Source organism: Triticum urartu, chromosome 3 (assembly GCF_003073215.2).
Source record: "Triticum urartu cultivar G1812 chromosome 3, Tu2.1, whole genome shotgun sequence".
In the NCBI taxonomy this organism is placed as follows: Eukaryota; Viridiplantae; Streptophyta; class Magnoliopsida; order Poales; family Poaceae; genus Triticum; species Triticum urartu.
The window spans coordinates 460,252,864-460,397,042 of record NC_053024.1 but is presented as its reverse complement, the minus strand read 5'-3'; positions in this window follow the sequence as shown (position 1 = coordinate 460,397,042).

Genomic DNA, 144,179 nt, shown 5'->3' with positions numbered 1-144,179 from the left:
CTAAAAAGCAGTGCCATAAATATGTTGCACTATCATTATTAACTTTGCATCTTTTGGCTTCAATATTATGAATATGTGTATCACTACGATCGAGATTCAATAAACCATTCACATTGGGTGTATGACCACAATAGGTTTTATTCATGTAAACAGAATAACAATTATTCTTTGATTTAAATGAATAATCATATTGCAATAAACATGATCCAGTCATATTATGCTCAATGCGAACACCAAATAACATTTATTTTAGGTTCAACACTAATCCCAAAGGTAAAGGGAGCGTGCGATGGTGATCTTATCAACCTTGGAATCACTTCCAACACACATCGTCACCTTGCTCTTAACTAGTCTTTGTTCATTTTGTATGAACACTAGTAAAGTACACATCAATAACATGTATATCATATTTTTTTTCATCCTTCTTATCAACCAAGTATTTGGGGCAGTTCCGCTTCCAGTGACCATTTCCCTCGCAGTAGAAGCACTCAGTTTCAGGCTTGGGTCTAGCTTAGGGCTTCTTCATGGGAGTGGCAACTTGCTTGCCATTCTTCTTGAAGTTTCCTTTCTTTCCCTTGCCCTTTTACTTGAAACTAGTGGTCTTGTTAACCATCAGCATTTGATGCTTTTCTTGATTTCTACCTTCGTTGATTTCGGCATCACGAAGAGCTCGGGAATTGTTTTTGTAATCCCTTGCATATTATAGTTCATCACGAAGTTCTAGTAACTTGGTGATAGTGACTAGAGAACTCTGTCAATCACTATTTTATCTGGAAGATTAACTCCCACTTGATTCAAGCGATTGTAGTACTCAGACGATCTGAGCACATGCTCACTGGTTGAGCTATTCTCCTCCATCTTGTAGGCAAAGTACTTGTCAGAGGTCTCATACCTCTCGACTCGGGCATGAGTCTGAAATACCAATTTCAGCTCTTGGAACATCTTATATGCTTCGTGGCGTTCAAAATGGTTTTTGAAGTCCCGGTTCTAAGCCGTAAAGCATGGTGCACTAAACTATGAAGTAGTCATCATACCGAGCTTGCCAAATGTTCACAGCGTCTGCATCTGCTCCTGCAATAGGTCTGTCACCTAGCGGTGCATTAAGGACATAATTCTTCTGTGCAGCAATGAGGATAATCCTCAGATCATGGACCCAGTCTGCATCATTGCTACTATCATCTTTCAACTTATGTTTCTCTAGGAACATATCAAAAATAAAACAGGGGAGCTATACGCGAGCTATTGATCTACAACATAGATATGCAAAAACTACCAGGACTAAGTTCATGATAAATTAAAGTTCAATTAATCATATTACTTAAGAACTCCCACTTAGACAGACATCCCTCTAATCATCTGAGTGATCACGTGATCCATATGAACTAAACCATGTCCGATCATCACGTGAGATGGAGTAGTTTTCAATGGTGAACATCACTATGTTGATCATATCGACTATATGATTCACGCTCGACCTTTCGGCCCCAGTGTTCTGAGTCCATATCTGCATATGCTAGGCTCGTCAAGTTTAACCTGAGTATTCTGCGTGAGCAAAACTGGCTTGCACCCGTTGTATGTGAATGTAGAGCTTATCACACTCGATCATCACGTGGTGTCTCAGCACGACGAACTGTAGCAACGGTGCATACTCAGGGAGAACACTTATACCTTGAAATTTAGTGAGAGATTATCTTATAATGCTACCGTCGTACTAAGCACAATAAGATGCTTAAAGGATAAACATCACATGCAATCAATATAAGTGATGTGATATGGCCATCATCATCTTGTGTCTTTGATCTCCATCTCCAAAGCACCGTCATAATCACCATCGTCACCGGCTTGACACCTTGATCTCCATCGTAGCATCGTTATCGTCTCACAAACTATTGCTTCCACGACTATCGCTACCTCTTAGTGATAAAGTAAAGCAATTACATGGCGATTGCATTTCATACAATAAAGCGACAACCATATGGCTCCTGCCAGTTGCCAATAACTGTGTTACAAAACATGATCATCTCATACAACGATTTATATAATCACGTCTTAACCATATCACATCACAACATGCCCTGCAAAAACAAGTTAAACGTCCTCTACTTTGTTATTGCAAGTTTTATGTGGCTGCTACAGGCTTAGCAACAACCGTTCTTACCTACGCATCAAAAACCACAATGCGGTATAGTGATTGCTTTTTGATCTTCAGAAAGAACCCTGTTCATTGAATCTGATTCAACTAAAGTTGGAGAAACTGACACCCGTCAGGCACCTATGTGCAAAGCACATCGGTAGAACCAGCCTCATGAACGCAGTCATGTAATGTCGGTCTGGGCCGCTTCATCCAACAATACCGCCTAATCAAGAAACTACTAGTGACGGCAAGCAATATGTATATACCCACGCCCACAACTCCTTTGTGTTCTACTCGTGCATATAACATCTACGCATAGACCTGGCTTGGATGCCACTATTGGGGAACGTAGTATTTCAAAAAAAACTCCTACGATCACGCAAGATCTATCTAGGAGAAGCATAGCAACGAGCGGGGAGAGTGTGTCCACGTACCCTCGTAGGCCAAAAGCGGAAGCGTTTAGTAACACGGTTGATGTAGTCGAACGTCTTCGCGATCCAATCGATCCAAGTACCAAATGCATGGCACCTCCGCGATCTGCACACGTTCATCTCGGTGACGTCCCTCGAACTCTTTATCTAGTTGAGGCCAAGGGAGAGTTTCATCAGCACGACGGCGTGGTGACGGTGTTGATGAAGTTATCGATGCAGGGCTTCGCCTAAGCACTATGACAATATGACCGAGGTGGAAAACTATGGAGGGGGGCACCGCACATGGCTAAGAAAAATCTTGGAGGGTCCTTTGGGGTGCCCTCTGCCCACATATATAAAGGAGGGGAAAGAGGAGGCCGGCCTAGGAGGGGCGCTCCTATAGGGGGAGTCCAACTAGGATTCCCAATCCTAATTGGAGTCCCCTTCCTTTTCCAAGAGGAGAGAGAGGGAGGGAGTAGGAGAGGGAGAAGTAAAGAGAGGGGGCGCCGCCCCCTCCCTAGTCCAATTCGGACTTGCCAAGGGGGGGCGCGCGGCCACCCCTTCAGGCCCTTCTCTCCTTTACCGTATGGCCCATTAAGGCCCACTACTTCCCCCGGTGTCATGGAATTGTCATGGCAGATGTCCTCATAGAAGGACTTAGTTGTGGAGCTATTCCGACGAGGTTAGCTTAAAGGGGTTAAACAGAAAAGGACACGGAGAGTTTATACTGGTTCGGCCCCTTGCGGTGAAGGTAAAAGCCTACTCCAATTTGAGGTGGTACTGCTAGGGTTTCGATTACCAGGGAGCGAATATGCTTTGCCTGGCTTTCGACTTGTTGGTTCTTTTTCTAAGCCGCTGCCGAGTCGTCCCCTTATATACACGGGTTGACGCCCTGCGGCCTACAGAGTCCCGACCGGCTCATACAAACATGTCCGGCTCGGTGACTTATCTTACATACCTTACCATACAAGTTTTATATACATGACGGTTTATACTCACGGGCCTTAAGCCGCCTCTCGGTTTGGGCTCCTTAACAGGCCTACTGCATGAACCGCCACCTTCACATACTCATGGGCTTTGTCTAGATGAACCGCCATTGGGATAACCTGGCCCCTCCTGGGAGGGTCATACCCAATAGTTATATCCCCAACATTAGGCCCCAGGTTGATTTGAACTTGTTCATGTCAATCTTCATCACTTAGGAAAATCTTTCCTCATCTTCCTGTGAAATGTTGTAACCCACCATGACGTCATCTCCAGAAATCACGGTAGCCTTCTGTGACATCACCTGTAATTAATACTACACATGGACCAAATCTTAATTAAATATTTTCTGTACTGACCCCCTGAAAATCGAGGCGCCCGCGCAGTCACATATCCATTTTCCTGTCTCCTCAATTCCCGTGTGTGTCACTTATCCTTTTAGCCTTATAAATAGGGCCGCGGGCTCACTTTCCATTCTCCCCTTTTGCCTTCTCTCCTTCTTCCTCCTCGCGACGCTCCAGTGCACCCGAGCTCCGCCCCCGTCGACCTTCGTCTCCTTCATCGACTCCAGCCGCTGCATCACCCTGAACGGACCAGAACACTGCGACGCTCCTCCGCTGTCAACCATCATCAGTAAGTCTATGCCTTTCCTCTTCATAGATCTGTGTTAGGGTTTCTCCGTTCGTCGGTATTCATCACTGTTCTTCCCTTTCTCCGTCCTAGATTGCATAGTTTTAATCTGAAAATAGCACAGATCTTGCGCGGTAACAGTTTTTAGCACTTATTTTTTGATATCAGACTATATCCTCATTGCAATAGATCTCATCTGAAGACTCCTATTTTTCTGCTACCGCCAACTTAGGTTTAGCTTTTATTTCCTTTTTTCTGAATGGCTGCAGATCCAAAATTATAGCTCCAGTCTGTGAAACATGTTTGTCCCAACACTTAGTAAAACCTTGCTTTTATCAGATCTTGAATACCAGTATGTGTCATGGCGGCTTACATGTCCGGTTTAAAATTACTCATATATCATTAGTCCTCACTTAATCCACCATTCTGAGTATATACTGTAATTGTTAACTTGTGATCTCCCCAACTGATTTAAACCGGCAACATTTTTCCTTCCTTTAGGCTTTCTTTCTTCACAATGCCGCCAAAAATAGTTTATACATGCAATTGGGTTCCCTCTGTCATCACCGAGGGCTCACTCAAAGATTTTGTCAAAATCGGGCACTTGACCGCAAAGAGTGTTATGCATTATCGTACCCCTGAACCTGGCAAAGAAAGACCTCAACCGAAAGACGGCGAAGTCATTGTATTCACTGATCACATGAACCGGGGCTTCTCACCACCCGACTCTAAGATTTTCCGAGATGTCCTGCACTTCTTCCAACTTCATCCTCAAGACATTGGACCCAATTCCCTGTCAAATATCTGCAATTTTCAAGTTTTCTGCGAAGTATACCTTCAAGAGGAGCCCAGCGTCGATCTCTTTGGAGAATATATTTTTTTGAACCGGAAAAATGAGTTCACGAACGAGCCCAGCTTGGAACTTGGCAGAATCTCGATTCAACGCAGAAGAGATGCCATCTTCCCTTATGCCTGTCTATCAAGTCGCCCCAAGGATTGGAATCAGACGTGGTTTTACTGCAAAGATACCTCTCCGGGTGACGAGAATCCACTGCCGGGTTACCGTATCGGGTGCCTGGACCCAAAGCACAATCTTCCTGAAAAACTTACCATTGCCGAACGGGCTAAAATTGCTCCTACCATTGCAAAGGTTATAGCTCTGCTAGGAAACGGGTTAACTGGCATTGATCTGGCCAGGTTCTGGGTTTCTTGGCGGATCATACCCTTGAGTCACCACACCGGCTTAATGTGCACTTACACTGGTGGTGTAAAATATCCACTGCGCCATTAACTAACGAGGTGGTTAACGAAATTGTTAATTCCCTTCTGAATGAAGATCCAGAGGATATCATTAAAGTGGGTCTGAACCCTTTCTGCAAGCTTAACCCGCCACCGGATGTGAGTCTCTGAATTTACTTACCTTTATCTTATTATTCAAATTCTTTATTAACTCAACCTCTGATGACCTTCTCAGGCTAATTTTGACTTTTGGAAAAATAAGTATGATCATGAAGCTGCCAAGAAGGCCAGGGCTGCCAAGAAAGCCACCAAGAAAACCACCAAGAAGAAAACCAAGAGAAAGAAGAAACCAAACGCCTCTGATCTGCTTAATCTGGATGACACCTCTGAGTCGGAGGTAGCCCTTGACTCTCTTGGCTCATTTTTCAACCATCTTATTGACACTAACTATTATCAGGATGACACGGGAGCCAGCCAAGCAGCTGAAGAAGAGGTAACTATTATTTCCTCTGGCTCAGAAACTTTGCCAAGATAGAAACTTCGACAAGTAACCCGGAAAGTAAGGTTTTCACACCCCTTGGCTTATTTAGATCCTCAATTTCTTTTGAAGCAACAACCACATGATAATCGATGTCAGACCCGGACCAGTGGAGGTGAAGAGTTGTCCTCCGGCTTACCGAACACTCCTGCTCCTCGAAAACGTCGAAATGAGGTTCTTTTTAACTTTAAACCCTTTTCACCTACCGACGGGTCTTATTTACATACCACTTAACTCTGTTAATTCAATTGACCAGGAGATTGCCCATTCTTCCTCTGTCGACCCATCGCAAACCGAATTGCCGGCTTTCAAAACTGCCCCTGGGTAACAATGATTATATTTTATTCTGTATCTCTCTATACTCTTGTACTTATTCTGACTTCTCACCATCTGTGCAGTGGACAAGTAAAGCCTAGCAAGAAAACAAGGGTTTCCAAGCCAGTTGAGGATCCTAAAGTTGTTGAACCGAAACCGCAAGTATCTGCTCCTGATGCTTCTGAAAAACAACCAGACGAACCTGCCCTTGATGTTTCACCTGAGATTCCGGATCTCCGCACTGACAATACCAATATTGACTCTTCAAACCCTGGACCATCCAACCCACCTAATCCATCAGAAACTCACACTGATGATGTTCTGATCCCTGGCACCGGTCTTACAGAACCGAGAAATCCAATAGCTTTGGCCAAGCATAATGCTAAGCAAGAGGTTATTGAAAGGAGGAAGACAAGGTTTGACATCTCTCGTTATGCACAACTGAGCAGCAGTGAGATACTCTCTGGCTACGTTAGCCAAGTACACTCTAGCCGTGATCTTGAAGTTGATATGGTGAAGCAAATGCACTAGAAGTATGAGGTATGACTTCCACCTTTGAATAATTATGTACATCTTGCCAGCCCCCAAGTCTACTGGTTATGATAAAATTGAATAGGCTATAGACTTAAAATAATCCATAAGCTTCTTATCGTAGAATCCCTCCAAGGCCGGTTTAAAATTAAACTAGATGTTTAAGCAACTTTATCATTGCATCCATAGTCCCCAAGGGACGGTTTCATCAGCATGAATGAGCCGGTCATGTTTATCATTAGTGAAGAAAGAGGAGCTTATCTGTGTAGCCCTCATGAATCGGCTGTGATTGTTTACAGCACACCCGGTTCATCATTAAGAAGATACAAGCGATATGCATTAGCCCCCAAGTGCCAAGTAGTCTTGCTTGCAAAGTGCTTGGGACTTTATTTATAAGAGCCATTTTACTTAAAAAAAATTCTTCGGCAGACATTAGCCCCCAAGTGCCAAGTGTTGTTGCTTGCAAAGGACTTGGGACTTACATTCTGGTAATCCTGTTATGACTGTGTTGACAAGTCCGCTCTTCATACAGGCTGCTACTAATGATCTTGAGTCATAGTTAAATGATACAAAGACCCGGCTGGAGAATCAGGAGTCTGAAACCCGGAAGGCTGAAGCCAAATTTTAGTTTAACATTGCTGAGTCGGAAAAGCTGAAGACCAGTTTTAAGACGGATAAAAACACTTGGGCTGAAGAAAAGACTGCTTTAACGCATCGAGCTGAAAAAGCCGAGGCAGCTCTTCAAGAAGTAACCACTGAACTCTCTGGCTTAAAGCACCATGTCTCTTAGATGGTGTATGTTATCTTTGGTGAGTCGCTTTGCTAATAATCAAAAAGTGAATCCTTGTTATGTTAATATAAACCTCCATTAACCAATCTGTGATTTTTTCAGGTCCCAGGAGCAGCAACCTTAACCAGGACATGCTTGTAAAGCTCAAAGTTGTCTACACACTTGTCGAACAGCTGTACACTGGAACTCAACGTGCATTGACTGCAATTTCTCCAACGAATCAGGCACCTACTCTTTTGATAGATGTCTTGAAAAAACTTTATGTGCTTCCTGCTAGAATGGAGGAAATGAAGCGATCGTCTCCGAGAGCCAGTGTTGTGACGGCTTTGAGCCGAGACAAGGCATGGGTACCAGAGCTTGACCCATCTGAAGTAGCCACTGGTTACCCAAGCTTGAAAGAGGATAGTACGCCGTTTGATCAGAAGGACTTCTCTGCTTGCATGAGAGAGATATGTCCAATGGCGACTATGATTGCCAATGACTCAGACCTTTCAAAGTACCATCCGGCTTATACCAAGGAGAACTAGAAGATGTCGGCTCTGTCTTATCGAGTGATGGACTTAATCCCCCCAATCCGTAAGCATACTTTTGCCCCCGAAGTTGAGCCGTCTGATCTTATAGATGATGAGGCTGAATTTCAAGCTTTATCTAGCATCAATTGGTCATCATCAAACTTTCAGACGACGGAAGAACACGAAAAACCGGAAAAGAATGACCCGGAAGCGTCAAGCCAGCAAGGCCAAGACGAGTAAACCGCAAGGCGGTTTACATATTTGATTCTTGGAAAAAACACTTGATCCCATTTGGCTCATGGAGTCATGTAATAGGGTAGTAAAAAACTTGAATATGTCGTGTCATCGTGCACGTTTCTGTTTTGCGCAATACTGTTGATCCGCCAATTTCAAAGATGATCCTTTTACTCTTATGACAGTATTGATTTATGCAGATCAAACTTGATTTTTCTCCTGCACACAAACAAGTCACAAGTGCTCTGGCGGCTTACCGCCAGGCGGGTCATGATACCCAATTAAAGGCCACTCGGGACAAGCAGTCCATAACCAGGGTTGGTCTGGCCATAATGTTTAACATAATAAAATATCATACCTGTGGCATGTGCTTAGACTGCCGGCTTAACAACTTGATCCCGTTTGAACTTTGTAGAACTATAACTCCAAACATAATATTATGATACTCTTGATGACTTAGAGTCTGCCATCCTGGCGGGTTGTAGAAACCCAAAAGATGCTTCAAATATGAGCCATAAGTAGGGTAGCTTGACCCGATGTGTAAAAACCAGATGGCAAAAAAGAAATCGTATAAAGAAAAGAAAGCAACAAAAATTCGAGGCTTTTGAGGGCCGCCAAACCAAAGTGTCTTCTTCAATGAAACTAGCCGGAGCCACTAGAAGGTATGTGCTATCTGTTGGGGAACGTAGCAGAATTTTAAAATTTTCTACGCATCACCAAGATCAATCTATGGAGTCATCTAGCAACGAGGGAGAGGGGAGTGCATCTACATACCCTTGTAGATCGCGTGCGGAAGCGTTCAAGAGAACGGGGTTGATGGAGCCGTACTCGTCGTGATCCAAATCATCGATGACCTAGCGCCGAACGGACGGCACCTCAGCGGTCAACACACGTACGGTTGGGAAGACGTCTCCTCCAACTTGATCCAGCAAGGGGGAAGGAGAAGTTGATGAAGATCCAGCATCACGACGGCGTGGTGGTGGAAGCAACGGTGATCTCGGCAGGGCTGCGCCAAGCTCAGGGTGAGGGAGGTGTGTCACAGGAGGGAGAGGGAGGCGCCAGGGGCTAGGGTGCGGCTGCCCTCCCTCCCCCCACTATATATAGGACCCCAGGGGGGGCCCGGCCCTAGGAGATGCAATCTCCAATGGGGGGCGGCCAAGGGGGGTGGAGTGCCCCCCAAGCCAAGTGGGGCGCCCCCCACCCCTAGGGTTTCCAACCCTAGGCGCAGGGGGAGGCCCAAGGGGGGCGCACCAGCCCACTAGGGGCTGGTTCCCCTCCCACTTCAGCCCATGGGGCCCTCCGGGATAGGTGGCCCCACCCGGTGGACCCCCGGGACCCTTCCGGTGGTCCCGGTACAATACCGATTACCCCTGAAACTTTCACGATGGCCGAAACTTGACTTCCTATATATAAATCTTCACCTCCGGACCATTCCAGAACTCCTCGTGACGTCCGGGTTCTCATCCGGGACTCTGAACAACTTTCGGGTTACCGTATACTAATATCTCAACAACCCTAGCGTCACCTAACCTTAAGTGTGTAGACCCTACGGGTTCGGGAGACACGCAGACATGACCGGGACGACTCTCCGGTCAATAACCAACAGCGGGATCTGGATACCCATGTTGGCTCCCACATGCTCCTCGATGATCTCATCGGATGAACCACGATATCAAGGATTCAATCAATCCCGTATACAATTCCCTTTGTCAATCGGTACGTTACTTGCCCGAGACTCGATCGTCGGTATCCCAATACCTCGTTCAATCTCGTTACCGGCAAGTCACTTTACTCGTACCGTAATGCATGATCCCGTGATCAACCACTTGGTCACATTGAGCTCATTATGATGATGCATTACCGAGTGGGCCCAGAGATACCTCTCCGTCATACGGAGTGACAAATCCCAGTCTCGATTCGTGCCAACCCAACAGACACTTGTGGAGATACCCGTAGTGTACCTTTATAGTCACCCAGTTACGTTGTGACGTTTGGCACACCCAAAGCACTCCTACGGTATCCGGGAGTTGCACAATCTCATGGTCTAAGGAAATGATACTTGACATTCGGAAAAGCTATAGCAAACGAACTACACGATCTTTGAGCTATGCTTAGGATTGGGTCTTGTCCATCACATCATTCTCCTAATGATGTGATCCCGTTATCAATGACATCCAATGTCCATAGTCAGGAAACCATGACTATCTTTTGATCAACGAGCTAGTCAACTAGAGGCTCACTAGGGACGTGTTGTGGTCTATGTATTCACACATGTATTACGATTTCCGGATAACACAATTATAGCATGAACAATAGACAATTATCATGAACAAAGAAATATAATAATAACCATTTTATTATTGCCTCTAGGGCATATTTCCCACAGTCTCCCACTTGCACTAGAGTCAATAGTCTAGTTACATTGTGATGAATCGAACACCCATGCAGTTCTGGTGCTGATCATGTTTTGCTCTAGGGAGAGGTTTAGTCAATGGATCTGCCACATTCAGGTCCGTATGTACTTTACAAATATCTATGTCTCCATTTTGAACACTTTCACGAATGGAGTTGAAGCGACGCTTGATATGCATGGTCTTCCTGTGAAACTTGGGCTCTTTGGCAAGGGCAATAGCTCCAGTGTTGTCACAGAAGAGAGTCATTGGGCCTGACGCATTGGGTATGACTCCTAGGTCGGTAATGAACTCCTTCACCCAGATAGCCTCTTGTGCTGCCTCCGAGGCTGCCATGTACTCCGCTTCACATGTAGATCCCACCACAACGCTTTGCTTGCAACTGCACCAGCTTACTGCCCCACCATTCAAAATATACACGTATCCGGTTTGTGAGTTAGAGTCATCCAGATCTGTGTCGAAGCTAGCATCGACGTAACCCTTTACGATGAGCTCTTCGTCACCTCCATAAACGAGAAACATATCCTTAGTCCTCTTCAGGTACTTCAGGATATTCTTGTCCGCTGTCCAGTGTTCCATGTCGGGATTACTTTGGTACCTTCCTACCAAACTTACGGCAAGGTTTACATCAGGTCTGGTACACAGCATAGCATACATGATAGACCCTATGGCCGAGGCAAAGGGGACGACACTCATCTTTTCTCTATCTTCTGCCGTGGTCGGGCATTGAGCCGTGCTCAATCTCGTACCTTGTAATACAGGCAAGAAACCCTTCTTTGACTGATCCATATTGAACTTTTTCAATATCTTGTCAAGGTACGTACTCTGTGAAAGAACAATGAGGCGTCTCGATCTATCTTGTCAATGTAAGCAGCTTCTCCAAGATCCTTCATTGAAAAACACTTGTTCAAGTAGGCCTTTATGCTTTCCAAGAATTCTATATCATTTCCCATAAATAGTATGTCATCCACATACAATATGAGAAATGCTACAGAGCTCCCACTCACTTTCTTGTAAATGCAGGCTTCTCCATAAGTCTGCATAAACCCAAACGCTTTGATCATCTCATCAAAACGAATGTTCCAACTCCGAGATGCTTGCACCAGCCCATAGATCGAGCGTTGAAGCTTGCACACCTTGTCAGCATTCTTAGGATCGACAAAACCTTCCGGCTGCATCATATACAATTCTTCCTTAAGGAAACCATTAAGGAATGTCGTTTTGACGTCCATTTGCCATATCTCATAATCATAGAATGCGGCAATTGCTAACATGATTCGGACGGACTTCAGCTTCACTACGGGTGAGAAAGTCTCATCGTAGTCAACCCCTTGAACTTGTCGATAACCCTTAGCGACAAGCCGAGCTTTATAGATGGTTACATTACCATCTGCGTCTGTCTTCTTCTTAAAGATCCATTTATTTTCTATGGCTCGCCGATCATCAGGCATGTCAGTCAAAGTACATACTTCATTTTCATACATGGATCCTAGATCTCGGATTTCATGGCTTCCAGCCATTTGTCGGAATCTGGGCCCGCCATTGCTTCTTCATAGTTCAAAGGTTCACCGTTGTCTAACAACATGATTTCCAGGACAGGGTTGCCGTACCACTCTGGTGCGGAACGTGTCCTTGTGGACCTACGAAGTTCAGTAGCAACTTGATCTGAAGTTTCATGATCATCATCATCAACTTCCTCTCTAGTCGGTGCAGGCACCTCAGGAACAATTTCCTGAGTTGTGCCACTCTCCGGTTCAAGAGGTAATACTTTATCAAGTTCTACTTTCCTCCCACTTATTTCTTTCGAGAGAAACTCTTTCTCTAGAAAGGATCCATTCTTGGCAACAAAGATCTTGCCTTCAGATCTGAGGTAGAAGGTATACCCAATAGTTTCTTTAGGGTATCCTATGAAGACGCATTTTTCCGACTTGGGTTCGAGCTTTTCAGGTTGAAGTTTCTTGACATAAGCATCGCATCCCCAAACTTTTAGAAACGACAGCTTAGGTTTCTTCCCAAACCATAATTCATACGGTGTCGTCTCAACGGAGCCCTATTTCAAGTGAATGCGGCAGTCTCTAAAGCATAGCCCCAAAATGACAGCGGTAAATTGGTAAGAGACATCATAGATCGCACCATATCCAATAGAGTGCGATTACGATGTTCGGACACACCATTACGCTAAGGTGTTCCAGGCGGCGTGAGTTGTGAAACTATTCCACATTTCCTTAAGTGTGTGCCAAATTCGTGACTCAAGTATTCTCCCCCATGATCTGATCGCAAGAACTTGATTTTCCTGTCACGTTGATTCTCAACCTCACTCTGAAGTTCCTTGAACTTTTCAAAGGTCTCAGACTTGTGTTTCATTAAGTAGACATACCCATATCTACTCAAGTCATCAGTGAGGGTGAGAACATAACGATAGCCACCGCGAGCCTCAACACTCATTGGACCGCACACATCAGTATGTATGATTTCCAATTAGTTGGTTGCTCGCTCCATTGTTCCTGAGAATGGAGTCTTGGTCATTTTACCCATGAGGCATGGTTCGCACATGTCAAATGATTCGTAATCAAGAGACTCCAAAAGTCCATCTGCATGGAGCTTCTTCATGCGTTTGACACCTATGTGACCAAGGCGGCAGTGCCACAAATATGTGGGACTATCATTATAAACCTTGCATCTTTTGGTATTCACACTATGAATATGTGTAACATTACGCTCGAGATTCATTAAGAATAAACCATTCACCAGCGGAGCATGACCATAAAACATATCTCTCATATAAACAGAACAACCATTATTCTTGGATTTAAATGAGTAGCCATCTCGAATTAAACGAGATCCTGATACAATGTTCATGCTCAAAGCTGGCACTAAATAACAATTATTGAGGTTTAAAACTAATCCCATAGGTAAATGTAGAGGTAGCATGCCGACGGCGATCACATCGACCTTGGGACCATTCCCGACGCGCATCGTCACCTCGTCCTTCGCCAGTCTCCGCTTATTCCGCAACTCCTGCTTTGAGTTACAAATGTGAGCAACCGCACCGGTATCAAATACCCAGGAGCTACTACGAGTACTGGTAAGGTACACATAATTACATGTATATCACATATACCTTTAGTGTTGCCGGCCTTCTTGTCCGCTAAGTATTTGGGGCAGTTCCGCTTCCAGTGACCACTTCCCTTACAATAAAAACACTCAGTCTCAGGCTTGGGTCCATTCTTTGACTTCTTCCCGGCAGCTTGCTTACCGGGCATGGCAACTCCCTTGCCGTCCTTCTTGAAGTTCTTTTTACCCTTGCCTTTCTTGAACTTAGTGGTTTTATTCACCATCAACACTTGATGTTCCTTTTTGATTTCCACCTCCGCTGATTTCAGCATTGAATATACCTCAGGAATGGTCTTTTCCATCCCCTGCATATTGAAGTTCATCACAAAGCTCTTGTAGCTCAGTGGAACCGACTGAAGGATTCTGTCAATGACCGCGTCATCCGGGAGATTAACTCCTAGCTGAGTCAAGCGGTTATGCAACCCAGACATTTTGAGTATGTGCTCACTGACAGAACTATTTTCCTCCATCTTACAACTGAAGAACTTGTCAGAGACTTCATATCTCTCGACCCGGGCATGAGCTTGGAAAACCATTTTCAGCTCTTAGAACATCTCATATGCTCCGTGTCTCTCAAAACGCTTTTGGAGCCCCGGTTCTAAGTTGTAAAGCATGCCGCACTAAATGAGGGAGTAATCATCAGCACGTGACTACCAAGCGTTCATAACATCTTGGTTCTCTGGGATGGGTGCGTCACCTAGCGGTGCTTCTAGGACATAATCTTTCTTGGCAGCTATGAGGATGATCCTCAGGTTCCGGACCCAGTCCGTATAGTTGCTGCCATCATCTTTCAGCTTGGTTTTCTCTAGGAATGCGTTGAAGTTGAGGGCAACATTAGCGTGGGCCATTTGATCTACAATACATAGTGTAAAGATTTTAGAATAAGTTCATGATAATTAAGTTCATCTAATCAAATTATTCAATGAACTCCCACTCAGATAGACATCCCTCTAGTCATCTAAGTGAAACATGATCCGAGTTAACTAGGCCGTCTCCGATCATCACGTGAGACGGACTAGTCAACATCGGTGAACATCTTTATGTTGATCGTATCTTCTATACGACTCATGCTCGACCTTTCGGTCTTCCGTGTTCCGAGGCCATGTCTGTGAAGGAAATATGCCCTAGAGGCAATAATAAAGTTATTATTTATTTCCTTATATCATGATAAAAGTTTATTATTCATGCTAAGATTGTATTAACCGGAAACATAATACATGTGTGAATACATAGACAAACAGAGTGTCACTAGTATGCCTCTACTTGACTAGCTCATTAATCAAAGATGGTTATGTTTCCTAACCATGGACAAAGAGTTGTTATTTGATTAACGGGATCACATCATTAGTTGAATGATTTGATTGACATGACCCATTCCATTAGCTTAGCACCTGATCGTTTAGTATGTTGCTATTGCTTTCTTCATGACTTATACATGTTCCTATGACTATGAGATTATGCAACTCCCGTTTGCCAGAGGAACACTTTGTGTGCTACCAAACGTCACAACGTAACTAGGTGATTATAAAGGAGCTCTACAGGTGTCTCCAAAGGTACATGTTGGGTTGGCGTATTTCGAGATTAGGATTTGTCACTCCGATTGTCGGAGAGGTATCTCTGGGCCCTCTCGGTAATGCACATCACTTAAGCCTTGCAAGCATTGCAACTAATGAGTTAGTTGCGGAATGATGTATTATAGAACGAGTAAAGAGACTTGCCAGTAACGAGATTGAACTAGGTATTGAGATACCGACGATCGAATCTCGGGCAAGTAACATACCGATGACAAAGGGAACGACGTATGTTGTTATGCGGTCTGACCGATAAAGATCTTCGTAGAATATGTAGGAGCCAATATGAGCATCCAGGTTCTGCTATTGGTTATTGACCGGAGACGTGTCTCGGTCATGTCTACATTGTTCTCGAACCCGTAGGGTCCGCACGCTTAAGGTTTCGATGACAGTTATATTATGAGTTTATGAGTTTTGATGTACCGAAGTTAGTTCGGAGTCCCGGATGTGATCACGGACATGACGAGGAGTCTCGAAATGGTTGAGACATAAAGATTGATATATTGGACGGCTATATTCGGACACCGGAAGTGTTCCGGGTGATTTCGGAGAAAACCGGAGAGCCGGAGGGTTACCGGAACCCCCCCGGGAGAAGTAATGGGCCATATGGGCCTTAGTGGAGAGAGAGGGGCAGCCAAAGGTGGGCCGCGCGCCTCCTCCCCCCTGGTCTGAATTGGACTAGGAGAGGGGGGCGGCGCCCCCCTTTCCCTCTCCCTCCCCACTTCCTTCCCCCTCCTAGTAGGAGTCCTACTCCTACTAGGAGGAGGACTCCTCCTTGGCGCGCCTATAGGGCCGGCCGGCCTCCTCCCCTTGCTCCTTTATATACGGGGGCAGGGGGCACCCCTAGAGACACAAGTTGATCCACGTGACCATATTCTTAGCCGTGTGCGGTGCCCCCTTCCACCATAGTCCTCGATAATATTGTAGCGGTGCTTAGGCAAAGCCCTGCGACGGTAGTACATCAAGATCGTCACCACGCCGTCGTGCTGACGGAACTCTTCCCTGACACTTTGCTGGATCGGAGTCCGGGGATCGTCATCGAGCTGAACGTGTGCTAGAACTCGGAGGTGCTGTGGTTTCGGTGCTTGATCGGTCGGGCCGTGGAGACGTACGACTACATCAACCAAGTTAACGCTTCCGTTGTTGATCTACAAGGGTACGTAGATCACACTCTCCCCTCTCGTTGCTATGCATCACCATGATCTTGCGTGTGCGTAGGAATTTTTTGGAAATTACTACGTTCCCCAACAGTGGCATCCGACCCTAGGTTTTATATGTTGATGTTATATGCACGAGTAGAACACAAGTGAGTTGTGGGCGATATAAGTCATACTGCTTACCAGCATGTCATACTTTGGTTCGGCGGTATTGTTGGACGAAGCGGCCCGGACCGACATTACGCGTACGCTTATGCGAGACCGGTTCTCCCGACGTGCTTTGCACATAGGTGGCTTGCGGGTGACAGTTTCTCCAACTTTAGTCGAACCGAGTGTGGCTACGCCCGGTCCTTGCGAAGGTTAAAACAGCACCAACTTGACAAACTATCGTTGTGGTTTTGATGCGTAGGTAAGATTGGTTCTTGCTTAAGCCCGTAGCAGCCACGTAAAACTTGCAACAACAAAGTAGAGGACGTCTAACTTGTTTTTGCAGGGCATGTTGTGATGTGATATGGTCAAGACATGATGCTAAATTTTATTGTATGAGATGATCATGTTTTGTAACCGAGTTATCGGCAACTGGCAGGAGCCATATGGTTGTCGCTTTATTGTATGCAATGCAATCGTGCTGTAATGCTTTACTTTATCACTAAGCGGTAGCGATAGTCGTGGAAGCATAAGATTGGCGAGACGACAATGATGCTACGATGGAGATCAAGGTGTCGCGCCGGTGACGATGGTGATCATGACGGTGCTTCGGAGATGGAGATCACAAGCACAAGATGATGATGGCCATATCATATCACTTATATTGATTGCATGTGATGTTTATCCTTTTATGCATCTTATCTTGCTTTGATTGACGGTAGCATTATAAGATGATCTCTCACTAAATTATCAAGAAGTGTTCTCCTTGAGTATGCACCGTTGCGAAAGTTCTTCGTGCTGAGACACCACGTGATGATCGGGTGTGATAGGCTCTACGTTCAAATACCACGGGTGCAAAACAGTTGCACACGCGGAATACTCAGGTTATACTTGACGAGCCAAGCATATACAGATATGGCCTCGGAACACGGAGACCGAAAGGTCGAGCGTGAATCATATAGTAGATATGATCAACATAGTGATGTTCACCAATGAAACTACTCCATCTCACGTGATGATCGGACATGGTTTAGTTGATTTGGATCACGTAATCACTTAGAGGATTAGAGGGATGTCTATCTAAGTGGGAGTTCTTTAAGTAATATGATTAATTGAACCTAAATTTATCATGAACTTAGTACCTGATAGTATCTTGCTTGTTTATGTATGATTGTAGATAAATGGCCCGTGCTGTTGTTCCGTTGAATTTTAATGCGTTCCTTGAGAAAGCAAAGTTGAAACATGATGGTAGCAATGACACGGACTGGGTCCATAACTTGAGGATTATCCTCATTGCTGCACAGAAGAATTACGTCCTGGAAGCACCGCTGGGTGCCAGGCCTGCTGCTGGAGCAACACCAGGTGTTGTGAACGTCTGGCAGAGCAAAGCTGATGACTACTCGATAGTTCAGTGTGCCATGCTTTATAGCTTAGAACCGGGACTTCAACGACGTTTTGAACGTCATGGAGCATATGATATGAGATGTTCCAGGAGTTGAAGTTAATATTTCAAGCAAATGCCCGGATTGAGAGATATGAAGTCTCCAATAAGTTCTATAGCTGCAAGATGGAGGAGAACAGTTCTGTCAGTGAACATATACTCAAAATGTCTGGGTATAATAATCACTTGATTCAAATGGGAGTTAATCTTCCAGATGATTGCGTCATTGACAGAATTCTCCAATCACTGCCACCAAGCTACAAGAGCTTCGTGATGAACTATAATATGCAAGGGATGAATAAGACTATTCCCGAGCTCTTCGCAATGCTGAAAGCTGCGAGGTAGAAATCAAAAAGGAGCATCAAGTGTTGATGGTCAACAAGACCACTAGTTTCAAGAAAAAGGGCAAAGGGAAGAAGAAGGGGAACTTCAAGAAGAACAGCAAGCAAGTTGCTGCTCAAGAGAAGAAACCCAAGTCTGGACCTAAGCCTGAAACTGAGTGCTTCTACTGCAAGCAGACTGGTCACTGGAAGCGGAACTGCCCCAAGTATTTGGCGGATAAGAAGGATGGCAAGGTGAACAAAGGTATATGTGATATACATGTTATTGATGTGTACCTTACTAATGCTCACAGTAGCACCTGGGTATTTGATACTAGTTCTGTTGCTAATATTTGCAACTCGAAACAGGGACTACGAATTAAGCGAAGATTGGCTAAGGACGAGGTGACGATGCGCGTGGGAAACGGTTCCAAAGTCGATGTGATCGCGGTCGGCACGCTACCTCTACATCTACCTTCGGGATTAATATTAGACCTAAATAATTGTTATTTGGTGCCAGCGTTAAGCATGAACATTATATCTGGATCTTGTTTGATGCGAGACGGTTATTCATTTAAATCAGAGAATAATGGTTGTTCTATTTATATGAGTAATATCTTTTATGGTCATGCACCATTGAAGAGTGGTCTATTCTTATTGAAACTCGATAGTAGTAACACACATATTCATAATGTTGAAGCCAAAAGATGCAGAGTTGATAATGATAGTGCAACTTATTTGTGGCACTGCCGTTTAGGTCATATCGGTGTAAAGCTCATGAAGAAACTCCATACTGATGGACTTTTGGAACCACTTGATTATGAATCACTTGGTACTTGCGAACCGTGCCTCATGGGCAAGATGACTAAAACGCCGTTCTCCGGTACTATGGAGAGAGCAACAGATTTGTTGGAAATCATACATACAGATGTATGTGGTCCGATGAATATTGAGGCTCGTGGCGGATATCGTTATTTTCTCACCTTCACAGATGACTTAAGCAGATATGGGTATATCTACTTAATGAAACATAAGTCTGAAACGTTTGAAAAGTTCAAAGAATTTCAGAGTGAAGTTGAAAATCATCGTAACAAGAAAATAAAGTTTCTACGATATGATCGTGGAGGAGAATATTTGAGTTACGAGTTTGGTGTACATTTGAAACAATGCGGAATAGTTTCGCAACTCACACCACCCGGAACACCACAACGTAATGGTGTGTCCGAACGTCGTAATCATACTTTACTAGATATGGTGCAATCTATGATGTCTCTTACTGATTTACCGCTATCGTTTTGGGGTTATGCTTTGGAGACGGCCGCATTCACGTTAAATAGGGCACCATCAAAATCCGTTGAGATGACGCCTTATGAACTATGGTTTGGCAAGAAACCAAAGTTGTCGTTTCTGAAAGTTTGGGGCTGCGATGCTTATGTGAAAAAGCTTCAACCTGATAAGCTCGAACCCAAATCGGAGAAATGTGTCTTCATAGGATATCCAAAGGAGACTATTGGATACACCTTCTATCACAGATCCGAAGGCAAGACTTCTGTTGCTAAGTTCGGAAACTTTCTAGAGAAGGAGTTTCTCTCGAAAGAAGTGAGTGGGAGGAAAGTAGAACTTGACGAGGTAACTATACCTGCTCCCTTATTGGAAAGTAGTGCATCACAGAAAACTGTTTCTATGACACCTACACCAATTAGTGAGGAAGCTAATGATAATGATCATGAAACTTCAGAACAAGATACTACTGAACCTCGTAGATCAACCAGAGTGAGATCCGCGCCAGAGTGGTACGGTAATCCAGTTCTGGAAGTCATGCTACTAGATCATGATGAACCTACGAACTATGAAGAAGCGATGGTGAGCCCAGATTCCGCAAAATGGCTTGAAGCCATGAAATCTGAGATGGGATCCATGTATGAGAACAAAGTGTGGACTTTGGTTGACTTGCCCAATGATCAGCAAGCAATTGAGAATAAATGGATCTTCAAGAAGAAGACTGACGCCGACGGTAATATTTCTGTCTACAAAGCTCGACTTGTCGCAAAAGGGTTTCAGCAAGTTCAAGGGGTTGACTACGATGAGACCTTCTCACCCGTAGCGATGCTTAAGTCTGTCCGAATCATGTTAGCAATTGCCGCATTTTATGATTATGAAATTTGGCAGATGGATGTCAAAACTGCATTCCTGAATGGATTTCTGGAAGAAGAGTTGTATATGATACAACCGGAAGGTTTTGTCGATCCAAAGGGAGCTAACAAAGTGTGCAAGCTCCAGCGATCCATTTATGGACTGGTGCAAGCCTCTCGGAGTTGGAATAAACGCTTTGATAGTGTGATCAAAGCATTTGGTTTTATACAGACTTTTGGAGAAGCCTGTATTTACAAGAAAGTGAGTGGGAGCTCTGTAGCATTTCTGATATTATATGTGGACGACATATTACTGATCGGAAATGATATAGAATTTCTGGATAGCATAAAGGGATACTTGAATAAGAGTTTTTCAATGAAAGACCTCGGTGAAGCTGCTTACATATTAGGCATAAAGATCTATAGAGATAGATCAAGACGTTTAATTGGACTTTCACAAAGCACATACCTTGACAAGATTTTGAAGAAGTTCAAAATGGATCAAGCAAAGAAAGGGTTCTTGCCTGTGTTACAAGGTGTGAAGTTGAGTCAGACTCAATGCCCGACCACTGCAGAAGATAGAGAGAAAATGAAAGATGTTCCCTATGCTTCAACCATAGGCTCTATCATGTATGCAATGCTGTGTACCAGACCTGATGTGTGCCTTGCTATAAGTCTAGCAGGGAGGTACCAAAGTAATCCAGGAGTGGATCACAGGACAGCGGTCAAGAACATCCTGAAGTATCTGAAAAGGACTAAGGATATGTTTCTCGTATATGGAGGTGACAAAGAGCTCATCGTAAACGGTTACGTTGATGCAAGCTTTGACACTGATCCGGACGATTCTAAATCGCAAACCGGATACGTGTTTACATTAAACGGTGGAGCTGTCAGTTGGTGCAGTTCTAAACAAAGCGTCGTGGCGGGATCTACGTGTGAAGCAGAATACATAGCTGCTTCGGAAGCAGCAAATGAAGGAGTCTGGATGAAGGAGTTCATATCCGATCTAGGTGTCGTACCTAGTGCATCGGGTCTAATGAAAATCTTTTGCGACAATACTGGTGCAATTGCCTTAGCGAAGGAATCCATATTTCACAAGAGAACCAAGCACATCAAGAGACGCTTCAATTCCATCCGGGATCTAGTCCAGGTGGGAGACATAGAGATTTGCAAGATACATACGGATCTGAATGTTGCAGACCCGTTGACTAAGCCTCTTCCACGAGCAAAACATGATCAGCACCAAGGCTCCATAGGTGTTAGAATCATTGCTGTGTAATCTAGATTATTGACTCTAGTGCAAGTGGGAGACTGAAGGAAATATGCCCTAGAGGCAATAATAAAGTTATTATTTATTTCCTTATATCATGATAAAAGTTTATTATTCATGCTAAGATTGTATTAACCGGAAACATAATACATGTGTGAATACATAGACAAACAGAGTGTCACTAGTATGCCTCTACTTGACTAGCTCGTTAATCAAAGATGGTTATGTTTCCTAACCATGGACAAAGAGTTGTTATTTGATTAACGGGATCACATCATTAGTTGAATGATCTGATTGACATGATCCATTCCATTAGCTTAGCACCCGATCGTTTAGTATGTTGCTATTGCTTTCTTAATGACTTATACATGTTCCTATGACTATGAGATTATGCAACTCCCGTTTGCCAGAGGAACACTTTGTGTGATACCAAACATCACGACGTAACTAGGTGATTATAAAGGAGCTCTACAGGTGTCTCCAAAGGTACATGTTGGGTTGGCGTATTTCGAGATTAGGATTTGTCACTCCGATTGTCGGAGAGGTATCTCTGGGCCCTCTCGGTAATGCACATCACTTAAGCCTTGCAAGCATTGAACCTAATGAGTTAGTTGCGGGATGATGTATTACAGAACGAGTAAAGAGACTTGCCGGTAACGAGATTGAACTAGGTATTGAGATACGGACGATCGAATCTCGGGCAAGTAACATACCGATGACAAAGGGAACGACGTATGTTGTTATGCGGTCTGACCGATAAAGATCTTCGTAGAATATGTAGGAGCCAATATGAGCATCCAGGTTCCGCTATTGGTTATTGACCAGAGACGTGTCTCGGTCATGTCTACATTGTTCTCGAACCCGTAGGGTCCGCACGCTTAAGGTTTCGATGACAGTTATATTATGAGTTTATGAGTTTTGATGTACCGAAGTTAGTTCGGAGTCCCGGATGTGATCACGGACATGACGAGGAGTCTCGAAATGGTCGAGGCATAAAGATTGATATATTGGACGGCTATATTCGGACACCGGAAGTGTTCCGGGTGATTTCGGAGAAAACCGGAGAGTCGGAGGGTTACCGGAACCCCCCCCCCCCGGGAGAAGTAATGGGCCATATGGGCCTTAGTGGAGAGAGAGAGAGGGGCATCAAAAGGTGGGCCGCGCGCCTCCTCCCCCCTGGTCCGAATTGGACTAGGAGAGGGGGGCGGCGCCCCCCTTTCCCTCTCCCTCCCCACTTCCTTCCCCCTCCTAGTAGGAGTCCTACTCCTACTAGGAGGAGAACTCCTCCTTGGCGCGCCTATAGGGCCGGCCGGCCTCCTCCCCTTGCTCCTTTATATACGGGGGCAGGGGGCACCCCTAGAGACACAAGTTGATCCACGTGATCATATTCTTAGCCGTGTGCGGTGCCCCCTTCCACCATAGTCCTCGATAATATTGTAGCGGTGCTTAGGCGAAGCCCTGCGACGGTAGTACATCAAGATCGTCACCACGCCATCGTGCTGACGGAACTCTTCCCCGACACTTTGCTGGATCGGAGTCCGGGGATCGTCATCGAGCTGAACGTGTGCTAGAACTCGGAGGTGCTGTGGTTTCGGTGCTTGATCGGTCGGGCCGTGGAGACGTACGACTACATCAACCAAGTTAACACTTCCGTTGTTGATCTACAAGGGTACGTAGATCACACTATCCCCTCTCGTTGCTATGCATCACCATGATCTTGCGTGTGCGTAGGAATTTTTTTGAAATTACTACGTTCCCCAACAGTCTGTACATGCTAGGCTCGTCAAGTCAACCTAAGTGTATTGCGTGTGTAAATCTGGCTTACACCCGTTGTATTCGAACGTTAGAATCTATCACACCCGATCATCACGTGGTGCTTCGAAACAACGAACCTTCGCAACGGTGCACAGTTAGGGGGAACACTTTCTTGAAATTATTACGAGGGATCATCTTATTTAAGCTATCGTCGTTCTAAGCAAATAAGATGTAAAACATGATAAACATCACATGCAATCAAATAGTGACATGGTATGGCCAATATCATTTGCTCCTTTTGATCTCCATCTTCGGGGCTCCATGATCATTGTTGTCACCGGCATGACACCATGATCTCCATCATCGTGTCTTCTTGAAGTTGTCTCGTCATCTATTACTTCTACTACTATGGCTAACACTTTAGCAATAAAGTAAAGTAATTACATGACGTTTATGTTGACACGCAGGTCATAAATAAATAAAGAAAACTCCTATGGCTCCTGACGGTTGTCATACTCATCGACATGCAAGTCGTGATTCCTATTACAAGAACATGATCAATCTCATACATCACATATATCATTCATCACATCCTTTTGGCCATATCACATCACACGGCACATGCTGCAAAAACAAGTTAGACGTCCTCTAATTGTTGTTGCAAGTTTTTACATGGCTGCTATAGGTTTCTAGCAAGAACGTTTCTTACCTACGCCAAAACCACAACGTGATATGCCAATTTCTATTTATCCTTCATAAGGACCCTTTTCATCGAATCCGATCCGATTAAAGTGGGAGAGACAGACACCCGCCAGCCACCTTATGCAACTAGTGCATGTCAATCGGTGGAACCAGTCTCACGTAAGCATACGTGTAAGGTCTGTCCGGGCCGCTTCATCCCACGATGCCGCCGAATCAAGATAAGACTAGTAACGGCAAGAAAATTGACAATATCCACGCCCACAACTGCTTTGTGTTCTACTTGTGCATAGAAACTACGCATAGACCTAGCTCATGATGCCACTGTTGGGGAACGCAACAGAATTTTAAAATTTTCTACGCATCACCAAGATCAATCTATGGAGTCATCTAGAAACGAGGGAGAGGGGAGTGCATCTACATACCCTTGTAGATCGCGCGCAGAAGCGTTCAAGAGAACAGGGTTGATGGAGTCGTACTCGTCGTGATCCAAATCACCGATGACCTAGCGCCGAACGGACGGCACATCCGTGTTCAACACACGTACGGTTGGGAAGATGTCTCCTCCAACTTGATCCAGCAAGGGGGAAGGAGAAGTTGATGAAGATCCAGCAGCACGACGGCGTGGTGGTGGAAGCAACGGTGATCTCGGCAGGGCTTCGCCAAGCTCAGGGAGAGGGATGAGTGTCACGGGAGGGAGAGGGAGGCGCCAGGGGCTAGGGTGCGGCTGCCCTCCCTCCCCCCCACTATATATAGGACCCCAGGGGGGCGCCGGCCCTAGGAGATGCAATCTCCAAGGGGGGGGCGGCCAGGGGGGGTGGAGTGCCCCCCAAGCCAAGTGGGGCGCCCCCACCCCTAGGGTTTCCAACCCTAGGCGCAGGGGGAGGCCCAAGGGGGGCGCACCAGCCCACTAGGGGCTGGTTCCCCTCCCACTTCAGCCCATGGGGCCCTCCGGGATAGGTGGCCCCACCCGGTGGACCCCCGGAACCCTTCCGGTGGTCCCGGTACAATACCGATTACCCCCGAAACTTTCCCGATGGCCGAAACTTGACTTCCTATATATAAATCTTCACCTCCGGACCATTACGGAACTCCTCGTGATGTCCGGGATCTCATCTGGGACTCCGAACAACTTTCGGGTTACCGTATACTAATATCTCAACAACCCTAGCGTCACCTAACCTTAAGTGTGTAGACCCTACGGGTTCGGGAGACACGCAGACATGACTGAGACGACTCTCCGGTCAATAACCAACAGCGGGATCTGGATACCCATGTTGGCTCCCACATGCTCCTCGATGATCTCATCGGATGAACCAAGATATCGAGGATTCAATCAATCCCGTATACAATTCCCTTTGTCAATCGGTACGTTACTTGCCTGAGACTCGATCGTCGGTATCCCAATACCTCGTTCAATCTCGTTACCGGCAAGTCACTTCACTCGTACCGTAATGCATGATCCCGTGATCAACCACTTGGTCACATTGAGCTCATTATGATGATGCATTACCGAGTGGGCCCAGAGATACCTCTCCGTCATACGGAGTGACAAATCCCAGTCTTGATTCGTGCCAACCCAACAGACACTTTCAGAGATACCTGTAGTGTACCTTTATAGTCACCCAGTTATGTTGTGACGTTTGGCACACCCAAAGTACTCCTACGGTATCCAGGAGTTGCACAATCTCATGGTCTAAGGAAATGATACTTGACATTCGGAAAAGCTATAGTAAACGAACTACATGATCTTTGAGCTATGCTTAGGATTGGGTCTTGTCCATCACATCATTCTCCTAATGATGTGATCCCCGTTATCAATGACATCCAATGTCCATAGTCAGGAAACCATGACTATCTTTTGATCAACGAGCCAGTCAACTAGAGGCTCACTAGGGACGTGTTGTGGTCTATGTATTCACACATGTATTATGATTTCCGGATAACACAATTATAGCATGAACAATAGACAATTATCATGAACAAAGAAATATAATAATAACCATTTTATTATTGCCTCTAGGGCATATTTCCAACACTATCCGTGAGACTGACTCACAGTACCCAATCGACATTTGAACCCAGATAAAGTCATATCTTGCTTTATAGACTTATAAGGAGTACGCGGGGTCAGAGTAACAGCATACATCACGGGCCGATTTATCCAAGTTTCAAGGAAGGCGGCTTATGAAGCCTGGATCTATCCTGACTATCTGTAAGCCATGCTCTCACGTGACAAACCGGCGTTTTAACCTTAACGAGCTCAGATCTTGGTCGAATACGCCGTAAAGACTGATCGTTAAGAGTTTGGCGGGTCAATCAGGATGGCCTGATGGAGTTGAAGCAGCTGGCTACAGGTAGGATGACCCGGAAAGGTTATGTTCTCTTTGGTCGAATACGCCTATGTTTGAACAAACCTAGTCAAGAGGGTAGTAACGCTATGTTCTCTTTAGTCGAATACGCCTATGTTTGAACAGAAGCCCCCAAGTGACATACTGGCAAATCGTGCTCATTAGGGACCTATGTTTGAGCTGTGCTGCGCATCCAACTCTCTTTGGTCCCTACAGTTTGGGCGTCAAGCCTCTTAAATGAACGTGTAAGAAGATGATAAAGACTCAGCTTCAAAGAAGTAAAACGACAGAGGCCCTGACTTATCAGGGATGCCGGCTTTATTATACTGTCTATAATATATACATCATCAGATTATGTACATCATGAGAGCCGGTGGCTCAAGTATAGTAAGGCCGAAGATGAGCAATGTTCCACGGCCGACGAGTCTCCTCCTCCGATGTGCGTGAGTCCTTGTGGTCTCGAACATCGATAAGGTAATATGACCCATTATGCAGATTCTTGCTGACCACGAAAGGTCCTTCCCAAGGCGGTGATAGTTTATGCATATCCGTTTGATCCTGGATGAGCCGGAGCACCAAATCGCCTTCTTGAAAAGTTCTGGTTATGACGGCGACTGTGATAACGACGCAGATCTTGCTGGTAAATCGTCGAACAAGCCGCCGCAATATCATGCTCTTCATCTAACAGATCAAGTGCATCTTGACGTGCTTTTTCATTGTCAGCTTCAACGTAAGCCGCCACCCGGGGTGAATCGTGACGGATGTCACTTGGAAGAACCGCCTCTGCTCCATCAACCATGAAGAAAGGTGTGTAACCTGTAGATTTATTAGGGGTTGTATTGATACTCCATAACACTCAAGGTAACTATTCCACCCAACAACCCGGTGTTCTTTGCAAAGGAACCATAAGCCGGGGCTTTATACCTCGCAGAATTTCTTGATTAGCCCGTTCCGCTTGACCATTGGACTAGGGGTGAGCCACAGAGGAGACATCAAGTCGAATATGCTCTTGTTGACAAAATTCTTTCATGGAATCTTCAGAAAGATTAGTACCATTATCTGTTATAATGATGTGGGGAAAACCAAAATGGAAGATCACCTTCTTGATGAATTTAATCGTTGTTGCAGCATCACACTTGCTAACTGGCTCTGCTTCAACCCACTTAGTGAACTTGTCAACTACCACCAAAAGGTGGGTCTTTTTATCTGGGGACCTCTTAAAAGACCCAACCATATCAAGCCCCAAGTCACAAACGGCCAAGTAATTGGAATCATCCTCAACTCTTGAGCCGGAACATGAGCTCGCCGTGAAAATTTATGACAACCGTCACATCTGCTGACCAAATCCTCAGCATCAGCATTAGCCGTCAACCAATAAAAACCATGACGAAAAGCCTTGGTGACGAGAGATTTAGAACCGGCATGATGACCACAATCTCCTTCATGGATCTCTCACAGAATCTCACAACCTTCTTCAGACGAACCACAACGTTGAAACGCCCCTGTAACACTGCAATGGTGCAGCTCCCCATTAACAATCGTCATTGACTTAGATCACCGTGTTATCTGCCTGGCTAAAATCTCATCCTCGGGCAACTCGCCCCGGGTCATGTAAGCCAAATACGGCACTGTCCAATCCGGAATAGCATGAAGAGCCGCCACCAACTGTGCTTCCAGGTCAGGAACAGCAAGATCCTCCTCTGTATGCAACTTGACCAAAGGGTTAAGCAGAATATCCAGGAAGGTGTTAGGTGGGACCGTCTTACGCTAAGATCCTAACCGGCTTAAAGTGGCAGCCGCCTTTTCTTCTTGCGATCAATATGCTCAACTTGGTATCCCTTGAAGTGACCCGCAATAGCATCAACCTCTCGACGATAAGCCACCATGAGTGGATCCTTAGAATCCCAAGTGCCAGAAACTTGTTGAGCCACCAGATCTGAATTGCCGAAACAGCTCACCCAGCTTAAATTCATTTCCTTAGCCATCCGAAGACCGTGAAGCAAAGCCTCATACTCAGCTGCATTGTTAGTACAAGGGAACATTAACCGGAGAACGTAAGAAAAATTATCACCTCGTGGGGAAGTCAAGACAACTCCAGCCCCTGAGCCTTCCAACTGCCTGGATCCATCAAAGTGAATAGTCCAATATGTGTCATCTGGCTTTTCCTCAGGTGTCTACAATTCTGTCCAACCATTGATAAAATCCACGAGTGCTTGTGACTTGATGGTCGTACGAGGTGTATATTTCAAACCATGGGGCCCAAGCTCGATGGCCCACTTAGCAATCCGTCCTGTGGCTTCTCTATTTTGAATGATATCCCCCAAAGGAGAAGAGCTGGCCACAGTAATGGGGTGACCTAAAAAATATTGCTTAAGCTTCCGGCTTGCCATAAAAACCCCATACACAAGCTTCTGCCAGTGCGGATACCTTTGCTTGGACTCAATAAGTACCTCACTGATATAGTAAATCGGTCGTTGAACCGGATATTCCTTGCCAGCTTCTTTCCTCTCCACCAAAATAGCTACACTGACGGCCCGGCTATTAGCAGCCAAAAATGACAACAGAGGCTCCTTATCAATAGGGGCAGCAAGAACGGGCGGCTCAGCCAACTATTTCTTCAAATCCTCAAATGCTTGATCAGCAGCATCACTCCAAACAAAGTGATCTGTCTTATTCATCATCTGATAAAGAGGGGTAGCCTTCTCCCCTAACCGGCTTATGAATCGGCTTAAGGCTGCAATACGACCCGCCAAACGCTGAACATCATTAACACACGCCGGCTTAGCCAATAAATTAATGGCTTTGATCTTTTCCGGGTTAGCTTCAATGCCTGTATTAGAAACCAGAAAACCCAAAAGCTTGCCCGCTGGTACACCAAAAACACACTTGGCCGGGTTAAGCATCATCTTGTAGACCCGGAGATTGTCAAACGTCTCCTTCAAATCATCAATCAAGGTCTCCTTCTTCCTTGACTTCGCCACAACGTCATCCACGTAAGATGAACATTACACCCGGTCTGATTGTGAAGGCAATTTTGCACACACCGCTGGTAAGTCACCTGGGCACTCTTGAGCCCAAAAGGCGTAGACACATAGCAGAAGGGTCCAAACGGAGTAATAAAAGTTGTCTTCTCCTGGTCCTTAACTACCATCTTGATCTGATGATAACAAGAATAAGCATCCAAAAAACTAAAATGCTCACAACTCGTCGTAGCATCAATGTTTTGATCAATACGAGGGAGAGCAAATGGATCAGCCGGACAAGCCTTGTTTAAGTCCGTGTAATTCACACACATCCGCCAAGTGCCATTCTTCTTGAGCACCAACATCGGGTTAGTCAACCACTCAGGATGAAAAACTTCAACGATAAACTCGGCCGCCAAGAGCCGGGCCACCTCTTCTCCAATGGCCTTCCGCCTCTCCTCGCTAAAACGACGGAGAAATTGCTTAACCGGCTTAAATTTCAGATCGATATTAAGAGTGTGCTCAGAAAGTTCCCTCAGTACACCCGACATGTCTGAAGGCTTCCATACAAAGATATCCCGATTCTCACGGATGAACTCGATGAGCATGCTTTCCTATTTCGGATCTAGATTGGCGCTAATGCTGAACTGCTTAGATGAGTCGCCAGGAATAAAATCAACCAATTTAGTGTCATCTGCCAATTTAAGCTTTAACAAAGGATCATGCTCCGTGGTTGGCTTCTTTAAGGATGTCATGTCCGCTGGGTCAACATTATCCTTATAAAATTTCATCTCCTTCGTTGCACAAACTGATTCAGCATAGGCAGCATCGCCCTCTTCACACTCCAAGGACAGCTTGCGACTCCCATGCACTGTAATGGTGCCCTTGTAACCCGGCATCTTAAGCTGCAAATAAACATAACAGGGCCTTGCCATGAATTTAGCATAAGCCGGCCGTCCAAATAGAGCATGGTAAGGGGTTTTGATCTTAACCACCTCAAAGGCCAGAGTCTCAGATCTGGAATCATGCTCATCTCCAAAGGCAACCTCCAAAGATATCTTACCCACTGGATATGCCGACTTACCAGGCACCACCCCATGAAAAACGGTGTTCGGCGGCTTAAGATTTTTGTCAGTCAGCCCCATGCGACGGAAGGTTTCATAATAAAGTATATTAATACTGTTGCCTCCATCCATGAGTACCTTAGTAAACTTATAGGCTCCGACCTGAGGTGCCACCACCAGTGCCAGGTGACCCGAATTATCAACCCGGGGCGGGTGATCCTCACGGCTCCACACAATAGGCTACTCTGACCATTGTAAGTAACGTGGCACCGCCGGCTCAACAGCATTCACTGCCCTCTTATGTAGCTTCTGATCCCGCTTGCACAGGCTGGTGGTGAAGATGTGGTACTGCCCACTGTTCAATTGCTTCGGGTTGCTCTGATAACCATACTGTTGCTGCTGATTCCCCTGATTATTCTGCTGGTTGTAACCGCCTTGATTACCCTGGCCGTGAAACCCGGAATTTGAGCCGCCGCCTCCATGAACCGTACCATGAGAGCCGGATCCTGAACCCCCATTCGGGCCCCGGTTGTGCTGGATAGACTCACTGAAGGGTCTCATTATACTGTAATCCTTCCAGAAATGTGTAGCTGGCTTCTGATCCATTCCGTGTTTTAGACATGGCTGACTCAATATTGCCTCAAGGTCAAACCTCGTCCCTTGAGTCGGCGCCCCCTTATGACGATGGTTATAATTTCACGCACCGGTGTTAGCTATGAAATCATCCGCTTTGCGCTTACCGTTGCCACCCTGATTGGGTGGGTTGTACTGCCGTCCCTTCATGCCGCTACTCTTCTTTCCCTTTCTCGGTCTTTCATCCTCAGAGTCGGGGTCCTTGGTACCATCAGAGTCGGCATACTTGACAAGAGCCGCCATAAGCTCTCCCATGTCGTTGCAATGACGCTTAAGCCGCCCAAGTTTCTGCTTGAGTGGAATGAAACGACAATTTTTCTCCAACATTAGAACTGTTGAGCCGACGTTGATGTTATCTGAAGAATGTATGATAGTCGAGACCCGGCGCATCCAGCTAGTCGTTGACTCGCCCTCAGCTTGAACACAAGAAACCAAATCCACAATCGACATAGGCTACTTGCACGTATCTTTGAAATTCTGGATAAACCGGGCCTTCAGCTCTGCCCATGACCCGATGGAGTTAGCCGGTAGCCCCTTTAACCAGGTGCATGCCTTCCCCTCTAACATCATGGTGAAGTACTTAGCGTATGCAGCCTCGCTAACATCCAACATTTCCATAGCCATCTCATAACTCTCTACCCAAGCCTTAGGGGGCTGATCTGCTGTGTAATTAGGCACCTCATGAGGGCCTTTGAAGTCCTTGGGCAGACACTCATTTCGTAGAGTCGTTGTTAGACACGGCGCACCGAAAGCCTTAGAAGTTACACTCGCCTCAATTGAAGTTGTCGGGTAAACCGGCGCGTGCTGATGAGCCGCCAGCTGAGCCGCCATCTTGGCCTCCCGACGTGCTCTGCCTTGGTCCACCAAATCCTGTGCATTAGCACCATTGCGCACCGGGTCATGTCCATGAGGTTGGTTACGGCGCTGCTCCGTACTCGAGACTGCTGGTGAGTCAATGTGCCTACTGTAGCTCCGGCTTGGACGAGGGGTTGAATGAATCTGGTCACGGCTATAAAAATAAGCATGTTACTGCACTAAAGCTGTTTGAAGAAGCTCCCTGTCCCTTCGGGTTTCAACCGCCGTCGGAGTCTCACCCTCGACTGGTAAAGCCGCCAGTCGTGTCGCTGCAGCAATCATGTTGTCCAAAGGGGTGGCATAGTGACCCGGCGGTGTTACCACGTGTTGAGGCGGGGTGTTGTTCTTATACGGAGAACTTGTCATGCGCGGCTGACCCGGCACCCCACCGCCTGGCGCTTCAGTCATCCAATTCACCACCGGCGGGTTACTGGCCCCGGCTCTAGGGGTGTTAAAGAGGTCCCTTGACTCATAAACTGAAGGCAGACGACTCTGGTATTTTCTCCTTAAAACTTAGTTTGATGCGTTTTGATCCATCGTGAGCCGGTATGAATCTGCTTGAATCCGCTGTGCCTGGGCACTTAAAACGGCCCGCTCTGCAGCCATCCTGGCGCTTTCTGCTGCTAATTCCGCCTTGGCTTGTGCTATCTCATCACGCAACTTAGCTACTTCTGCCTTGTGTTGCTCTTGGTTGTCTGGGGTTACATCAACCTCCATCAGAGTTGTCAGTGCATCCAACAGATTTGTTAAAACTTGAGCCAGTGGGCGCGCTGAACCGCCAGCCCCGGCTCCTATTACCGCTACTGCACTAGAAGTCATAGCCGCAGCGTCTGTCGAACCAAGAACCGGCTGGGTGCCAGCCATGAAGATCGCCACCCTGTTAGGTGGCTCACGGGGGTCCGGAATACTGTCGCCATCGGAACAGCCCCCAAGCCGTCTGTCTTGTAGCTGATACATTGAGTTGGTCTCGCCCGTGGACGACTCATCATCAGAGTAGATGGCCGTCTCACCGCCAGACACAGAGCCTTCCAACTCAGCCCCATGGGTGAACCCAACGAATACACGCTTTACGGCAGGTTGAACCCGGGCGGGTCGTGCACACTGAGCCGTCTCGATGATGTCGGTGCAGATGTCTGGCTCAGGGCCCGGTTCGCCGATCTTGCCAATGAAGACATGGATTCCACCGAAGGGGGCCCGGTACCGGTACTCAATTGAGCCGGCCTCGGGGCCCCAGCCTGCATCGTCGATGTAGAGTTTACCGCGACGACTCTTGGTCATCCGGCCCACAGTGTATCCCTTGAGCCCTTCGAAGCTGCCCTTTAAGAACTCAAAACCACCGCACGCTGGCCCCACGGTGGGCACCAACTGTTGTGGAATTGTCATGGCAGATGTCCTCATAAAAGGACTTAGTTGTGGAGCTATTGCAACGAGGTCAGCTTAAAGGGGTTAAATGGGACAAAGGACACGGAGAGTTTATACTGGTTCGGCCCCTTGCGGTGAAGGTAAAAGCCTACTCCAGTTTGAGATGGTATTGCTAGGGTTTCGATTACCAGGGAGCGAATATGCTTTGCCTGGCTTTCGACTTGTTGTTTCTTTTTCTAAGCCGCTGTCAGGTCGTCCCCTTGTATACACTGGTTGATGCCCTGCGGCCTACAGAGTCCCGGCCGGCTCATACAAACGTGTCCGGCTCGGTGACTTATCTTACATGCCTTATCATACAAGTTATATATACATGACAGTTTATACTCACGGGCCTTAAGCCGCCTCTCGGTTTGGGCCCCTTAACTGGCCTACTGCATGAACCGCCACCTTCACATACTCATGGGCTTTGTTTAGTTGAACCGCCATTGGGATAACCTAGCCCCTCCTGGGCGGGTCATACCCAATAGTTATATCCCCAACACCCGGCGAATTCCCGTAACTCTCCGGTACTCCGAAAAATACCCGAATCACTCGGAACCTTTCCGATGTCCGAATATGGCCTTCCAATATATCTATCATTATGTCTCGGCCATTTTGAGACTCCTCATCATGTTCACGATCTCATCCGGGACTCCGAACAACCTTCGGTACATCAAGTCACATAACTCATAATACAAATCGTCATCAAACGTTAAGCGTGCAGACCCTACGGGTTCGAGAACTATGTAGACATGACCGAGACACTTGTCTGGTCAATAACCAACAGCAGAACCTGGATGCTCATATTGGTTCCTGCATATTCTATGAAGATCTTTATCGGTCAAACCGCACAACAGCATACGTTGTTCCCTTCGTCATTGGTATGTTACTTGACCGAGATTCGATCGTCGATATCACCATACCTAGTTCAATCTCGTTACCGGCAAGTCTCTTTACTCATTCTGTAATGCATCATCCCGCAACTAACTCATTAGTCACATTGCTTGCAAGGCTTATAGTGATGTGCATTACCGAGAGGGCCCAGAGATACCTCTCGGATACACAGAGTGACAAATCCTAATCTTGATCTACGCCAACTCAGCAAACACCATCGGAGACACTTGTAGAGCATCTTTATAATCACCCAGTTACATTGTGACATTTGACAGCACATAAGGTGTTCCTCCGGTATTCGAGAGTTGCATAATCTCATAGTTAGAGGAACATGTATAAGCCATGATGAAAGCAATAGCAATAAAACTAAACAGTCGTTTATGCTAAGCTAATGGATGGGTCTTGTCCATCACATCATTCTCTAATGATGTGATCCCGTTCATCAAATGACAACACATGTCTATGGTCAGGAAACTTAACCATCTTTGATTAACGAGCTAGTCAAGTAGAGGCATACTAGGGACACTCTGTTTGTCTATGTATTCACACATGTACTAAGTTTCCGGTTAATACAACTCTAGCATGAATAATAAACATTTATCATGATATAAGGAAATATAAATAACAACTTTATTATTGCCTCTAGGCCATATTTCCTTCATATATTATTTCCAATAAGTTAGTGGCTCGCTCCATTGTTCCGGAGAACAGAGTCTTAGTCATCTTGCCCATGAGGCATGGTTTGGAAGCATCAAATCTTATTTTATATTTACTAATTAGAAGCACCATACAAGCCTCCACGTTAATCCTCAAAAACTACATTAAAATGACCATTAGATCTTAATTGTGCGTCTAGGATTAAAGGAGATAAGGAAATTCTACAGCGTACAAGGCCCAAGAGTCCATACATGTTACAACCTAATGGATTAAAAAAATAAGAAAACTGCACTACCTCACATACTAGGCCCAAGAGTCCAAACATGTTACAATAGAAGAAACGCTCGGCTTTTTGTACGAGAGGAAACAAACGTCTAGATTGAAAAACAAAAGAAGGTACGTCCTTTACGGAGATAATACAAATATATATATATCACGGCCCAATGTCACAGATCAACGTTGTGGTCTTCGTTAAAACCAACGTATAGTATTTCAATGTGTGGTACAATATTTCAATGTTGTGGTCTACGTGAACTATTTTTCTTATTCGAAAACCATGATGCACACAACCACAAGGAATATATTCACGGACAAAACAAATCCTGTTCACAAATCAATGACACATGTATACTCCCAGGACAACACAAAGTAATCTGAAAATGAAAAAAAGTAGTGTCAACAAATTTGAATTCCAAGTCACAAATATATTAATAAAAATTCTAGATTATATTTAAAAACCAAAATTTCTAAACTGGGAAAGCGCATAACAAAACACGTTATTTTTCAGAAGTTCGGGCATGCCGTTCATGTTTTGTATTTAAGGAATAAGACTACAATGATGCATGCAAGAGCACTTTTTTATAATAGTAGCTAAATGAGAGATGCACATAGGCGCCGGCCGGATAAAGCTATATATCAAGGACTAGGACACTGGCTTATCAACCCTCATCGACTAAAGAATAGGAGATTAATAGCATCACCACTTTTTCGAGTCGCTCATTTGGGTTGTCAGAAGGATCATTTAATTTTTTAAAAATGTGATGTCACTAGTTTTAGTTCTGACATAGAGCTTATCTCTACTCCTAATGGACGAGTTGGTTGAATAGTCCCACCATTTTCGTCTGGTTTTTTTTCGTCTGGTTTTTTTTTGCCTGGTTTTTTCGGTCTCCCCTTCCACCCCTTTTCTATGGGTTTACTTTCCTCTACACAGTTTCCTTATAAACCAACACTTTCCTAACGTATAAAAGATCACAGGTCTAACTTTCCTAATTTACCTAAATCAATCGATTCCTCCCATCAATGCAATTTGCTTTAGTAGGAAATAAAATAACGAATTGGAAGGAAACAAATAACAGAATTTAAGGAAAAAAATCCCCCCTCCCGGAATCTCTCCCTCCTCCATGAGCAACTGCCCTGGCCATAGTGCGTCGGTTGCCTCCCTCCACCCAGGCATCGACCACCTCCCTTCCCGCATAGCCGGTCGCCTCCCTCCACCGGTTGTCGGCCTCCTGCTTGCCCTGCACTGGCCACCAACATCCCTGCCGCTGTCCAAGGCCTTCCACCATGCGACGACCGCATCTGTGCTGCCACCGCCTCCATCTCTCTCTCCACCACACGCCACCGCCTCCATCCTCTCACTCCACCGCACGTCGCCTGCTGGATCTCGTTGTCGAGCACATCGGCCACCTAGGCCACCAACCTCGCAATTGGCCATCTCGACCACCATGATCTGCACCGACCACGCCCGGACCCCTACTCTGTGCCATTTACGGCCTCAGACGACGAGGCGCCCCTCCGTTGCATCTATGTATGTTCACCATTGGGTCTACTTTCTCCGTTCCCGTCTAATCACACAGCGTGACCACGAAAACATGACGACATGGCATCGGCGAGGGTGGAGAGGAGGCAGAACATGGAGGCCCTTCCTCTCAATGGCAGCGAGGAACGTAGAAGGAGTGGAGGCGCGCCATGTGGACAAGAAGCCGTCGTGACATCCAGTATGTTTGCTTCAGTGCGCCTTTTCTTTTAACATCTATCCCATGGTGTGTGGCTTCAATTGCTTAAACTCCACCGCGACATAGGCTGTGAAGGTGCCCTAGAGAGGGATAATGGATATGAAGGACGTTCATATGAATATTGAAGCAATTCTGACTGAGAGGGTTGGTGAGCCTGCTAAGAAGATATATACTACTAGGAGCTGCAATGGCCTAATTGTCACGGGTCATAGACTGGTGTCAAGATGCTATTGACAAGATTTTGATTTGCATCAAACAGTTTCAGGTTTTTTCTTTAATTTCAATCATGATGTTCATGATGTGCGCTTATAATCGGGTTTAAATATCTGGTGTACATACTATTGTTTCTCCTGTGTCATTTGTTCACATTTGTTCACACGGACATTACAGATTCATCTACACATGAATTTTTGTTAGATCAATTGACATTTTTAAATTATTTTGGCCTGGTATACCACTTCAAAATTTGTGAATTTATTTGAAAAACCTAAAATATTCATTGTTATTTCTCCAGTAAGATATCCGCCTTTGTAAATTCTGCCCTATTCCTTTTCCTTCTTTCAGGAAAGTGGAAGGAATGATGAAGAACTGAAACATAGTTACATTGGGATTTTTTATGGGAACAAGACCGAATAATTTGACATTAACATAAGTTTAGTACTAATTCAGGTGTCCCTGATTTTATGTGTTCCTGAATGCATTGGCGGCAGTTTGCGTATTCTTGCAGGTACATTTTCTATTAGCTTTAGTGAGGATCAATTATTTCTGTGTACCACTATAAAGATGGTGGAGAAGAGGCCATTACAGAGGGGAACAAAGCCAGAGGCATTATCTACTGGGGGCAATGAAGCTGCTCAGACCTACATTAGTGTTGAATAACGCGGGGAGCTGGAGAAACATGACAATGGTGCTGCTTAATCTTCTTGTTATGCAGGTGAGTTAGAAAAAATCAAACATGTCAACGTTGTTGTGTTTGGACTAACCTTTTTAGTCTAGAATCTTGATCTCAATCACCATGGTTATTTCTGATCCAAGGACATAAAACTGCTCTAATATCTGTTTTGCTAATTGTGCTTTTATATTGTAAAACAACAGATGGGAAACAAAAGGAGAATACGTATATTTGGGCTTCCCCATAGTTGCCGTTTGTTCTTTGATTGTTTAGATCCTCCATAGAATTTTAGGAACCTCTATTAATGTGTTCACAATAATTCTATATCTTTTTTGCAGGGTAATTCTATATCTATTTATTAGAAGTCACAAGTAAAATATGAAGAAGAGCATGTAAAAAGACAGTATGTTTTTAACAGCTTTTCTTTTACGTCATATGTGCTTTTGGAAGTTCAGGATGAGCTTCTCTCAGTACTTCGCTGATGATGAAGCAGATATCAGGGCACTTCATTTTGTCGTTGTCTGATTTGGCTTGCAGTTTCTACCAATGATGTGGGGATTAGGCTTTGGATAGTGCACTCTTTTATGTTGACCATCTCGTCTTTACGGAAAGTAAGCAGTTTGATATACTCCTGGCCTTTACTTATTTTACAATGAAAATTCTCATGTATGCATGTTTACATATATTTTGTCTAAGATATTATTTTAGCCGGTCCTCGTAGCAAATTTTTTCCAGTGAGTGGCCTTATATACCAAAGGGGAAAATAAAATTTAGTACTCCCTCCGGTCCTTTTTAGTTCGCATATAAGATTTGACTGAAGTCAAGCCTCGTAAAGTTTGACTAACTTTGTAGAAAAAAGTGCCAACATTCATAATCTGAAATCAATATCACTAGATGTGTCATCACTTAAAGTTTCATATTATATAACTTTAGCATGGCAGATGTTGATATTTTTTCATATAAATACGGTCGAACTTTGTGAAGTTTGATTTCAGAGAATTCTAATATGCAGAGTAAAAAGGACCGGAGGGAGTTGCAAACTAATCAAACTCAAGTCTTACATCAAGGTATTAATCCCATGTGCTGCATCTCGTGTTAGTATAGTTGAAGCACCACATGTCACATATTGATGATTTACAGGTCTCATTTGTCACCTCTAAGAAAATTCTGAGATACTATCAAATTTCTTGAGGTTTGTGGTAATTCAGAAAAAGCAAGTTATCCTTTTTCTGTATTTACTGTATATCTACTATGGGATCTAGTTGCTTGCACGTTTGCTTTTAGGATTTGCAAAGATGTGCATGTTGTATCGAAAACATTAGTTGATGAGTGTTTCTAAAGGGCACTTCGGCGCATGAGTTCAGAATTTGCCAGCGACCGCACTCGGGCGCGACGCTGCCCATGATGCCACATTACGAGCTTTACAAGCAGGTGCCTGCTCCACGTCACTGTGACTGCTAAGCCGATGGCCTCATCGCGATAGTGCACCATTGCGGGTGGTGGCGACAGGACCACGAGGACCAGGAGAGTGCCTTCTACCGGGAGTTGCAGCTGCCCGGCTGCCTCAGCCATGGGTACATCGCCAGGCTCCGATGATTCTTGAGGAGGACGCGACAGGTTCACCCACCACTCTTGTCTAACTTCCCTGATTTTGTTTCTCCTGATGAATTTTTATTATCTTTATGTGTTCGGGGTTCCTGATGTTTAATCTGATGGATAACATGAGCCTGAAGGAATGCCTTCATGGTAGTAATGAACATCTCAGATGATATATTCTTCTGTTTTTCAGCTAAGCTATCACACTGATCATGCATCCAAAGCTTGATGATCATGCATACAGGAAGAGCAGAGAAGAACAAAAAAGCTGAAATGATTATCCGCGAAATGTTAGGCCTGTAGCTTGATGATCTTGACATTAAGTGCTCATAATTGATTGAGTTGTTCGTTTAGTGAGTTGTCTTGCTACATAAACTTGATGAGATGATCTCGCCGTTGTGATGGATGTCATATATTTTATGTTTACCTGTGAAATGTTATTAATGGGTTGGCAGATTGGGTGAGTAATACATAAGTGCTACGTTGAATTAACATATGTTTGGAATGAAATTTCATATAATTCTGATTATTTAAGCATGAAAGCTCTGATGTGTCATATTTTGTTTTATTCTTTTTTTCTTAAATGTTCCCTCCCATGATTATATATGAAATGCTAATTGTTGTTGCTTTCATGCCTATATTGTTTGGCTAGGATTTTTCCCACTTGGAAGATCTGAATATTAGGAACTCAAGGGTAGATCTTACAACACACTAGATTCAGGATTGTTGATCATGTCCTTATCCCTTAATGCCCTCATATGGTTGATCATCATCATGTGCTTCCTAACAGTGAGCTAGAAATGAAGCTGAACGTCACTGCATTGCAAGTTGGGTGTTTCCATTTGTCAAATGTCGTCGGGTTTGTATTTGTTGAGGGGTAGTTGATGGAAGGGAGAGTAGGAAGAGAAACATGTGACCGACAATCTGTGAAATGCTATTAGGAATGCCCAGTATCCTTGGTTCCTTGCAATTTGCAAAAGCTTCCCAAGGCCTTCGAGCATCTACAACCACAATACCCACAAGGCGGCCCCTAAATGCCCGCGAATGCGCCCCCAATACCCAAAAGTCGGCCCCCAAATGCCCGCGGATGCAGCCACAATACCCAAGAGCCGCCCCCAATGCCTGGGCGCGTCCGTGGGCAATTACTAGACACCGCACCAAAACCGTCCTCCACACAACCATGAAACTCTTCATACCTAAAATTCATCATACACATGCAAATAAAAACCTACGTGCTACTACGTACATAGGTAAAGCATAACCACCTCTGCCTCTGCCTCCACAACCAGTTCGGCGAAGTCGCCGCTTGATCCTGCTAGATGAATTGTTGGTAGGCCTCGTCATGAATGGACGCGAGGATGGCGGTCTGCTCCACTCTTGCCATCGCTTGGGCGGCCTCATACTCTACGTATGCCATGGCAAAGCCCACTTCTCCGACTCCGCCGCCTCCTCCTCCATGGGCTCCAGATCCTCCTCCACCCGCTCCTCATACTCCGACGGCACCGGCAAATTCGGAGGATGGTCGGCGGCAAAACAAGCAACCTGTCTCGCCTGGATCTTCTCCAGAAGCTGTACCCGGTGCTCCGACGTTAGCATGGCATTAGTGTTGATCCATCGCCTCGGCATCGCTAGAGGTAGACGGAAGAGGAAGTGTCGATGATGGAGAGGAGAAAGGGGAAGAAATGGGTGGGATAGGGTTCTGCTGTCGCCGTCCGGCTAAAATAGTTTGCTTCCTCCCTTGGGCAGCAGGCCGGAGCAGCGCCATGCGGCGAGGAGCAGAGGAGGCGTCCGTCGGACCAGCGGTCTCTTTGCTTCCCAGCGTGGGCCCTATCCGTTAGTCCGATGTGCTGGGCGTGCCCGGGTGCGTCCGGGCCTCCCCATATCCGCCCCAGATTTGGGTCGGATATGGAGAGTGTCGGTTAGTCAGGGCGTTTGGGCCGACTATGGGGAAGCTGGTTGGGTTGCGTTTTTGCGTCCGGTCACTGGCCAGGCAACCCGTTTCGGCGTTTTGGGCGGGTATGGGGGTATCGGGTTATAGATGCTCTTAGGCAGAACAAAACACATGTTGAAATATGGGGTGGGCTTTAAGCCCATCTAACAATTTCAAAAAAATCACCAAGGGCCCGTGTAAGATACCATGACAAGGGGAGTGGTCAGGTTTAGTACCACACCAGATTTGGAGAAAGAGTTGAATCTCTTTATAAGGGTTCTTCTCTCACATGCTATTGGAGTTTGAGAAGAGAAATGGTTCCACACCATGCCACGTCTTGTGTCTTGTGTCGTGTATGAGCTTAGCTGAGCTTAGACCTATGTCACTCGCGCGCTTTCTAGCCCACGTCTCTTCACCCAACCACGCGTATATATTGGACGTGTCGGCCAACCCTAGCCGCCATGAAAAACAAATCACGTTTGCTCTGCCTCCACACACATGCCCACTGTCGTTCCACTCCGTGTTGCTGCCGCTGGTGATCTCATCCTGTCCACCGAGTGCACGATTGTACGGGAGAGGAGGCCTCCGGAACCCCATCCCTTGAGATCCTGTGCGGATAGGGGCAATTAAGTTTTTGGGGAGCATCTCCTACGCGACTACTGGCCGCCGTTCGTCCACGTCAACTTCGTCATCTCCATGTCCACCATCCTCGAAGCCGACCGACTCACTGCCGAGAAGGCCGCTGCTGACAAGAAGGCCGTTGAGGAGACCGCGGCTTCTACCTAGCCTACTAGAGGGTATAACATGTTTACTTCGCTCATGTTTATTTCCATGTGTGCAGTACTAGCTACTAGCTATTAGTTGAGACAACATTGTTCTCAAATATTTTAGCTCCATGAATGGCATCATAATGTTTTTAAGAAGCTCGTGGCAACGCACGGGCATTCTACTAGTAATATTTTATATGCTACTAGCACATATGCCTGTACGTTGCAACAGGATAATAAAATTATATGCCTCTAGCTCAATATAAGAATGGATTAAGACCCCCACATGTCCGTATTCTCTAGTTCAACATGGCATCCTTTAATTAGGGCTAAATCAGTATATTATTTTTTATTGACATGTGCCTATAATTTGTTTCAATTATAATTAACCAACACATTCTTTTTTATTGCCACATGGAAGCTACCACTATCAATAACTTATGATGTTCCTTATTCTGAACAAGCCGACTTAACTCGATGCGCCAGATGGAGAGCAGGACCAGTATGGGAGTGATCGACCTCAAGACCTCAAAGACCCGACCACATGTTGCTAGCCACTCAAACAAACGTGTTCTGCTAACCAATGGTCTGCATGAATATAAAAGAATATCATGCAACGCGAGATTTGACACTCTTTTTAAACTTTTCAAAAACCGATAACTATAATATCCAAATATATATGGCAACATGAACAATTTTCCAAATTACACGCATTTTTAAAAAGACGAACAAAAAATTTGAATGGAACATTTGTTGAAATCCACAAACATTTCTTAAAACATGAATGTTTTATAAAAATACGTTTTTTTAAGTTGTGAACAATTTTTGGAAACGGGAAAATGTTTTGAACATATAGAAGAAATTTAGAAATTTTTCTTTTAATGCAAATATTATTTTCAATTTTTGAACATATCACTAAAACAATAATTCTAATTTGTAACATTTTTGAAATATTGAATTATTTTTTGAAAAACCCCAAAAAATTCAAAAAATGGGAATAATAATTTATATTCTGAAAAAAATCGAAATGACAAATAATTATAATTTAGAACATATTTAAATAGGAACACAATTGTGGAATTCATAACATGAACTACCGAATGTACTTGGCAACTTGAATTTTTTTCCAAATTATGGATGGTTTTTTTTTGAAAATTCCAAACATTTTTGAACAAAGCAAGAACAAAAATTTGAACGGAACATTTCCTGAAATGCACAAACATTTCTTAAAGACATGAACCTTCTTATAAAAATATGAACATTTTTTAAGTTGTGATTTTTTTTAATGGGAACATGTTTTAAAAATGAAGAAGAATTTTAGAAAATGTGTTTCTTTACTGCAAACTTTTTTTCAATTTTTAAACATCTCGTTAAAACAAGAATAATTTTCGAATTTGAAACATTTTTAAAATGCATTTGTTTAGATGTTGAATGATTTTGAAAAATACAAACATTTCTTGAAAAATGGGAATATTTTTCTAATTTATATTTGAATAAATTTTGGCACAACAAAAAAATCCAAACATTTTGCAGAGTAGGAACACATTTTTGTAAAAAAAAAATTACGAAATTTTGAATAAAAATGAAAAATTACATTTGCGAACATTTTTTTAAAATTTTGAATTTCTGAAAAAATGAATAAAATAGACTTGCAATAGGAACACATAGAAAAATGAGCTGCCGAGTCTTGGGCACCCTGTGCGTAGTTTAAATTAGTTTCCGCATTGAGTGGGAAATGGAATTTTTTTATTGCTGCGTGGGCAGGAAAATATGGGCTGACTTTACTGGACCATAGGGCGCGCAACCCATGTACGAAATTCTACATAAATCGTTTTTCATTTGCCAACAAATGAAGTACGAAAGTTTAGTACCACCTCAGATATAGGGAAAAAATAATCTTTTGACGGTGAACGGATGAAAAAATTGGAGAAACGCACCTTGCTTTATTAGTAGGTATAGATGAAAATAAGTAGTAAAATAGTTAAATATTGATTTAAAATATTTTTTACTTCTAATTTCTACAAAACTATCAAAACAATACTTACAAAACATTAGTGAGCAATATTATAATTTTTTCAAACAGTAACCTGTGCAAGATTACAAATTCCTAGCCCGTGCAGTAGCACGGGTTGACGACTAGTGATTCATAATCAACTGATTCCAAAAGTCCATCCGCATGAAGTTTCTTCATGCGCTTTACACCAATATGACCTAAACGGTAGTGCCACAAATATGTTGCATTATCATTATCAACTTTGCATCTTTTGGCATCAAAATTATGAATATGTGTATAACCACGATCGAGATTCAACAAACCATTCACATTGGTTGTATGATCATTGAAAGTTTTATTCATGTAAACAGAACAATAATTATTCTCTGACTTAAATGAATAACCGTATTGCAATAAACATGATCCAATCATATTCATCTCAACGCAAACACCAAATAACATTTATTTAGGTTCAACACTAATCCCACAGGTAGAGGGAGTATGCGATTGTGATCTTATCAACCTTGGAATCACTATCGTTGCCTCTCCCTCAACTAGTCTATGTTCATTTTGTAACTCATGTTTCGAGTTACTAATCTTACCAACTGAACATGTATAAAATACCCTGGGGTTACTATGAACACTAGTAAAGTACACATCAATAACATATATATCAAATATACTTTTCACTTTGCCATACTTCTTATCCGCCAAATACTTGGGGCAATTCCGCTTCCAGTGACCAGTCCCTTTGTAGTAGAAGCACTCAGTTTCAAGCTTAGGTCCAGACTTGGGCTTCTTTCCGAGAGTAGCAACTTGCTTTATATTCTTATTGAAATTCTTCTTCTTCCCTTTGCCCTTTTTCTTGAAACTAGTGGTCTTGTTAACCATCAACACTTGATGCTCCTTTTTGATTTCTACCTCCGCAACCTTTAGCATTGCGAAGAGCTCGGGAATTGTCTTTTCCATCCCTTGCATATTATAGTTCATCACGAAGTTCTAGTAACTTGATGATAGTGACTAGAGAACTCTGTCAATCACTATCTTATCTGGAAGATTAACTCCCGCTTGTTTCAAGCGATTGTAGTACTCAGACATTCTGAGCACATGCTTGATACGTCTCCAACGTATCTATAATATTTTATTGTTCCATGCTATTATATTATCTGTTTTGGATGTTTAATGGGCTTTGTTATGCACTTTTATATTATTTTTGGGACTAACCTACTAACCAAAGGCCCAGTGTAAATTGTTGTTTTTTTCCTATTTAAGTGTTTCGCAGAAAAGGAATACCAAACGGAATGAAACCTTCGGGAGAGTTATTTTTGGAACAAACGCAATCCAGTAGACTTGGAGTGGACGTCAATGAAGCAACGAGGCGGCCACGAGGTAGGAGGGCGCGCCCTCGGGGGTAGGCGCGCCTCCTACCCTCGTGGGCCCCTCGTGGCTCCACCGACCTACTTCTTTCACCTATATATACTCATATACCCCAAAAACATCCGAGAGCACCACGAAACCCTATTTCCACTGCCGCAACCTTCTGTACCCGTGAGATCCCATCTTGGGGCCTTTTCCGGCACTCCGCCGGAGGGGGAATCGATCACAGAGGGCTTCTACATCAACACCATAGCCTCTCCGATGATGTGTGAGTAGTTTACCACAGAACTTCGGTTCCATAGTTATTAGCTAGATGGCTTATTCTCTCTCTTTGGATCACAATACAAAGTTATCCTCGATTCTCTTGGAGATCTATTCGATGTAATTCTTTTTGCGGTGTGTTTGTCGATCCGATGAATTGTGGGTTTATGATCAAGATTATCTATGAACAATATTTGATTCTTCTCTGAATTCTTTTATGCATGATTTAATATCTTTGCAATTCTCTTCGAATTATCAGTTTGGTTTGGCCTACTAGATTGATCTTTCTTGCAATGGGAGAAGTGCTTAGCTTTGGGTTCAATCTTGCGGTGTCCTTTCCCAGTGACACCAGGGGAAGCAAGGCATGTATTGTATTGTCGCCATCAAGGATAAAAAAGATGGGGTTTATATCATATTGCTTGAGTTTATCCCTCTACATCATGTCATCTTGCCTAATGTGTTACTCTGTTCTTATGAACTTAATACTCTAGATGCATGCTGGATAGCGGTCGATGTGTGGAGTAATAGTAGTAGATGCAGAATCGTTTCGGTCTACTTGTCACGGACGTGATGCCTATATACATGATCATGCCTAGATATTCTCATAACTATGCGCTTTTTATCAATTGCTCGACAGTAATTTGTTCACCCACTGTAGAATTTGCTATCTTGAGAGAAGCCACTAGTGAAACCTATGGCCCCCGGGTCTATCTTCCATCATATTATTTTCCTATCTACTTGCAATTTCTGCCGCCTTTTATTTTGCAATCTTTATTTTCCAATCTATACAACAAAAATACCAAAAATATTTATCTTATTATCTTTATCAGATCTCACTTTTGCAAGTGGCCGTGAAGGGATTGACAACCCCTTTATCGCGTTGGTTGCAAGGTTCTTATTTGTTTGTGCAGGTACGAGGGACTTGCGTGTAGTCTCCTACTGGATTGATACCTTGGTTCTCAAAAACTGAGGGAAATACTTACGCTACTTTGCTGCATCACCCTTTCCTCTTCAAGGGAAAACCAACGCATGCTCAAGAGGTAGCAATGCTCACTGGTTGAGCTATTCTCCTCCATCTTGTAGGCAAAGTACTTGTCAGAGGTCTCATACCTCTCGACTTGGGCATGAGTCTGAAATACCAATTTCGGCTCTTGGAACATCGTATATGCTCCATGGCATTCAAAATGTTTTTGAAGTACCGTTCTAAGCCGTAAAACATGGCACACTAAACATCAAGTAGTCATCATACCGAGCTTGCCAAACGTTCATAACATCTGCATCTGCTCCTACAAAAGGTCCATCACCTAGCGGTGCATCAAGGACATAATTCTTTTGTGCAGCAATGAGAATAATCCTCAGATCACAGATCCAGTCCGCATCTTGCTACTATCATCTTTCAACTTATTTTTCTCTAGGAACATATCAAAAATAAACGGGGAGCTATAACGTGAGCTATTGATCTACAACGTTTGCAAATACTATCAGGACTAAGTTCATGATAAACTGAAGTTCAATTAATCATATTACTTAAGAAATCCCACTTAGATAGACATCCCTCTAGTCATCTAAATGATCGTGTGATCCATATCAACTAAACCATGTCCGACCATCACGTGAGATGGAGTAGTTTTCAATGGTGAACATCACTATGTTGATCATATCTACTATATGATTCACGTTCAACCTTTCGGTCTCAGTGTTCCGAGGCCATATCTGCATATGCTAGGCTCGTCAAGTTTAACCTAAGTATTTTGCACGTGCAAAACTGGCTTGCACCCATTGTATGTGAACGTAGAGCTCATCACAACCGATCATCACGTGGTGTCTCGACACGACGAACTGTAGCAACGGTGCATACTCAGGGAGAACAATTGTACCTTGAAATTTAGTGAGGGATCATCTTATAATGCTACCGCCGTACTAAGCAAAATAAGATGCATAAAGGATAAACATCACATGTAATCAAAATAAGTGATATGATATGGCCATCATCATCTTGTGCCTTTGATCTCCATCTCCAAAGCACTGTCATGATCACCATCGTCGCCGGCTTGACACCTTGATCTCCACCGTAGCATCATTGTCGTATCGCCAACTATTGCTTCTACGACTATCGCTACCGCTTAGTGACAAAGTAAAGCAATTACATGGCGATTGCATTTCATACAATAAAGCGACAACCATATGGCTCCTGACAGTTGCCGATAACTGTTACAAAACATGATCATCTCATACAACAATTTATATCTCATCATGTCTTGACCATATCACATCACAACATGGCCTGCAAAAACAAGTTAGACGACCTCTACTTTGTTATTACAAGTTTTACGTGGTTGATATGGGCTTCTAGCAAGAACCATTCTTACCTACGCATCAAAACCACAAGAATTTTTCTTCAAGTGTGCTATTTTAACCTTCAACAAGGACCGGCCGTAGTCAAACTCGATTCAACTAAAGTTGGAGAAATAGACACCCGCCAGCCACATGTGTGCAAAGCACATCGGTAGAACCATTCTCATGAACGCAGTCATGTAATGTCGGTCCGGGACGCTTCATGCAACAATACCACTGAATCAAAGTAAGATGTTGGTGGTAAGCAGTATGACTATTATCGCCCACAACTCTTTGTGTTCTACTCGTGCATATAACATCTATGCATAGACCTGGCTCGGATGCCACTGTTGGGGAACACAGTATTTCAAAAAAAATCCTATGGTCACACAAGATCTATCTAGGAGATGCATAGCAACGAGAGGGGAGAGTGTGTCCACGTACCCTCGTAGAACAAAAGCGGAAGCATTTAGTAACGCGGTTGATGTAGTCGAACGTCTTCACGATCCAACCAATCCAAGCACCGAACGTACGGCACCTCCGTGTTCTGCACAAGTTCAGCATGACGACGTCCCTCGAGCTCTTGATCCAGTTGAGGACGAGGGAGAGTTCCTCAGCACGACGGCGTGGCGACGGTGATGATGAAGTTACTGGCGCAGGGATTCGCCTAAGCACTGTGACGATATGATCGAGGTGGTAAACTATGGAGGGGGCATCGCAAACGGCTAAGAGATGTCTCTTGTGCCTTTGGGGTGCCCCCCACCTCCATATATAAAGGGGGGAGGAGGAGGTGGCCGGCCTAAGGGGGCGCGCCATAAGGGGGGAGTCCTACATGGACTCCTAGTCCAAGTAGGATTCGTCCCCCTCTCCTTCCTTCCACCACAGAGGGAAAAGGGGAAGGGAGAGAGAGAGAGGGGGAAGGAAAGAGGGGGTTGGCCCCCTCCCCTAGTACAATTCGGTTTGGGAAAGGGGGGCGTGCCCCTCTCACGTGGCCTTTCTCCTCTCCTACAATAAGGCCCAATATGCCCAATACTTCTCCCGGGGGGTTCCGGTAACCTCCCGGTACTCTGGAAAAATGCCTGAACCACTAGGAACCATTCTGATGTCCGAATGCAACCTTCCAATATATGAATATTTACCTCTCAACCATTTAGAGACTCCTCGCCATGTCCGTAATCTCATCCGAGACTCCTAGCAAACTTCGGTCATCAAATCACATAGTTCATAATACAAATCGTCATCGAACGTTAAGCGTGCGGACCCTACGGGTTCGAGAACTATGTAGACATGACCGAGACACATCTCCGGTCAATAACCAATAGCGGAGCCTGGATGCTCATATTGGCTCCTATATATTCTATGAAGATCTTTATCGGTCAAACCGCATAACAACATACGTTATTCCCTTTGTCATCGGTATGTTTCTTGCCCGAGATTTGATCGTCGGTATCATCATACCTAGTTCAATCTCGTTACCGTCAAGTCTCTTTACTCGTTCTGTAATGCATCATCCCGTAAGTAACTCATTAGTCACATTGCTTGCAAGGCTCATAGTGATGTGCATTACCGAGAGGGCCCAGAGATACCTCTCTGATATTCGGAGTGACAAATCCTAATCTTGATCTATGCCAACACAACAAACACCATTGGATACACCTATAGGGAATCTTTATAATCACCCAGTTACGTTGTGACATTTGATAGCACACAAGGTGTTCCTCCGGTATTCGGGTGTTGCATAATCTCATAGTCAGAGGAACATGTATACGTCATGAAGAAAGCAATAGCAATAAAACTAAATGATCATTATGCTAAGCTAATAGATGGGTCTTGTCCATCACATCATTCTCTAATGATGTGATCATGTTCATCAAATGACAACACATGTCTATGGTCAGGAAACTTAACCATCTTTGATTAACGAGCTAGTTAAGTAGAGGCATACTAGGGACACTCTGTTTATCTATGTATTCACACATGTATCAAGTTTCCGGTTAATACAATTCTAGCATGAATAATAAACATTTATCATGATATAAGGAAATATAAATAACAACTTTATTATTGCCTCTAGGGCATATTTCCTTCAGAAACAAGGCCCTTGGAGATGATGTTTGATAAGATTGATGTGTGGTTTCAGGTGCATGTTCTACGCCCTGGTAAGTGCATGGAAGAACTAGGCAAAGCTCTAGGGAATTGGATGGGAAAGTCATTCGGGTGGATGTGGACAAGGAGGGATTTTCTAGAGGGAACCAACTCAGGGTTCGAGCCACAATTTCAGTCTATGATCCTCTAGTGAGAGGCTTTTATTTGAAATCCTCCTTAGATGACAAGCAAGGCACTTGGTATGATTTCAATTATGAGAAGGTGCCCCACTTCTGCTTCGAATGTGGGCGACTAGTGCATGTGGATGGGGTGTCTGACCCTCCGGTGGATTCTTTGCAACAATGGGGTGGCTGGATCTGGATGTCTTCAGGAAAAACTGGGTTGACAAGGGAAGGGTCTCAGGGGGCTACAGTTAGCAACAACAACAGTTTTGGGAGTAGAAAGACTGGGGACAACGAGATGAGTAAACATGGTCATCCGAGGGCCCAACAAAATGAATCTTCAAGCTGAGTTTTCTAGGTCTGTTGGCTCGCGCACTGGCATCAAGTCCAGAGACAGAAAAATGGAGGAGCAAAGCCCAGGGAAGACTAGAAAATATTATGCTGGCCCGAGAGAAAGGGATTCGAGAGATGATCTGGAGAACCACCGTGATAAGGAACTACGTAGCAAGCTCGCTGAGGATCAGAGGTATAGGGGGTCCACAGGAAAATTGGGAGAGGAAGGGCAACGATGACATTCATTCATCACACGCAGCTCTTGAGGAGAAGGGCAAATGGACAGACGTGGATACTGGTTCACGGCTGTATGGCTCAAGGGACAGGAAAAGATGCTATTATGTGAAGAAGACTCGGCTAGATCACAGATCAATGCACCCAAGTGATAGTTATCGCTTTGGGATGTGAACAGGAAGAGGAGGCCGAAGTAGCTGTGGGTGGCAAAGGATGATCCAGAGAGACAGATTGTGCATGATGGATTCATACGTGACAATAGGTGAAAGACAACGTCAGTGTATGAACGGATATCGGAGAGCAAGGATAAATTGGTGGACCCCGAGAGCCGGGGCCACTGGTCGCAGTGAATCTAATAGCCTGGAACTGTCGATGTTTGGGGTTGGACTCGACAGTTAGCAAACTTAGAGACCTGATATGGTCCTACAACCCAACGGTGCTTTTTCTTTGCGAGACAAAGAACAAGGCGAGAGCAATGGAGAGACTTAAGTGGAGTTTGGGTTTTAACTATGGTGTGGTAGTGGATTGTGCAGGAAAGAGTGGTGGTCTAGCATTGTGGTGAGAGATCACTTGCAAGTTACATTGCATCCATGGTGCCAGTATTTCATCAATGTAGAGGTGGTCTGTGAGGGGAAGACCTGTAGAATCATTGGATTCTATGGAGAACCTCGCACAGAGCTGTGGAAAAAATCATGGGACGTCATTAGATATCTGTAGGCTCAAGATGATCTTTTGTGGATATGCTTGGGAGACTATAACGAGGCTCTGTTTCAGTCGGGCCAGATAGGTGGTAACCCTAGACCTTTCTTGCAAATGGAATATTTTCGTGACTGTCTCGCCGACTGCGGAATGGCAGACTTGGGGTTTACGAGCTATCAATATACATGGGATAACAAACGTGACGGAACAGAGAACATCCAGGTTCGGTTGGACCAGGCCATGTGCACGGCAATTTTTTGCAGCTCTTCCCGAAGACATCAGTTGAGCATATTATGACAGAGGAGTCAGACCACCAAGCAATTCTGGTTCGGGCACTGGAGTCGGCTCCACGCCATAAGGGACCTGGGGATAGACCTTTTTGATACGAAGAAGTGTGGACGCACCATGAGAGCTATCAAGCAATGTTCAAAGAGGCATGGGTCTAGCTGCGGTGTGGCAGAAGTTTCGCTGCACTTCAGGTTCCATGCAACATTGGGCGAGAGAAGTCTTTGGCTATATTAGAAGAACCATCGCCAAGTTGAACAACTGGCTAGTGATAACCCACAAGTATAGGGGATCGCAACAGTTTTCGAGGGTAGTATTCAACCCAAATTTATTGATTCGACAAAAGGGGAGCCAAAGTATATTCTCAAGTATTAGCAGCTGAGTTGTCAATTCAACCACACCTAGAAACTTAATATCTGCAGCAAAGTATTTAGTAGCAAAGTAATATGATAGTAGTGGTAACGATAGCAAAAGGTAATGGTAGCAAAAGTAATATTTTTGGGTTTTGTAGTGATTGTAACAGTAGCAGCGGAAAAGTAAACAAGCGAAGAACAATATATGGAAAAGCTCATAGGCATTGGATCAGTGATGGATAATTATGCCGGATGCGATCGATCATGTAACAGTCATAACCTAGGGTGACACAGAACTAGCTCCAGTTCATCAATGTAATGTAGGCATGTATTCTGAATATAGTCATACGTGCTTATGGAAAAGAACTTGCATGACATCTTTTCTCCTACCCTCCCATGGCAGAGGGGTCCTATTGGAAACTAAGGGATATTAAGGCCTCCTTTTAATAGAGTACTAGACCAAAGAATTAACACATAGTGAATATATGAACTCCTCAAACTACGGTCATCATCGGTAAGTATCCCGATTATTGTCACTCCGGGGTTAACGGATCATAATGCATAATACGTGACTATAGACTTGCAAGATAGGATCAAGAACTCTCATATATTGATGAAAACATAATAGGTTCAGATCTGAAATCATGGCACTCGGGCCCTAGTGACAAGTATTAAGCATAGCAAAGTCATAGCAACATCAATCTCAGAACATAGTGGACACTAGGGATCAAACCCTAACAAAACTAACTCAATTACATGATAAATCTCATCCAACCCATCACTGTCCAGCAAGACTATGATGGAATTACTCATGCACGGCGGTGAGCATCATGAAATTGGTGATGGAGGAAGGTTGATGATGACGATGGCGACAGATTCCCCTCTCTGGAGCCCCGAACGGACTCCAGATCAGCCCTCCCGAGAGAGTTTAGGCCTTGGCGGCGGCTCCGTATCGTAAAACGCGATGAATCCTTCTCTCTGATTTTTTTCTCCCCGAAAGTGAATATATGGAGTCAAGGTTGAGGTCGGTGGAGCATCAGGGGGTCCACGAGGCAGGGGGCGCGCCCAGGGGGTAGGGCGCGCCCCCCACCCTCGTGGACAGGGTGTGGGCCCCTGACGTGGATCTTTCTTCCAGTATTTTTTATATATTCCAAAATAATTCTCTGTTGATTTTCAGGTCATTCCGAGAACTTTTATTTCTGCACAAAAATAACACCATGGCAATTCTACTGAAAACAGCGTCAGCCCGGGTTAGTTCCATTCAAATCATGCAAGTTAGAGTCCAAAACAAGGGCAAAAGTGTTTGGAAAAGTAGATACGACGGAGACGTATCAGCTAGCTTATGCAAAAGCGAGAGCCCTTGTCTCTTGTTGCTCACTGGAGGTCCGTGAGATCGAGGAACAACTCAAACAAATCTATACGCCGGAAGAAATAATGTACAACCAGAGGTTGAGTGTGGACTAGTTGAGTGCAGGCGAGCAAAATACAAAATACTTTCAGAACCGAGCCTCGCACCATAAAAGGAAAAATACGGTTAAAGCTCTTCAGAGGGAAGATGGAACTAGATGTACAATAGATGAACAGATGAGAGAGATGGCTGCACACTTTTATGAGGCACTTTTCTCATTAGATGGATCGGCCGGGGCCAATGATCTACTCCAACATATTGAGAATGTTGTCATGCCAGAGATGAATGCAACACTCACATCTCCCATTATCGATGAGAAAATTAGAGTGGCGCTCTTTTAGATAGGTCCAACAAAGGCGCCTGGACCAGATGGTCTGCCGGATCTATTCTATCAACGCCACTGGGTCCAGGTAGGAGGGGATGTGTGCTGGGTGGTGTGGGATTTCTTGAGTGGAGTGGCTGCTCTGGTCGCGTTTAATGACACAGTCATTGTCCTGATTCCTAAGACTAACTCACCGGAGTTGTTCTCTCAGTTTAGACCGGTCAGTCTGTGTTATGCGTTATATAAGATTGCTACAAAAGTGCTTGGGAATAGGTTGAAAGGTATCATCCCCTTATTTGTGAAGAGGAAAGTGCTTTTGTGCCTGGGTGTCTGATGTCTGCTAGAACTACGTCGGTATTTCCCCAAAGAGGAAGGGATGATGCAGCACAACAACTGTAGGTATTTCCCTCAGTGATGAGACCAAGGTATCGAACCAATAGGAGAACCAAGCAACACTATGTAAACTGCACCTGCACACAAGTAACAAATAATTGCAACCTAACATATTAAAGGGGTTGTTGATACGTCTCCAATGTATCTACTTTTCTCACGCTTTTCCTCTTGTTTTGGACTCTAATTTGCATGATTTGAATGAAACTAACCCCGGACTGACGTTGTTTTCAGCAGAACTACCATGGTGTTGTTTTTGTGCAGAAATAAAAGTTCTTGGAATGGAACGAAACTTCACGAGGATTTTTTATATAATAAATGAGAATTTCTGGAGCCAAGACCTACCGAAGAGGGGCCCCTGGGTGGGCACAACCCACCAGGGCGCGCCCCCCTCTCTTAGCATGCCCAGGTGGGTTGTACCCACCTGGTGGCCCCGCAGACCTCAACCCTGACACTATAAATTTCTATTTTCGGAGAAAAATGGAGAGAAAGAATTATCACGATCCACGAGACGGAGCCGCCGCCAAGCCCTGTTCTTCCTCAGGAGAGCATATCTGGAGTCCGTTTGGGGCTGCGGAGAGGGGGATCTTCGTTCTTCGTCATCACCAACCCATCTCCATTGCCAATTCCATGATGCTCCCCACCGAGAGTGAGTAATTCCTCCGTAGGCTCGCTGGTCGGTGAGGAGTTGGATGAGATTCATCATGTAATCGAGTTAGTTTTGTTAGGGCTTGATCCCTTGTATCCACTATGTTCCTAGATTGATGTTGCTATGACTTTGCCATGCTTAATGCTTGTCACTTTCGGCCTGGGTGCCATGATTTCAGATCTGAACCATCTATGTTATCATCATTATATCCATGTTCTAGATATGATCTTGCAAGTTATAGTCACCTACTACGTGTTATGATCCGGCAACCCCGGAGTGACAACAACCGGTCCCACTCCCAGTGATGACTGTAGTTTGAGGAGTTCATGTATTCACTATGTGTTAATTCTTTGTTCCGGTTCTCTGTTAAAAGGAGGCCTTAATATCCCTTAGTTTCCAATATGGACCCCGCTGCCACGGGAGGGTAGGACAAAAGATGTCATGCAAGTTCTTTTAATAAAGCACGTATGACTATTTACGGAATACATGCCTACATTATATCGATGAACAGGAGCTAGTGCCGAATAGCCCTAGGTTATAACTGTCCCATGATGAATATCATCCAACAAGTCATCGATACAATGCCTACGAACTTTTCCATATTGTTTCTGCTAAGTTACTACTTCTATCATCACTGTTACACTTGCTACAAAATTACTGCTATCACTGTTGCTATTACCATTGCTGATGTCACTACTATCAAAACTATCATATTACTGTGCTACTGATCACTTTGCTGCAGATAATTAATCTTCAGGTGTGGTTGAATTGACAACTCAGCTGCTAATACCTTCAAATATTCTTTGGCTCCCCTTGTGTCGAATCTATAAATTTGGGTTGAATACTCTACCCTCGAAAACTGTTGCGATCCCCTATACTTGTGGGTTATCAAGACCTTTTTCTGGCGCCGTTGCCGGGGAGCATAGCTATATCTGTTGAGTCACCTTGGTATTATTATCATATTATCACTACGAAGAATTTGAAGGATCCTAAGACTAAGATATTTCCCTCAAGGACGAGGGAAGGTAAGGAACTGCCATCCAGTTCTGCTTTAGATTCACCTTCTGTTATGAATAAACTTGCAACACCACCACATGCTATTAATTCTGATATGTCGCAAGTTATTGATGATGCTACTTCTACTATGAATGATGCTTATGATGATGCTAGTACCTTACTTGATAATGATGATGTGCCACTTGGTGAATTTCTTGATAAACAAATTGCTAGAGTTATACAACATGATGTTGTTGAATCTGATGATGAGCTTGAAACTGAATATCCTGAAACACCTGCTAGTACTAGCTTTCCTAGATATGAATTTCCTAAGGTACTGGAAGGTTATGTCATGAGTGAAGAAACAACTAGCGATATTCTTGCTTGCAATGATAGAGATGATCTAGAGAAATTACTACACAAGTATAAAGAAAAATCTCTGAATGCTAGAATGAAGTGTGATCCTAAGTTTGCTACTTCACCTATCTTTATTGATGATAAGTATTATGAATTCTCTATCGACCTAGAGTTAATCACTTTGGTTGAATCTGATTCTTTCCATGGTTATGAAACTGAAACTGTTGTGGCACATCTTACCATGTTGAATGACATAGCCACCCTTTTTACTCATGATGAGAAAACTCGCCACTTCTTTATTCTCAAATTATTTCCTTTCTCACTAAAGGGTGATGTTAAAGCTTGGTACAATACTCTTGCTCCTGGGTGTGTGCATAGTCCCTGGGATATGATTTATTACTTCTCTGAAAAATATTTTCCTGCTCATAAGAAACAAGCTGCCTTACAGGAAATATTTAACTTTGCTCAAACTAAAGAAGAAAGTCTCCCACAAGCTTGGGGGAGGCTTTGCCAGTTACTTAATACTTTGCCTGATCATCCTCTTAAGAAAAATGAAATACTTGATATCTTCTATAATGGACTAACCGATGCTTCTAGGGACTTCCTAGATAGTTGTGTTGGTTGTGTTTTTAGGGAATGGACTATTAGACAAGCTAAGGAATTATTGAATAATATATTGAAAAACCATGATGATTGGACTCTTCCTGAACCACCATCTAAACCCACTCCAAAGAGGAGGGGTATATTATATCTCAGTCCTGAAGATATGCAAGAGGCAAAGAAATCTATGAAGGAAAAAGGTATTAAAGCTAAGGATGTTAAAATTTTACCTCCTATTGAAGAAATACATGGGCTTAATATACCACCACTTCCTAAGGTGGTAGAGGTAAATTCTCTTATGAAGTTTAATGATAGTGATAATCCTCACAACATGCATCCTAGTCAATGCCTTTATGAGTTTGAAAACTACATTAGAAAACAAGATCACTTCAATGCAAATGTTATGAAACAATTGAAATATAATTCTGATATGATTGCTCGCTTGAGTGACTTGTTATTTAGAATCTCAAATGATGTTAGAGGTGTTGGAAAACATGCTTCTATGGTTCAAACTCAACTAGAACAAGTTGCTAAATCACAAAGAGAATTTCTTGATGAAATGAATCATAATATGCATGACTTTGCTGTTAGAGTGGAAACTAGAGGAGGTAAAATGACTCAGGAACCATTTTATCCTGAGGGACACCCAAAATGAATTGAACAAGATTCACAAAGAGCTAACACTAGTGCACCTAGTTCTTCTAGAAAGAAAAAGAAAAGGAAGAATGATAAGACTTCACATGCTCCTAGTGAACCTGAAATAGAGAAACCTCCTGACAATGATAATGAAACTTCTATCTCTAATGCTGAAACTCAGTCTGGTAATGAACACTCACCTAGTGATAATGAAAAAGATAATGATGAGGTTCATGAAGACACTCAACCAAACAATGATAAAGAACCAGATAATGATGTTGAGATAGAACCACCTGTTGATCTTGATAACCCACAACCTAAAAATAAAAGATATGACAAAAGAGACTTTGTTGCTAGAAAACACAGTAAAGAAAGAGAACTGTGGGTTCAAAAACCTATATCTTTTCCACCCAAGTCAACTAAAAGGAAAGATGATGAAGAATTTGAATGCTTTGCTGAGATGCTAAGGCCAGTCTTTTTGCGTACTCGCTTGACTAATATCTTGAAAATGCCTCCATATGCAAGGTATATGAAAGACATCATCACAAATAAGAGAAAAATACCGGAAGCTGAAATCTCAACTATGCTTGCTAATTGCACTTTTAAAGATGGAGTACCTAAAAAACTTGGAGATCCGGGAATACCAACTATACCTTGCTATATCAAAAAGAATTATGTGAAAACTGCTTTGTGTGATTTAGGAGCTGGTGTTAGTGTTATGCCTTTCTCTTTATATAAAAGACTTGACTTGAATAAACTCACACTACTGAAATATCTTCGTAAATGGCTGACAAATCAAATGCCATACCCATCGTATCTGTGAGGATGTTCCCGTTGTTATTGCTAATGTTACTATTTTGACTGACTTTGTTATACTTGAGATGCCCGAGGACGACAACATGTTGATTATCTTTGGTAGACCCTTCTTGAATACTGCTGGGGCTGTTATTGATTGCAATAAAAGCAAGGTCACTTTTCATATTAATGGTAATGAGCATACGGTGCACTTTCCGAAGAAACAATTCCAAGTGAATGGTATTAATGTTATCAAAAAATCTCTGACAAACACTATTGGAAGTTTTCAAATAACTCTACCTACTATCAAAAAGAAATATGAAATGCTTATTGTTGGGGAAATGCATATCCCCATTGAGGTAACTTAGCGATTTACGAAAGTTCTTCGGTTTCATGCTAATCGAAAGTGGTTGTTAATAAGACCTGGCCAACCTTATTAATGGATCATTTTTGAACGGTACGAAGTTGATGAATTTAGTAAGCACTACCTTCTGTCCTTACTTTTTATTTTCTGTTTTATTAATTAAATAAAATAAAATTCCATGTTTTGTCTATTTTCTGAATTTCCCATGCAATAAAAATGACCCAAAAACAAAAGTTCTCAGAATGCCCTGAAAATTTTACATGATTTTTTCTGAATATTTGAGAAATTTTTTATGCAATAAACATTAGAGGGAGGTGCACCAGGTGGGCACAACCCACCTGGGCGCGCTAGGACCCCCATGCGCGCCCTGGTGGGTTGTGCCCACCTGGTGCACCTCCCTCTGATGTCGCACCCTGATACGTCCATTTTGCGTCATGCTTTTATATCGATATTTATTGCATTATGGGCTATTATTACACATTATGTCATAATACTTATGCTTATTCTCTCTTATTTTACAAGGTTTACATAAAGAGGGAGAATGTCGGCAGCTGGAATTCTGGGCTGGAAGAGGAGCAAATATTAGAGACCTATTCTGCACAGCTCCAAAAGTCCTAAAACTTCAGGGAAGTTATTTCCATAATATATAAAAAATACTGAGCGCAAGAAGTACCAGAGGGGGGCAACCCACCAGCCACAAGGGTGGGGGCGCGCCCTACCCCCTGGGCCCGCCCCCTGCCTCGTGGGCCCCCCGGTGGCCCTCCGATGCCCATTTTCTGCTATATGGAGTCTTTCGTCGAGGAAAAAATCATAAGAAAGCTTTCGGGACGAGACTCCGCCGCCACGAGGCCGAACCTTGGCGGAACCAATCTAGGGCTCCGGCGGAGCTGTTCTGCCAGGGAAACTTCCCTTGGGGAGGGGGAAATCATCACCATCGTCATCACCAACGATCCTCTCATCGGGAGGGGGTCAGTATCCATCAACATCTTCACCAGCACCATCTCATCTCAAACCCTAGTTCATCTCTTGTATCCAAACCTCAGACTGGTACCTGTGGGTTGCTAGTAGTGTTGATTACTCCTTGTAGTTGATGCTAGTTGGTTTACTTGGTGGAAGATCATATGTTCAGATCCATTATGCATATTAATACCCCTTTGATTATGAACATGAATATGCTTTGTGAGTAGTTACGTTTGTTCCTGAGGACATGGGATAAGTCTTGCTATTAGTAGTCATGTGAATTTGGTATTCGTTCGATATTTTGATGAGATGTATGTTGTCATCCCTCTAGTGGTGTCATGTGAACGTCGACTACAAGACACTTCACCATTGTTGGGCCTAGAGGGAGGTATTGGGAAGTAATAAGTAGATGATGGGTTGCTAGAGTGATAGAAGCTTAAACCCTAGTTTATGAGTTGCTTTGTAAGGGGCTGATTTGGATCCATATGTTTTATGCTATGGTTAGGTTTACCTTAATACTTCTGTTGTAGTTGCGGATGCTTGCAATGGGGGTTAACCATAAGTGGGATGCTTGTCCAAGTAAGGACAACACCCAAGCACCGGTCCACCCACATATCAGATTATCAAAGTACCGAATGTGAATCATATGAACGTGATGAAAACTAGCTTGACAATAATTCCCATGTGTCCTCGGGAGCACTTTTCTCTATATAAGAGTTTGTCCAGGCTTGTCCTTTGCTACAAAAAGGATTGGGCCATCTTTTTGCACCTTATTTACTTTTATTACTTGTTGCTCATTACAATTTATCTTATCACAAAACTATCTGTCACCGATAATTTCAGTGCTTGCAGAGAATACCTTGCTGAAAACCGCTTATCATTTCCTTCTGCTCCTCGTTGGGTTCGACACTCTTACTTATCGAAAGGACTACGATAGATCCCCTATACTTGTGGGTCATCACGCCCTCATGGGTTGTGGTCCCCACGTGGGCCCCTCACTTATCTCTTTAGCCCACATCATCACTTACCTCCAGAAGAAAAAAATCTCCATTGCTCTATCTCCCGTGTTCTTGAGCTCAAACCCGCGGATTTCGATCTCTTTGCTCGAAGCTCCATTTCCGAAACTGTTTCGGGGGATTGTTGCTTGGTATGTGATTCCACCGTTTGTCCAATTAGTTTTTGTTTAATTGGTTTATACTTTGAATAATTACCTACTACCTACTCTCGGTGCTGTTGTAGATTTGATTGCATGTTGAATTCTTAGTTTTCTATTTAGTTTGAATGCTTGCTATGGCCTCTATGTATCCCTATGAGTAGTTGCTATCAATCTTACAAAGTTTTGTTGACAAATTTTTGTCACTCCAAAATTTTCATTTTCAAAAAATTGTACGCGGACATGAATATCTTCAGGAAGTTTGGCTCTAAGAAGAACTCCAAGGGTGTTATTGGGGAGTCTTCTGAGAGTGATCTCCACCCTCGGAGGTTGGCGGAGGTATGGCCATGCGAATAGTCGCATACCCCGTTCCTCGAAGAGGCGGGAATCCTTCAGGAGTTCATGCAATATGTTGCAAACGCCAGCCTCACCGACTTCATCGTAGATGAGTGTGACCAGCACCAAATCCTCACAAATATCTTTGTTCCGAGTTTTACTTTCCTGCCTAGGAATAATCCTCCTAAAGTGAGCTTCGATTTATATGTTGAAAACCATCAGATACCACTTACTGAATTTTGTGATATATGCTTGATCCCCTCTTATGGGAGCTTAGCCGAGCATAGGCCGGCTGGGTTTGAGGATTTTATCGCACTTTGACAGTGGGAGATGAGAGAGGGGTGTCAGCCACTACGGCTGCTAGCATACACTTTCCTGCCGTACATTATTTTGCTTTATTTTTTGCTAAGTGCTTGCTTGCTAGAAAGAAAGTGGGTGCACTCAGCGCACCAGACTTTGCTGTTTTGCGCTGAGCACTAGAGGGCGACAACACCCATAGCTTGGGAGCTATTGTGGCTCGTCGCCTCCATCTTAATAAATCACAGGGTGAAATACATGGTGAGATTTTTGCTACTCTTTTGCGGCTCACTTTGAGGTTGACATACGCCCTCATGATTACCCTTTGACCAAGGTCTGCCTAGACAGGGCAACCATGGAGCACCATCATTTTCTTGCATGAGATTATATTGACATTCCTATTCCTTATAACCTGGTTTTTAGCGTTAAAACTCATGATATTATTCCACTGCCTGCACCTGCTTTGTTTGATTCTGCTGCCAAGGGCGGATATAGGATCATGCCCGCGGACATCATCGCCTACCGGAACGCTCAGGCTGCTGCGGAAGCGGCACGGGAGGAGCCTCCGCAATGGGATGAGTGGATGCCCGCTCCTCAGCATCCCTACTACCCTTCAGGCTACTGATCGACTACCAAGTTAGGCCAAAAGCCTAAGCTTGGGGGAGTATGTGTTCCCACCGACTATACATTCATGTTCACTTATTCCATTTGTCGGTGTCCACACTTTTTCATTGTATCATCCTTGCTTAGAATTATTTTCTTGCTTTCTTCTTTTGTGTTTGATAAACTTTAGAAAAACCAAAAAAAATAGTTGTAGTTAATTTACTTTCTATGCATGCTTAGCTGTAGTATTAAATACAAAACCCAAAAAGATTTCCTTATTCTTCTTTTGCTTGTTGGGAGCTTTCCCGTGTAAATAGTTTTTCTCGTTTTTGTTTTCCCCTTATTTGCTTGTTCAAGAAAACCAAAAACTCCAAAAACATTTCAGTGTGTTTCTCTGAATTTCTTTTCTTTTTATTCGAGTTGTATCAAGGAGAAGACCATGATGAAAATGTTGAGTGGCTCTCATTTGAATAATTGTTGAACTAATAAAGAGCACAGTTTACCTTGTCTTTTCCTATTGAATAAAATGTTTTGCAGATTCCAGCTTAGTCCATGGCACTCTTGCGCTATTATTACTTTCATATCATTCGGTCATGCAAGTGAAAGGCAATAATGATGAAATTCGATGAACTGGTCGTGGCAGAGAGAAACTGGTATGAACTCGACTTGTTCTGTCTGTGTAAATATGTTTAACCTAGCATCCATGATTCAGGCCATTATGATTAAACATGTTTGCAATGGCAATTAGAGATTATAGTTTCTCATGCCATGCATAAGTAGTTGTGAGTTGATAATGATTTATCTAGGATATCAACATAGCGTTAAAATGATTGTGATGTAGTATGATGATATGGCATCCTCCTCTGAATGTTCACGTGGCTTGACTTGGTACATGTTCATGCATGTAGTGGAATCAAAACCAACATAGCCTCTATAATATTTATATTCATGGTGTTCATATCCTACTCATGCTAGTGTCCAATGTTACTTATGCATAATGCATGGTTATGATCATTGTTGCTCTCTAGCTGGCCACTTCTCAATCTAAATTGCTAGCCTTTGCCTGTACTAAGCGGGGATTCTGCTTGTACATCAAAAACCTTGAAGCCAAAGTTATTTCAGATGAGTCCACCATATCTACCTATATGCGGTATTACCCTACCGTCCTAAGTAAATTTGCATGTGCCACCTCTAAAAACTTCTAAAAAAATTATCTGTTTTGTGTGCCTGGATCGTTCATGGAACGACAGGAGGTGGTCGGTATCTTCCATGCTAAGCGGGTTATTCTCAGGTAGAGTGTTTATTCACTCGCCATCGCACGAGAAAATGGCGGTAATAGGGATGCCCAGTCCCAAACTGCAAAATACAAAAAGAGTTAATCACTCGAATAATCAAACAAAAACTCCCAATGGAGTTATAACCTTTATTTTTATTGCTTGGGAACCGCCACTAGCCTGTTTTGCATGAGAGATATTGATAACTAATGGTCGTGAAGTAAATGAGAAGGGTGCATGTCTCAAAATTTCATTTACCTCTATTTTAAAAATTGAGCTCTGGCACCTCTACAAATCACTGCTTCCCTCTGCGAAGGGACTATCTATTTACTTTTATGTTGTGTCACCACCTTCTAAAACAAGCGCTAGAAACTGAGCAGAGCACAACTGTCAAGATTATGCATTGTGTGTAGCTAATGTTGGGTGCATCATGACTGGATCTTTTCTACCATGAATTACAATGTTTAGTCGTTGCTTGAACTTTGGAGGTGCTATGCATTTATGTTTTGCGGTCTCAGAAAGGGCTAGCGAGATACCACTATTGTCATATTATATCATGATTGTTTTGACAACATGTTGCCGTTTGAGATATCTTATTATTGCTTGCTAGCTGATTATGTCATTGATATGAGTCATTATAATCTTTAAGAGTTATTGTCAACATGATTAGTTATAACTAGTTGTCAACCCGTGCAACCGCACGGGCTAGTTATTTTGGCAAAAACTTTGAGCAATAAATTTTTAAATATTGGTTATATGTAAGAACACATGTTTATGAATTCATACACTTTCTAGTGCTCTTGAAATTGAATTCTTACTATAATTTTTTCTTTAGTCATACATTTAAGTAACATTAGTATGTCCCATTAAAACACAATAGTTAGTTTTCCTTAGCCTCGAAGATCTTAATGGTTTCTTCAACATGTGTCCAAAGCTGCCAAAAACAAAAAAAATTAAAATATTCTTAGTGTATGATAGAAGTTCCACCATTTATTTACTCCCCTGTGCGTATTAATTATATAAATATGTTCCGCGGAAAAAGTGAAGCATACAATCACTAATGCTTCAATTGTGGAAATAAATAATATTCAGATGTTTACAAACAAAACTGCTGACAATACTTTCTTAAATATATTGTACAATTATTGGACCACATAGAGCAGCATGATGTTTGTAATCATGCCATACTGTCAAGCAATTAAATAAACTTGAGTCCATGAGTTTCTGCCATGCTGTTATGTTGAGAAACACATGATTTCTTCATATACTCATTAGGAAGTGTCCACGTGGAATTGTTGGACGATTGTACACACTGAACATCACAAACACAATAAGTTTGTTTTCGACTATATAATTATTAGAAAATCATATATAAAATATAAACATACACAATTTTCACAAACAACGGTACACCTACCGTGTCATCTTTTCCATGTACCTAAAAGAGAATTGCCCAGTAGCGGCCACATAATTATTTGCCCAATCTCATAAATCAAGTGGAAGTGCGATCAAATATTCAAATATTTATACACACCACATGCATTGGTTCGCTGGTGTCATGTGATCCACATCACTTTATAAAATATGAAAAAATGATTATATATCTGCAAGAAAGAGGAATGGAGTGGGCTAAGAGTAATATAATGAATTAAGCAAAGAAAAATATAGGTGAATCAAAAATATTTTAGAAACATTTTTTGGTCTTTTCAACATGAACCAAGATTATGTGTTGTTTTTTTAGTAAGAAGGAGAAACAAAAGTCACGCATGTACTTGAAATATGTGAGTAGATATAATATTACCTTGCTTTATAACTCCAAGAAAAACAATCTAACTTCAAGTTGTCGTATAAAACAGTGTACCCATAGGCAACTCCTCCCGAAGTAAAACTTTGCCAAGCAATAGCTTCTAAATGGACTCGCTGCTACTCTAGTTAAGTGGTGCTACACCTATTGTCCTATCCTAGTACGACCAATGACTTTCTCATAGAAAAATACGATCAATGACATAGTATATTGGTATCTCTCTTGTTTTCAACCTGTATGGTCCACATTTGTGTCCTACCACCATCCGCATGCGCACCATTTGTTTTTTCAAGATTTTCATTGCGGTGCTGATGTTTCCTGGCACTGCCATTGCACTGACCAGCCAATTTATTCAACAGTAATTATGGAGAACAGAAAAGGTAATCTGTACCCCATGGCTAGGCATAGCCAACTTACATTCGATTCAGGCGAGGAAACAGAATTAGGAGGACAGAAAAGGTATCAACTCAAGCGTATCTGAAGAGAGACTAAATACAGTCATGTCTCGGAATGTTAGCAAGAAGTTTTTCCTATAAGAACAGGAGGGTGTGGTCCTTGACGTCAACTTGGACATTGTAGAACAACTAAACATATGAGACAAGACCATCAAATTCACTGAATAGATTATAAGCTGAAGCATGCATTGCTACTTAACAAAAGAACACATTAGGCACCTGCAAGTGAGTCCATGACTTCTTTTCCTTGTGCGTTTCATCTAACATACATGGGAAAATTGATTGTTATTTGGCATCGTATGGCCATATCTTATAGAAAAAATACGATAATACTGAAGGTGGAATTAGTATGATCATACTGAAGGTGCGTCAATGAAGGTGCAAAATACGATGTCATACGATGTCAAATAACACTCAATTCAGGTGTACGATCATACTGATAGGATCATACTGTGCGAACCTGTAAGTCCGCTAATCATGTTCCAGACCTGTTCTGACCTTCATTGACGCACTATTACCCCTGTCGGTCGACACCTTTTCCTGCAAGTGGCGGTCAGTTCACTGACAGAGAAGATCAAAGAACAAAATTGGCATCATGGTGAATATCTTAAAAGCTACTATATTTCCTAATACTTTGCATTACGTACTTTAGTACTAGAGTCATCTCCAAGACTTGAGCAGATGCCTAATTCACTACAAACAAAGGAAATCAGCTCGCTAGAAACAACCTGTGGTAGCATGTTATATTAAATCTAAACAAGCTGCATTAGTCATATTAGGGAGCTCACCTGAGAACGTCAAGAGTTTGTGCGAGATGACACAGGGAGGCATATGTGACTTCTCCACCGGGAATCCAATCATCCATGTATGCATCTATTTATTCAATCTATTCATCATCAAGTATCTAACTATGCATCCATCAATTATACTTATCCATCAATCCCATATTTGTATCACTGAGTACCATCGAGATAAAGCGTAAAATATATATTGTTCAGTCATAGTTTGTTTGTTGGGTACAAATACCAACATGAAGCACACACAAAAGTAGTTGAATTAGCATTTTCATCGGGTATTGGAATATAGTTTAATGAGACACTGACTAAAAGCTAAAGCAGCCTCCATTCACAATAGTAAGAATGCAGGGACAAAGGATTATTGTGTGAAGTAAAGTGAAACGATAAATCCCTCTTTACCATTCAATACTCCATAGGCTCCAGATTTGTTCACGTACATAGTGAGCCTGTAACAGTTTTTCCATCTAATGTGTGTACCAATGGATCGATGCATGATTGTAGATGAATTTACGGTAATAAAAGTTATGTCCCTACTCATAAAGGAAACCTTGTGATGATCCAACAATTCTATGTAAGTTAGGTGCAAGGGGAGATTACTCTTCATAAGAATAGCAACATGCCAAAATGTACTCTCCCTGAAACTGAAGGTTGCCCGTCATATCCACTGAATAATGTGCTAGACAGAGGGCATATCTAGGAGGATCTTATTGGGTGTCAGCACCAACCTTCTGAAATAACATTTCTGGTGGAAGATTTAACAAAAAAAAAACTACACACACCATATCTACAGTATACCAAAATATAATAAGCTGGGATCGCTTTGTATAATTTACCTTCAATACCAACAAAAACCGATATATCGAATGGTTTCTTTGACCCAGTAAATTGATGATTGAATTTTTCATAATAGGACAGTAAATGTACATGCTTTAGGCATATCAAAATAAGTGGTTTGCTATGTCAATTCACGTGCACAGCCCATCACAACATAACTGAGTATAAATTGGAAGCCTAAACAGTTTCTAGTAACTCAATAAATAACTAATCTAAATGTAATGGATTGGAAACTGGAACATGTTTAATGCTTAGTGCTCAAATAACAACCCATCTGTATGGACCGAAATATCTCGATCTATTGTCTTTACTGGCTCAGCAGAACTCAGAGAATAGATAGGTCTGAAAAAATGCAAAAGTCCACATACCTTGAACCAGCTATTATCAAACATCAACGATATCAGCTGTACATGACTGCCCACTATGTGCATGGGGCCTTTTGTCTAATAAAGTGATAAAAGTGGTAAACAAATATTAGTCCATCCCAGTTTACTTAGATATGCACTTACCACAAATCTTCCTTACAAAATTGCAGAGCTCGCATCAACCATCTGGACAGTGTATTAGAGATAAATTATATGAGTAGAAATTATCCAAATTAGGAAATTCTTCAAGATGCAGAGGTGAGAGGTGAAAAAAATTGAATGGTGTCGAGCAAGTAAACAACTTTGCTACCAAACCTCCATCCTTGTTTGCTAGGCAGCCTGGTTGACAGAGACTACCATCCGATCTGCTTCAAACAGTCATTGTACATGGTACACCTCCTCCACTGCATCAACCACAATGGACAGATTCATCGGCGGGTATACCACATAGCACGAACACATACATGAGAAGGCGTGGACATGGGACCCAGAGCAGAGAGACGGGATGCTCAGCCCGGACCCAGACGCATACATGTTAGATTACTGCGTGGCCAGAAGTTGAAAGCTGCATCCCAAGCAGCAGCGGATGATGGATTGGATCGTACCTAGCAGCAGTATAGTTGGACGTACCTAGTTTTTTCAGATGGATTCCAATGTGGACGAATACCTAGCAGCAATAGAGGATGGATTGAATCGTTCCTTGTTTTTTCAGATCGATTCCAACGTGGATAAAGATGCGGCAAGGAAGAGCGACAGCAGGGAAGCTAGATGATGTTGCAGTTGGGAAGGGCGGCGAACCGAAGGACGGAAGGAGATTGAGGCCTGATCTGTTTTCGAGGAGAAAGATATATATATTTTTTTAGGGGAGGAGGAGTAAGATATGAGAGAGGAAGAGAGACGTGAGAGATTGAGAGACCACTACCATGAGAGTTATGGGCCTCTTTTTGGGCTTCAAAGATGATACGCTTTATAGTTTTCTTTGTTTCAACGAAACTAATCTGGTTGAAAGTTTTTTTTATGAAACTTAATCTACAACCGTAATAACTCGGTCCCACCTTAGATGTACGGCTCGTAAATTCTGATTAACACAGGAATTTCTAGGAAGTCACAAATTAGTATAGGTATAGATGCTGGCTGAAAACCTGGGTGCCGTTTAAGCTTTTTATGCAAACAAGAGAAAAAGAGTTCGTAAAAGTTTTTCTTTCTCACTTTCAGTTTATCAACTGGATTTCTCGAGGAGTTGATATGTCTCCAAGGTATCTACTTTTTCTCATGCTTTTCCTCTTGTTTTGGACTCTAATTTGCATGACTTGAATGAAATTAACCCCGGACTGACGTTGTTTTCAGCAGAACTACCATGGTGTTGTTTTTGTGCAGAAATAAAAGTTCTCAGAATGGAACGGAACTTCATGAGGATTTTTATATAATAAATGAGAATTACCGGAGCCAATACCTACCGGAGAGGGGCCCCTGGGTGGGCACAACCCACCAGGGCGTGCCCCCCTCTCCCAACGCCCAGGTGGGTTGTACCCACCTGGTGGCCCCGCAGACCTCAACCCTGACACTATAAATTCCTATTTTCGGATAAAAAAATCAGGGAGAAAGAATTATCGTGATACATGAGTCGGAGCCGCCACGAAGCCCTGTTCTTCCTTGGGAGGGAAGATATGGAGTCCGTTTGGGGCTACGGAGAGGGGGATCTTCGTTCTTCGTCATCACCAACCCATCTCCATCGCCAATTCCATGATGCTCCCCACCGGGAGTGAGTAATTCCTTCATAGGCTCGCTGGTCGGTGAGGAGTTGGATGAGATTCATCATGTAATTGAGTTAGTTTTGTTAGGGCTTGATCCCTAGTATCCACTATGTTCCTAGATTGATGTTGCTATGACTTTGTCGTGCTTAATGCTTGTCACTTTGGGCCCGGGTGCCATGATTTCAGATCTGAACCATTTATGTTATCATCATTATATCCATGTTCTAAATCCGAGCTTGCAAGTTATAGTCACCTACTACGTGTTATGATCCGGCAACCCCGGAGTGACAACAACCGGGCCCACTCCCGGTGATGACTGTAGTTTGAGGAGTTCATGTATTCGCTATGTGTTAACTCTTTGTTCTGTTCTCTATTAAAAGGAGGCCTTAGTATCCCTTAGTTTCCAATATGGACCCCGCTGCCACGGGAGGGTAGGACAAAAGATGTCATGCAAGTTCTTTTAATAAAGCACGTATGACTATTTACGGAATACATACCTACATTATATCGATGAACTGGAGCTAGTGCCGAATAGCCCTAGGTTATAACTGTCACGTGATGAATATCATCCAACAAGTCACCGATCCAATGCCTACGAACTTTTCCATATTGTTTCTGCTAAGTTACTACTGCTATCATCACTGTTACACTTGCTACAAAATTACTGCTATCACTGTTACTATTACTATTGTTGCTGTCACTACTATCAAAACTATCATATTACTGTGCTACTGATCACTTTGTTGCAGATAATTAATCTCCAGGTGTGGTTGAATTGACAACTCAGCTGCTAATACCTTCAAATATTGTTTGGCTCCCCTTGTGTCGAATTTATAAATTTGGGTTGAATACTCTACCCTCGAAAACTATTGCGATCCCCTATACTTGTGGGTTATCAGCTGTTAATCCCTTTCGGGTAGCGGCGCCAAAGATTGGCAAATGGGCGTGAGAGAGTTGTAAATATTGATAGATCGAACGCCAACTAAAATAAATTGCATCAAGGTATTTTTGTATTTTTGGGTTTAATAGATCTGAATATAAAAGGCAAATAAAATAGATCGCAAAGGCAAATAATATGAGGAAGAGAGTCGGGGGCCGTATGTTTCACTAGTGGCTTCTCTTGAGAAAAATAGCAAATGGTGGATGAACAAATTACTGTTGGGAAATTGATAGGACTTAAAATAATCATGATGATGTCCAGGCAATTATCGTTATATAGGCATTACGTCCAAAATTAGTAGATTGACTCCTGCCTCCATCTACTACTATTACTCCACACATTGACCGCTATCCAGCATGCATCTTGTGTATTAAGTTCATGGAGAAACGGAGTAATGCAATAAGAACGATGACATGATGTAGACAAGATCTATTTATGTAGAAATAGACCCCATCGTTTTATCCTTAGTAGCAATGATACATACGTGTCAGTTCCCCTTCTGTCACTGGGATCATGCACCATAAGATCGAACCCACTACAAACCACCCCTTCCCATTGCACGATAAATAGATCAAGTTGGCCAAACAAAACCCAAATATCAGAGAAGAAATACGAGGCTATAAGCAATCATGCATATAAGATATCAAAGAAACTCAAATAACTTTCATGGATAAAAAGAGATAGATCTGATCATAAACTAAAAGTTCATTGGAGCCCAACAAACACACCGCAAAAGAATTACATCATATGGATCTCCAAGAGACCATTGTATTGAGAATCAAACGAGAGAGAGGAAGCCATCTAGCTACTAACTACGGACCCAAAGGTCTACAAAGAACTACTCACGCATCGTCGGAGAGGCACCAATGGAAGTGGTGAACCCCTCCGTGATGGTGTCTAGATTGGATCTGGTGGTTCTGGACTCTGCGGTGGCTGGAATTGATTTTCGTCGACTCCCCTAGGGTTTCCTGTAATAATGGGGTATTTATAGAGTAAAGAGGCGGTCCGGGGGCACCCAAGGTGGGCACAACCCACCGGGGCGCGCCTGGGCTTCCAGGCGCGCCTAGGCTTCCAGGCACGCCCTAGTGGGTTGTGCTTCCCTCGGAGCACCCCCCAGGTGCCTCTCCGGCCCATTGGATGTCTTCTGGTCCAAAAAATTCCACAAAAAGTTCCGATGTGTTTGGACTCCGTTTGATATTGATTACCTACAATGTAAAAAAACATGCAAAAAACAACAACTGGCACTTGGCACTAGGTCAATAGGTTAGTACCCAAAAAATTATATAAAATGGTTATAAAACATCCAAGAATGATAATATAACAGCATGGAACAATCAAAAATTATAGATACGTTGGAGACGTATCAGCATCCCCAGGCTTAATTCATGTTCATCCTCGAGTAGGTAAATGATAAAAACAGAATTTTTGATGTGGAATGCTACCTACCATGTCATCTCATTTTCTTTTCTTTATAGCATGGACATTTGGACTTTTATATTGTCCAGAGCAATAATCTAGTTTTGACATGATAATTTAGATACTCAAGCATACCAACAAGCAACCATGTCTTTCAAAATATCAACGCTAAAATAAGCTATCCCTAGCCCATCATGATCAATCATTGATCCATTCGTGAAACACACTCGCATATTAACTACACCCAATGCTCAAGTACAATCATAGTGTCCCCTAGTTGGTGCTTTTATAAGAGAAGATGGAGACTCAAATTAAAAATAAAAATTGCATAAAGTAAAATAAAGGCCCATCACGGAGGAAAGTAGGGATTTGTAGAGGTGCCAGAGCTCAAAGCGAAAATTGAGAGATAAAAACATTTTGGGAGGCATACTTTTCCCACCAACGAAAATGACTTAGAGTCCAAACACTTTCCATGCTAGATATATCATAGGAGGTTCCCAAACAGAAAATAAAGTTTATTCATTTTTCCACCATACTTTCACTTTCCATGGCTAACCGTATCCACGGGTGCCTTCCATACCAACACTTTCCAAGGAATTTATTATTTGACAACATAAAGTAAATTCATTTTCATTTTGGAACTGGGCATCCCTAATACCTTCGCCTTACTCTCGTGCAATGACAAGTGAATAAACACTCATCGTGAGAATAACACATCTAGCATGGAAAATATTAGCCACCTCTCACTGCCTCGTGAGCGGTACGAGCACACAAAAGAGAAATTTATTTTGAATATTAGAGATGGCACATACAAATTTGCTTAGAACGGTAAAAGAATACCGCACATAGGTAGGTATGGTGTACTCATGTGGCAAAACTGGTTTAAAGGATTTTGGGTGCACGAGTAGTGATCATACTTAGTGCAAAATGAAGGCTAGCAAAAGATTGGGAAGCGACCAACCAAGAAACAAATAATCTCATAAGCGGGCATTAAGCATAATTAACACCAAATAATGCACCACAAGTAGGATGTAATTTCATTGCACAACTATTGACTTTCGTGCTTGCATAGGGAATCACAAACCTTAAGACCAGTATTCTTACTAAAGCATAATTACTCATAACATCGCTCACATATCACATCATCATATCTCAAAACTATTACTAAGAATCAAGTTTATTTTGTCCGATGATCTTCATGAAAGTTTTTATTATATCCTTCTTGGATATCTATCACTTTGGGACTAATTTTCATGTGTTGCTTTTGATAAGCTCAAACAAATATAAGTGAAATCATGAGCATAATATTTCTTTCTCTCAAATTAATTTGAGTGAAGCAAGATAGAATTTCTTGAAAATTGTACTAACTCTCAAATAAATCTAAGTGAAGAAAGAGAGAATTTCTTCAAAAATAAGAAAGCACACCGTGCTCAAAAAGATATAAATGAAGCACTAGAGCAATTCCATAGCTCATAGAAATTTTAATGAAGCATAGAGAGCAATTCTAACAAGTCATGGCATAATTTTGGCTCTCTCAAAAAAGTGTGTCCAGCAAGGGATCAAGAACAAAAACACAAAGCAAAACAAGCAAAGACTTGTATCATACAGGACGCTCCAAGCAAAACACATAGTATGTGACGAATAAAAATATAGCTTCGAGTAAAATACCGATGGTCGTTAGAAGAAAGAGGGATGCCACTCGGGGCATCCCCAAACTTAGTTGCTTGCTTCTCTTTCGATAATAGTGGGGGATGCCATGGGCATCCCCAATCTTAGACTCTTCTTACTCCTTATTCCTTCATCCATCGTAGGATAACCCAAAACTTGAAAACTTCAATCACACAAAACTCAACAAAGCCTCCGTGAGATCCGTTAGTATAAGAAAACAAATCACTACTATAAGTTCTATTGCAAACCAATTCATATTTTATTCTTGCATTATATCTACTGTATTCCAACTTTTCTATGGCAAAAACTCATCAAAGAAAACCATAGAATCATCAAAACAAGCACACAACGCAAAGAAAACAGAATCTGTCAAAAACAGAATAGTCTGTAGCAATCTGGATATTTCGAATACTTATGTAACTCGAAAAACTCTGAAAAACTAGGACGGCCTGAGAAATTTGTATATTAGTCTTCTTAAAAAAGAATTGGTATTTTATCGCTCTCTGATTAGAAATGAGAATTTTTTCGTTAGCGCAAAAGTTTATGTTTTTCAGCAAGATCTAACAATTATCACCCAAGAAGATCCTAAAGGCTTTACTTGGTACAAACACTAATTAAAACACAAAAACACAATCATAACAATAGCATAATTGTGCTAACACTCAAAAACAGGAAGCAAAAAGAAAATAAATTATTCATTGGGTTGCCTCCAAACAAGCGCTATTGTTTCACGCCCCTAGCTAGGCATTGTGCAATGATCTAAGTTTTGTCATCCTTCTCCAGCTATTCAATCAAACACTTAGAATTCTTCAAAGATTTAGCATAAAGATTTTCAATAACAATACTCCTAGGAACAAGTTTAAAGAATTCATTTTTTCCCAAGTCTTATAACTTCAACAAAGTCCGGGTGAATACTAATCATCTTAAGATCCTCCCTACTGCTATTACTAGAAGTTGCACCCTTGTTCTTCGTAACTTGAGTAGACTTGCCAATCTTTACAGGGGTTTTTTCCAATAGTTTTAGCAGAAGAAAAAGCCGTGCTCAAATTACTAAAGACTTTTTCCAGTTTATCAATCCGAGACGGGCTTTCTTCAATTCTCTCATGAATTATGGTCCCCTTTTCTTTTAACAACTTAAAAACTTCTCCCACTTTTGACCCAAATTTAGTAGCAAAATTATGCATCTTTTTATCCAAGTTTTCAATATGCTCTTCAGTAAGCATTTTCTTTTCAATAGCATCTAATCTTTCCATAACATGCTCAAGAGTCAAAGTTGTTTCATTAATCATAAGAGGTGGTGAGCATACTAAATTTCCCATGGCATTAAGAGCATCAAGATAGGGACACATCAAGAAATTTCCACTGGTATACGTATCAAGGACGAATCTATACCAAGTGGTGATGCCCACATAAAAACTGCGAAGAAGAACAATGGTAGATTTCTTATGGACAGATCTATTATGAGCATTGCAAATCCTATACCAAGCATCTTTTAAATTTTCTCCTCCCCTTTGTTTAAAGTTGAGAACCTCGTTCTCGAGAGTGCACGCAATAGAGGAAGAACTATCCATAACTGCAAAAGAAGCAAACAAGATTGCACACAAAAACAGATCCGGCAAGAAAATGGCGAACGAAAAAGAGGGCGAATAAAATGGCAATTTTTTGGAAGTGGGGGAGAGGAAAACGAGAGGCAAATGGAAAATAATATAAATTGCGAGGAAATGAGATTTGTGATTAGGAACCTGGTAGATGGTGATGATCCTCCCCGGCAACGGCGCCAGACAATCCATTTGATGTCTGCTAGAACTACGTCGGTATTCCCCCAAAGAGGATGGGATGGTGCAGCACAGCGACGGTAGGTATTTCCCTCAGTGATGAGACCAAGGTTATCGAACCAGTAGAAGAACCAAGCAACATTACGTAAACAACACTTGCACACAAATAACAAATACTCGCAACCCAACATATTAAAGGGGTTGTCAATCCCTTTTGGGTAGCAGCGCCAAAGATTGGAAAACGGACATGAGAGAGTTGTAAATATTGATAGATCAAACGCCAAATAAAATAAATTGCAGCAAGGTATTTATGTATTTTTGGGTTTAATAGATCTTAAAATAAAAGGCAAATAAAATAGATTGCAAAGGAAAATAATATGAGGAAGAGACCCGGGGGCCGTAGGTTTCACTAGTGGCTTCTCTCGAGAAAAATAGCAAACAGTGGGTGATCAAATTACTGTTGGGCAATTGATAGAACTTCAAATAATCATGACAATATCCAGGCAATGATCATTATATAAGCATCATGTCCAAGATTAGTAGACCGACTCCTGCCTCCATCTACTACTATTACTCCACACATCGACTGCTATCCAGCATGCATCTAGTGTATTAAGTTCATGGAGAAATGGAGTAATGCAATAAGAACGATGACATGATGTAGACAAGATCTATTTATGTAGAAATAGACCCCATCGTTTTATCCTTAGTAGCAACGATACATACGTGTCGGTTCCCCTTCTGTCACTGGAATCAAACACCATATGATCAAACCCACTACAAAGCACCCCTTCCCATTGCAAGATAAATAGATCAAGTTGGCCAAACAAAACCCAAATATCAGAGAAGAAATATGAGGCTATAAGCAATCATTCATATAACAGATCAAAGAAACTCAAATAAATTTCATGGATCAAAAGAGATAGATCCGATCATAAACTCAAAGTTCATCGGATCCCAACAAACACACCGCAAAAGAATTACATCATATGGATCTCCAAGAGACCATTGTATTGAGAATCAAACGAGAGAGAGGAAGCCATCTAGCTACTAACTACAGACCCGAAGGTCTACAAAGAACTACGCACGCATCATCGAAGAGGCACCAATGGAAGTGGTCGACCCCTCAGTGATGGTGTCTAGATTGGATTTGGTGGTTCCGAACTCTGCGGCGGCTGGAATTGATTTTTGTCGACTCCCCTAGGGTTTATGGAATATTGGGGTATTTATAGAGTAAAGAGGCGGTCCGGGGGGCACCCGAGGTGGGCAGAACCCACCAGGGCGCGCCTGGGCCTCCAGGCGCGCCCTGGTGGGTTGTTCTCCCCTCGGAGCACCCCCGCCCCCAGGCGCTTCTCCGGCCCATTGGATGTCTTCTGATCTAAAAAAATCCACAAAAAGTTTCGCTACATTTGGACTCTTATTACAGATAACGTGATTGTTGCTTATGAGTGTGTCCGCGCCATTCGTATAAGGAAAATAAAGAAGCCATCGTGTGCAGTAAAATTGGACATGATGAAAGCGTACGACATGGTTGAATAGTTGTTTCTGCAACAGATGTTGGAGCAGGTGGGCTTTGCACCACATTGGATCATGGTGATTATGAGGTGTATCACCACTGCAACTTTCTCTGTAAATTTAAATGGTGCATGCTCCAGGAAATTTTCTCTGTCGAGGGGACTATGGCAGGGTGACCCTCTCTCCCCCTACCTATTTCTCTTTTGTGTCGAAGGTTTTTTGGCCCTGTTGAAAAAAGCACAAAGAGATGCAGCGATAAAGGGGGTATCTTTTGGGTGCACTGGCCCCCATGTGACACATCTCCTTTTTGCGGACGACAACATTGTTTTTTTAGAGGGGTCGAGGGGCAACATGGAGTCCCTAAAGGGGATTTTGGCTACATACGAGGCCGCTTCGGGATAACATGTAAACATGTAGAAATCATCTATCTTTTTTGGCAAGGGGTGCTAGGAGGAAGCAAAGGTTGATCTCAAGGGGGTTCTTGGTATTGATTCGGAGGCGCTAAGTGAAAGGTACCTTGGGCTACCAACACTAGTTGGTAGATCCAAGGATGGCACTTTCAAGTACGTCACTGAGAGCTCTAAGACAGAAGTAAGTGGTTGGAAAGGGCAAGGTTTGTCCAAAGAAGCAAGAGAGGTGTTGATCAAATCTGGTCTTCAAGCTGTACCTACTTTTACCATGAGTTGTTTTCAGCTCACTAAGAAAACATGTCGGAAACCTGACTTCAATCTCCTCGAAATTCTGGTGGGGTGCAACGAATGGTGAAAGGAAAGTGCATTGGGTCTCATGGCAAAAAATGTGTGCAACAAAGAGGGTACGAGGACTCGGGTTCCGTGACCCAGAGACGTTCAATCAAGCTTTGCTTGCGAAACAAGCTTGGAGAATTTTGCAAGAACTAGCCTCTTGTTGTGTGCATGAGTCCTCAAAGCACGTTATTTCAAGGACAAAACGATTATGTCAGCAACCTGCCCGGCTAATCCATCCTACACTTATCAAAGTTTGCTATATTGTAGAGATCTTCATTGTGAAGGAATGATTTGGTGCATAGGGGATGGGTCAAAGGTGCATATACACCATGATAACTGGATACCGAGGAGCGGAAGTATGAGACCATTGGGTCAAATCTTCATACCAGTAGTGATGCGTGTCGCAGACCTGCTCACAGCCAATAGGCGCACGTGGGATTCATCTAAGGTAAATGCGATGTTCAGTCCGAGTGACGCGCATGATATTTAACAGATGGCGATTGGTGGCCCTGATGAGCAGGATTACTTGGCATGGAATTATACTAAAAATGGTTGTTTCAACGTCAAGTCCGCGTACCATTTGAAGAGGTCATTGGATAGATCGAGGACTGGACATCCGGAGTCCTCGGATTCTGTGCATACGCACAAGGGATTCATGGGGTTGTGGGATTCAAATGTTCCTACTAAAGCAAAGATACATATGTGGTGGATGATCAAAAATGGGTTGGCCGTAGGCCATGAACTACATCGACGTCGAATTAAACTAGGTGTTTTTTGTGTTGTTTGTGGCCGAGAAGAGAGGATTTATCATCGATTCCAGGCTTGGCAACATTTAGCGAGGTTCTGGCAGCTCCTCCACTCAGAGAAGGGAGTTTCAGTGGTGATCCCACCGTGTTCGTTTGACTCCTAGAGTGCTCTTTCTCGCTGGCTACTTAACTGGTTCGCTGGTGCATCCGACGAAGAGAAGGAGGCGATGGTGTGTGCCACCTATGGGCTCTGGCGTAATGCAGCGAGAGAGGGAAAGCTTGTTGCACCGCCACATGAAATAATGCACATTGTGGTCACTCATATGGCCGAATGGAAGGTAGTGCATGCAGGGTCACTAAGAGAGCCGAGGCCCGCCGAACCACAATGCTGGGAGCCCCGGATGAAGGTTGGGTGAAGGTGAATTCTGATGGGGCTATTACTAAACATGGAGAGAAAGGAGGTGGAGGTGTTGTGCTTAGAGATTACAACGACGACTTTCTAGCAGCGATCTGTCATCATTTACCAAACGTTGTTGGTCCGGAAGCTTCGGAGATATTGGCGTGTAGAAGGGGTCTGTAGGTGGCTGCGGAGATAAATGAAACAAGAGTTGACACGGAGCTTGATGCTCAAGGTGTGGTAAACATGCTACAACAACCGGGAAAGAATCTCTCCGCTGCATGTCCGTGGGTGCAAGATATGAAGTCTCTTCTTGGGACATTTGCTGAGAGCAGAATTTCATGGGTTAGGCAAAGTGCTAATGTTGTCGCACAGAAGTTAGCTAAAGTAGGGGTAGGTGATAAGTTGTGTAAGGTTTGGTTGGGAGTTCCCCTAGACTTTGTTCTTGATGTTATTTCGAACGACATTCCGCGGTTTGAAGTTTAAATAAAGCGGCAACGTTTACCCTAAAATAAAAATAAATTGGGACCTTCCCAAATTCAGAAGGATCGTCCTACATGGACGGCCCCTGAGATTCCGCACTTGATCAACTACCTTCACTCAATGCATAAAATATGAATTGTCATAATAATCTGGAGGAAACATAGAATTAATTTCATAAGTGAATAACGGCACGGTAAGACACACGTTATTATACTCCAGTTGAGGTATTGAGGTAAAAATCACAACTTGTAGGAAGCATCGTAACCTCTACAACTACGAAATAATCCTTAACAATGAATAAAGGGGGCATTGCTTCTGCCGGTATGTCATCGAAATTGCTCCCAAAGTTGCAAAATATTACACACCGATGTCACATATAAGTGATAAAAAACGTTTCACACAGGGGAATCCGCGCCTGGGCCGACCCAATAGGAACCTACTATACTGCGATCTACACGTTGGGAGAAGAAATAGTGCGCCTGTTTGGGCTGGCCCATGTCCGGGCGATCTCCTAAATTTCATATTTTATTTTTTATTTTCTTTCCATCTTCATTTTTTCTAATTTAAATAATTTGTGAATTCAAAAACATTCCGAAAATTAAAAAATGAGAATTTTCACATAAAATGATTAATAATTCATAAATGTTTGTGGACCCAGAAAATGTACATGATTTTTAAAAACTGATTACATATTCAAAAACTATTCAAAATTTTGAAAACAAATGTATGGGAATAAAAAATGTTTTTTAAAATGTTTGTGTATTCAAAATGTTAATAAAATTGAATAAAATTTCGCCATTCAAAAATGCTCATGAATTGTAAACTATCATAAAAAATCAAAATTGTTCGCGACTTACGAAATATTTTATTGATTCACAAAATGTTCACTGATTCAAAAAAAGATCATGCATTTCAGAAAATGTTTGTTAAATCAAAAAATCATGAATTTCAAGAGTAGTTCCACCAGACAATTTCCAAAAAAATGTTCGCCGATTCTAGAAGTGTTCGTCTATTGAAGGAAAATATTTTTTTAAATGTTCACAATTAATAAAATGTTTGCAAATAGTATAAAATGTTCAGGATTTTAGAAAATATTCAAAAAAACTGTAAAAATGTTCACGGTTTCAAATATGTTCATGAGTTTAAAAAAAATGTTCATGATTTTGAAAAATTGTTCACGATTTCACGAAAATGAGAGTAATAGTGTATCTCAATGATGTAACAAATGTGGTCATGGCCATTGGAGATCATGATATTTTTTTTCCCATTGCAATGCATGGGCTCTTTTGCTAGATCAAAAAAATGTTCGTGAATTTCAAAAATTGTTCCACCAATTTTCAAAAAAAATCATCGATTTTAGAAATATTCGCCGACTCAAGAAAATTGTTTTATTTTTTTGATATTGTAAAAAAATCATAAATTCAAAAAATGTTCTTGATTTTAGAAAATGTTCGAAAATTTATAAAGGTGTTGATGAATTTAAAAAATGTTCACGATTTTAGATATGTGCACGAGTTTAAAAAAATATTCATGATTTCAAAAATTGTTCATGATTTCATGAAAATGAGAGTGATAGTGTATCTCGATGACGCAGTAAAATGTAGTCATGGTCGTTGGAGATTATGATTTTTTTTCTGTTGAAACGCACGGGCTCTTTTGCTAGTCCTTAACAATGAGTTTACTAAATTTATTCGTACACAAGAATGACATTGTCTTATGGCGACCTTTGACATAGTATGTCCGAAAAGCAACATTATTTTCGTAGCAACCTAGGGCCATCGTTAATTATATAACTTATTGTTATACTATTATTGAATCATTACACATCTTACAATCCACACCCCCTCCACCTCCAAAACCTAGCACGGTACCTCTCCTTCGAGCTCCACTGCCAGATCGAATATCTGGTGACTCCCGTGCCTCCATGCAACCCCCAGCCTCATCCACCGTGCAAACCCATCTCACACCCTCCTAGCCGTCCACCATCGCTCTCCCACGCGAACTTCGCTCGACCCCGTGCGCCTCCTACAAGCCGCCGCCGGCAAGGATCTCCCTTCCACCTCGCGTTGCGCCCTGCCGCCGTCCGGCGTGACTGCGACAACGCCCGCTCTACACTCTCCTCCTCGTGACGTTCCTTCTCTTCTCTTCTCTTCTCTTCTCTTCCTCTCCTGATTTCTCCCTCAACCTTGATCTAATACCTAGTTTCATGTAATTCCAACATACTTGCAATTTAAAAATTGTGTCACTAAAAAGCTCCACCCTGCATTTTGTGTGAAGGGACACTTCCTATGGACCGTGGTAGAGAGCCGTCGGCGCGCAGGTCACTGAATAACGACCTAGCATGTACCGCGCCGACTAGTTCTCGCATTAAGAGAGAGAACGTAGGAACTCTCGCTGAAGGGTACAGTAATTGGGTCGGCCCATTTTTCGCACAGTTAAATGAAAAAGCGAAAGATATGGGAGAAGTGGGGGATCAATCCCTAGTCTCCTAGGAGGTGGCTCACTCTACTAGCCACTGCGCCCATGTCCCTCGCATGGTTAGGACTAGGCGTGTAATATACTTGAGGCGAACGATGCCGCTATTTCCATTGGTTTTCATGTTGTTGTTTTTTTTTGACAGGATTTTCTTCGTTTTTTGTTTGATTTTCTTTTTTCTTCTCCATTTTTTGTTTGGTTTTCTTTTTTCTTATCTATTTTTTGGTTTCTTTTTTCTTCTCCATTTTTTTGTGTTTCTTTTATTTTTTTCTTATGTTTGTTTTTGTTTTCGTTTTCACTCTACATTTTCTTATATGTCAAAATATTTTTTAATAAGTAATCAACATTTTTGGTATACACATTCAACAATGCCTGAATGCTTATTAAACATTTTTCAACATTTTTTAAATACACATTCAGCATTTTTCAAATACTAGTTCAACTTTTTTAGAACTTATTCCACAATTTTCCAATACTTGTTCAACCTTTTCAAATACTTGTTCAACATTTTTCTACACTTGTTCAACATGTTTTAATACTTACTCAAAATTTTCAAATACTTGTTCAAGATTTTCAAATACTTGTTCAACATTTTTCATATACTCATTCAACATTTTTTAATACTTATTCAACATTTTTCATATAATTGTTTAACATTTTTAATACTTATTCAAAATTTTCAAATACTTGTTGAACATTTTTTGAAAATCTTGTTCAATATTTTTAATACTTATTGCACATTTTTCAAATGTATTTTTGAAGATTGTTTTTATATATACTGGCCCGGCCTATCTGGAGCTTCCCTCTGTCTCGCTTAAAGCGAGGTATAGGGGCGCTCTAGCGCACGTACCCCCTCACGTTTCTTTTGGTATCTGTATGGTCTGGTCCATATTCAGGTTTCTTCCCCACCTCTATTTTGTGAAGGTTCATAATCTTCTCTTGACCGTGTTTCATGTTTCCTTTGTTTTGCTTTTGGTTTTTCTTTCGTTTCCTTCCATCGCCCTTTCTTTTATATTTTTTTGTTAATATTTTATTTTTTTTCCTTTTCTTTTATGTGTCTCTATTCTAATTTTAATTTTCCTTTTTTATTACTATTTTATTTTTCATTTTGCAAACATCTTTCAAATTCATGCATAGTTTTTGCAATCGTGAATAGTTTTTGAAATCATGAACACTGATTTTGAAATAATGAAAAATTCAAATTTGCGAACATTTTTTTGCAATCATAAATATTTTTCGAAATCAAAAACATTTTTTCGAATTTGGAACATTTTTTGAATTCATGAGAAAAATCAAATTGGTGAACATTTCTTACAAATTCATGTACAGGTTTTAAAGTAATGATTTTTTTTTCTAATTTGCAAACATTTTTGAGTTGGGTACAAGTGTTTTGGAACTCATGAATATTGTATCGAATCACCGAACATTTTTTGAAATTTGGTAAGAACCCTTAAATTCATGACTCTAGTTGTTTATTTTTGACAAACATTTTTAGGATTCATGAACTATTCTGAATCTGCGAACATTTCCTAAGTGATAAACTTTTCTTGAATTTTGGCAACATATTTTGACATTCACGATCAATTTTTACTTTTGTGAACATTTTCAAAGAATTCATGAACATTTTTGGAATATGCAATCACGAACATTTTTTTAATCCATTGACATTTATGATTTTCCAAACAATTTTCAAATCATGATATTAATTCGCGCATATATTATACGCAAATTAAAAAAAATCAAATTTAGAACTTTGTTGATACCCCAAAATATTTAGAAATGACAAAACTGAAAACAAACAAAACAAAAACAAGGGACGTTCCGCCCCGCACATGAGTCGGTCCAAAGAGCGCGGGTGGAGCGCCGGGTGCGCCTTTCACCGTTTCGGCGCGAGGTCGCCAAATAGGAGCTTCCATGGTAGAGTTCTACTATCCAGCAGTGTGGTTTAATTCTACAAGTCGGACTAGCTAGCTTTTGTTTTTGGAGCGAATAAATGGATAGCTCTCGATCATCTATCATGCGATAGAAAGAGGAGCAGCACTAGAACATCTCTAGCAGACCCTTTAAAAATGCTAAATCCGTAATTCCGGCGGTTTTACAGTTTCGATCAAATTTTATGTTCAGAACAGATCATGTAAAAGTTCTCGAAACTATAAACGTTTTACAGGCCACTGGAAACGCGGGCCTCCAACCTATATATCTACAGTATGGAGGGTAGTATACAGGCTACAAACTGGTCGGAATTCTCCGCTCTCCACGTGCGCCACTGTCCGTACTAGAGGGCTCCAGCCATGGATTTCTCGCGGCTCCGACGAAGTCCGGTCTTCTCTTCTCGCTTCTCTGCCTAAATCCGAACCTGCTCTAGAGTCCCTCGTCCATTTTCTCGCGGGCAAGCGGAGGCCGAGCGGCTGAGGCGGCGAAGGGCGAGCACTGGAAGCCGAGGCGGCCGAGGAGGTCGCGGCGATGCTTAAAGGCGCCGAGGGCTGGAGGCCGAGGCGGTCGAGGATGCTCGCGGCTGAGGCACTGGAGGCCAACACGCTGGAGGCTGAAGCACGCCGCTCGCGGCGGAGGAAGCCCGGCGGCACCATGCGGCTGCTTGCTACTGACGAAAGAGGAATATTCGATTTTATTGTTCATTTTTACCGTATCTGTCAGCCGCAGCTCAAATCAACTCTTAAAATACGTTTTTCTATCCGCGTTTTATAGGTTTCCATTTTAATTGGTCTGTTAGAGATGCTCTTAGACACGCGAATCAATTTGTGGTTGAATGGTTAGAGGGACAGTGGTATTATGAGCCCATCAGGGTTCTAGTCCTTATGATGATATGCCAACTCAGTCTCTCGAAAATGCTCAGAGATAAGATGTACATGTGTACCTTTTAAAAAAGGATGCATACGTATATGTATGAGCGCTTATGTCTGTATAGTGTTAAAAAAATGCTCTTAGACTGAATCCATGGGCCATGTAATAGCCCAGAATACAATACCGTAGGCGAAAGCACTCTTACATTGTAACCCAACCTCTGGCCTAGATGTAAGGCTGCTAGCTGCCCAACTCATACACATGCACGTCGTTGTTGTGTCCGGAGATATCGGTGCTAGCGATAAGATCAGGCGATAAGATCAGATGCGGTCCAAGACAGTCCCTGCTAAACCGTAACGGGGCCGATGGCACAGGAGCGGACACACGGGGACGGGGGAGAGAAGGAGTAGGTCACGCGCCGATGGAATGTGAAGCAGCACAGGGTACTCAACCTCGCCATCACAGCATTCAAAGTGCAACGGGGCAGGCCCACGGTTGCATCGCGTTACATGCACACGGACGTAACTGTCCGTTCCGTTCACTATCCGACTCCCACGTGCGGCAGCCCCACAAGCTCCTCCTTCAAACACAGCTTTAGGGCATTTGACCCCAAATTTCCTTCTGCATTTGCACGGACACGGATATAAAAGCTGACCGTTCAACGTTACCCGCATATAATTCAACACGAATTTAATCAAACCAAACGTAATTCATGCAAGTAAGACGAAATTCTCTTAAGTTCGAGGGAAATTTACATATAAAAAGATCGATATTTCGGCCTTTTTAACTACTAACTCGGAAGAAAAATATATAAACCCAATACCGGACGACCATCTCGTACGCGTAGCCGCCCTGCCCTGCCGCACCGTTGTTGCCATCCGTGTCGTCGTCGCCATCGCCCCTCCAATGGCGGGAGAGTGCCGGGGAGCCGCGGCTGCCTGCCGCTTGCGGAGGAGCCGCTCTGCCTCTTATTGCGTCGTGCGAGGGCCACCGCAGCCAATGCCGACGGCGCCTTGGAGCTCTGACGGCGGGCTTGACCCTGTCGGTGTTGGCGGAGTCGGTAAGCGGCCACTCCTCGCCACTCTTGACAAGCTTGTCGTCAAGGCGGCTGCTGGTGGCCGTCTCCGCGATGTTGACGAAGTGGTCGAGGGCCCATGCGGTGGCGAGGTCTGGGTCGTTGTGGACCCATTATGGTGTCGCCTCGGACTTGGTGAATGCCGAGCGACGGGCGGGAATGCGCCGGTCGTACCGCGCTTGCTACCTCGCCGCGTGTTCCTCCTCGAAGACGACGGCCCTCGAGCCTTAAAGATAGTGGGGGATGATGACCCACAAGTATAGGGGGTCAATTATAGCTCTTTTTGATAAGTAAGAGTGTCGAACTCAACGAGGAGCAAAACGATATGACAAGTAGTTTTCAGTAAGATAGTGTCTACAAGTGCTGAAATTGTAAGTAGCGGTTAGTTTGATGGCAAGATAATTTGTAACGAGCAAGTAACGATGATTGTAACAAGTATGGAGCAAGGTAGCCCAATCCTTTTGAGACAAAGGACGGGCCAAAACGGTTTCTTATAATGAGCAAAGCGTTCTTGAGGGTACACGAGAATTTCAACGAGTCACTTTCATCATATTGGTTAGATTTGTGTTCGCTACTTTGATAATTTGATATGTGGGTAGACCGGTGCTTAGGTGATGTTCTTACTTGAACAAACCTCCTACTTATGATTAACCCTCCCGCAAGCATCCGCAACTATGAGAAAGTATTAAGAATAAATTCTAACCATAGCATTAAACTCTAGGATCCAATCGGTCCCTTATGAAATAGTGCATAAACTGGGGTTTAAATTTCTGTCACTCTCGCAACCCACCATATATTTACTACTCAACAATGCATTTCCTTAGGCCCAAATATGGTGAAGTGTCATATAGCCGACGTTCACATGACACCACTAAGGAAATCACAACATACATACTATCAAAATATCGAACACATATCAAATTCACATAATTACTTGCAACATGATTTCTCCCTTGACCTCAAGAACAAAAGTAACTACTCACAAATAATGATCATGCTCAAGATCAGAGGGGTATTAAATAGCATATTGGATCTGAACATATAATCTTCCACCAAACAAACCATATAGTAATCAGCTACAAGATATAATCAACACTACTAGTCACCCCCTAGCAACAATCTATAATTCCGGTAATAAGATTGCATACAAGAGATGAACTAGGGTTTGAGATGAGATGATGCTGGTGAAGATATTGATGGAGATTGCCCTCCCCAAGATGGGAGAGTTGTTGGTGATGATGACGACGATGATTTCCCCCTCCGGGAGGGAAGGTTCCCCGGCAGAATCGCTCCGCCGGAGAGCAAAAGTGCTCCTGCCCAAGTTCCACCTCGAGGCGGTGGTGCTTCGTCCCGAAAGTCCTCCTCTTATTTTTTTTCTAGGTCAAAACCACTTATATACCAGAAGATGGGCACCGGAGGTGGGCTGAGGAGGCCACAACCCACCAGGGCGCGCCAGGGGGGCCTGGTGCGCCCCCTCTAGTGTTTATTGACTCCAATATTTTTTAAATAATCCATAAAAAAATCTATGTAAAGTTTCTGGCCATTTGGAGTTGTGCAGAATAGGTGGCCTGACGTAGCTTTTCCAGGTCCAGATTTCCAGCTGCCGGAATTCTCCCTCTTAGTGTGTTCCTTGCAAATTATGAGAGAAAAGGCATTAGAATTACTCCAAAATGCATTATTATGGATAAAAACATTATACGTAACAGTAAGAAAACATGATGCAAAATGGACATATCAACTCCCGCAGGCTTAGACCTCGCTTGTCCTCAAGCGAAAACCGAAATCGAAAAATATGTCCACATGCTTTGAGAGAGAGGTGTCGATAAAAACAAAATACGGACATAGAAGCATCATGTTGATTATTATAACAACAACGACATTAAACATAGGACTTTTATGCTTCTCATGAATAAGTAATAGTTCATCACACAATCAAAGTATAAAGCAAAAACTCTATTAGAAACCAACAAACTATGTTCGCAGTCAATTTTGCAACTACAATTCATCATCTTTTTAGGAAGAATCACGTGTCGGAGCCTTTAGGCAAGTCCACATACTCAACCATCATATAGTCTTCTATGATTGTTAACACTCACCTTGTACCCATGAGAAAAACGTTTCAATCGGACACATAGAAAGATAGGAGCTTATAGTTTCGCCTCCCAACATACTCACCTCGAGGGTGATGTCAACAATAATAACTCATGCTATCTATACTCAACTAGACATGTGTGCCTAGATCTTTCTGTTGGGAACACAGTAATTTCAAAAAAATCCTACGCACACGCAAGATCTATCATGGTGATTGTGGGAGTCCTGGATTAGGAGGTCTCCGGATAGCCGGACTATCTCCATTGGCCAGACTGTCAGACTATGAAGATACAAGATTGAAGACTTCGTCTCGTGTCCGGATGGGACTCTACTTGGCGTGGAAGGCAAGCTAGGAAATACGTATATGGATATCTCCTCCTTTGTAACCGACCTTGTGTAACCCTAACCCTCTCCGGTGTCTATATAAACCGAAGGGTTTTAGTCCGGACAACAATCACAACATACAATCATACCGTAGGCTAGCTTCTAGGGCTTAGCCTCTCTGATCTCGTGGTAGATCTACTCTTGTAACACCCATATCATCAATATTAATCAAGCAGGACGTAGGGTTTTACCTCCATCAAGAGGGCCCGAACCTGGGTAAAATTTCGTGTCCCTTGCCCCCTGTTACCATCCGGCCTAGACGCACAGTTCGGGACCCCCTACCCGAGATCCGCCGGTTTTGACACCGACATTGGTGCTTTCATTGAGAGTTCCTCTGTGTCGTTGCCGTTAGACTTGATGGCTCCTACTATCATCGATAGCGATGCAATCTAGGGTGAGACTTTTCTCCCCGGACAGATCTTCATATTCGGTGGCTTTGCACTACGAGCTAATTCGCTTGGCCATCTGGAGCAGATTGAAAGCTACGTCCCTGGCCATCAGGTCAGATTTGGAAGTTTGAATTACACGGCCAACATCCGTGGGGACTTGATCTTCGACGGATTCGAGCCACAGCCGGGCGCGCTGCACTGTCGCGATGGGTATGACCTAGCTCTGCCACCGAACAGTATCCCAGAAGCCGCGCCCGCATCAGCTCCGACCCTTAGTTCGAAGCCAACTGCGCCAATCGAGGACGGGTGGTTAGACACCGCCTCAGGGCTTGCAGTCTCAACGGCGATCGAGCCAAATACCAGCATAATCCTCTGCACAGCCCGTGACTCCAAGGTGCCGGACTCTCTTCCGGACCCCGAACCATCCGCGCCCCTGCCAATCGAATCTGAGTGGGCGCCGATCATGGAATTCATCGCCGCGGATATCTTTCACCACTCGCCCTTCGGCGACGTTCTGAATTCACTAAGGTCTCTCTCTTTGTCAGGAGAGCCCTGGCCGGATTATGGCCAACAGGATTGGGATGCGGACGACGAAGAAATTCGACGCCCACCCACCACCCACTTTTTAGCCACTGTCGATGATTTAACCGACATGCTCGACTTCGACTCCGCGGACATCGACGGTATGGACAATGATGCGGGAGGCGAAGATGAACCACCGCCCATAGGGCGCTGGACGTCCACTTCATCATATGATGTATACATGGTGGACACACCAAAAGAAGACGATGACGAGGAACGGAAGGACGCACCGAAGGCTTGTCCCATCGAGAAGCAGTCAAAGCGGCGGTGCAAGCGCCGCCCCAAATCCCACCTCGCCAGAAATAACGATCACACAGACCCAGTGTTGGAGCAGGGCGAACCACTGCCGGACCACGGCAATACGGAGAATCAAACCGAACAAACCAATTCTGTCAAAGATAATAGTCCGGACGACACAACGCCGGACAGGCACCCGGAGCAGCAGAATGCCCGTCAAAGGCTTGTTGCCACCGCGAGGAGTCTAAAAAAGCAGAAGCAAAGGCTCAAGACTGCGCAGGACACACTCCAAATCAGATGGAGTAAAGTACCCAACACAACAGCGAAGTACGGCGACAATCGCCCCACCAAGAGCTACCCAAAGCGGAAGTTGCTACTTGAATTCGATGAGGAGGCCTCAGACCCCTCACAACCAAAAATCAAAACAGCCACCTGGCCGGATAGACGACCTCACGGCCAACATCAAGCGGCAAACAACGCCACTCACAAGTCAATACGCGACCCACGCGAGGGCTTGCACCAAAAGGACGGCGCAACCAGATCCATCTACAGACCACGCAAGCGTGCCCCAGCTTACAATGTAACACAACAAACATCCGAACAACGCGGTACACCCAGATACAGGGGTGCAGCACACCCCCTATGTTGCACCGATGATGTGATGGACCATGAATTTCCAGAGGGATTCAAACCCGTAAACATAGAGGCATACGACGGAACAACAGACCCTGGGGTCTGGATTGAGGATTATATCCTCCATATTCATATGGCTCGAGGAGATGATCTCCACGCCATCAAGTACTTACCCCTCAAGCTCAAAGGGCCAGCCCGCCACTGGCTTAAAGGCCTCCCCGAAAACTCCATTGGAAGTTGGGAAGAGCTTGAAGACACTTTCCGGGCAAATTTTCAAGGAACTTATGTCCGGCCTACGGACGCGGATGATTTGAGCCATATAACTCAACAGCACAGAGAGTCAGCCTGAAAACTTTGGAACAGGTTTTTTACTGAAAAGAACCAAATTGTCGACTGTCCGGATGCCGAAGCCTTGGCAGCTTTTAAACATAGCGTCCGTGACGAATGGCTCGCCAGACACCTCGGCCAAGAAAAGCCGAGAACGATGGCAGCATTAACAAGCCTCATGACCCGCTTTTGCGCTGGTGAGGACAGCTGGCTAGCCAGATGCAGCACCAGCGACCCCAGTACATCCGAAGTTAGAGATGGAAACGGGAACTCACGGCGCAACAGCGATAACAAACGTTGGAACAAAGGAGACAGCACGAAGAGCACGACAGTAAACGCCGAATTCAAAAGCTCTCGGCCAGGTCAGAAGCCGCCCTCTAAAGGTGCCAGAGACGAACTGTCCAGCCTGAATAAAATTTTGGACCAAATATGTCAGGTCCATAGCACCCCTGGCAAACCAGCCAATCATACCCACAGAGAATGTTGGGTCTTCAAGCAGTCCGGCAAGCTCAACGCCGTACACAAGGGGGAGGATACCCCAAGCGAAGATGAGGATGAGCCTCTCAAGGGAGACGCTAGGGAACAAAAGAAATTTCCACCAGAAGTCAAAACAGTAAACGTGTTACACGTGATCAATGGAAGAAACAAAACGGCACTCCCAGAAAAATACGCCCGAAGGCCTATCACCGCGGAGTCCTGCCACTGGTCGTCTCAACCGATCACTTTCGACCATCGTGATTACTCAGCAAGTATCCGGCGTGTAGGATGGGCTGCCCTGGTATTAGACCCAATAATTGACGGATACCGCCTCGCACGAGTCCTGATGGACGGTGGCAGCAGTCTAAATCTGATATACTAGGATACAATCCGCGAAATGGGGATAGACCCAACAAAAATTCGCCATAGCAATATTACCTTTAAAGGAGTAACGCCAGGCCCAGGGGCTCGTTGCACGGGCTCCCTACTACTAAAAGTTATATTCGGCTTCCCCGATAACTTCCGTAGCGAATATCTAACCTTCCACATCGCTCCGTTCCAAAGTGGCTATCAAGCACTACTCGGACGCGAAGCTTTCGCTCGCTTTAATGCAATACCACACTACGCTTCCCTCACACTCAAGATGCCCGGTCCACGTGGCATCATTACAGTGAACAGAAATATTAAGCGATCTCTGCGCGCCGAAGAGCGTGCGGCTGCCTTGACAGCCGCACACTAAAAATGGCCTCACCAACTAAAACATTTAGCAGGTCGTCACGACCTCGGACACGGTTAGACGAGTCTGGTGCAGCTATATGCAATTTATACCGGATCAATGATCACACCCCTATTACAAATACAAGGGGCTCAACGTGCGCAGACAAGTGGCAATTCTTACTCACCTTGAATTATACATGGTTTATTTAAAAACTATCTTTTTGCACGACAGCTTTTTTACCTAAGCTCCTCTCTTTTACAGATAATCATCGTGCTACACCCGTCCAGGATACGGCACAACGGAGACACAGGCGCAGACGTGCAGCAGGGACCCGCTCCAAGGATTCTTTTTAGATTAAGACCCTGCGTAAACCTTTTTTACTGTCTCTTGTTGATACATATCCACCGAATTCTCAGCACAATTGAGAAGGATGCTGATGTCTTGGCATGTGGCCACGTCAGAATAATGCATGTACCTGGACACAAGGGGCTTCTTACAAGCGGCAGTATTTCGGCCCGGTTTATACCATAAAGACCGAATACCTTAGGGAGTGTTCGACGTCGCGAGTTCGGCCTTATATGCATCAGCTCCGAATCATTGTCTTTGGTCAAATGTTGGGTTTGCCCGGCTCCTATGTTTTGGTGCCTTACGTTCCGCTTTACCGGCTAAGGTAGCACCAGGAGAACTACTGCGATTGTGCCCTGGTTCATCCGGACGAGCGCCTCAGTAGAGAAAGCCGAAAACTGACTGTCATGATATAGCGTGAGACTGGTCAACCACTCGATGACCTATCGAAATGTTAGAATTCCTCCGCCTTAACGAAGGGCCGTTTTCCGGCCAGGCATATACGCACCTCGCGGTCGGGAGAGTGCGGAGCCACCATGGGCTATCTAGTAGCCCCACTGTCAAACTCCTATGGCTAAGTGAAAGTGTTCAAGCATTATAGTCCGGTTGCCTTGCTCGCTGCGCTATCACCTCCTTATCAGGACCAAGACGTTGGGTTAAGTGTGAACACACGTTTTTTGCGAGCACCTCTGCATTATATGCGTGGGGGTTGAAGCCGACGGCTGCAATCTTTCAGGTTATACACATGTATACATAAAAAGCCGCACAGGAGGTATCATACTACTTTCAGGCAAAAGTATAAACATAGCCTTTTAAAAACTTCATAAAAGCATTATGTTTACAATGAGAATACATATCACTCAAACATAATATTTTTCAAGCACTGGGCCTCTATCAAACGAGCACCCTCGAGAACTTCCTCGAAATAGTGTTCGGCAGCCACACGGCCTATGGCCGAACCCTGCGCCGCAACAGTGGTAGCGTCCATCTCCGCCCAGTATGCTTTAACACGGGCAAGGGCCATCCGCGAGCCTTCTATGCACGCCGACCTCTAGCGGAACCTGGATGTTCATATTGGCTCCCACATATTCTACGAAGATCTTTATCGGTCAAACCGCATAACGATATACGTTGTTCCCTTTGTCATCGGTATGTTACTTGCCCGACATTCGATCATCGGTATCGCAATACCTAGTTCAATCTCGTTATTGGCAAGTCCCTTTACTCGTTCTGTAATGCATTATCCTGTAACTAACTCATTAGTCACATTGCTTGCAAGGCTTATAGTGATGTGCATTACTGAGAGGGCCCAGAGATACCTCTCCGATACTCGGAGTGACAAATCCTAATCTCGATCTATGCCAACTCAACAAACACCATCGGAGACACCTGAAGAGCATCTTTATAGTCACCCAGTTACGTTGTGACGTTTGATAGCACTCTAAGTGTTCCTCCGGTATTCGGGATTTGCATGATCTCATAGTCATAGGACATGTATAAGTTATGGAGAAAGCAATAGCAACAAACTAAACGATCATCGTGCTAAGCTAACGGATGGGTCAAGTCAGTCACATCATTCTCTAATGATGTGATCTCGTTAATCAAATGACAACTCGTGTCTATGGTTAGGAAACATAACCAACATTGATTCAACGAGCTAGTCAAGTAGAGGCATACTAGTGACATTCTGTTTGTCTATGTATTCACACATGTACTAAGTTTCCGGTTAATACAATTCTAGCATGAATAATAAACATTTATCATAATATAAGGAAATATAAATAACAACTTTATTATTGCCTCTAGGGCATATTTCCTTTAGTCTCCCACTTGCACTAGAGTCAATAATCTAGATTATACTGTAATGATTCTAACACCCATGGAGTCTTGGTGTTGATCATGTTTTGCTCGTGAGAGAGGATTATTCAATGGGTCTACAATATTCAGATCCATATGTATCTTGCAAATCTCTATGTGTCCCTCCTTGACTTGATCACAGATGGAATTGAAGCATCTCTTGATGTGCTTGGTTCTCTTGTGAAATCTGGATTCCTTTGCCAAGGCAATTGCACCAATATTGTCACAAAAGATTTTCATTGGACCTGACGCACTAGGTATGACACCTAGATCGGATATGAACTCCTTCGTACAGACTCCTTCATTTGCTGCTTCTGAAGCAGCTATGTATTCCGCTTCACACGTAGATCCTTCCATGACGCTCTGCTTGGAACTGCACCAACTGACAGCTCCACCATTTAATAAAACATGTATACGGTTTGTGACTGAGTCATCCGGATCAGTGTCAAAGCTTGCATCGACGTAACCATTTACGACAAGCTCTTTGTCACCTCCATAAACGAGAAACATATCCTTAGTCCTTTTTAGGTATTTCAGGATGTTCTTGACCGCTGTCCAGTGATCCACTCCTGGATTACTTTGGTACCTCCCTGCTAAACTTATAGCAAGGCACACATCAGGTCTGGTACACAGCATTGCATACATGATAGAGCCTATGGATGAAGCATAGGGAATGACTTTCATTTTCTCTCCACCTTCTGCAGTGGTCGGGCATTGAGTCTGACTCAACTTCACACCTTGTAACACAGGCAAGAAACCTTTCTTTGCTTGATCCATTTTGAACTTCTTCAAAACTTTATCAAGGTATGTGCTTTGTGAAAGTCCAATTAAGCGTCTTGATCTATCTCTATAGATCTTGATGCCCAATATATAAGCAGCTTCACCGAGGTCTTTCATTGAAAAATTCTTATTCAAGTATCCTTTTATGCTATTCAGAAATTCAGTATCATTTCTGATCAATAATATGTCATCTACATATAATATCAGAAATGCTACGGAGCTCCCACTCACTTTCTTGTAAATACAGGCTTCTCCAAAAGTTTGTATAAAACCATATGCTTTGATCACACTATCAAAGCATATATTCCAACTCCGAGAGGCTTGCACCAGTCCATAAATGGATCGCTGGAGCTTGCACACATTATTAGCACCTTTTGGATCGACAAAACCTTCTAGTTGCATCATATACAACTCTTCTTTAAGATATCCATTAAGGAATGCAGTTTTGACATCCATTTGCCAAATTTCATAATCGTAAAATGCGGCAATTGCTAATATGATTTGGACGGACTTAAGCATTGCTACGGGTGAGAAGGTCTCATCGAAGTCAACTCCTTGAACTTGTCGAAAACCTTTTGCAACAAGTCAAGCTTTGTAGACAGTAACATTATTGTTAGCGTCAGTCTTCTTCTTGAAGATCCATTTATTCTCTATGGCATGCCGATCATCGGGCAAGTCAACCAAAGTCCACACTTTGTTATCATACATGGATCCCATCTCAGATTTCATGGCATCAAGCCATTTTGCGGAATATGGGCTCATCATTGCTTCCTCATAGTTCGTAGGTTCATCATGGTCAAGTAACATCACCTCCAGAACAGGATTACTGTACCACTCTAGTGTGGATCTTACTCTGGTTGACCTACGAGGTTCGGTAGTAACTTGATCAAAAGTTTCATGATCATCATCATTAGCTTCCTCACTTACTGGTGTAGGAATCACTGGAACTGATTTCAGTGATGAACTACTTTCCAATAAGGGAGCAGGTACAATTACCTCATCAAGTTCTACTTTCCTCCCACTCACTTCTTTCGAGAGAAACTCCTTCTCTAGAAAGTTTCCGAACTTAGCAACAAAAGTCTTGCCTTCGGATCTGTGATAGAAGGTGTATCCAATAGTCTCCTTTGGATATCCTATGAGGACACATTTCTCCGATTTGGGTTCGAGCTTATCAGGTTGAAGCTTTTTCACATAAGCATCGCAGCCCCAAACTTTTAGAAACGACAACTTTGGTTTCTTGCCAAACCATAGTTCATAAGGCGTCGTCTCAACGGATTTTGATGGTGCCCTATTTAACGTGAATGCGGCTGTCTCCAAAGCATAACCCCAAAACGATAGCGGTAAATCAGTAAGAGACATCATAGATCACACCATATCTAGTAAAGTACGATTACGACGTTCAGACACACCATTACGTTGTGGTGTTTCGGGTGGCGTGAGTTGCGAAACTATTCCGCATTGTTTCAAATAAAGACCAAACTCGTAACTCAAATATTCTCCTCCACAATCAGATCGTAGAAACTTTATTTTCTTGTTACGATTATTTTCCACTTCACTCTGAAATTCTTTGAACTTTTCAAATGTTTCAGACTTATGTTTCATTAAGTAGATATACCCATATCTGCTCAAATCATCTGTGAAGGTGAGAAAATAACGATATCCGCCGCGAGCCTCAATGTTCATTGGACCACATACATCAGTATGTATGATTTCCAATAACTCTGTTGCTCGCTCCATTGTTCCGGAGAATGGAGTTTTAGTCATCTTGCCCATGAGGCATGGTTCGCAAGTACGAAGTGATTCATAATCAAGTGATTCTAGAAGTCCATCAGAATGGAGTTTCTTCATGCGCTTTACACCAATATGACCCAAACGGCAGTGCCACAAATAAGTTGCACTATCATTACCAACTCTGCATCTTTTAGCTTCAATACTATGAACATGTGTATCACTACTATCAAGATTTAGTAAAAATAGACCACTCATCAAGGGTGCATGACCATAAAACATATTACTCATATAAATAGAACAACCATTATTCTCTGATTTAAATGAATAACCGTCTTACATCAAACAAGATCCAGATATAATGTTCATGCTCAACGCTGGCACCATATAACAATTATTTAGGTCTAAAACTAACCCCGAAGGTAGATGTAGAGGTAGCGTGTCGACGGCGATCACATCGATTTTGGAACCATTTCCCACACGCATCGTCACCTCATCCTTAGCCAATCTTCGCTTAATCCGTAGCCCCTATTTTGAGTTGCAAATGTTAGCAACTGGACCAGTATTAAATACCCAGGCACTACTGCGAGCATTAGAGGTACACATCAATAACATGTATATCGAATATACCTTTCACTTTGCCATCCTTCTTCTCCGCCAAATACTTGTGGCAGTTCCACTTCTAGTGACCAGTCTCTTTGCAGTAGAAGCACTCAGTCTCAGGCTTAGGTCCAGACTTGGGTTTCTTCACTTGAGCAGCAACTAGCTTGCTGTTCTTCTTGAAGTTCCCCTTCTTCCCTTTACCTTTTTTCTTAAAACTAGTGGTCTTGTTGACCATCAACACTTGATGCTCCTTCTTGATTTCTACCTCCACAGCCTTTAGCATTGCGAAGAGCTTAGCAATCGTCTTATCCATCCCTTGCATATTATAGTTCATCACGAAGCTCTTGTAGCTTGGTGGCAGTGATTGAAGAACTCTATCAATGACACTATCATCAGGAAGATTAACTCCCAGATGAGTCAAGTGGTTGTGGTACCCAGAAATTCTGAGTATATGTTCACTGACAGAACTATTCTCCTCCATTTTGCAGCTGTAGAACTTATTGGAGATCTCGTATCTCTCAATCCAGGCATTTGCTTGAAATATTAACTTCAACTCCTGAAACATCTCATATGCTCCATTACATTCAAAACATCGTTGAAGTCCCGGTTCTAAGCCGTAAAGCATGGCACACTGAACTATCGAGTAGTCATCAGCTTTGTTCTGCCAGGTGTTCACAACATCTAGTGTTGCTCCTGCAGCAGGTTTGTCACCAAGCGGTGCTTCCAAGACATAATTCTTCTGTGCAGCAATGAGGATAATCCTCAAGTTACAGACCTAGTCTGTTTAGTTGCTACCATCATCTTTCAACTTAGCTTTCTCTAGGAACGCATTAAAATTCAACGGAACAACATCACGGGCCATCTATCTACAACAACATAGACATGCAAAATACTATCAGGTACTAAGTTCATGATAAATTAAACTTCAATTAATCAAATTACTTAAGAACTCCCACTTAGATAGACATATCTCTAATCATCTAAGTGTTCACGTGATCCATATCAACTAAACCATGTCCGATCATCACGTGAGATGGAGTAGTTTTCAATGGTGAACATCACTATGCTGATCATATCTACTATATGATTCATGCTCGACCTTTCGGTCTCAGTGTTCCGAGGCCATATCTGCATATGCTAGGCTCGTCAAGTTTAACCTGAGTATTCCGCGTGTGCAAAACTGGTTTGCACCCATTGTATGTGAACGCAGAGCTTATCACACCCGATCATCACGTGGTGTCTCAGCACGACGAACTATAGCAATGGTGCATACTCAGGGATAACACTTATACCTTGAAATTTAGTGAGAGATCATCTTATAATGCTACCGCCGAACTAAGCAAAATAAGATGCATAAAGGATAAACATCACATGCAATCAATATAAGTGATATGATATGGCCATCATCATCTTGTGTGTTTGATCTCCATCTCCAAAGCACCGTCATGATCACCATTGTGACCGGCTTGACACCTTGGTCTCCATCGAAGCATCGTTGTCGTCTCGCCCACTATTGCTTCTACGACTATCGCTAGCGCTTAGTGATAAAGTAAAGCAATTACATGGCGATTGCATTTCATACAATAAAGCGACAACCATATGGCTCCTGCCAGTTGCCGATAACTGTGTTACAAAACATGATCATCTCATACAATAAAGTTTAGCATCATGTCTTGACCATATCACATTACAACATGCCCTGCAAAAACAAGTTAGACGTCCTCTACTTTGTTGCTGCAAGTTTTACGTGGCTGCTATGGGCTAAGCAAGAACCGTTCTTACCTACGCATCAAAAACCACAACGCGGTATAGTGATTGCTTTTTGATCTTCAGAAAGAACCTTGTTCATTGAATCCGATTCAACTAAAGTTGGAGAAACTGACACCCACTAGCCAACTGTGTGCAAAGCACGTTGGTAGAACCAGTCTCGCGTAAGCGTACGCGTAATGTCAGTCTGGGCCGCTTCATCCAACAATACTGCCGAATCAAGAATCAACTAGTGACGGCAAGCAATATGTATATACCCACGCCCACAACTCCTTTGTGTTCTACTCGTGCATATAACATCTACGCATAGACCTGGCTCGGATGCCACTGTTGGGGAACGCAGTAATTTCAAAAAAATTCCTACGCACATGCAAGATCTATCATGATGATGCATAGCAACGAGAGGGGAAGAGTGTTTTCCACGTACCCTTGTAGACCGTAAGCGGAAACGTTCTGACAACGTGGTTGATGTAGTCGTATGTCTTCATGATCCGACCGATCCTAGTACCGAAAGTACGACACCTCCATGATCTGCTCACGTCCAGCTCGGTGATGTCCCACGAACTCTCGATCCAGCTGAGTGTCGAGGGAGAGCTTCGTCAGCACGACATCATGATGACGGTGATGATGATGCTACCGTCGCAGGGCTTCGCCTAAGCACTACGATGGTATGACCGAGGTGGATTATGGTGGAGGGGGGCACCGCACACGGCTATGGGATCAATGATCAACTTGTGTGTTCTAGGGTGCCCCTGCCCCCGTATATAAAGGAGCAAGGGAGAGGCCGACCAGCCCTTGGAGGCGCGCCAAGTAGGGGAGGAGTCCTCCTCCTAGTAGGAGGAGGACTCCCCTTTCATAGTCCTACTAGGAGGAGGAAGGGGGAAGGAAGGAGAGGGAGAGAAGAGAAGAGAAGGAAAGGGGGGCGCCGCCCCCCTTCCCTAGTCCAATTCAGACTAGAGGGGAGGGAGCGCACGGCCATGCCTTGGCCCGCCCTCTCTCTCTCTCCACTAAGGCCCATGTGGCCCATTAGTTCCCCCCCCCCCCCCCCCCGGGATTCCGATAACCCCCCGGCACTCCGATAATTATCCGGTGACCCCCGGAACTCATCCGGTGTCCGAATATAGCCATCCAATATATCAATCTTTATGTCTCGACCATTTCGAGACTCCTCGTCATGTCCGTGATCATATCCGGGACTCCGAACTACCTTCGGTACATCAAAACACATAAACTCATAATACCGATCGTCACCGAACGTTAAGCGTGCGGACCCTACGGGTTCGAGAACTATGTAGACATGACCGAGACACATTTCCGGTCAATAACCAATAGCGGGACCTGGATGTTCATATTGGCTCCCACATATTCTACGAGGATCTTTATCGGTCAAACCGCATAACGATATACGTTGTTCCCTTTATCATCGGTATGTTACTTGCCCGACATTCGATCGTCGGTATCACAATACCTAGTTCAATCTCGTTATTGGCAAGTCCCTTTACTCGTTCCGTAATGCATTATCCCATAAATAACTCATTAGTCACATTGCTTGCAAGGCTTATAGTGATGTGCATTACCGAGAGGGCCCAGAGACACCTCTCCGATACTCGGAGTGACAGATCCTAATCTCGATCTATGCCAACTCAACAAACACCATTAGATACACCTGTAGAGCATCTTTGTAGTCACCCAGTTACGTTGTGACGTTTGATAGCACTCTAAGTGTTCCTCTAGTATTCGGGAGTTGCATGATCTCATAGTCATAGGAACATGTATACGTTATGGAGAAAGCAATAGCAACAAACTAAATGATCATCGTGCTAAGCTAATGGATGGGTCAAGTCAGTCGCATCATTCTCTAATGATGTGATCCCGTTAATCAAATGACAACTCATGTCTATGGTTAGGAAACATAACCATCATTGATTCAATGAGCTAGTCAAGTAGAGGCATACTAGTGACATTCCGTTTGTCTATGTATTCACACATGTACTAAGTTTCCAGTTAATACAATTCTAGCATGAATAATAAACATTTATCTTAATATAAGGAAATATAAATAACAACTTTATTATTGCCTCTAGGGCATATTTCCTTCACTTTCCTCACCACATGATGCTTGCCAAAAGAGAAAAATAAAAGGAATAGAGAGAAAACTTTGTCTCTTTGCATAAAAGTAAAAGATAGGCCATTCGCAGAGGGGAGCAGAGGTTGCCATGCGCTTATTTGTTTGTATGCTCAATCCCTTAGTGTAAGAGAATGTCACGTTGTATTTCCCCTTAAGATGACAACCTTTATTATGCAGTCTGTCGCTTTTATTCTTAGTCATCCAAGTTCGTACAACGCTCAATTTTCTCTTACACTAAATGATCTCACACTTTTAGAAGCAATTTTTATTGCCTTTTTGCACCGATGAAAACTTACTTGAGGGATCTTGCTCAATCCCTAGGTAGGTATGGTGGACATTTGAAAAAGATTTGGGTTTAAGGGTTTTTGGATGCACAAGTAGTATTTCTACTTAGTACAGAGGCTAGCAAAGATAGGGAGAAAGCATAACATGTTAAAGGATCTATGACAATATGACTTCTATGTGAATATAAACAAACACAAACCATTAAGTTGTCTTCCTTGTCCAACGTCAACAATTTTGGCATATAATATTTTGATGAGGGCTCACAATCAGAAAAGATTTCTAGGATAGTATATCTATATGTGAATCTTCTCTTCCCTTATTAATTCTTTCATGAGTTGCATCATTGACTAATGCTATGTTTGTCAGTCTCTAATAAAATTTTATACCTATACTTTTCCTTATGTGGTGCCATCACCTACCATAGGATTAGTATATAATCTTTTCATTATTTATTTCCTTTCTCTTTTTCTTTCTTCCTTATTTCTTTTCTTCATTTGCAACATGAAAGTAAAGAAAGCAAAAACTAAAACTAACTTCGTTATATAACTTGCACACGATTACAGGGATAGATCACTAAGCAAAATCTCAAAAGAAGAAAGAATCGAACTAAACTTTATTTCATCTGAAAGCAAAAGATTGAACTAAGATAAATAAAAGAAAAAATATAGTGGGATGATATGATACCGGGGTGATACATCTCCATCGTATCTATAGTTTTTGATTGTTCCATGCCAATATTATACAACTTTCATATACTTTTGGCAACTTTTTATACTATTTTTTGGGACTAACATATTGATCCAGTGCCCAGTGCCAGTTCATGTTTGTTGCATGTTTTTGTTTCGCAGTAAATCCATATCAAACAGAGTCCAAACGGGATAAAAACTGACGGAGATTTTTTTGGAATATATGTGATTTTTGGGAAGAAGAATCAACGCGAGACGATGCCCGAGGGGGCCACAAGGCAGGGGGCGCGTCCTGGTCCCTCGTGGCCACCCCGTAAGGCGGTTGATGCCCTTCTTTCGCCGCAAGAAATCTAATATCCGGATAGAGTTCGTGTTAAAATTTCAGCCCAATCGGAGTTACGGATCTCCGAGAATTTAAGAAACGGTGAAAGGGCAGAATCAAAGAACGCAGAAACAGAGAGAGACGGGGAGACATATCCAATCTCGGAAGGGCTCTCGCCCCTCCCACGCCATGGAGACCATGGACCAGAGGGTAAACCCTTCTCCCACCTAGGGAGAAGGTCAAGGAAGAATAATAAGGATGGGGGCTCTCTCCCCCTCGCTTCTGGTGGCGCTGGAACGCCGCCGGGGGCCATCATCATTACCGCAATCTACACCAACACCTCCATCATCTTCACCAACATCTCCATCACCTTCCCCCATATATCTACAATGGTCCACTCTCCCGCAACCCGTTGTACCCTCTACTTGAACATGGTGCTTTATATTTCATATTATTATCCAATGATGCGTTGCCATCCTATGATGTCTGAGTAGATTTTCATTGTCCTATCGGTGGTTGATGAATTGCTATGATTGATTTAATTTGCTTGTGGTTATGTTTCTGTCCTTTGGTGCCCATCATATGAGCGCGTGTGTGGATCACACCATAGGGTTAGTTGTATGTTGATAGGACTATGTATTGGAGGGCAAGAGTGACAGAAACTTCAGCCTAGCATAGAAATTGATGCATACGGGATTGAAGGGGGACCATTATATCTTAATGCTATGGTTGGGTTTTACCTTAATGAACGTTAGTAGTTGTGGATACTTGCTAATAGTTCCAATCATAAGTGCATAGAATTCCAAGTCAGGGATGACATGCTAGCAGTGGCCTCTCCCACATAAAACTTGTTGTCGGTCTAGTAAAGTAGTCAATTGCTTAGGGACAATTCCACAACTCCTACCACCACTTTTCCACACTCGCTATACTAACTTTATTGCTTCTTTATCTAAACAACCCCTACTATTTATTTACGCTCTCTTTATATTCTTGCAAACCTATCCAAAAACACCTACAAAGTACTTCTAGGTTCATACTTGTTCTAGGTAAAGCGAACTTCAAGCGTGCGTAAAGTTGTATCGGTGGTCGATAGAACTTGAGGGAATATTTGTTCTACCTTTAGCTCCTCGTTGCGTTCGACACTCTTACTTATCGAAAACTGTTGCGACCCCCTATACTTGTGGGTTATCAAGACCTTTTTCTGGCGCCGTTGCCGGGGAGCAATAGCGTGGGGTGAATATTCTCATGCGTGCTTGTTTGCTTTATCACTAAGTAATTTTTTATTTGCTGTTCTTAGTTGTTTTCTATCTTTAGTTATGGGTAGGAAACGCAAAATACCAAAAAAAGTTGTACCTGCTACACCAATGATTGAAGAACCACTCAAAATCTATCACACTCCTAAAGCTTTTTACTTGGATCATCTTCGATCCCTTTGTGCTCGTGCTGAAACCCCAACTAGCTTAGTTGAGGGCAAATCTTTAGATGAGCATGCTTCTTATGTGCGACACCGCTTATCTCAAAAGGGGGAACTTTTACCGGACCAAATTCATAGTTTGATGGGCTATGCTTGGAATTTATGTGAAATATATGATGTTACTTGTTGTTCTGAAAACCCTAAGAAACACCTTCCCTACCAATGTGAGTTTAGCAATAATGGAATCGTATCTTCGTATTCTAAGGGTGTTTATAATTACTATGATATTCAAAAAATCGAAGAATTTGTTGCTTTTAAGGGTGCTTATGAAGTTGCTTCTTTGATTGAAAAGTATGATGCTACTCTTTACAAATCTGAAAATTTTGCCATACTTGAACATTGTTACGATAATTATGCTTCTAATGCCTATGTTAAACCATATATTGAGGACTCCTCCGCTGTCCGAGAAGAGACTAATATTTTGCAAGAGTCTATGGAAGAAGAAATTAATGACATTGTGAGCTCATTGGATGAAAAAGATGAGGAGGAGAGCGAAGAACAAAATGAGGAAGAGCGGATTGATCACCTGTGCCCACCTTCTAATGAGAGTAACTCTTCAAATCATACATTTTTTAATTTCCCTTCGTGCTTACCGAAGGATGAATGCTATGATGATTGTTATGATCCCGTTGATTCTCTTGAAATATCCCTTTTTGATGATGCTTGCTATGCTTGTGGCCAAGATGCCAATATGAATTATGCTTATGGAGATGAACTTGCTATAGTTCCTTATGTTAAACATGAAATTGTTGCTATTGCACCCACGCATGATAGTCCTATTATCTTTTTGAATTCTCCCGACTACACTATATCGGAGAAGTTTGCTCTTGCTAAGGATTATATTGATGGGTTGCGTTATACTATTACACATGATGATTTTGATAGATATAATATGCATGTGCTTGCTGCTCCTACTTGCAATTATTATGAGAGAGGAACTACATCTCCACCTCTCTATGTTTCCCACACGATAAAATTGCAAGAAACTGCTTATACCATGCATTGGCCTTTACTTTGTGTGCATGAATTGTTTTTTTATGACATGCCGATGCATAGGAAGAGAGTTAGACTTCTTCATTACATGATATATTTTACTTTGTGCTCACTACTAAATTACAAATCATTGTTAACTAAAATTGGCTTTGATATACCTTGGGATCCGGGTGGATCCATTACTTGAGCACTATATGCCTAGCTTAATGTCTCTAAAGAAAGCGCTGCCAGGGAGACAACCCAAAAGTTTAGAGAGTCATTTATTTCTGTTTTGTGCTTTTATAAAGTTTAAAAACAAAAAAATAAAGAGGGGAACCCAAAACTTTTTCAAAAAGGAAAGTGAAAGTGAGAGAGACAAGCATTGTTGAAGTGGGGGAGCTCCTTGAATTTGTTCATGCTCACGGAAACTTTGTGAATCTTGATTACAGAAACTTTTCAACAAAAATAATTATCTCCTTGTACAATTCCATTGTGTAATAAAAATAATGTGCCAAGGTTTGCCTTTAGGATGTTTTAGATGCTTGTTGGTTTGTACAGTGCAGGACAGAAACTTCGGCTATAGTGCGCGATTTTACATTTTTTACTGGAACGTCAAACGGTTCTGAAACGTTTTGCACTATCTTTCTATATAAATTTTTTATTTTTCCTAATTTTGGTAGAATTTTTGAAGTACCATAAGTATGCTAAATGTTCATATTACTACAGACTGTCCTGTTTAAGACAGATTCTATTTTTGATGCATAGTTTGCCTGTTTTGATGAAACTATCAATTTATATCAGTGGATTAAGCCATGGAAAAGTTACATTACAATATCTATAATGCAAAAACAAAATATGAATTGGTTTGCAATAGTACTTAGAGTAGTGATTTTCTTTATTATACTAATGGATCTTACCGAGTTTTCTGTTGAGTTTTGTGTGGATGAAGTGTTCGAAGATCGAGGAGGTCTCGATGTGAGAAGAAGGAAGAGAGGCAAGAGATCAAGCTTGGGGATTCCCGAGGCAAACCAAGTAAATATTCAAGGAGACTCAAGCGTTTAAGCTTGGTGATGCCCCGGAAGGCATCCCATCTTTCTTCAACAAGTATCGGTATGTTTTCGGATTCGTTTCGTTCATGCGATATGTGCAATCTTGGAGCATCTTTTGCATTTAGTTTTCACTTTTATTTTATGCACCATGCTGGTATGAGATAGTACTTGGTTGATTTATAGAATGCTCATTGCACTTCACTTATATCTTTTGAGTATGGCTTTATAGAATGCTTCATGTGCTTCGCTTATATCAGTTGAAGTTTGGATTGCCTGTTTCTCTTCACATAGAAAACCGCCATTTGAAGAATGCTCTTTTGCTTCACTTATATTTGTTAGAGCGTGGACATATCTTTTGTAGAAATAATTAAACTCTCTTGCTTCACTTATATCTATTTAGAGAGATGACAGGAACTGGTCATTCACATGGTTAGTCATAAAATCCTACATAAAACTTGTAGATCACTGAATATGATATGTTTGATTCCTTGCAATAGTCTTGCGATATAAAGATGGTGATATTAGAGTCATGCTAGTGGGTAGTTGTGGATTTTAGAAATACTTGTGTTGAAGTTTGTGATTCCCGTAGCATGCATGTATGGTGAACCGTTATGTGATGAAGTCGGAGCATGAGGTATTTATTAATTGTCTTCCTTATGAGTGGCGGTCGGGGACGAGCGATGGTATTTTCCTACAAATCTATCTCCCTAGGAGCATGCGCATAGTACTTTGTTTCGATGACTAATAGATTTTTGCAATAAGTATGTGAGTTCTTTATGACTAATGTTGAGTCCATGGATTATACGCACTCTTACCCTTCCATCGTTGCTAGCCTCTTCGGTACCGTGCATTGCCCTTTCTCACCTCGAGAGTTGGTGCAAACTTCGCCGGTGCATCCAAACCCTGTGATACGATACGCTCTATCACACATAGCATCCTTATATCTTCCTCAAAATAGCCACCATACCTACCTATTATGGAATTTCCATAGCCATTCCGAGATATATTGCCATGCAACTTCCATCATCATCATATACATGACTTGAGCATTTATTGTCATATTTCTTTGCATGATCGTAAGATAGCTAGCATGATGTTTTCATGTCTTGTCCGTTTTTTGATGTCATTGCTATGCTAGATCATTACACATCCTGGTACACCGCTTGAGGCATTCATATAGAGTCATATCTTTGTTCTAGTATCGAGTTGTAATATTGAGTTGTAAGTAAATGAAAGTGTGATGATCATCATTATTAGAACATTATCCCATGTGAGGTTATCAAAATAAAATAGGACAAAGAAGCCCAAATAAAAAAAAGAGGCCAAAGAAGCCCACCAAAAAAACAAAAACAAAACAAAAAATGAGAGAAAAAAGAGAGAAGGGACAATGTTACTATCCTTTTACCACACTTGTGCTTCAAAGTAGCACCATGTTCTTCATATAGAGAGTCTCATTGAGTTATCACTTTCATATAGTAGTGGGAATTTTCATTATAGAACTTGGCTTGTATATTCCGATGACGGGCCTCCTCAAATGCCCGAGGTCTTCATGAGCAAGCAAGTTGGATGCACACCCACTTAGTTTCAGTCTGAGCTTTCATATACTTATAGCCCTAGTGCATCTGTTGCATGGCAATCCCTACTCCTCACATTGACATCAATTGATGGGCATCTCCATAGCCCGTTGATTAGCCGCGTCGATATGAGACTTTCTCCTTTTTTGCCTTCTCCACACAAACTCCACCACAATATTCTATTCCACCCATAGTGTTATGTCCATGGCTCATGCTCATGTATTGCGTGAAAGTTGAAAAGGTTTGAGAACGTCAAAAGTATGAAACAATTTCTTGGCTTGTCATCGGGGTTGTGCATGATTTGAATATTTTGTGTGGTGAAGATGGAGCATAGCCAGACCATATGATTTTGTAGGGATAACTTTCTTTGGCCTTGTTATTTTGAAAATACATGATTGCTTTATTAGTATGCTTGAAGTATTATTGTCTTAGTGTCAAATAATAGACTATTGCCTTGAATCACTCGTGCCATGATTAGATTACATGATCCAGATTATGCTAGGTAGCATTCCACATCAAAAATTATCTTTTTTATCATTTACCTACTCGAGGACGAGCAGGAATTAAGCTTGGGGATGCTGATGCGTCTCCGTCGTATCTATAATTTTTTATTGTTCCATGCCAATATTATACAACTTTCATATACTTTTGGCAACTTTTTATACTATTTTTTGGGACTAACATATTGATCCAGTGCCCAGTGCCAGTTCCTGTTTGTTGCGTGTTTTTATTTCACAGTAAATCCATATCAAACGGAGTCCAAACGGGATAAAAACTGACGGAGATTTTTTTGGAATATATGTGATTTTCGGGAAGAAGAATCAACGCGAGACGATGCCCGAGGGGGCCACGAGGCAGGGAGGCACGCCCTAGGGGGTTAGGCGCTCCCTGGGCCCTCGTGTCCACCCCGTAAGGAGGTTGATGCCCTTATTTCTCCGCAAGAAATCTAATATCCGGATAGAGATTGTGTTAAAATTTCAGCCCAATCGGAGTTACGGATCTCCGGGAATTTAAGAAATGGTGAAAGGGCAAAATGAGAGAACGCAAAAACAAAGAGAGACGGAGAGACAGATACAATCTCGGAGGGGCTCTCGCCTCTCCCACGCCATGGAGACCATGGACCAGAGGGGAAACCCTTCTCCCACCTAGGGAGAAGTTCAAGGAAGAAGAAGAAGGAGGGGGGCTCTCTCCCCCTCGCTTCCGGTGGTGCCAGAACGCCGCCGGGGGCCATCATCATCATCGTGATCTACACCAACACCTCCATCATCTTCACCAACATCTCCATCACCTTCCCCCATCTATCTACAGCGGCCCACTCTCCCGCAACCCGATGTACCCTCTACTTGAACATGGTGCTTTATGCTTCATATTATTATCCAATGATGTGTTGCCATCCTATGATGTCTGAGTAGATTTTCATTGTCCTATCGGTGGTTGATGAATTGCTATGATTGATTTAATTTGCTTGTGGTTATGTTGCTGTCCTTTGGTGCCCATCATATGAGCGCGCGTGTGGATCACACCATAGGGTTAGTTGTATGTTGATAGGACTATGTATTGGAGGGCAAGAGTGATGGAAACTTCAGCCTAGCATAGAAATTGATGCATACAGGATTGAACGGGGACCATTATATCTTAATGCTATGGTTGGCTTTTACCTTAATGAACGTTAGTAGTTGCGGATGCTTGCTAATAGGTCCAATCATAAGTGAATAGAATTCCAAGTCAGGGATGACATGCTAGCAGTGGCCTCTCCCACATAGAACTTGCTATCGGTCTAGTAAAGTAGTCAATTGCTTAGGGACGATTCCACAACTCCTACCACCACTTTTCCACACTCGCTATACTAACTTTATTGCTTCTTTATCTAAACAGCCCTTACTCTTTATTTACGCTCTCTTTATATTCTTGCAAACCTATCCAAAAACACCTACAAAGTACTTCTAGTTTCATACTTGTTCTAGGTAAAGCGAACGTCAAGCATGCGTAGAGTTGTATCGATGGTCGATAGAACTTGAGGGAATATTTGTTCTACCTTTAGCTCCTCGTTGGGTTCGACACTCTTACTTATCGAAAACTGTTGCGATCCCCTATACTTGTGTGTTATCACGGGGTACCTCCCCCAAGCTTGGCGAAAGCCAAGGGGAGTGCCCATACCCAATACTCAATTCTCCTTTTGGTGGTGACGGAGATATCCTGTCCTTGGAGGAGCTTGAAAAGGCCAGGGTAGATGGGATCTGACAGAAAATAACAAGGAAAAAGAGAGCAGAGGATTTCTCCGCGATACAGTGATCAATAGATTCGGGAAGTATATATAGATTTTTTTATCGCCCTGGTGTCTTGTGCCCACCAGGGTATGCTTCCTGGGAGTTCCTTTATTTCCAAAATTTAAAAATATTCCAAAACTGATAAAAAGTATTTTTGCATATTTTTCGAAGTCCGTTTACTTACCGTATCACGTACCTCCTTAATTTCACGATTCTAGAGTGTTCCGGAAGGACTCTTTTATGTGTTCTTCCGATGTCAAAGTTTGGATAATATTACTTTCAACATTAATAGGCGTACCTGAGATATAATGTTCTATTCGTTGCCCATTGACAACCTTTGGGTTAGTGCCGTCGAAATTATTTATTTTGATGGCTCCAGACCGGTAAACCTCCTCGATGACATAGGGGCCTTCCCATTTCAAGAGGAGCTTCCCTGCAAAAAACTAAAACGAGAGTTGTACAAAAGAACATATTCTCCAACTTTAAACTCACGCTTTTGGATTCTTTTGTCATGCCATCTTTTAACTTTTCTTCGAATAACTTTGCATTTTCATAAGCTTGGGTTCTCCATTCATCTAATGAGCTTATATCAAATAACCTCAATTCGCCAGCAAGTTTGAAATCATAATTGAGTTCTTTAACTACCCAATAAGATTTATGTTCTAACTCAAGAGGCAAATCACAAGCTTTTCCATAAACCATTTTATAAGGAGACATACCCATAGGATTTTTATAACTGTTCTATAAGCCCAAAGTGCACCATCTAATTTCTTAGAGCAATTCTTCCTGGAGCTATTGACAGTCTTTTGCAAAATTAATTTTATTTCTCTATTGCTAAGTTCAACTTGACCACTGGACTGAGGATGATAGGGTGATGCAATTCTATGGTTAACATCATACTTGGCAAGCATTTTACGGAAAGCACCATGAATAAAGTGTGAACCACCATCAAACTAGTGTTATTGTTAATCTAATGCCTCCAATGATATGATGCAATTAAACTATGTTACAAATGGTACTACTGTGTTACAAATGGTACTCCTGTTGTTTTCCCCAGTATGATAAGTAAGTTGCTCCTTTATGCTGCTGAGTGTCCTAGTGTCCCCACGGTCCCATGCCCTTAAACCAACTCTTTAGTTGCTGTTGATTTACTGTATCTGGTAAACAAGCAATGCCACCATTAAAGTAATCCCATATTTGACGAATGTCATTGTTGATCGTAATGCTTCTGGTAACATGAAGCATTGCTGACGTTTTAAAATTTCTATTGTCCTTGCGTGATTGCCATGAACATAATTAAGATGCTTCTTTTCATTTTGTGTATGTTTCATATATTCTTATTGACCATCAACTGTTTACTTTATATCTTTTTGTGCAGATAGGGATATCCATTTCACCTTATTGCTATTGTGCCCTTTTGGTGAACTACACAAAACACTTTTTTTGGAATGAGTGTCTTGTGCAGTTCAACTAAAATGTCACGTGGGCAACATCTCTCAATTTTGGTGGAACTGCACAAAATGGTGATTGGAGTTTCCAAAATCTCTGTTAAATTCATCTGGTAATCTCGTGCAACATTTTATTAGCCTTTGCAAGATGAGCCGTCACTATCACCATAATGTCACTTTATTTTAGTGGAATTGCACAAAAGGATAAGCAAATTATAGTTGCACCTTACATGAGCCGGACAGCCAACCTTAATGTTCCTCAATTTTAGTGCAACTAATAAAGAAGAACCTGCCAGCTCACGAGAGCAAGTACTTCTTGATAGCTGAATGATGCAATCTTTGCTTCATTTCAGGTGAACTACAGAAAAAGGCGCATGAATTGAATCATGTAACTCCAGGCAGGCCTCATCCGAGTGGAGCTTCAGGTTGAGTTCAAGGAGTGCCACTATTATAGTAATCATGCTCTTCTTATATATGTTGTGCAAACAGGAATACTCAACTACAGATGTTGTGACTGTCAAGAGCATTCGCCAAGTTCTTGGGCTGTATGACACGGCTAGCCAATATGGATTTAATCCCGATATTCACTTTATCAAAAGGTTCTAATGGGTTGGTTCTGAATCTTGCAAGCTAGGAATCAATGAGATGTCTAGGCATCTTTGGTGTACTTGTTATTTGAATCTTATTTGTTGGTTATGAATCTTGCAAGCTGGGAATCAATGAGATGTGTAGGAATCTTTGTTGTACTTATTATTTGGATCTTATTTGTTGGTTCTGAATCTTGCAAGCTGGGAAACACGGCATGATGATGCAGATGACAACAACCATAACAAACAGTTCAAACTTGGTAGTATTATATGTGTGAAAGTGCGACAAATGTGCTGATCATGTGCATCTTGAGAATAATAATTCTAATTATTGTGCATGTTGATCCTGTGGCACTGATAGAACGAGCCAATGCATTCCTTGTTTTAAGTATAAATTTCTATTAAAGCTAATTAAATTTAAGTAAAGTGACCACTAACTCTTGTTATTATTGTACCAATACAGACCCGCTCATGAACCGACTTGTGGCCGGAGTAGGTTTCTTAATGGAGGCGTTTGAATGCGCCAAGGGTGCATTTTCTGCCGGGCGTGCAGCGGGCGAGGGAGGGGTAGTAACTATTGTCACCCGTACACACTCAGTTTACTGTTGAATCCAGTTCCCCAAGAGCTGAAAAACGAACTGATGCCGCCGCCTACCCACTCGTTCACTTGAAGAGACTCCAATGGCGATCCGAGGGGTGAGCCTGCTGGATATGGACTTCAGCAAGGAGTTCCCCTTTGAGTTCGCCATTCAGTCCTATGGCTGCACCAAGTTGAATGTGATGTACAGCAACGATCTGGACTCGGTGAAGCTCTGCCTCGCCGAGTTCAAGCAGTACCTACAGGACGAGAAAGCACAAGGTCGCAGGACTAGACCTTGTGCCCGTCCATTCATCTCCTGACAGGGACCAGCGGATCGCCGTCGCCCAGGTATGTGTGCGGGATGAGGTTCTCATCTACCACTGCTGTAGGGCCATTAGAGGTTCTGGAGCATTCACCAGTTTCATCGGCAGCGCCGACTGCACCTTCGCTACGATGGAGAGAAGGAAGAACATGACGATTCGGCCATCTGGTGCAACAAGCTTGTCGACATCCAGAAGAAATACAAGATCATCGATAACGGGCAGGAGAAGGACTTCGTGGTTGATCTCGCCGAGACCATCATCGACCCCTGATATGCCAACATGAAAGAAGACAATGATACCAAAGGACCTGAACACGTGGGAGGTACTTCTGAATCTGTCCTACATAACCTACGCAGCCAAGGACGCATACGCATGCTACGACATGTATAGGTGGATCTTGGACATGAGGGCGTGTCTGCTTCCCGTAACCGATGAGTACACGGACAGCCACAGCATCATGATCAAGCGTGCCAGGAAGGTCTAGATGTTGTACTTTATCTGTTTATAAGCACCTTTATCATCTAAGTGTTTCATGCATTAGCCTATGTGTCGTAATTATCTGTTTTGTCCGAAATATTTCTTTTAAGAACCCATTAACCTGTTTGGTTTTTTAGTGGCTATTTGCTTATGTATGTAACTAGTTCACTCGTCCTTATAAAGAAACTAGTTCACTCGGCTGCCGTGCTTTGAATCTTCTTCCTCCCAACATATTCCCCTTCTCAGGTGGACCCAGCAGGTCTCGTACACAGACATATGGGACCAACCACCTATCCATTTGTATTTCTTTATTTTGTTCAATTTTTCGTCCTCTTCCTATACAGCGGCTGGCCATCATAGCCTATGGCGTTGGCCAGGCCATCCCTCTACTCCAACACATTGTCCAGCGGCGGCAGCTCCGCCGGCCCACCCTACACCCGAACAAGTCAACCCTCGTACTCCCCTCCGCCTGCGTCTTCCCCCGCTCTGGTTCGTTTGGTCCGAGGTCTCAACGTAGTCCTCCGCCTTGGTGCTCTCGCCGCGGTGCCGCCATCTGTCGTTCCCAACATTGTCAGCAAAACAAGAGCAATCAGGAGACAACTGTTCGTCGAGAGGCTGACAGTCCCAGGCCCACCAGGTCCATGGCCTAGGTTTTGTTGTTTAACATGGGCAGCCCACGACATGTTTCAACATTTTTTGGATCCAGCAGGTATCAAGCGGCCTTTGGGCCTCCCAACCTAGCTTGTCTATAACATCAGCAGCCCAAGTTATCTTTGTTTTTTCAAGACGACGCACATCTCAGTTCTATTTTTTATAAGAATGCAAAACTAAACCTATGTTTTCTATAAGAATGCAAAAGTGAACCTATATTTATATCTTATCTTATTACATACATATATATATATAATAGAAACAACATAAGGTTCCCTTAAACCTGTCGTTCATCCAACCATTTTATACACCTTCTCACTTCCTTTATTTTTCATCTTCATTAATCCTATATCTGAATTTTCTCCCACTTTCTTTTTCGATGTAAACAGAGTTTTCTCCCAGTACTTTTCCATAGAACCAACTCAACTGCCCCACATCTAGCTAAAAAATAATAATACCCCACGTCCTATTGACTCATCAAATTAAAATAATATTTTATTTCATAAATTGAAAGTTCTTACAAAATAATAATAATATTTGTTTATATATAACTTGGCAAGTTAACTCCTAGTGATTGCGTACATAAGCTTGCAAAGATTTTATTGACCAATGCACTAATACACGTGCAATCATGTGTTTATGTTTTTATAACATTTCTTCGTCCAGCCCAATATGGTATTTTCACCCAGCCCAGCAAGTCCGTGGATTTCGAGAAAAATGCAAATGGGCTTTAAATTCTACCATATACATAAACTGGCTACATAGATGCTACATCATTGTTTCACCCAGCCCACCAAATGGACTAAAGAAAACAAATGGAGCTGACATGTGGGCCAGTAGGTCGAAGCCTAAGCAAGGCGTTGGAATTATATCCAACGGCTGGCATTCTTCTTCAATCTCTCGTCTTCTTCCCCCAACGCTGCCGGGACCGCCTGCTCCAGCCTCCGGCATCTAGTGGCGTTGTTTTGCGCGCCTTAGCGAAACGCTACCCCGCCGATAGCCAGGCCATCCCTCCACTCCGCACCTCGTGTTATTCTCTGCCGAGTGTAGGCGCACCCCACACCCGAACTAGTCAAGTTTCCCACTCCTCTCCATCTGCGACTCCACTGTCGCGTCTTCCCCATCTCCTAGACGTTCTAGTCTAGGGCCTCGCCGTCGTCCACCGCCTCACTGTGCTCGGCGCGGCGTGGTCAACAAACGAGAGTCATCGGAAGAGGACTGTACATGGAGAGCCTGCCGGCTGGGACCCACAAGGTCCATGGTCGCACGCAAGGAAAGTTCCTCCTTATTAAGATGTTACCTCCCCCTGACAGCTGGGACCCACCGGCTATATCTTCGCATGGAAGGAAATGCCTCCTTGTTATGCAAAAAGAAACATTCCTCCCGATGACAGCTGGGCCTCGGCAGATTTGGTGGCTGACTTGTGGGCCTACTAAGCAGACGTGTACGCAGGGCTTTGTCAACTTAATCAACAAATGATTCTAGCAGCTGGGCCGTTGGATGTTAATCCAACAACCATGCTCCTTCAACCTCTGTTCTTGCTCCTGTCTCTCGTGGGTGGCAGTGCTGCCGCGCACCCGAACTAGTCAAGTTTCCCACTCCTCTCCATCAACGACTCCACTGCCGCGTCTTCCCCATCTCCGGGTCGTTCTAGTCTGGGGCCTCACCATCGTCCACCGGCCATGGTGCGCTCGGCACAGTGTGGTCAACGTGGTCAAAAAACGAGAGTCGTCGGAAGATGACTGTACGTGAGAGGCTGACAGTGGGGACGCACCATGCCCATGAACGCATGCATGCAACTGCATCCTTTTTACCCTGAAAAATAATGTTTTCTCCCCTTGACTACTGGGACCCACCAGCTACATCTTCGCATGCAAGGAAGTGCGTCCATATTACAGGCAAAAAAAATGATTCGCCCCCCTGACTACTAGGACCCACCAGCTACATCTTCGCACGCAAGGAAGTGCCTGACAGTCGGGACCCACCCGGTCGAAGCGTACGCAGCGTTGTCATTCTAGTCACGAACGTGTACGTACATACCGGTCGATCGGTCTGTCTGCAGGCTGCAGCGGTGAACCGTGGCCGTGTAAGGAAGGGCACGTGTCGTAGTAGAGGCGCACACGTAGCATGTACATGTACATATAGCGGCCAGGGTGCAACAAAGTAAATACGGCCACGTACGTACATACGGGCGGGGTCTCAAACGCCTACTCGCGCATACGTATGGCCAGGGCTCGTGTACATGGCTGTGGCTGCGTCATCGCCGTGTTCATGGGGAGGCAACGGAATGCGTCGTGTTCATCAGGAGGCAACGGAATGCGTGTTATTCATCGGGAGCCAACCGGCTTGGACGGAACAGCCGATGGAAACGTGGCCTGGCATACCGGAGAACGGAGGAAACGGCCTTGTGTTCGACCGGCCATGGTGGAAACGGGATCCTGTTCATCGGGAGGGGTCTGGCGTACCGCAAAACGGAGGAAACGGACCTCCTACGGTGGAAATGGGGTCCTGTTGATCGGGAGGGGTGTGGCGTACCGCAAAACAGAGGAAACGGACTTGTGTTGGAGCGCTACGGTCGAAACGGGGGTCCCGTTCATCGAGAGGGTTGTGGCGTACCGCCAAACGGGACTCCACGGGATACTGTTCATCTCCACCGTCGACCTCCTCCAGCCTCCACGGGCTCCTGTTCATCCACAGTCGACATCCTCCAACCTCCACCTGCGACTGTTCATCCATGGGCTCCTGTTCATCCAGCCTCCACCGGCTACTGTTCAACGAGCCCTCTCCGCGGGGTCCTGTTCAACCACCCCTCCATGGGCTACTATTCATCCAGCCCTCCACCGGCTACTATTCATCCAGCCCTCCACGGGGTTGTCCTGTTCATCCAGCCCTCCACTGGGTCCCGTTCATCCACCGCTCCACGGGGTCCTGTTCATCCACCGGCTCGATCGATCGGGGTACTGTTCATCCAGCGGCAACGGCCTCTACTACCACAGGGTCCTTGAGGGAGTCCTGGACTAAGGGGTCCTCGGGTGTCCGGCCTGTTAGCCATGGGCCGGACTGATGGGCTATGAAGATGCGAAGACCGAAGACTGTACCCGTGTCTGGCTGGGACTCTCCTTGGCGTGGAAGGCAAGCTTGGCGGATGGATATGTAGATTCCCTTCTTTGTAACCGACCTTGTGTAACCCTAGATCCTTCCGGTGTCTATATAAACCGGAGAACTTAGTTTGGATCGGGGAGACTCATTATCATAACCATACAAGCTAGACCTCTAGGGTTTAGCCATTACGATCTCGAGGAAGATCAACTCTTGTAATACTCATATTCATCAATATCAATCAAGCAGAACGTAGGGTATTACCTCCGTAGAGAGGGCCCGAACCTGGGTAAACATTGTGTCCCTTGTCTCCTGTTACCATCGACCTTAGACGCACAGTTCGGGACCCCCTACCCGAGATCCACCGGTTTTGACACCGACATTGGTGCTTTCATTGAGAGTTCCTCTGTGCTGTCTCTAAAAGGTTTGATGGCCCCTTTAATCGTCAATAATGACGTCGTCCAAGGAGAAACTTTCCTCCCCGGACAGATCTTCATGTTCGACGGCTTCGCACTGCGGGCCAACTCGTTTGGCCATCCGGAGCAGATCGAAGGCTACGCCCCTGGCCATCAGGTCAGATTTGGGAGCTTGAACTACGTTGCAGACATCTGCGGAGATTTGATCTTCGCCGAATTCGAGACCGCGGTAGCCGCTCCCGGTCACCCCGATGATCATAACCTAAATCTATCATCTGGACGCATCCAGGAGATTGCTCCTATAACCACTCTGGTCCTAGATCCGAAGCAAGTTGCGCCATCCAAGGACGGGAGGATCAACCCCACCACAGAGGCCACAGATTCCACGGCGTTGGAGCCACCCATAGACTTAACCTCTCACAACGTCTTTGTCACCGGAACTCTAGACTCGTCTCCGGCCATAAGTTCCGAACCACGTGAGCCCGCGGACGCCGAGCTTGATCGTTTATCGATCTTCGAATTCAGCGCCGCAGACATCTCCTAGCACTCGCCCTTGGGCGATGTGCTAAATTCCTTAACGAACCTGTCTTGGCGGAGGACTCACAGCCGAACTATATCCGGCTCAAACCAGGGGCTGACGGTGGAGAATTTTGCTTCCCACCCACCACCCACTTGATAGCCACGGTCGAGGATTCGACCGATACACCCGATTACCACTCTGAGAACATTGACAGTATGGACGACGATGATGAAGACAATGAAGACCCCGTTGATACAGCTAATGAACAAGATGAACGGGAAGATGGGCAGGTTAGCCCTGGTAAACAGGCCACGCACGAAGATTTGGAGCACGACAATTACCTTCCACTCTCTGAGGATGAGGTGAGCCTCGGCACCGAGGATTTCATCGTGCCTGAGGAACCTCTTGAGCAGGAGCGCTTCAAGCGCCAACTAATAGCCACTGCAAGGAGCCTGAAAAAGAAGCAGCAACAGCTTCAAGCTGACCAAGATCTGCTCAATGATAGACGGACTGAAGTCCTAGCCGCCGAAGAATACAGCCTTAGTGGCCCAGCCAAAAGCTACCCGAAGCGTAGATTGCTACCCCAGGGCGGTGACAAGGCGCTCGAGCCCGTGTCATCATCACACAAGGTGACATGTCGACCACAACTTGGTCTGGGTAAAGCGACAACTCAAGCCGAACACCAGACGCCCGACCTCGCCGTAAAGGCAAGAATAAAACAGCTCAGGGTTGTGCATACAACCTCCAACAAGACTTGGGTAGTAGAGCAGGACACTCAAGAGCGATCTACGGATCGCGAGGACATACCTTGACACGCCACGACGGCCACCTATTCAGACGTGACAAACCTAGCCACGACTGAGACAAAAACCGCAAATGGACTCCATCGGAGGTACGTCGTAGTGTGGCCCAACATAGAGGTGCCGCACACCCTCTTTGCTTCACAGACAAAGTAATGGAGCAAGAATTCCCAAACGGGTTCAAACCTATAAATATCAAATCATACGATGGAACAACGGATCCCACGGTATGGATCGAGGACTTCCTCCTCCATATCCACATGGCCCGTGGAGACGGCCTTCATGCCATCAAATACCTACCACTAAAACTCAAAGGACCAGCTCGATACTGGTTAAACAGTCTGCCAGAAAATTCTATTGGCAACTGGGAAGATTTGGAGGACGCCTTTCGCGACAACTTCCAAGGAACATATGTCAGGCCACCAGACGCTGATGACTTAAGTCACATTGTCCAGCAGCCCGGAGAGTCAGCCATGAAGCTCTAGACTAGGTTCTTAGTTAAAAAGAACCAAATCGTAGACTGTCCGGACGCGGAAGCCCTTGAGGCCTTTAAACACAGCGTCCGAGATGAATGGCTTGCACGCCACCTCGGTCAAGAAGGACCTAGATCCCTGACAGCCCTTACCACTCTAATGACCCGCTTTTGCGCGGGAGAAGACAGCTGGCTCGCTCGTAGAAGCAATATCGCCAGCGACTCGGGCACTTCCGAAATCCGAGACGGCAATGGCAAGACACGACAAAGCAAACACAACAGTCACAATGATAATGAAAGATCATGCGACACAGCGGTCAACGCCGGATTCAGCAATCCCAAGCCCGGTCAACGGAAAAAGCCATTCAAGGCGAACAGAGACGGACCATCCAACCTAGACAGGATACTGTGCCGACCCTGCCAGATTCACGACCACCCCAATAAACCAGCTAATCATACCAACAGAAGCTATTGGATCCTCAAGCAGGCCGGCAAGCCCAACGCCGAACACAAGGGAAGGGGGCCACTAGGTAATAGGGACGACGGAGTGGTTCACCAGCCAAATGCCGGGGGCCAGAAGCAATTTCCCCCCGAAGGTTGATTAAATCCGGAGCAGAAATAGCAGTTTGGCTTCCGTTGCCCATCTCATATACCCGTTAAAACTATATTGCGCATACATAACTACGCACTTAAGATACCATGGGCATTGGCAGAAGCATAATACGGACAAGTATGCAAGCACTCCGGTAACATTTTTATCTACTTTCCTTTTTCTTTCTTCATTATCTCTTAAAAGCAGGTGGCACAAAGGAGAAACATCTAAGACCGACTCCATCGGAGTTCGGATCCGTACACTCACCTACGGGGCTACTTCCTTCAAGGATTCCCCTCGCCGAGGACAAGCGGCGCAGACATGCGACAGGAGGTCCAAAATAACTTTTTGTAGACCACACTCTTTTTCAAGCCTGTAACATGCCTTTTTCCTCTGCCTTCAACCCAGGGCATATCAAATAGCCGGGGTCATGGAATTTCTATATATCAAGTAATCATTGGCATATCACTCAGGTCCTAGTTCACATTATCCAAATTAATCATCCGCGTCTTTCCACAAATGAATACGCCTCCTATGGTTGTTTCACAGATATACCCCGGCTTAAACTTGCCAGGGGCTCGGTACGGGAACAAATGAGTTGCCAACAAAGTCCGAACAGCTTTTACAGCATACTTCAGTCTAGCGATTCCTCCGTGACACATGAAGGACCTCTTTTCGGTCAAATATGTACATGCATTGTATGAATAAGCCGCATACATAGCAGGGGCTGTATCGTAGACCCACCATAAAACTCCTATGGCTAAGTGAAAGTGTTAACGCCCTATAATCTGGTTGCCTGGTTCGCGACACCTCCTTCACGGACCAAGACGTTGGGTCAAGAGTGATCAAATGCTTTTCCGAACACCCTCGTACTTCCTACGAGGGGGCTGAAGCCGACGACTGGAAAACTTTCAGATTATATTAAAACAGCCGCACAGGAGGAACACAAACTTTCGAGCAATATATAAAAACAGATTAACTATAAAATTGTCTCATACAATTCCCATACACCTCACTCCAACATTATGTCTTTCGAGCACTGACCCTCTACCAAGCGGGCGGCCACTAGGACGTCTTCAAAATAATGCTCCGTTTCGTGGCGGTCCTTGCCCTTGGGTGGACTCTTCACAGTAACATCGATGGCCTTCATCTTCCCCTAGAATGTCTTGACTCGGGAAAAGGCCATCCGTGCACCCTCGATGCACACCGACCGCTTCACAGCGTCGATACGTGGCACCGCGTCAACAAGCCGTTGTATCAAGCCGAAGTAACTATTCGGAATAGGCTCAGTTGGCCATAACCGGATTATGACGTTCTTCATGGCAGCGCCGGATATCCTATGAAGCTCGGCCCACCGGGACATCTGCTCATTCAGCAACAGGGGCGCTTCGACGCGCCGAATTGTGACCAGAAAAGCTTCTGTGTTGCATACTCCTCTCGCGCCTGGTAAAACTGTGCCGCATCGGAAGAACTCTTCGGCAAGTCTAAAAACTCATACAGAGAACTCCACAATTGGTTAAGCTTAGCATAGTTCAGATCGCCGAACTTAGTCTGTAGCAAAAAGGGCTTACCAGCCGCAATCTCCCCAGCTTGCCGGATCTCCTCACGGGCTGCTCTGGATTCAGACCGCGCTTCTCTCGCCTCTCGTAAGGCCTTGTCAAGTTCAGCCGTTTTGGCTTCATTCTCCTTCTCAAGGAGTTCACAGCGGCTAGCAACATTTTTTAGTTCAAACGCCATCGCGGATATCTTCTCCTCGTCTTGACGCCGAGCAGCTAGTTCATCTTTTAACTCATCCGATGCCTTTTCGGCAGCCGCATTACTACATCGGGCCTGCTCCTTGGACCGAGCCAGCTCCGCACGAAGAATTTCAACGGCGGTAGCACCATCTGCAGCCATGCATATTACAGTATATAACTTTCAGCATCTGATACGTCTCTGTCGTATCTACTTTTCCAAACACTTTTGCCCTTGTTTTGGACTCCAACTTGCATGATTTGAATGGAACTAACCCGGACTGACGCTGTTTTCAGTAGAATTGCCATGGTGCTATTTTTATGCATAAATAAAAGTTCTCGGAATGACCTAAAAATCAACGGAGAATTATTTTCGAATATATAAAAAACTGGAAGAAAGATCCACGTCAGGGGGCCCACGCCCTGTCCATGAGGGTGGGGGCGCGCCCCCCTGCCTCGTGGGCCCCCTGACGCTCCACCGACCTCAACTCCAACTCCATATATTCGTGTTCGGGGAGAAAAAAAATCAGAGAGAAGGATTCATCGCGTTTTACGATACGGACCCACTGCCAAGCCCTAAACTCTCTCGAGAGGGCTGATCTGGAGTCCGTTCAGGGCTCCGGAGAGGGGAATCCGTCGCCATCGTCATCATCAACCTTCCTCCATCACCAATTTCATGATGCTCACCGCCACGCGTGAGTAATTCCATCGTAGGCTTGCTGGACGGTGATGGGTTGGATGAGATTTATCATGTAATCGAGTTAGTTTTGTTAGGGTTTGATCCCTAGTATCCACTATGTTCTGAGATTGATGTTGCTATGACTTTGCTATGCTTAATGCTTGTCACTAGGGCCCGAGTGCCATGATTTGAGATCTGAACCTATTATGTTTTCATCAATATATGAGAGTTCTTGATCCTATCTTGCAAGTCTATAGTCACCTATTATGTGTTATGATCCGTTAACCCCAAAGTGACAATAATCGGGATACTTACCGGTGATAACCGTAGTTTGAGGAGTTCATGTATTCACTATGTGTTAATGCTTTGGTCTGGTACTCTATTAAAAGGAGGCATTAATATCCCTTAGTTTCCAATAGGACCCCGCTGCCACGGGAGGGTAGGACAAAATATGGCATGCAAGTTCTTTTCCACCGCGATTTCTGCATGGCGCTCCGGCGTCAGCATCTTGTAGTAAGTGATCTTGCGGCGCACCATGGCTTTCCGGCGAACTAGGGGACGCTTGATGCGGGCTAGGGGATCGAAAGGTGGGGGAATGGGCTGGAGATTTGGTGTGGTTTTAGGGCAGTGGCTGGCATAGGCCGAGCAGCGAAGGTTCTGGTGTGAATAGTGGTTCTGGTGACGACCGGTCAATCGGTTTTGACTATACATCGCTCTTGTCGCGTTCGCGTTGCAGCCCAGCACGCTGGACCCTCCATGTTGCCCACCGAATGGAACGCGCTTTGTCTTGCGTTTTTGCTGGCTTGTGGGACCACAGTTGAGAGCAAACTGACGTCCCTCCCCCTCCCCTGCCCGCGTCATTTATTATACCACCACTCCCTCCGCTTATGCGAAGTAAATAAAAACAGAGGGAGTATTACTGCGGATGAGGATCCCCTGACGTGGCCGAACCCATTGAGTAACTGACATGCGGGGCCTAGCAAGCATGGGGTCCGCCAGTAAGTGACCGAAAGGGAGGGTAAGGCAGGGATACCTACGTCAGAGGATCCACTTCCACTATACTACTTTGACCAAATGTTATAGTAATAATATATGACATGCCACTTACACCAAATGTTAGAGTAATAATATATGACATGCAACTTACACAAAGCATACAGGATCTAATGCGTTTTTCGAGGCTAACTTTGACCAAATGTTAGAGTAATAATATATGACATGCAACTTAAACAAAGCATACGGTCAAATTCATATGTGAAAGGAGTTTCCAATGATATACTTTTCACATTATACATCTCATGTACTATTAATATCGTTAATAGTCAAATTGGAAACCATCTCGAGTACAAATCTAGGAGTACGTACGAATCTAACAATATTGATTGGGCGTTGTTGAATGTTGATACCTTTTTTATCAAAGTAGATATACTTTGACTACACATAAAACTTATATGTAAACTACTCCCTCCTTCCATCTGTATAGGGCCTAATGTGTTTTCGAGGCTAACTTTGACCAAAAGGTAGAGCAATAATATATGACATGCAACTTAAATAAAGCATACCATCAAATTCGTATGTGAAAGGAGCTTCCAATGATATAATTTTCGCATTATACATGTCATGTACTATTAATGTTGTCAATAGTCAAAGGCGGTCTTGAAAAATGCATTAGGCCCAATATAGATGGAAGGAGGGAGTAGAAAGGATAGGAGGGAGTATATTGTACGTTCAAAAACGAAACGAACATTAAATACCCTTTATATATGATTTGCAGATGCTATGATCACCGGTTCAAAATTTTGAATCCGCCTTAGGTATCACGTGCCCCCACTCGTTCCCTCTCGATTTCATCTCGGGATCCGGAGATCTATTGAAAGAGGACTAGGGTGGGTACATGCGAATGATACTCGGCGGAATGTTCAAATGAGGCATGCGGGAGGATGGACTCGACTGGAGGGCGACATGATCGATGGAGAAGAGGGTTGGAGAGGAATGAGAAATAAGCAAACGCCACATGATTATACTTTAACGGCTCAAATAAACAATAAGTTGTCTCGCTTGGCCTACATAGCAAAAGGCCTAATGCGCAACGCGGAGCACTGACGCTCGAATATGGCCGGGAAAACAGGGAAACAGACATGTGGGGCACACCCGTCGGGACGACGTAGCGCAGACTAGTCCAATGGAGGAGCTGGCCCACGACCTCCTCGCCACCGACAACCGTTCATGTGGGTCGTTGGGGCCAACAACAGGGCGCAGCTCCAGCACCGCCTCTGGACATGGCGACCGCGGTGAGCGACACGCTCATATCGTCGCTAGACACGGTCGGTTTCAGTTTGCCGAGGGTGGCGTTAGTGCTGTGGCACGACCAACGGTATGTTTGGTTTGTGCCCAAGGTTGCCCCATCAAAGCATTGGGTAGCCAAAATTTTGGTTGAGGTATTGGTTGCCCATGATTTGGCTGACATTGGCAAGAAAAATGAACTTGAGTTGGCTAGAGTTCATTGGCATGCCAAAGAAATGGCAACCATCCAAACAAAGACCAATCTTTGGGTCATGACCAAAATTTTGGTTGAGGTATTGGTTGCCCATGATTTGGCCGACATTGGCAAGAAAAATGAACTAGAGTTGGCTAGAGTTCATTGGCATGCCAAAAAAATGGCAACCATCCAAACAAAGACCAATCTTTTGGTCATGACCAAAATTTTGGCAAGGTGCACTTTGGCCACAATCCAAACACACCCCAACACCCGGCTCGTCGAGGATGCACGGGGCGCCGCGACGCGTCCGCGGAGTGGTGTAGCGCGGCCAACTGCATCCTCTGGACCTGAGACCATGCCGGGTCGTCTTGCTTTTTCAATGACATGCGGGATCGCATGTGAGCAAAGGGCATCTCCAACGTTGCCATGACCGCAGCTGACTACCCTGGCACACCAAAACCCTCGTCCCTCGCGCCATCGTGCGGTGTGTTCCCAGCCGGCGCCAGCTGCCCGCATTCATGTCGTCCGTTCGTATGTCATCATTAAGAGGCTCGGTGCCCGAGGAACAACTCCGGCAACTTAATGACGCACCCGGACGCTTGGCCTCACCGGAATGCGCTACTTAAAGCGGCAACGCCCAGCTAACCTCCACACCATAGCGCATCGTCCTCCTACCTGGAACCACATCCTCCATGACCGCAAGCGCGAACGCTCTGCGGGAGATCTTGTCTTCAGGGATGGAGCTCGAGGTCGCCGCCCTCGCTGAAGTCGCCGCACAAGCGGTGGCCACGCTGGCGGCCGACGACGGGAGCACCGTCAGCCACGCGTCCTACATGTCGTTGTCCAATGTCCGGCACCGCCAAGGTCGGGGACTCCTCTGAGGATGAGTATGGCATGGGAGGCGGCAGGGCATGGTGTGCCAACTGGCCGGTCCGTCTCCCGTGTTCTACTTTTCCTCGCCGGAGACCGCACCTTCACTTCACGGGTCTTGAACCCGCGCCCGTACATGGAGATCACAGATGGAGGACGTCGGTCGCCGCCGTAGAATAGGTTTAGGGTCAGGTTTCTTTTATTTTTTTTGTCCTATAAAAGTTCAAAATGTAATGAAAATCTGCCATGTTTGCATTAATCTCGGCCGATGTATATGAACTTTCACAATAATATACATATTGTAGGAGTACTAGCAAGATGCCCATGCGTTGCACGGAAGATCAAGATATTGTGGGAGAAAAGGATGAACGAGGGAAAGCCTTATCTGCAAATGTGGAGAGGAGTGCGGGTAAATTGTCATAGTTTCCTTCCTATCCATTAGATATAGATCGGACGGCCTATATTGCAGGATCGGACACATCTTTCTAAATCTACGGGAACCTACGAAAGGGTTAACGTAAATTGCCTCTCTCTCTCCTCCCCTGATTTTCATGGTGGTGGGCCCCTCCCTCCCCCCAATCTACAATCAACAGCTCACACGTTTCACATTACGTTAATTACGTAACTGGGATTATGTATGTGTAGCATTACTCGTCCTAAAAAACCCAACTAAGCCAGCCTCCTAGCATATCACGCGGGAAAAGACCCGGCCGTGCCGTTTTAGTCGGGATTACTGGATTACTAGTAGTAGTATCGATGGATCGCGCGAAGCAACATATTTTTTTTGTGGGGGCGAAGCACCTAGTTTAAAAGGAAAAAATGCGGTACACTCACAGCACTCCTGTCGCGGTCGCATTGCACCCCACACACGTTCGGTCCTGCACACGGCTCACGCAAATGGAACGCGCTTCGAATTGCCTCTTCACTGACACGTGGGACTGCACTTGGAGAAACCGACCATGCGCCAAACTGCCCCCGCCCACCGCGCAAAAATCCTCCCCCCCCCACACCCAAAAATTCCCCCCAAATCCGATTGAACCGCCCTTCGGCCAACTAGCCAATAATATTCCCCAAACCCCCCTCCCCCCTGTCCCCCTCCACTCCATTCGCTCCGCCAAAGCCGCCTCCCCGCCACGCCGATATGTCGGCGCCGCGGTTCGGCGATCCTCTCGCTCCCACAGTACGCTCTCGTAGACTGCCATCCTCTAGCCGCGCCGCCACCTCTGGCTACATTCTTGTGGAGGCACACGGCGGTCAGCGCCGCCACCGCTGGCGACGTTCGTGTGGAGACGCACGGCGGTCAGCTTCTCCCACGATACGCGCATTCTAGACTGAGGCCCCGTTTATGTCGGTGTAGCGCTGAATGTTAGCTGATAGACGTTGTTAATCTCACTGTTTGCCGAAGTAGTTTACTGTCAATATGCTCTGCTTAAGAAGCTTCCTTGCCCTGTTCTGCACTCAATCTGCTTAGCTGAGATGGCATGCCAAGGCCGATTAGTTGCTAAAATATCCTGCCATATATTTACTGTGACGTAGATTGCCATGGTCTAGTAGCCAATCTGTTAGGTGAAATAGCTCTACACCATTTTATACTTGATCTTTGTTGCTGCGATGGCCTTCGATAGTTCGATGGCTGTGTGCTCGGCCTCATTGACTGCTGAAACAGCCTGCCATAATTTGGCACTCAAATATGTTTGTTGAATTAGCTTTACATATATTTTGTTACTTAGATCTGCTCGTCCAAATAACATGCCATAGCTTTAGACATCGACCTAGGTATTTTTTTCTGGACTTCATAAAAAAGCATATATGTTTTTCCTGTAATATCTAGTAGAAGAACTAATTTGTATGTCTAACAGATGGATAGGACTTGGATAACTTCTGCTCGAAGATTCTCCGCTACATATGTCGAGGGGGTTGAAAACTTCATGAACTTTATCAGAGCTGAGTACGGTGGTCCGAAATCAGATGTGCTCTGCCCGTGTAGCAGTTGTATGAATTCAGTTACAAGACCCCAGTCAACTGTGCAAAATCATCTACACTTGTACGGGATGTCGGTCACATATACTAGGTGGGTTCATCATGGTGAAGCTGTGAACGTCAATGTTATTGACTACGTGGAAGCAGCAGATCACCATCTTGATCTGCCTGATGCTCAGGTGGAAGAGAAGGAGGAGGTGGTGGTGGCGGAGCCAGTGAGTTTGACCAACATTGAAACAATGCTACGAAATGCTCGTGCATTCCGTGAACTTTCACCTGCAGAAGAAAAACGGTGGGCCCGCATGTTGGAACAATGCAACGTTGCTGTCACCCCAGGAAATAAGCTGTCAGTATTCTCAGCTATCGTCACCTTTCTTTAGGTGAAGATATCTGAGCAGATGACCAACAAATCATTCGATGCGATGTTGGATGCTTTCCGCGAATCTTTCCCAGATGCGTCTGAGCTGCCACACACCTACAGTAAAATGAAGAATTTCCTTCGTGCAGTTGGAATTGGATATGATATGATCCATGTTTGTAAGAATAATTGTGTTCTGTTCCGGAAGGATTATGCCAACTTAAGTGAATGCCCGAAATGCAAATCATCAAGATGGAAAGATGGCGATGTTGTGAAGAGGATTCCTCATAATGTTCTGAGACATTTTCCAATTACACCAAGATTGCAGAGGTTGTTTCATGATGCTGAAACAAGAGAGGATGTACTGTGGCATTCTAGGAACCAGGAGTACAGAGATCAGAATGTAATGAGCCATCCATCTCATGGTAGTGAGTGGAAAAGCTTCAATGATAAATACAAAGAGTTTGCTGCTGACCCGAGAAACATTAGACTTGGCTTAGCTTCAGATGGATTTAACCCATTTGGCCACCAGAGCGCCACATATAGCATGTGGCCAGTGCTTGTTATCCCTTACAACATGCCTCCAAATGTCTGCACCAAAGAATCAAACTACATGATGGCCTTGCTCATCCCAGGTCAAAAAAGTCCTGGAAAGGATTTTGATTTGTTCATGGAGCCTCTTGTGGAGGAACTTCAACAACTATGGAAGGGTGTTCTCACTCGAGACCTATATAGCAGACCACCAGCTGATTTCTTTCTGCGTGCTGTTATAATTTGGTGCATCCATGATTATCCGGCTTTGGGCACTATGTCAGGGCGAACGACACATGGTTACAATGCATGTGTTCGCTGTGACAGGAATTCGCTGTCATATGCAATACTTAGCAAGATTTGTTACATTGGACACCGCCTTTTCCTTGCCAAGGACAAGCCGCTTCCTAGAAAATACCGAAGACATGTGTTCAATGCAAAGCATGAAAACCGTGATGCGCTAAAGAGGCTCACCGCCGATGAGTTGCAAGTGGAATTAGAGAAGGTCAGGCATATTACACCAGGAAACCATCCTGATAATGGTAGCCGGAAAAGGAAGCGTGGCAGGGCAGAATAGAGATTATTGTTTACCCGCAGGTCCACTTTGTGGGACTTGGAGTATTGGAAAGATTTGGATCTGTGGCATAATCTTGATGTGATGCACATCAAGAAAAATATATGTGACAGCATTATCGGCACACTTCTTAATATTGAAGGCAAGACGAAAGATACCTTAAAATCTAGGATTGATTGGACACACCTGGGTATCAAACAGGATTTGCAGGTGCAAGATGAAAATAAACCACGGGATATGGCACCAGCTGTGTACGTCTTGGAAAAGGTAAAAAGAAAAGAATTCTGCGAGGTCCTGTCACGTGTGAGATTCCCATATGGATTTGCTTCCAACCCTGAAAGGAGAGTCAGTGCAGATGGAAACAAGGTACAAGGGTTGAAAACCTATGACTGCCACGTCCTACTTCAAAGGGTTTTACCTGTTATCCTTAGAGGATTGGGCCGCCCTGACTTATACAGAGCAGTTGCAGAGTTGGGACAATTCTTCAGGGAACTCTGCAGTAGGAATATCATGATAGATGCTTTGGAGCGTCTTAGAGACAAGATACCAACTATCCTATGCGACCTTGAGAAGATATATCCTCCAGCCTTCTTTGATGTGATGGTGCATTTGGCTGTTCATCTACCTGATGAGGCACTACTTAGAGGTCCAGTACAGTATGGCTGGATGTACCCTATTGAAAGGCGGCTAGGCACTTTCAAGGGCTATGTTAGGAATAGAGCTAGACCCGAGGGTTCCATTGCAGAGGCCTACATTGCTACAGAAGCGTTGACATTCTGCTCAAAATACATTGAAACAGCTGATCAGCTTAGCAAAGAGGTGGGTGAAGACAATCCCGGGCTCAATGTTTTCGATTATTCTGTTCGAGTTACAGGGAAGAGTCGACAAGAGGACAAACCTAAAGATTTGGACAAAATGGTTTGGTATGTGTTGAATAACTGTCCTGAGATAGTACCTTATATCAAGTAAGTGCAGTACTGCAGCTTATACATCGTAATCTACCAAACTTGCAGCACATTCTTATATATTTAGATGTTTGACGCGATCACTATATTGTGCAGTATCTACAAAGAGGAGTTACTGCCGCAAAATCCAAGAAACATTGACAAACTGGTTATGGCAGGGTTTGCGAAATGGTTCAAGAACCATGTAAGCTTTTGAAGTGCACTGTCAGTTTTTTTAATATATTGAGTACATAAGATGATCAGCTTGTCTATTTTCTAACCATAGGTTAAGAAGATGTGGGAGGATGGGCAGGCAGTTGATGATTCCCTTTAATCACTAGCAATGGGTCCTGATACTCGGGTAAGACATTATGAATCTTGCGTTGTTGGAGATGTGCACTACAACACCCTTGCATGAGACGAAGGCAGGAAGACACAAAACAGTGCCATCATGAGCACGGATACGTATGACAAAGAGACAACTGAAATGTATGCTAACATAACAGACATTGTTTAGTTGCAGTATATCTCCAGTTTCGAGGATCTTCGGTGTGTGGTTCTGTTGTGCTGTCGTTGGTATAACCTGTTTTCCAGGATCGCAAAACCCAGAGCTGATGATTATTTCAAATCCATCAATGTCAAGGTGGCGTACCAGACCAACGAGCCTTTTATTTTGGCAAATCAAGCAACACAGATATTTTTCTTGGAAGACACATTTGCACGTAGCGATGACTGGAGAGTATTGCAAAGGTTTGAGCAGAGGAATTCGTTTAATGAAGTTGCACAACAAGATGATGCTTACACTGCTCCTGATGTACAAGATAACAAAGATGTTCCTAATATCTTTGAGAACCATCACGTCAATGACGCCGGTGAAAAGATTGCCTGTCGTGCTATGGACATACAAGAGTTGATCAAGAAGAAGCCAACGTTCGAGGACGTTGAGGACGAAGAAGAAGATGACACCGTGGGGAATTACGATTCAGACTGATACACATGGCGAAGATGTTGACGCTGCTGTTGTGGATGATGATTACATTGCTTTTGTCGTATTTGCCTGTCAGAAGAACTTTTTTTATCTACTATGTGACATTGTGTTTGCTACGACAACTAAAACCTGATAAACATGTTGTTTAGTATTTTGTTGTGAGAACATCACTTGTTATGTATGCTGATTTGTGTTTGGTGATTATATGACAACTAAAACATGATGACATTGTTGTTTAGTTGTACTCATATTTGGCTGTGAAACTTGAATTTGATGACATAGTTTGCTATTGGACTGCAATTTGCTCGACGTCTTCGAATGAGAACAAAGCTGTCCTGACAGGGCCTCTGCTATTTATTTATTTATATGAGCAAAAGGGGATACCCCCTGATTTCCGTTAATAGAAATCATTAGATGTTCAAAACACTACGCCCAGCCTGCTACACAGGTTTCATTCATTACTAGTTTCAGCAAAGTGCTCATGTCGTAGCCACTGAATACATCACGAGTGCTACGTACACTGCAAATAAAGAGACAATCATCCTATAGAGCACATCGATTTTGCCCATTATCTTCACAAGCTCTTTCATCTCCTCATTGCTGTCAAGGCCGTTCAGCAGCTATTGCTTGGCCATGATCAGAGGAACTACATCTTTAACCTTCTGCTCTGCATCTTCCTCTTCTGCCATTCCTTCAGTTACTTGTCCAACACCCCAATCTGCTGGTATTGGGATTCCTCGGCTAACCAAATAATCAGCGTAGTTGCATTCCCCCACATCAGCAACTTCCCAGAAATATAAATCACACGAATCTTCCCTTTTCTACATGAATCAAATTGGTAGATCATCAACCAAACTATTAAAAAAATAGCAACTGAAAGCAGCAGAACAACACTTAAACATATTATTACCCCATGATTCGGGCATTTGTAGAAGACTCGGCCAGGGTTGTGGATTGTGGTTGAGACATGACGGATGACTCTGCGTGATTTGCAGCAGTGGCACCACACCAACGGCAGCGGGTTGCGATGAGCAATCGGCTGCGGTGCGCGTGCCGGCGAGGGTGTGATGAGACCCACAGGCGATGGTACGGGTTGCGACTTGGCGCATATCTGGTTGTTGCCTGCTGAAGAGCAGGTGGACGAGCAGCCAGCGGACATGGTTGCTGCGGCCAGAGCTTCTGATGCTAGGCAGAGTAAGTAGAGAAGAGGAGAAGCGAACGTTGGATATGTCAGTTTCATTACTTACAGAGTAGCATAGCACCATATGTAGTCATAGTCTAGGTTTGGATTCGAACCAGCTACAGGAGCACGTCTTTCTTTTTTTCTAAAACTCGGCAACGTCTCTTTACTGGTACACTAGATTGTTCTGTACGCCTTCCCAAGTCTTTGATTTTCTTTCCCTTTTTTTGCAAGGACCTGACAGCTGGGACCCACTGGAAGGGCCTCTGTATTTCGCGAAAAAAATGTTCCCCCCACTGACATGTCGGACCCACCAGCTATATCTTCGCACGCAAGGAAGTGCCTCCTTATTACGCACAAAAAAATGAATACCCCCTGTTAGTTGGGACCCACCATAGTGGGTGGATGACTTGTGGGCCAAAAAAGTTGACGGGGACAGAGGGCTTTGTCAACTTAGTCAATATGAACGATTCTAGCTCCAGTGACCGTATGATGTCCATCCAACGGGCGTAGTGCTTCTTCAACCTCTGGTCTTCTTGCTCCAGCTGCCCAAAGCAGCGCCGGTCGTGCCGCATGCTCCTGCCTCCCGTGGCCGGCTGTGCTGCCGCGGAGGCCTCACCGCCCCCTACTATTCCCACCGCTGGCCAGGCCCTGCGGCGACGACAGCCTCACACCGCAGCCGAACCAGTGAACCCTCGTACTCCTCTCTGCGCGGGCTTCCACTGCCGCGTCTTCCCCGGCTCCGAGTCGTCCCCTTCCTAGGCCTCGCCGTCGTCCACCGCCGTGGTGCTCTCCGCGCGGCGTGGTCAACATGGTCAAGGAACGACTTCCATCGGAAGAGTACTGTACGTGGAGAGGCTGACAGCTGGGTCCACGGCCACAACCCAGTTTTTTGTGATTTGCCAAGTAAGTCGCTTTGTCAGGCCTGTTGGGCTGCAAATCTTTCAAGACGAGGAGAGCTTTCATTCGGCTGGCCGAGAAAATGGCCCATCAGTAATGAGAAATGGGCTGTACATTTTTAAAACACATCAAACCGGCAATTAGTTTCAAATATATTTTTTTCATTTCAAGATTTTAAATTACATTAATTTTTATGCGTGGAGAATTTGTTGGATTTTATATTGATATACATTTATTTTTAAAATCAGTTTGAATGTGAGTCGAAATTTCGGGATTAAAACAGTTCGGACCGCACCAAAATATGCAAAATTTCGTATAATTTTTTAACCGTGGCCACAATTTGGGCTGTAATGCTAACAAAAAGAATATGGGCTCCAAAAAAACCTTAAGAATTAGAAAATGGGCTGAAAATTATTAGAAATAATGGCAGATGGGATGTATGTTGTTTTCCACAGATTTGAGGCTTTCCTAAAAAAAGGTTGACGCACAAGCAGTGACTGTTGGATGTCCATCCAACGGCCGTCGTGCTTCTTCAATCTCTACTCTTCCTGCTCCAGCCGCTCAAACAGGCCAAACCAAACTGATAGTTCGAAGAGACTTGCAAAGATAACCAATCATACATAAAAGAATTCAGAGAAGATTCAAATATTGTTCATAGATAATCTTGATCATAAACCCACAATTCATCGGTCTCAACAAACACACCGCAAAAATAAGATTACATCGAATAGATCTCCACAAGAGAGGGGGAGAACTTTGTATTGAGATCCAAAAAGAGAGAAGAAGCCATCTAGCTAATAACTATGGACCCGAAGGTCTGAGGTAAACTACTCACACTTCATCGGAGAGGCTATGGTGTTGACGTAGAAGCCCTCCGTGATGGATGCCCCCTCCGGCGGAGCTCCGGAACAGGCCCCAAGATGGGATCTCGTGGATACAAAAAGTTGCGGTGGTGGAATTAGGTTTTTGGCTCCATATCTGATCGTCTGGGGGTACGTAGGTATATATAGGAGGAAGGAGTACGTCGGTGGAGCAACAGGGGGCCCACGAGGGTGGAGGGCGGGCCTGGGGGGGTAGGTGCGCCCCCTACCTCGTGGCCTCCTCCTTTGTTTCTTGACGTAGGGTCCAAGTGTCCTGGATCACGTTTGTTGAGAAAATCACGTTCTCGAAGGTTTCATTCCGTTTGGACTTCGTTTGATATTCCTTTTCTGCGAAACTCTGAAATAGGCAAAAAAACAGCAATTCTGGGTTGGGCCTCTGGTTAATAGGTTAGTCCCAAAAATAATATAAAAGTGGATAATAAAGCCCAGTAATGTCCAAAACAGTAGATAATATAGCATGGAGCAATCAAAAATTATAGATACATTGGAGACATATCAGTACATATGAGAGAAACACGCGTCGCTCGGCCCCCGACCACCCATCATAACCGGGAACTCCCCCGATATTTTCCTCGCCCTCGCTTCTACCACGGTTTTCTCCGTCATGGACGGCCCTAAGAATGTCATGCAGCTGCGTCTCTAGCCCACCCAGGACGAAAAGCCCATTTTTTGTCATGATTTTTTGTCATAGAAGTAGGAGACCACCACATCTATGATGATACCGGGTTTTGTCACAATTATTGTCGTAGAAGTGTCATAAGCATGACAGAAAAAATTCGTTCAGCCCAAAATGTCACGGATGTGTCTTTTTTTGTAGTATGTGCTCCTTGCCGCCCTTTTTGGGGACGATGACCGGGTTGGCCAACCAATCCGGGTGTCATACTTCCCGAATGATGTCAGCTTCTTGCAGCTTGCGGACCTCCTAGACGATGAACGATTGCTTCTCTGGGGCTTGCCGCCGTGCCTTTTCCTTCATCCAGTGCGCGTTGGGGCACACCATCAAATGGTTTTCGATCACATCTCGTGGACGCCAACCAAGTCTATCGTGCCCCATGCAAATACATCCTTGTTCTCATAGAGGAAACCGACTAGTGCCTCTTCCTGATCTGGGGGAAGGCCGGCGCCTATGTTGAAGGTGGGGCCTGAGCCCCTGTCGTCGACTGGAACTTGCTTCGTCTCGGCCTGATCCTGGGAGAACAGTTGCTTATTCTTCACGGGTGCAGCTCCTGGGATCTCTGGAGTGTCTTTAGCGCCTGGTCGTGCGTCCACCGCGGACTTCAAAGCGAGCTTGAGGGCCAGGAGTGCATCCTTGGTGTCCCCCACCATAGTGAGGATGCCGCTGCTCCCAGGCATCTTGATGGCATTGTAGCCGGGGTGCGTCGCCGCTATGAACTTGGCAAGGGCCGGATACCCAAGGATGGCGTTGTACAGGAGGCCGATGCGGGAGACTTCGAAGTCGATGAGTTCGATGTGGTAGTTGTAGCGCCTGCCAAAGGTGACAGGGAGGCGGATCTGCCCCAAGGGAACGATGGAGCCGTCGACCACCCCTGAGAAGGGCTTGGTGGGGGCGAGCCGGCCGTAAGGCACTTGGAGCAGGTGGAAGGCTTCCATGGAGAGGACGCTGAGGCTAGCGCTGCCATCAATGGGGGTCCTAGTGACCGCAACACTGCTGATGGTGGGCATGCACAGCATCGGGAGTGCGCCGGTGCCGACCGTAGTCTTGGGGCGATCCCTGGAGCCGAAGGTGATGTCGGTCTCAGGCACCACACAGCCTGGAGGAGCCCTCTGCCATGACTGGGCGGCCCTCACCTGCTGGAAAATCTGCTTGACGTGGCGGCTTGAGGTTGGTGCCTGCGACCCGCCAAGAATGGCCGCAACAGCATGGGACGCCGGTGCCGCGGATCGCACGATGAACAGGTTGTGCAACTCCTGAATAGCATGGGCTACTGAACTCCGGTAGGTTGAGCATCTAGGAGCGTGACACGCCCGTGAGAGCCATGGGGAGCCAGATCGCCATGACTTTGTTGTCGCCGCCCGCTGCCCAGATGGCATGCGCGTACAGCCGGATGAACTCCTCGGGGTCAGCCGCGCCGTCGTATCGTGAGGGCAACGCTGGCCTAAACCTCTATGGCCACTGCACCCACCTGAGGTCGGGGGTAAAGGCCCTGAAGCCCACAACGCCTCCAGAAGCGCCCGGCGGCCCGATGGGTGGGACGGCCTCGGCCATGGGAACCGTGAGTCACGCGCGTAGCGCGGTCAATGGAGTGGCCGAGCTTCGACACGCCCCTACATCGCGCGCCAAATGTCAGATTCAGGGCTCCGCGGACCCAAGAAGGTTCGGACTCTAGGGCCTGTGTGAAGAACTCAATCTATCCAGCCTACCAGCCCGTCGGCCCACAACCTAGCTCGATTCGCATGAACAAGGAAGAAGATGAACACAACAATTTACCCAGGTTCGGGCCACCTTGCGGTGTAAGACCCTACTCCTGCTTTTGGGGAGGATTGGCCTCACGAGGGGCTGAGGATGAACTAGTACAAGGGATGAACGACCTCGTGAGGTTTGGTGGTGAGGGAATGAGTCGACCGACCCCCCTCTACGGTGGTGGCTAACCTATACTTATAGTGGCCTCGGTTCTCTTCCCCCAAAACGTAGGCAGGAAGGGATTCCACAACGACCAATTTGAAAGGGGATACATGGTACATCTTATCCTGACGAAAGGTGGTCTTCGCCCGCAAAGCTTCTGGTTGTGACGCATCGGTGGGCTCAACGATGACATCCTTCCTGCCGTGCTGGTGGCCTTGGTCTTGTTGCACCGGAATGGAAACCTTTGCCACATTCCTCGGGAACCCACGCATGCCCTTGCCTCCTTAGCACCAAAGAGGAAGTTGCCTCCTCTGCGCCCGCTGGCGCCCACCTGCCTTGGTCGTCACGGCTTGCGTCATTGCAACCTCATGAGGTTGGGTATCTGCATAGAAATCTCCGCTCCTCGGGAGGCCGCCTGGGGAGCCACTCCCTCGGGAGGTCTTGGCGTTTCCCGCCCCGTGAGGCTTGTCCCCTCGCGAGGGTCTTGTCTTGGTGGTCTCAGAGGTGGGTCATACCAGGCCGTTGAAGGAGCCACACCGTGGGCCGCAGGCACGCAAGTCTGGGTAACCTGGTTCCCAGAACGCCGACACGTCGTCCTAGCCGGAACAGTACAAGGCTGCATACTTCTACGTCACCCAACAACCCGGTAGGCAGCAAAAGGGCATAACATTTTGGGCCAACATTCATACTTCGTTCCATGAGCACTAGCACTTTCCCTACACCGGTGAACTCATCCACAACCATGGGGTTAAGTCTCTCAACCATCAATGGTACATGATCCAAGAGGTCGTGTCCAAGTATTGTGGCCATTTGAAGCAACTAATCGGACGGTGGCCAAGTGGTGCATAAATGACTGAGCAAATAAGTTGTTATATGTGTTGGCCATTTGGTCAGATATTCAACTTGTTGGTCGGATATGCTCTATGTGTTGGTCATTTGACCAGATAATGCTCTCTGTGTTGGTCATTTGTCAGATCAGATATACATCTTGTTGACAATTCTATACTTTGTAGCCTTCCCGTGCATGTAATTTGTTCTTAAAGCTTGAGAAGAAAATTATCGTCCTCATTCATTATTGGTTGAAGTTGAGTAAGGAACCCAAGTAGAACATATTCATTGCCAACTTTGCCAAGAACGCCCGCGTCGGCACCGCGGAAGAAACGGCTGATCCAACCGATCCAACAAAAGAGTTGTTCAAGAAAATCAAAAGAGCATTCCGAAGAAAGAAATGTGAGGAGAAGAAGGAGAATCAACAAGGGGTGACGGTCAAGATGACGACGCACTACTAGGGAAAACCTTATACATAGAATCTTAGCAGCAGCGCGGCATAAAAACAGGCGCTGCTGCTAAGTAGCAGCAGCGCGGCTACGGAAAGCTCACTATTGGTGCAAACTTAGCAGTAGCGCGTCACGCTTAAACCGCGCTGCTACAAAAATCCACCGACAGTACACAACGACATAAGTTTACCAGTAGCGCGGCGCCAGGGAGCCTGCTGCTGCTAATGCCATAGTAGCAGCGCGCTTTTTTGTCACCTCGCTACTGCTAATTTTGAAATTGTGCACAGGGTTGGCCCGTTTAGCAGTAGCGCGTGACAGGAAAGCGCGCTGTTGCTACGCTCTCAGCAGCAGCGCGCTTTCTCTCCCGCGCTACTGCTAAGACGCAGCACCCACCACCTTTTCCACCTTCCCCTCCCCATCTCCTCTCCTCCCTTTCCCCTACCTCCCACATCCTCCCTCTCTCACTCTTCTTCTTCCTCAATACATCTCCCCCCATTACTCTCCCTCTTCTACCTACCTTTCTCTCTCTTCATTACTCCTAGCTATAACTACACCACCTCCATTAATTCATCTCCTTTCTCTTTTTCCTCCCCCCTCCACTAGTTGAAGTTGTCTCCTCCCAAATTAGCTAGCTAGGTACATGTAGCATTTAGTTAAGTGACCTATTTGCCCCCTAACTAGATCTTTCTTTGTCAAGAAGAGCTTTGTGCACTTTTGACCTCCCTACATCATCATCTCCACCGTGTGCTCGATCTCGAGATAGAGGTGTGATTAATATTTCATGCTTTTGCAAAATGGAAATATGTTTATGCATGTGTGTGATATTTTTATGAAAATTGTGTGTGTGGCATGAGTTGACGCCAAATTGTGCATTTGAGTTGCTTATGTTTTGCCGAAATGTCGATTTATTTCCGTTTCGGCGAATTCCGGGCAAACTCTAGATCTATATATGTCCTATTTTTAAGGAAGGTCATGCCGAATTTTTGTATGACTTGATGAATGCACGCATTTTTATAATCAATTTGTTTATTATTACCATGCAGAGTTGATGATGGTCAGTGGAACGATGGTGGACAGGTGGTTGCGGTCGGTGGTGTAGGACATGAAGGAAAATAATCTGAGAAAGGTTTTATGTCCGTGTCGAAAATGCAAAGGAATAGTTTGGCTTGACCCCCATGTCGATGGTCGTGTCGAAGCGCACCTGCTCATGACTGGTTTCATGGATGGCTATACTCGGTGGATAACTGAAGATGAGGATACGATGTTGAGGATGCCGACGGGGCAGGCAATGATGACACGGGGTAAGACGAAGAGATGATCGATAATGGCGGCGGGGAAGAGGCCGGACATGGCGGCGGAGAAGGGGCCGGACATGGCGGCGGAGAGAACAACATGGACTCCATGCAGCAGAGTTCGTCGGTACTAAGTTCAATCGTGCGGGGCCCTCATGTTCAAGCATTGCTTCGCAAGGAGACGAGTACTGAGAGAGCTGCTTCTAGAGAGGAGGCTATGCTGGAGCAACTGGTGGTAGACTCGAACACTCCATTGTATGATGGTTGCAATCCTGAGGTGCCCCGCTTGAGTTTCATGCTCCAAGTGCTGAAGACAAAGGCTAAAAACAAATGGACCGACACTATTCTCGATGAGCATCTCAAGTACCTAAAGGATGTTCTTCCCGAGGGTAATCTATGTCCTAGTAGTGTTGATGAGGCCAAGAAGATCGTGTGCCCTCTTGATCTGCCACACGTTAGATACCATGCATGCATCAACGATTGCATAATTTATCGGAAGGAGCACGCGGAAAAAACAAGTTGTCCGGTGTGCAATGCTTCTCGATACAAGAAGGCCGGGAAGAAATGTCCCCAGAAAGTGGTATGGTACTTACCGATCACTCCCCGTCTCCAGAGGTATTTTGTAGATCCCAAGGAAGCAAAGCTAATGCGCTGGCACGCGGAGAGGAAGAAGCCCGACGATGGAGATGATCCGAAGCTGAGACACGTCAAGGATGGAAGCCAGTGGAGAGCGTTGAACAGCTTCTATCGGTATTTTGAATGTGATGCAAGGAACATCGTGCTCGGCACGTGTACCGATGGCATGAATCCGTTTGGCAACCAGAGCACCAACCATAGCACATGGCCCGTGTTTGTATGGATGTACAACCTCCCCCCTGGTTGTGCATGAAATTGAAGTACATTCACATGAGCATGCTTATTCAAGGGCCGAAACAACCAGGAAATAATATTAATTTGTATCTGGGGCTACTTCAGGAGGAGTTAGACACGTTATGGAAAACACCGGCCAAGACATGGGACGCCAGCAAAGGCGAGTATTTCAACATGAGAGCCGCGCTGATCACGACAGTGCACGACTATCTTGGTTATGGATATGTGGCAGGCCAGGTGTGCCATGGATATTGCGGATGCACGCGGTGCATGGATGATACGACGTCTCAGCAGCTAACGTCAAGGAAAGATGGCAGGTCTGGGAAAATCGTGTACATGGGGCATCGAAGATGGCTCGAACAGGACGACCCGTGGAGAAATCGTGGAGATCTATTCAATGGTCACGCTGAGCATCGAGGACCTCCACGTAAGCGGAGCGGTGCCAAAATCGATGAGCTGTTGAAAAACTGGAAGGAGTGCCCCGCGCCGGGAAAGACGATGAGAAAGGCGCCGGAGCCGCTGCTGAAGGTATGGAAGACGAGGTCTGTGTTCTGGGACTTGGAGTACTGGCACAAACTCGATACACCTCATTGCCTTGATCAAATGCATATCTATAAGAATGTCCTTGAGAGCTTGCTCGCAACACTGATGAACATGCCGGATAAGACCAAGGATGGGCATAAGGCAAGAAAAGACTTGCAAGATTTAAAAACAGGGAAGATCTGCACATGCCGCCCCGTAAAATGTCAGACGAGACAGAGATGGAGACAGAGGCACGGGAGAAGAAGGGCAAGAAAATAAAGAATGAGGATTATTGCCCCCCTTCTTGCTTCACCTTAAGTCAGGCTGAGATCAATCAATTCTTTAAGTGCCTTATCGGAGTCAAAAGTTAGTTTCGGTTACTGTGGCAAGATAAGTAGATATCTAGACACGGACAAGAAAAGGTTCAGCGGGATGAAGTCTCATGACTGTCATGTGATGATGACGCAGATATTACCTATTGCCCTTAGAGGGACAATGGACAAGCACGTCCGTGACACGCTTATTGGTCTCTGCAACTTTTTCGACGTCATCTCTCGAAAGTCGATCAGTGTGAAGCAGCTCCGAAGGCTACAGGAAGAGATCGTTGTGATACTGAATGAGCTTGAGATGTACTTCCCGCCCGCGTTCTTTGACGTGATGGTGCATCTGTGTGTCCATATTGTGGATGACATAATAGACCTAGGGCCGTCATTCCTGCACAACATGATGCTGTTTGAGAGGATGAATGGGATCATCAAAGGATTCGTTCGTAACATGTCCTGTCCGGATGGAAGCATCGTCCAGGGCTATTTGACACAAGAGTGCATCTCTTTCTGTGAGAATTTTCTATATGGCGCAGACCTGCCGCCTGGTGTTAGTGTTGGTTTGCCCGTTAACAACCACGATGGGAGGCTCGAAGGAGAAGGTCACTGCAACGGTCGCAGGGAACTGCACGTGGCATACTCAGATCAACGCAACGACTTTGACAGAGCAAACTTGGTAGTGCTGCAACACCTAGACGAGGTAGATCCTTTCGTGGCACTGCACAAAGAAATTATCGCAAAGAAGTATCGTGACCGGGGGGTATGCAGGATGGACGCCAAAGTTACTAGAGAGCACAACTCCACTTTCCTGCATTGGTTCAAAGAGCATATTATTGCTAATCCCCCGGAGGAGGGCTCTAAGGACGGATTGCTCATATACGCCTTAGCACATGGCCCCTCGCCCAACCTCGTAACCTATCAGGCATATGATATCAACGGATACACGTTCCACACGGAGGCCAAAGATATGGACAGTGATGAATATCAGAACTCAGGGGTGACGATGGAATGCATGACCGGCAGCGACAACGGCACAACTGAACGATTTTATGGAAGGGTCGAGGAGATCTGGGAGCTTGACTACTCTGGACTGCACAACACGACGACGTTCCGTGTTAGATGGGCTAAGAATGTCGAAAGAGAAAGCCGTATTTTCACTACCATGACTATACCCGACGCCAAGAGCGCTATCGTGAACGCTATCTCAAAAAACGAGCCATGGGTACACGCTAAGCACGTGACACAATGCTTCTTCATAACCGACCCATGCAATCCCAGTCGTGTTGTCGTGAGGAAAGGCAAAAGAAACATCATTGGAATGGATGGAGTCGCCAACGAGGAAGACTATGATCAGTACAGCAACCCAATGAGGGAAGATGACGATGATGATGAAGTATACGTCAAAAGAAGAATCAATACTACATTACCAAAGAAAAATCGTACTCCATGGAAAAGGCAAAGTCATAATGAGGGGCTCAATTATTCTTCGACGAACAAGAAGGGAAAGAAGCTGACTCAAAAATGAAAACGTCAGCGCTGAGGAATCGGTCAAATGATGTAATATATATATATATGTTCCTATTTTGTATACACACTTAATTAGCCATTATTATGCATGGGTCCAATGATGTAATATATATGTTCCTATTTTGTATACACACTTAGCCATTATTATGCAAGGGTCCAATGATGTAATATATATGTTCTTATTATGCTGAGGAAAAGAAAAAAGGGAAACTGGTTATAGCAGTAGCGCTTTAGTGAAAAAGAGCTACAGCTAGTCAAGATAGAAGTAGCGGTTTCTGCAGAAAATCGCTATAGCTGCTCGTAATAGTAGTAGCGCGTTTCATGAAAACGCGCTACTGCTACGTCCACTTAACCCAAAATTCTTCCTCTCCCTGCTTCATCCCACCTCTTTTCCCCCAAATCCCCACTCTCTCTTCCCCGGCCCCGTCGCACCGCCGCGCCCGCCCCCGACCTCGGCGCGCTCGCCCCCGACCCTGCCGCCCCCGACCCCGCCGCGCCCGACCCCGCCGCGCTCGCCCCCGACCCCGCCGCCCCCGACCTAGGCGCACTCGCCCCGACCCGTCGGCCCTCGCCTCCCTCCTCTGCTTCCTCCCCTCCCAACCTTGGCCGTCGTCGGGCCTGCCTCCTTGCCTTGCACCCTCTGTAAACCACCCCCTTCTCTCTCTCTGCTAGCTAGGGTTACTTTACTTAGGTTTTAGTTATGTTAATTAGGTTATCTATTTAGTTATGAATTTAGATAGGTTTCAAAATTTGCTGAATTTATATGCAAATTTGAACTGGACATGTGATATGTGGATATGTCATGTTTTGGACATGTCATGTTTTGGTAAATGATCCGAGTTGCCTATGTTACGCCGGAATGTTGATTCATTTCCGTTCCGGTGAATTTCAGGCGCTCGATATGTCCATTTTTTAGCAAAGGTCATGCCGAAATTGTCCTCATGCCTTATCATCCAAAGTAGTCAGTTTCGAACAACCCTTTCATACATTTCAATCATTCCTTCTCTCTCTATGGGGAATAATTTGAGGTGTCTTTTCCCCGTAGCAACGGGCGCGCCGTCCTTATCGTTCTTTATCCGCAAGTCTCCCACGCCGTGTATTTTGACCCTTCCAGAGACTACGAGAAAAAAGACTACACCCACATAATGAATATTCTAGATGATGCTCTCCAAGGCTTCAACTTTAGAGGTGGCCACATGCAGATCAGGAAACAAAGGAACAAGAAGATGGGTTTCGTGCATAAAACTAACTTCTCCTGCATCCAAGTCCCAAAACCAAGCAAGAAGGATGGATTCTACATCCTCCATCTCATGATTCAGTTCAACACGGATCACCAAAAGCTTCGCATGAGAAGCAGAAATGATGATCATATCCACAAGTGGCTAGAATCTCATGGAGAAGCGGATTATAAACTTAGAGATGACTTCTTTCGCATCCAAAGCGACATTGCGACGATCATCATGAAAGAAGTCGTCGATGAGAAGGGGATGTTCCACCACGGCCCTATATCGCGAGCTGGCGTCCGAACTCGCATAGGCATGCAACGTCTAGACCTCACGCCGTTCAAGAAGCTAGGGTCCATCCTTGATGATATGGAAGGATGGAACTTCTAGTGATTTATGATGCCGATGATGATGATATGTGTCGGTTAAACTTGTATACTATTTGTAGCGATGCAACTTTGTGATGTCCACGATCCCTAGTTGCATCTGGTTGCTAACCCTTTCTTTTTCGGTGTTCTCTAGTATATTTTGTTGCATATATATGATTGTACATCCTCTTCATGAACATGCATCTCTAACAGGTACCTAGTTTCTTGATGGCGAGATGGAACTGCTATGTCATGTACAAAGGGAAGGTTCCGGGGGTGTACAACGAGTGGCATGAGTGTCAGGCACAAGTGAATGGGTTCTCGGACGCCAGCCATAAAGGCTTCAAAAGCAGACAAGAAGGAGAAGCTAGTTACTTGAGGTTCACACTAGCGTGAGAGAGGACTCGTAACCGCCATCTCATGTACTGCATAGTTCCGCTCTCACTCATAGTGATGGCTCTTCTCGCGTATACCTTTGTTTAGATGGATGACGTTGTAGTTGCAAGTATTCGAGACTTGCATGTATCGCTATTTTCGAGATGATGACAAGATACCACTTTGTGTTGGATGATGATTATGACGAGACTATTTGTATGTATATGCTATGATTACATTTGTGGTCTCGCAGGCATTTGTATGTGTATCATGATGGCATTTGTATGTGCTAAAGATTCTTCTATAAAGCCTGTTCAAATACAAAACAAATATGCCGAAAAAATAAAAAACTACTAAAATTAGCAGTAGCGAGTGGAGAAAAGTTAGCAGCAGCGCGGTTGTAGCA